This window comes from Cnephaeus nilssonii, assembly GCF_951640355.1.
Source record: "Cnephaeus nilssonii genome assembly, chromosome: 3".
Lineage (NCBI taxonomy): Eukaryota > Metazoa > Chordata > Mammalia > Chiroptera > Vespertilionidae > Cnephaeus > Cnephaeus nilssonii.
The window spans coordinates 4120510-4264688 of NC_137074.1; the positions used below are offsets into that span (position 1 = coordinate 4120510).

General features: G+C 49.4%; 1 protein-coding gene across 1 annotated transcript; it reads right to left on the bottom strand.

The window, feature by feature from the left end:
* Nucleotides 1-324: 324 nt before the first annotated feature.
* KCNJ6 (potassium inwardly rectifying channel subfamily J member 6) lies at nucleotides 325-103432 on the bottom strand (the record flags this gene model as incomplete). Its single annotated transcript, XM_079763064.1, has 3 exons — nucleotides 325-650; nucleotides 31548-32468; nucleotides 103408-103432. The coding sequence occupies 3 exons, from the start codon at nucleotides 103430-103432 to the stop codon at nucleotides 325-327; spliced, it is 1272 nt and encodes a 423-aa protein (XP_079619190.1).
* Between the last annotated feature and the right edge of the window lie 40747 nt (nucleotides 103433-144179).

Genomic DNA, 144179 nt, shown 5'->3' on the forward strand with positions numbered 1-144179 from the left:
TGCAGGCAAGTAGCTTAAATCTCTAGGAGTTGGGTGTGTGGAATTTAGGGAGGAGACAGGCTTGGGCCACCAATGAAGGCATCTTACACCTTAACCAAATCCGTGTCTACCTCTCCAATCTGAGTAACTGAGGAAGGGCAGGTAGAGATTTTACACCTTGAAGATTTGTTTTCTGGTAACGCCAAAATTAAACACAAATAAAGGAAGAACAAAGTAAGAGAGACAGAAAGCAGGAGGATGAGAGACAAGGAGAGGTAGGGGGGACAGGGAAGGGGTGGCCTGGCCAGGGGAAAGGTTGGGGGGTGGGGACAGGGGAAGGGGTGGCTACACTTTGGACTCGTTCTCGAGGTTGGCCACATCACCATTCCTTTCCGCCTGCTCCTCGAGGTTCTTTTCTTCCTCTTCGGTCTCCAGTTCCGCATGTTGGTTGAGTTTGCTGGACACAGACCAGCTGAGGGGCAGCTCTGCCCTGCTGGCCAGCTCCGCCAGCTCTTTGGCACTGAGGGAGGGGGTGCTGGTCTCGTAGGTCTCGTGGAAGCTGTTGTAGTCGACTTCGTAGAACCCGTCCTCCAGCGTCAAGACCGGGGTGAACCGGTACCCCCACAGGATCTCGCTGGTGATGTAGGAGCTCCGAGCTTGGCACGTCATCCCTGCAGAGAGAAGAGCGGAGGCGTTAGTGTGAGTGTGGGCTTTCTGTCCCCAAGGGATCTCCGTGAGCTGGGCGGGGCTGCTGCCCGCGGCTGTTCCGACTGGGACCGGCACAGGGTGTCACAGCTATGGAGGTGCTGTCCATGTTGTAGACGCGCGCTAGCATGCACGGGAGCGTGTGCTGGGGAGTCCCAGCCTCCCAGGGGAGCTTAGGGGAGCAACGTGAGGGTTCTGGCTCTCATCAAGCTATACTTGCCTGCCAGGCCACGCACAAACACGCAGGTCCAGGTGCCCGTGTACACAGGTGTTCATGCACACAGGGGCCCATGCACACAGGTGTTCATGCACACAGGGGCCCATGTACACAGGTGTTCATACATACAGGGGCCCATGTACACAGGTGTTCATGCACACAGGGGTCCATGCACACAGGGGCCCATGCACACAGGGGCCCATGCACACAGGGGCCCATGCACACAGGGGTCCATGCACACAGGGGCCCATGCACACAGGGGCCCATGCACACAGGTGCACACTCATGTGCTCTGGGAGATCCCTGAGGTCATGACTCTGGCCTCTCCCACCCCCGCCGTGCCTAAGTCCTATCGGGACCTGAGCCAGGAGTAGCTTCCTTTTAAATGTGAAATGACAGAATGGGGGACACGCCACCCGTCTCCCGAGAAAAGACCAGCCCACAGCGTGGTGTGAACGACAGGGAATGCAGTGGGTGCGCTTTCCCCGTGACCTCCGCAAAGCGACTCGGACACGGCGGCGTCCCCCGGTCATTCCTCAGGGCCGACTGCTCCGTTAGCTCCGTTAGCCAGCTCTATGGCCCCGCCGCGGAGCCAGGAAAGCCCCAGAGGCAGCGCAGGGGTCTGGATCGGGCACTGAGCGGCCTCGGGCCAGGCCTGCACGCAGGGACTCAGCAGGCAGAGCCCGTGTTTAGAGTCCCAGCAGCACAGCAGAGAGGAGACGTTTTGTGCCGAACACCAGCACCGTGGACGCTTCCTCTGGAGAGAACCCCCTCCCCCATGCAGAGGCCGGAGGAGTGGCTCAGCCGGCAGATAATGGGTCAACATTTCTGAGGATCTGACTCCAGCAAAATAGAAGGGACCCTTGAGTCCGCAGGCCGACGCTCCATCCACTGAGCCAAACTAGTTAGGGCAAGTGTGTTTATTCTTGACCAAATCTGGGGCACTGCTCTTTAGGAAGTTGCCTGGAGACACCAAGCCGCCTCCATCCCTTTTCAGCGAAACCACGGGTAGTCTCAAGTCCATGGCAAGCCCCGGGGTTCTTCTCCCGCTCCCACGCAGCCTGTGAGTCCCTCTTCTCCAGCAGCGAGCACCCGGCTCCCCACACCCTGTGGATGCATCACTGGCTCTCCCCTACAAGCACACAAAACGGGTTGGCAGTGACCACATCCAACACTCTCCTGGGGACTTGTTTATGTCAGACGTAGGCCGCACAGGAGGAGCAGGTGTTGCTTAGGCTGACACAGGGAAACCCATGGGACTCTCCCAGCCCGGGAGGCCCCGGACCGGGCCAGGAGAGCGCGGACCAACCAGGGACTGTCAGATGCACTTGAAAGCCAACCAGGAAGCTCCCGCTTCCGAAAATTCTACTCTGACAGAACGCCCACCAGTCAAAGGCTGTCTTAGGATTTCCTCCTTTTGGTCCATAAAACCCACTTTCCTTGGAAAGTCCTCTGAGTTTCTCCCGGAAGGAGAGCCACAGCGGCCGGCCCTCTGGTCTGATCTGCAGGAACCGCCTTTCTTAATAACCCAGGTGCTCTCTGTCCTCAGGCCTCTGAGGTCAAGTTCCAAACGGCTGGGCAGCTCTTCCCAATCTTAGCATATTCCCCGGAGGTGGGATCCCCAGAGCCCCCTGTCCAAGTCACTTCATCCCTTGTTCTTTCAAAGCGGCCACGTTACCTGTCCTAGACCTCGTTAGGTTCATGGGCCCCTGTTTGTATTTCCCCGGAGGATTTAAATGGTTCAAAGATGAAGTCAGCATACCCAGGTGCATCCAGGAAAGTCCCATTCCCACCTCTGCCCCTCCCACCCCGTTTCCGCCACCTCCTCTCTGGCCGTCATCGCTCTGCTTGCTCTTTTAGGGACACCTTGCTGTGGGGACCCGGGCTGAGCCATCTACACTGCAGACCCAGGCAGCTGATTTCACAGCGGCCACGCATGACCGAGGCCCGCATGTCAGGGATGAAGTGGAACATACAAGTGAGGCCCGAGCAGCGTGCGCACATGGCAGGAGCCGCAGCGAGGGGGTCCCCGGAGACAAGCCGGGCACTGCAGTCACTTTGGACGAGAAAACCGCGATCTCCCGCCAACGCCTTCGCGCCTGGGCGGTCCCTGCGGGGTGTGGGGCTGCGGGGCCCGGACAGGGGCGCTGACCCCTGAGAGGATGCGCAGGGGGAGGGGGGCGGCTCGGAGGCCCCGGGAGTGGGAGGCGGCGGGAGATGTTTTTGCTTTGCCCGCAGAATGGATGGAAAGAGAAAACGCACCCGAATCCTGTGCTCATTCACAGGGCGCCCCGGTGACGCGAACCCCAGATGCGGAGGCCAAAACATTCTCGCTGGCGCAGGATACCGCCTCCTCGGGTGGATCCCGCCTCCTCGGGTGGCAGGGACTTCGAGGCCACCCCTCCTGTTGCAGGTGGGGAAACAGAGGCAGCGTCCGCCTGCCCGGACCGCCCACCCGGCCGGCCGGCGAGGGCCTCCCTGCGGTCCCCAGGCTGGCTCCCTGTCCCCGCTGCCCCCAAAGCATTCCGTTCCCGTCCAGAACTGCCGCTCCCACGCTTCAAACACCAAACTCTCTCTCCCTACGTGAGTGAGCTGGGAATGCACCAAACTCACATTTCCAATGAGTTGTGTTTCCCTGGCGGTCCCCTCCCCCCCTGCCCTCCTCCCCTTTCTGGGTTTACCTTGGCCGAAAGTCACCGCACAGCCCCACTCGGGACAGGTCCTCTGTGACCCCAAGTGCTGGCTTGCCAGGAGCCAATTCCAGCATGTCAGCAGGGCTGAGTCATCTGGGAATGGCTAAAGGCATTTCCCCAAACCTGAAAGGGATGCATTAAATGATTGCTTGCTGCCAGACAGCTCAGGGCATCTTAACCTACATGTGATTGCCTCCTCCTGGCCAAACACCTGAACAGCTGGCGGTGGTTCTTCCAATCTGACAATGGAATCTGTGTACTAAACCCTGGCCTTTGATGTGTATATCTCCACCTTCCTTGCTTTGGGACAAATTGTGTTAATAAAAAGCAAGGGGTCCTGAGACAAGGAGAACTTAGTTCCTTTAGCTAAGTCTTCTCTGACTCCCCATGATGCCTTTCAAAATTATGTTTTGTCTCTGGACTCTTAATTAATTTACGCACAGCGCTGTCTCCAGATTTCTGAACCCTTCTAGATGCCGGATCAAGACCACGGGCATTACTGGTGATGCTACAGTGGTGAACAGGTAGGAGTGTACGTGGCTGAGAAAGGGAAGCATGAGGAGGAGAAAGAGGCAGGAACAGGAGGGAAAGAGCAGAGGGGAGGCTGGGAACACTGAAGCCTCAGTTTCCCCACTGTGATGGGACTCACGTGAGCCAGCCTCCTCCAGCCTCCAGTACCAGGTGGCTCTGAGGCAGCCGCAGCCGAGGGCCCTGGGGACTGGCTCCAGGGGGACCAGAGCCCACACGCCTGTGGCCGACCTCCGCGGAGGGGCGCTGGGCTCCGGCCTCCTGAAAGCACGGCGAGACCTCCTGTGAAGACCCCCGAGGCCAGGCTGTCACCACACACCCTGGTCCTCTCCCGCTGCTAACAGGACCCAGCGCCCACGTTTCCACCCCGGATCCACCGCTCACCAGTAACCCTCAGCGGCTGCCCATAAAGCCGCCTGAATCCCACACCCGGGAGAAGGCCTGAGCCTGCCTCCTGTCTCCGTGCCCGGGACTCGCCAACGAAAGCCTTTTCTTTTCTTTTCATTTATTTTCTCTCCTCTCCTGTCCTCTCCTGTCCTCTCCTGTCCTCTCCTGTCCTCTCCTGTCCTCTCCTCTCCTCTCCTCTCCTCTCCTCTCCTCTCCTCTCCTCTCCTTTCATCTCCTCTTTTCTTTTCTCAAAAGCTGGTGCCAGGGTGCTGCCCTCCATGAACAGTGGGTGCCGGGGTGCTGGCCTCCATGCACGGCGGGTGCCAGGGTGCTGCCTCCATGTGTGGTGGGTGCCCTGACTGGGTAACAGGAGGGTGTTGAGCTGGCTGCTGCCTCCTCCTCCTCCCGCCCTGCTCCTTTCCAGGGAGCGGCTCCTGGAGCTCCCCCATCCTCCCCCCTTTCTCTCAGGCACAGGGCTCCCAGCCTCGGACACGAGGCATTTCTCAGCTCCCCTCCAGGTCCGGCGCCTGGGCCTGTGTTTCTGTGGTTGGACCCCACTCACTCGTCACACCTGCTGTGGGCTGGATGCTGTTCTGGGCGCCGGGGCAGATGTGAGGACACAGACACGGATGTGAATGGCAGCCAGAGAGATGGCGTGTTTAGTTCTAGAGGCAGTTCAGGGCTAGAGAGGCAGAGAGCAGGGAGGGGGTCACTGGGTGGAGGGATGCAGGAAAGACGGGCACAGAAGGATGAACAGGCGTTTACCAGGTGGGTCGGTGGAGGCACGAAGAGGAAGAGGCTCTGCTGGGACTTGACCCAGCGGCACATGGAGACACGGGGGTGTGTGTGGGGAGCCTGGGACGAGAAGGGGGCTGAAGAGCAGGATTTACCTGTCGCGCTCATGGTGTGACTTCCAGCCTGCGGTTTCCCTCTAGTGATTATAACACATTCCACCCACGTGGTGGCTCCCTCCCTCCTCGCCAGGGGCCCCGGAGACCGTGAGAAAACAGGCTGCTCTGGAGTGCGGCCCAGGGGAGCCCACCAGCCGCTGCACCTGCCCAGGTGCGGCTTGGAGCTCCCTGCCTCTGTCCCAGCTCCAGCCCCGCCTGCGCAGCCCGCCTCCCCCTGCGATCCACAGGCTGCCGGACGCCTCCAAGCTGCCGGGGTTCAGTCCCACGTTTGGGACGGAAGGTCCCACACGGGGAACTCCTCGGTCCCAGGCAAACCTGGACATAGGTCCTCCTAGCCCGTATGTCAGCCAGATGATCCTTTAAAGCTACAATCACAGCTCACCACTCCCTGCTCCACCCCCTCCACAGCCCCTCTCAGAGCACAGTCCGAAGTCCTTACCGAGGCCCAGGAGCCTCAGGCAGCCTCCCAGCCGCTCAGACAGGCCCGCTGCGGGCTGCAGGGCCCTGGGCTAACGCAGCCACACCCTTTCCGCCCCGTTCTGAGCGTCTCCCTGGCACTGAGCTCTTGACCATGAGCTGCGGACCATGCGCTGCGTCCCACAATAGCAGGGGCTCAGTCAACTTTTGAACTTTGGTCAGTGAAACTCCAAAGCCCTTTCCCTTTATCTGACTTTCAGAGATGCTGGCTCACCCTGGAGCAGAAATGCCACCAGATGGAACCCGGGAAAGGACGGAGTAAAGTTAGGGGTGTTTTGCAGCCAGGGACCCCACTGGTTATAGAAACTGTCTGGCCCAGGCACCCTCAGTGCGCGGCCGGCTCGGGCGTGCTGTGTGGCCGCGGCACCACCAGGTGGCGCTCGCGCTCGCCTGGTTTCAGGGACCAGACCGGCCAGCTGCCTCCTGGACTCTGCGGACCCTGCTGGGATGAGCACAGGCGGTCACCCCGGATGTCCTCGCCAGCGGCCGGGGGCAAGGTGCCCTCAGTGGCGCCTCAGCTGCCTCGCGGGTCCTCGGTCCCGGCACCTCGGGGAGGGGCTGCTCCTCGTTTTTTCCTGGGACCCGGATTTGAGAGGGGAGGCTGCCTGGGTCCCGGTGCCTCCGCTCTGCCCAGGCCGGAAACCCCGGGGAGGGTCCGGGGCAGGAGGGGCCGTCTCCCCGGCACCTCTGGGCTGCACTGGGGGCCCAGCCTTTGCTTATTTCGGAGGCAGTTTCAAGCCAGGAGGCAGACACCCAAGCGTTTGGGAAAGAGGGTGTGGAGGTTTGCCTGTCACTGAGACCCCAACACCACATTCCTATGCGAGTCACCCTTAGGGCGAATGTGCCAAGTACCATCTCTGTGGGAGGCTGGTGCACCTGTGTGATGTTCTCCCTGACCCTAACCTTAACCCTAACCCCAACTCTAACCCTAACCTTAACCCTACCTCTACTCCTACCCCAACCCCTAACACTCACCCTAACCCTAATCTTAACCCTAACCTTAACCTTAACCCTAACCCTTACTCCTAACCCTAACCCTAACCCTAACCCTATCCCTAACCCTAACCCTATCCCTAACCCTAACTCTATTCCTAACACTAACCCTAATCCTAACCCTAACCCTAACCCTATCTCTAACCCTAGCCCTAATCCTAACACTAACCCTATCCCTACCCCTAATCTTATCTCTAACCCTAATCCATCACTAAGCATAACCCTAGCCCTAACCCTGCCCCTAATCCTAACCCTACCCCTAACCCTAACTCTAACCCTAACCTTACCCCTGTCCCTGCCCCTAACCCTATCCCTAACCCTAACCCTAACCCTATCCCTAACCCTAACCCTGCACCCCAGCGCAGTCCCCAGGCCAGCAGGGGCAGCCCCCTGGAGCTGGCGGGAAATGCAGAACCCAGACTCCCAAAACCTGCATCCCCAGGGGAGCGCGGGCACCTGAAGACTTGGCAGGAGGGGTGGGAGCGTCTGGTCTGAGGGAGCAGCGAGGCTGATGGGGTCCACGCCCAGGAAACTGCCTGTGGGTCAGCGGCGGAGAAGTGCCCCGGGTCAGGCGTGTGTGCTGTGACTTTGGGGAGCACCTGGTCAAGTGGGCAAGTGGGCGCTAGGCTCCGGAGGGCAGGCCCTGCGCACTGCTCACCATCGTACCCGGAAACCAGCACACGGCACCCGCTACATGGTGTGGGGTGGAGCCTGAGCGGGGACAGAGTGCGCTGTGGAAGGCCACAGGGGAGCGCCCAGGGCCATGGGCACGTGCTGAGGGTGCTGGGGTCTGGGGGCGCTGGCACATTCAAAGGGGCGGAATGAACAAATAAGGCAAAGCAGAGAGGTGGACGCCCCTCCTGAGCAGGGTCCTCCGTTGGGTAACGGTGCCCACCTGGCACACTGGCCATGTCCGATGACACTTAGAGTGTCACAGCCGGGGCAGGAGGAGGGCGCTCCTGGCATCTAGAGGGCAGAGGCCAGAGATGCTGCAGAACACTCTTCGCTGCCGAGGATGCCCCGCAACGAAGAAGCCGCGTGCCAGCTGTGCCCGGCGGAGCAGCGACAGAAAGCAGAGGGGCTCGGCGTTGTTGACTTCTGGTCTCTCAGTGGCTCTGCTGTGCCCTGTGCTGGGACCTGAGACCTTGGCTGGCTGTGGGGACAGGGCACCGGTCAGGCTGACTGTGCGGGGAGCCCTCACTGTCCAGGGGCAGACATCCATAACTGGTCCAAGGCCCTCTTCCCAGATGCTGGTGCCCACGGCCCTGCTGGCCTGGGCCTGCTGCCTCTGCCTACAGGACGGGTCCCTGTCCCTCCTGTGGCTGGAGGAGGCTCCCGCTGGCTGCAGCGAGGCAGCCTGGGGGCGGGGAGGGAGAGGGCTCTGGTAAACACAGCTCAGAGACAATGGCTTTTCCATGGCAACAGCTCAAGCTGGGAGAGCAGCTCCTGCCCACCCCATCCTGCTGCCACTGGGCATGTGCAGCCTCCGTGTCCCACCCAGAGAGCAAGTTGGCCAGGAGAGTTCGTTTCCAATCCTCGGGAGGGAAATCATGGAAAGCAATCCTAAATAGCTCGACGTTGCTCAAGCAAACCAGCGCCTTGGGTTTGCAAAATACTGGTGCCTTTTCCTTTCTTCTGCGGCCTCTCCCTCCTTCCTGCTCCCCTGTTGTTGTTGTATTAAAAACGTATGCTCTGTTTTCCATCTGGTTTTATCCCGATTAGGCTATTTTCCATAACATTTTTCCTTAGTAAATTTCTCCAGAATATACAATCTTGTTTTTATTGGACTGTTGTAAGCTCCATGAGATCAGAAGCTGTGTCTCTTCATCTATCCATCCACCTACCTATATACCAACCCACCCAACCATTATCCATCCATCCATCCATCCATCCATCCATCCATCCATCCATCCATCTGCTCATATACTCACCCACCCACCTATTCACCAACCTATTCACCTACTCACCCATCCATCCATTCATTCACCCATCCAGCCAACAATCCATCCACTTCTCTGTCCATCCATCTGCTCACCAGCAACCATTTGGAGTGCTTGCTGTCCGCCCGGCCCGCAGGTCTTACTCTCACAGAGACCTCCTTCGCGTGGGGACTAGACATTCACAATGCAAAGTGTTAAAGGCAGGTTGAATGGTATGTACAAAGTCCTGTGGGACCAGAGAGAAGCTGCTGGCTAACTTGGGGGGTCGTCAGGAAGATCTCAAAGTGGAGGGGGCTCATCAAGAGCCTTGGGGGATAAGTGCAGGGCAGTGGGACCAGCATCTATCTAGGGGGAACAGCTGGTGAGGGGTTGATTGGGACTGAGACATGGGTTACTGAAGTGAAGCGGGGGCACAGGTGTGTGGGTCTGCACTGAGAAGGGCCTTCCGTGACACCCTGGGAAGGTGCATTGACTCTGTCAGCAACGGGGAGCTGCTGAAGAGCGGAGGGGGTGAGCGATGTGGTCAGCACGGAGTTTATTTTAGATAAATTCCTCTGGGAGCACCAACAGGAGGCTGAGAACTGTGGCTTCTCCAGCAGCAAAGCCACAGACACGTGGCGCTGCTCTCCCGAGTGCTTTAAAATCCTCCGTGAGGGTTAGAAACCTCTGTCTGGAGTCCTGGCTTGTTGCACAATTCCCAGCAACCCTCAGGAAGCCTCCGTGTGGGCAGGGTGGCGCGCTTGGCCCTGGGCGGGAGGATTCCCCCCGCTAGCTCCGGAGTTTTGCACGCGTGGTTGAGAGACCCCTGTTATCCAGCAAGCTCATCCTGATGAAGCACGCGGCCTTCGGAGCCAGACTGAATGGTCCAAACCCCAGCTCCTCCATTTGTGTGCTGGGATATCCTCCCTTCAAGAGGTGGAGCCTAATTTGCCCGCCCCCCCCATTCCTCCCCCCTCACCCCCCCCCTGGTGTGGACTGGCCTCAGGGACTATTGTACTGAAGGAGCAGAAGCAGAGGTTTGCGTGGCTTCAGAGATGAGGTCATTAGAGGCCCCGTGGCGCTCTCCCTCTATTTCTCGATCACTTGCTTCGGGGAAAATGATCTGCCATGTTGTGAGGACACTCAAGCAGCCTAGAGAGAGGCCCATGTGACAAGGAACCAAGGCCTCCAGCCAACAGTGAGGGAGCCACGTGAGAAGGGGACCCTCCAGCCCCAGTCCAGCCCCAGCCTTCAGATGCCCGCAGGCCTGGCTGTATCTGCAGCCTGGTCAGAGGCCCTGAGCCGGAACCACCCAGCCAGCCGCGCTTGGTTCTCCACCTGCGAGAAGACACGCTTGTTGTTCACAGCCACCAAAGTTGCGCTGCGATGGATGAACGCAGAAGCTGGGCGCCCTCGGACCTGTCCTCCTATCACCCACATCATCGGGGGGATCAGAACGTTACCCACAGTGTATAGAACCGATGTACGACGTTCTCTACGTCACGGAGGATCAGCAAGCATTGTGTGAGCTAATTCACATAAAGTGCTTGGTGCCTGGCGCAGTCAGTGCTCGATGAACGTTAGTGTTAAGGTTACCAGTGGGAAGTGCTTGAAGTCGGGCAGAGGCAGAAGAGTGGGGAAGAGCTCTTGCTGAGTGAACGGAGGTGGAAACCAACGCTGCAAACTCAGCCAAGGAGTGGGATGTGCACGGCCAACGAGGGAAGGGGTGAAGGGCGGACCTCCCCGGGGGGGGGGAGTGGGGGGGGAGGAGGAGGGGCAACCTGTGCCCTGGGAGTGCCCTTGCCCAGCACCCCGTGCATCTCAGGAATTCTCATCCACTGTCCTGTTGGGTCCTTAACTCCACAAATATTGTTTAGACTGTCTCTAAATTACCACAGACCGCGTGGCTTCAAGCAACAGGAAGTTACTGTCTCACACATCTGAGAGTCCGAAGTGTGAACCAAGGTGTCTGAAGGCTCCAGGGAGGGTCCTTCCTGCCTCTTCCAGCTTCTGGCGGCTCCCAACATTCCTTGGCTTGTGGCTGCATCACTCCATCTCTGCGTCCATCATCACGTGGCCTTTTCCTCTGTCTTCTCTTCTGTCTCTTATAGGATGTAGGGGCCTCTACAGCGATCTCATCTTGAAACTTTGAATTATATCTGCAAAGACCCTTTTCCCAATAAGGTCACACTCAGAGGTACTGCATATTTTGGGGGGCCACCCATCCACCGCCTACAGATGGGCTGGTGCCAGAGCGGTGGCCAGCCTGCTGGGAAGGTGATACGTTTCCAGGGCTGGGGGTGGGGGTGGGGAGGCAGGGCTCTGGCATTTGCGGTCACCAGCTCTCTCTCGAGCCCCCAGCTCCCTCCGCTGGGAAGCATTCTCCGACTCACAGCACCACCCTGATTTATCATAATCTCTTCAGCTGTGTATTCTCAGAGGGAGACGTCAGCCACTGAACATCACCAAAATGCACACCGCAGCGCCCAGAAAAGCTAGATGTGCAGGAGAAGATGGAGCCGGGCTGCAAATGTGGCTTCCCCGGCGACAGAATGCCCGTGGACACCCCTGCGACGGGCGGTGGGCGGAGAAGCCTCCATTGTCAAGATTCCCATGTCCGTGTGCCCATTTCCCTCCATGAGGACAGCATCCCGATGGATGGGGCCCGCCCACCACAGTGTGCCTCAGATAATCACATCCGAGGGACCCCTTTCTCAAACAAGGCCACATTCCTGGGTAGCGGGGGTTAGGACTTCACCGTCAGAATCCGGGGGACACAAGTCAACCATCACAAGCGTGACCACTGCGTGGCACCAGCGCCGAGGGGAGCGTGGGCTGATAGAGGGTGCCGTCTCCATCGCCTGGAGTCAGGAGTGTTGACGGACTTTAGTTTTCTTTTGCAGAAGAGGGTGGGTGCGCAAAGCTGAAGACCACTCAGGTCAGAGGAGAGGAGTGGGTTAATGAGTGATCAGTGTCGGACAATCAGCCCGCCATTCAGAGCACAGTGCGGGCTCCGGCCGAGCCCAGCTGGACACAGACCTTGGGCTGGGAGCTCACCTGCTGGGGGTGGGAGTGGGGGAGGGGGCCAAGTGTATGGTGACGGGAGATGCTGTGACTGCGGGGGTGGCACGCAATGCGATCTACAGATCATGCATCCTAGAAACGCACACCTGGATCCTACATGATCTTATTAACCACGTCACCCCAAAAGATTTAATGGGAGAAGTTCGACTGCTAAAAGACGACAAGAAAACATAGCAGAACTATTTTATGTTAAATAATTTAGGGATAGGGAAGGCCTATTCCTACAACATAAACGATTCCTATACCCCTAACACATGAGCATTCCTATGACACAAAACTGCGATCCCATAAAGGAGAATACTGATAAGTTTCACTACACAAAATAAAAATATTCCGCAGGCAAAAGCTTAAAAAAGTAGCAAGCACAATGAGCAGAGGAGGCCACGAGACAAAGGACAGACCGTGAAACACATTTGTAAAACTTACAGGGGACAGAGCGCTCCTTTCCTTCATGTGAAACAAACCTTTCCAAATCCATACGGAAAAACTAAAACCCAGGAGCAAAAACGGGCCCAGGAAGATGGGGGCGGAAAAGCAACGCCAGTGAAGATCTTACAAGGCGCTCTGCACTCTGGGTCGTCCGTGCCCCGTGTGGACGCAAACGTGTTTCCGCAGGCACGCGCCGCCCCCCCCCCCCGCCCGCCCCGCCCCAGGGGAGGGTGGCACACCAACACAGCCTGTGGGGGCAGCTGGCAACATCTGTATCAGCATAACATGCAGATGCACTTTTATCCCACGAACCTCACGTCCTGGGATCTAGCCGATGGAAATCAAATTCCTTGTAGTGCTTTTGGTTATAGAGAAAATGTAGGAAGCTATCTAAATATCCATCGATAGAATAAAATACATCCATAAAATGGAATATTATTTTGCAGTTTAAATAGGTTAATGTGCTAAAAAAGATTTATAGTATACGTTACATCTTTCAAAAAGCATTAGCCAGGGGTAAAACGCATGGCCCCGTGTGCGTAATAAAATGGAAATATGTATCTGTGCGTGTGGACATACGCTCGCCTGGGTCTCGGACAGTTCTGGAAGGCAGACAAGCGACCGTGCGTGGTGGTTCTCTCGGGGGAGGGGGGGGGGGAGCAGGGGTGGGAGGGGGTGTGCTTTTCACTCTATGTTCTTTATGCTTTTTGCATTTCCTACCGTGTGCAAGCGTTACTTTTAACGTCAAGGCATTACAGTTACAATGAAAGAAATGAGGACCAAGAAGCTGATTCTCCCCGGCCATAAACAGCATTGGCTCTGCGCTGCTCTGAGAAGCTCTCCATTGATACACAGCTGAGCTCGGCGGCCGGCAGAATTAACTGCTTTAGATCCGTGGTCGGCAAACCGCGGCTCGCGAGCCACATGTGGCTCTTTGGCCCCTGGAGTGTGGCTCTTCCACAAAATACCACGTGCGGGCGCGCACGTCCAGTGTGATTGAAACTTCGTGGCCCATGCGCAGAAGTCGGTTTTCAGCCTGGGCGAGTGTATTTTGAACAAGTGGCGTTAGAACACTCAAGGGGCCAAAGAGCCGCATGTGGCTTGCGAGCCGCGGTTTGCCGACCACTGCTGTAGACGGAAGCAGAGAAAGCAGGGTCCATCACCCAAGTCACACTGGCTACCAGCTGGCAGACGAGGGGCTCTCAGGTGGGAAGGCAGAGCTGCTGCGATTCAGAGAACATGCATCGGACCTGGTGTTCCCAGTGTGTCACTGCACACGCCCCCCTCGTTCACTGCTCATGAGGACGCAAGTGCAGACATGACCTTTGCACTTGACAAAGGCCGCAGCTCCCGTGCCCCAGGTGTGTGGCCACAGACCGGGCAGGTCGGAGAGGGAGAGTGTGAAGGGAGAGCTGGGGCAGGTGGGCCCAGCCGGCGTGCGTGCCATCCCTAAAGGCGTGCGGGTCCAAGCTCCTCAGAAAGGCGCTGCCACAGAAGGTCCCTTTGAGGGAAGGGGCCCAGGGGACTCCTGGGGGTGCCATGCTGGCCGGTCAGGAGCTCCATCCTCCAGGCCACACTGTCCTCTCACTGAGCCCGCAGGAGCCGGCAATGCTGGCGGCCAGTAGGGCGGTCACTGCCCACTCACTCCGGGCGCCGGCACCCACGGGCCCTAGAAGGACAGGGTGCAGGAGCGCCCTTCCAGGACAAGGAGGCCCCGAGGGCTGAGGGATCCGGCACTCACATGGCCCCAGGCCCTGAGCGGTGCTCCAGGTGCTGGTTTGGTTAGTTGGCAGGCATGCCTGGCCTGGCACAGCCGGGCTGGGAAAATTGGCTGCCGGGAGCTAGGAAGGCTGAGTGGGCCCAGCCAACAGCTCAGCCACGTGGGATCCTGGGCCCCAGGACGGGTTTTCCAGGTGACCACGGCTCCCCCCCCCCCCCCCCGCCCCGGCAAACATCTATGTACACGAACGGCTTCCCAATGAGGCCAGGCATCGTGCTAAACTGGGGGGCTCCTCCTTCCTTCCCGGGAGCACACCGAGGGAGGGCCCTGCAGGAACCCGTGTGTCTCCACGCACCTCCGAAGCCCTCGGGGACCATCTGTCCTGCCCCGCAGGGCGGGCCTCCGGAGATGGCACGGGCACCTGTACCGCTGCCCCCTCTCAGATGTGGTTCCAGACAGCCACGCGGTTGGGCTTTTTGGCCTTTAAGTTACAGCTCCGGCTTCTCCACTCAGCGCCAGACCCCACTGTCACGGCTTCAACACCAGCTTCCAGCAAAGCCATCTTCTCTGCCCACGGGATGCTTCTAGTCTTCTCTGGGCTGGGAACCCAGTCACCGGGCGCGCCAGGATTTCTTAGGGAAGAAAGAAGCAGGCTCCCTGGTCCTCACGCGAGTCTCGGTCACCGGCTGGGATGCCCCACGTTGGGTGAATGGACACGTGAGGTCTCTCGTGGTTGCATTTCTCTCCTCACTGCTGGGTCCTCAGCCATATTCTGGACTCTGGATGGAGCGCGTTGCCAGATACACAAGTGCCAGGTGAGCCAAAAGATTTTATGTTCTACTTATAGCATCTTCAACGATTCTGGATGATTTAAAATGTTTTTGTTCACTGAGTCCTACCAACCAAGATGGAAGGCGTCCCTCCTGCCTGACCTGTTTCAGGTATAAAACACCGGAGTGGGAAGTGGAACTTCTTCATGCTTTCGGATACCTGACTCGTGTAGGGGCTTGGGAGACAGGTGCTGCTTCCCTTGTAAAGATAATTTTAGAGCCAAAATGTTCCTCCTTGGATTACATGCGCTGGGATTCCCGGCTCATCGTGTTGAGATTCAACCTGAGGGAGAGCTGCCAGCTGATGGGAGGAGGAGCACCGTTTCTAACTTGACATTCTTAGAAGTTCGAACCATCTGTCATTGCACAGGTGAGCAGAACTCCCGAGCACCGGGGATATACCAGTATTTTAAAAGCAGCCTTTGTTTTTCAGTCATCTACTACATTTCAGGATCTAAGCTACGTTCTTTTATTTATTTATTAGTGGCCCGGTGCATGAATTCATGCACATTGAAAGGAAATTAATTAGAAGAAATGTTTTAATATCGCTATTTGATATTATAATAGAAGTATCAACCAAATTCACAATCAACAATGACAGATCGAAACACACACATGCGATTGGTGCCTGCGAGAGTTTTATATGTATCGTGCATGCACAAGTCAACTTAGCCTTTTATATATATAGAATAAACTTGCTTAATTAGACCTGCTCTCTGATTTAGCTAAACTTTTTCCAGCCCAGTGAGGCACCCCAACTTCTCTTTCAGGTAATTGTCAGTAACACAGCAGTAAACATCAACACGAAGCAGATTATTATTGTAGATCACGCAGGGAGAACAAGGGGTAAAATGTTTAACTGCAGCAGTGTTTGACTATATTCTGCACAGTGAGAAAACCTGAAGTCATTTTCAAGGTCCACCATTTCTTACTTCTTTTCAGTCGGGTCAAGTTTCTAAGCTTTCTAAATCTCTGTTTTCTGGCTATTGAAAAGAAAATAGGATTCCACCGAGTCTCCTATCTACCTACTCCAGAACTTCTGTGAGGATCAAATGAGATGATGCATGGGAAAACGCTTCACAGACATTAGGTTACAGTGTGAAATGTTTCCACCTGGCTATAAAGCAAAGGGCTGAAGAAACTCCAAGGAGGCTAGTTGCTAGGGAGAGGAAGCCGGGCCTTGCTACATGATGTCATTACCCAGACTGTTGGACACTTAGCATATTAGCCATATGTGTGTGTGTGTGTGTGTGTGTGTGTGTGTGTGTGTGTGTGTGTATATATATATATATATATATATATATATATATATATATATATATATATATTTATATTTTTTAGAGAGGAAGGGAGACAGAAAGATAGAAACATCAGTGATGAGAGAAAATTATTGATCGGCTGCCTCCTGCACACCCTCTACTGAGGATCGAGCCCACAACCTGGGCATATGCCCTGACAGGGAATCAAACCATGACCTCCTGGTTTATAGTTTGACACTCAACTATTGAGCCACAATGGCCAGGCCTATGCTACGTTCTTTTATATCCTTCGTTGAATAATCACCCAAACCAAGCTGGGCAGGTACTATGCCTTCTCCTCTGGTAAAGGATCTGGGGTCCAGGTAAACCAGATATCTTGGTCCAGGACAAGAGCAGCAGGGTCAAGGCATGAACTCGTCTTGTGATCACAGGTCCAGAGCTTTCCCTGGCGAACCTCACACTCATTTCTCAGCCCAATGGAGCTGGTAACGTTACCCACTGCTGGTGACAAACACTCTCCCTGACCCAACTTTAGTCAGCCCCCTACGGGCCCTCTTCCCAACTAGTTCTTGACCTTCCGTGTCTTTGCATCACCCAATTTTATCAAAAGTCCTGCTAAGTCGGTGCAGCCAGAACCCTACACCCTCAATATCACCATCAACACCTGATTGGGTTCCTCATCCTCCTCCTTCCCCCAGATGATGGCGGGTCACCCCAGCCCACCTTCCCCAAGGATCCTACTAGGTCAGTTTAGGATAACACTTAATAAATCCCTCCAAACCCTGATGTTTCCTCTTAGTATTTTTTCATTCACTGGCACCCTCCACTGACAAGTGGGTTATAAGTCCCCGCTCGCCTGCGCCGTATTTGGAATTGAGCCCAGCTCTGTACTGAGCTATTGCAATAGTTCCTGATTAAAATCTGCTTCTACTGCTTTGACTACTGTCGGGCTCCGTTTTTCCCCTAACACTGGCAGGGTTCGCTCTGCGATGTTGAATTCTAATGGCCAAGAAGATGGGGAAGACTGAATGCGGTAGAGAAATGTGGTGCCAGATAAAATCCCTGACATTATTCATGAAGAAGACCTGTCTGTGCAGATACTTGGCTGGAAACCAGATACTTGGTTGCCTAGTAAGTATTTTCTCTTCCAGTGTATTAGAAAAGGTGTTTAATAAACACAGTGACATTAGGGATGGAAGTGTTGGCTAAAGTATCAGATCCAAAGAGAGCATCACAGAGGTTGTGTGGAGAAGTCTTTGCATATATAATGAACTAATAGAATTCAACTGTAGTGAAGATATCATGAAATATGTGTCAAGGACATATATAAATGTGTATATTTGCATGTATATATGCATATAATGTCCATATATGCATGTATATGTACACATATATAATATGCTACTGTATCCTTAGGGAACTTAATTTTGGATGGATGCCTTGGAAAGATGAAAGACAGTCACTGCAATCAACTTGAGGTTGCCCTCATAAAAACCCTTTCCTTTGCAGTATAGTATTATGCAATGAAAATGGAGTTTAGTCAACGTGTTATCCATTACTTTAAAATATCCATGTATATGAAAAAATTACCAATGACTATGATTTTTTGTCATCATTATGAACTATTCCATGTCTAGAGGTTTATCATTTCCCATTAATTTTTTTTATATCAAGGCTTTTCACTCTCCAGCAGGTACCTGACCTTGGAAAAGCTGGTTCACTAATGACTGGCTGCTCTGCTTACATCCTGAGGGGACGTTCCCAGTGAAAACCCATTCTAGGGAAAGGGATGCTCATTAAGGAAAGTGCTGTGTGCCACTGTGAGTGGAGAGTTCGTTACAACACCTCTGAGCCACGGCCCTGGGGTGGGAAGAAGTACCGTCAAAGCACATCGTGGGCCTTTGGGAGGCTTCCCACTCAGCACGTTGGGTTGGGTCGGTGACTGGAAGGGTTGAGCAATGTCCCTTTGGGAACCGTGTGGACACAAGCTGCCTGAGGAGTTGGTAAGGACACCTTTCTGGGTAGACTGAATCCCTTAACTGCCGGAGAGAGAGGCAGGGTTGTGTTGCGTGCCTGTGTGATTTATAGCCAACCTCGAGTGTTCTCCCTGATGCTAATTACTGTATGCTCCGCTCAGCCTCCTAGGACAAGGGGTGAGGGTACTGGCAGAGGGCAGCTGGGACAAAGAAAGGCTATTTTGGGTTGGAAGAGAGATTAGGATCCTCAGCCTCCAAATGAATTGACCTAGGAATAAATATTGCTCGAGAACAGTTGGGACCCTTTAAGTAGTGGGCGTACTTTTTACCCCAATAACAACAGAGCAAGCAGAAAAGGACACGGGAGAGTCAGTGCCAACACTCGTGGAACAAAAATGTTCCCAGTCTTGTATTCTTTCCCCTTAAAACACGAAGTTAATAATAGTACTGTTTACTGATGAATCTTCGCTTTGAACAGAAGTTCAATTTTAGCTCTTCTCAAAGGTCAGGAAACCTCTGCTCCCTATTATATTCTCATTGGGGAATTGCAAATGCAAAGTGCATGCAAATGAGTTCATCTCTGGATGGATGGGTTGCCTCTCCCTCCAGGGAGGTGCCCCTTGCTGCGGTGGGCAATGATGATGTGGGGGCATCTGGCCCGGAGTAGAGAGGAGAGCTCGCATACCGCTGGCCCACCTCCCCATTTAACATGCTCCCTTTCTGTCCACTTTGCATTGGGTAGTAATTTGTTTTATGTCAGTCCCATCCACTAGAGCTGGGGAGAGTTTAAAGCGCCTTTGACATTTTAAAATGGCTGGGGGAAAACACACCAAAGAAGAATAATGTTTTATGACACGTGAAAGTGATATGTGTCCAGAAGTAAAATTTTATGGGGACACAGCATGCTCATTTTTAAACGTTTGCCTCTGGCTACTTGAGCGCGATGCTGGCAGAGTTGAGTAGTTGTGACAGGGACGCCAAGTTTGAAATATTTACTACCTGGCCCCTTACAGAAAACATTTTGCCAACCCCCTGCTCTAACATGTGAATTCCTTAAGGGCAGGACTGTTTTTCTGACTTTGCACAATGCCAGGCACATGGAAGGTTCTGGAAAATCCTTGCCTGCAGATGGAATACATTTCAGTCTAAGACGCCTTGCCTGTTGTTTTACCTGCAGAAAGGCCTGGAGCAGGCTGTTTGCCCGCGTCCTTCGTTATGGCAGCGGGCGAGGTACAGTGAGAGCCCTTCTTTATGGGGTACAAGCTTGGGTCAAGAGGTCACCCTTCAACTCTGAGCTTCTGCGAGCCTGGGCAGCGGGGAGAGGATTTGTGAGTGGAATTGACACCATCACCCATGCACGGAGTGAGGCGGAATGGAAGCCACGAGGGACACTCGCTCTGGAGTCCAGTCTCCTGGCCCCAAGGGCATGCAGGGGACAAGACCCGCCTTAAAAAGGGGCGCAGGGACCCTTCTACTTGGCACAGCCTCTTGTGTGATTGGAGACCAAGTTCTGGGACAAGTTTTCCTTTAGGATCCCTGCTTGGAACCATCTGTACGTCTATGGGATGGCGTTTATAAGAAGCATGGTGAAGATTGGATGGGAAAGGATCCCGAAGCATAAACAGGCTTTTTCAATAAAATGTGTCTTTAATTTTTAAATTTAATGATGGAACAGCCTCCCAGGGAAGGCAGATGTAGCCCTGGGCTCTTGGTGGAGTTGAGGTAACATGAATGCTTCGGAGTCTGCGACACACTCAGAAAGGCCAGACCCTGCATTTTAAACAGTCACTTATGTACTCATCCCTTTTATTGAGCACCTACCAAGTGCCAGATTGTGCTAGTTGTTGGGAACAACAACAACAACAACAAAAATCAAAGGCATAATCTTTATCCTCAAAACTGTAGAGTCTGTTGGGGACGTCCAGCCATGTGGCCGATCACCCACAATGCAGTGAGACACCGTGGAGATTTGTAGAAATGCAGGGGAAGCAGAGAGGGAGGACCCCTGACTTTGCCAGGCGGCCAGGAAGGTTCCACAGGGGGCAGCATTTGCCAGGAGATCCGGTGGGCGAGTAGGAGTTATGGGGACGGTAGATGGGGGAAGATATTCCTGGTGGAGACAGTATCATAGCCCGTGTGCAGGCCAGAGGCAAAGTCACCCAGGTGTGCTCAGGAGCTGCAGCAGCACACACATGTGGAGAACCTGACAAGGACACCCGGGCAGCGGCATGACTGTCACACGTGAAGGGGATTAGTCTTTGTTCTTCAGCTACTCAGAAGCTACTGAGAACGTTGGCGTGAGGGGAGGGGCTGTGTAGGTTACAGTTGATTTTGACAGCTGCGAGGAGGGGAAATCGAGAAAGGAGAGCCTGCAGTTAGGGAAGACGGCATGGAAGCAGTGGGGTAGTCCGGGGGTGAGGACTGGTGGGGGAGCCAGTGCCGTGGCCAAGATGCTGGACGGAGAGGACGTTTGGATGGTGGAGACAGGCATGAGTTGGAGTGGACAGACTTAGCCAGGGCGGCCACGCACAGCTGCGCAGGTCGGATACTGCACAACTCCCTACGTCTAAGGGGGTGTAGATTTGTATATTTATTACAGGGTTCCCAGCAGATGTCAGTCCGGTGCCCTGAGCAGGGATGCCTTTCCTCATTTGACAAAGGGGCACTATGGGCAGGCAGCAGTCCAGGACTTGGGGCAATGGTCGGGAGTGAGAAGCCCGCTTGGGGTGGGAAGTAGAAAAGTGGCAATGGAGGTGACAGACAATTCTTTCTAGAAGTGACGTGGAAAGGAGAGCTGAGAAATGGGACATTCCATGATCCCAAGAGAAGTATAGTTCTATTTTTGTTTGTTCTTAAAGATGACAGATCTTAGGGAATGCTTTTGTGTTCATGGAAATAAACTATTAAGAAAGGAATTGATGATGGAGGAAAGAAAGAAGAGGGTGCTGTCTCAAAGTCTTTGAGTCGGGCGCAGGGATGGGATCCAGAGTTGGTCTTGGGTGGCACAGGGATGTACAGCAACAGGAAGGAAGACCGACAGTGCTTAAAGGCCCAGGCGGCGATGGCGGGTAAGGTCCCGTGAGGATGCCAATGTTCCAATATGATTTTTTCTATTTTCTCAACTAAGTGTGAGGCCAGGTTGTTATCTAAGAGGAAGTGGATTTGGAAGAGTGAAGAGAGATGAGAAAGTGAAAATCATGATTTTGGTGGATGGAAAAAGAAAACCCAGACCAAGTATTTAAATTTAAATGCATGCTTCTTGGATTCACCTATGGATTTTGTTTCATCACAAGAAGAGACCCTAGGGCAGGCCACGTGAGAAGAGCTGAAGCCAGCTGCACGTTTTGTCTAACACCGTCTCCGTCTCCTGCCCACTGGGCCACCGCCTTCCCACGTCATGGATGCTCCTTGTTCATGAGGTGCCCCTTCCCCTGGTTGGGCAGGCATCAGACTGAACTCAAGGAAAGACATGTGACTGTCCTTCTACCCTTCAGTGTGACAGTGGAGGGCACTTCGCTTTGCCGGCATGGGAACTCAGAGCGCCCACCGCTAGCCTCTTCAGTGTCAGGGATGTGCATTTCCAGCCCCAGGTGAGGCTCCAGGCACAGGGAGTGACTCAGATGCCTTCGCAGCAGAGGCTGTGACATTGTATTGGACACGTCCCTGCCCTTCTTTGCTCTTGGCCTGGCTTGTTGATGGCCTGTCAGGCTGCCTGCCTCCTCACATGTAGTCAGGACCCATCTGTGTTGGTTTAATGAACGGACTCCCTTCCTTCCCTTAGCCCTGGGGGCTGACAAGGGGTCCGTGGGCCAGGCTGAACGTGCGGAGGCCCCTCTGGGGGAACACAGTGGAATCATGCTGGGAAGACCCAGAGTTTGGAATCTTTCTTGTCTCAAGTTGGACCTTGTGGATTCTTAAGAGTTTCTGCAAGAATCATGGACCAGCATCATTTTTGCTCTCCTTAGGTTGTACACCTTTTCCAACTTTGTTTGGAGAGACAGACGATATATATATATAACCAAGTATCTAAAGCAAATACATGACAATTCTTTATTTCTACTTTAGCTCTCTAGGTTGTAAAAATACAGTTAATTTTGGTTCAATGAGAACATAGCATTAGTCCATTTTAGATTCAACCTTTGGCCTTGTCTCCTTGGTCCTCCCTACTGTGTGTTCTTCTCTTATGTCATTATCCACCAGTCCCTCCTTGACCCATTAACTTCCACAGGTTTCTACTAATATTCACCCTGTACAAAATATGCTTGAGAAAATGAAAAATATATTTACTTAGCAAATGTTTAAGTAAAGTCTTCTAAGGATGGCCTCAGTGACCAAAGAAAAATGATGATGATCATCAAAAGCCCCCAAAATATCTTGCTGGACGTATTGTAGATGGGGCTGGTCAAAGCCTGAATATTTGTATTATAGTGCTTCCTAGCACAGCCAAGTGGATTCTTCCCTCCAAATGCTGAACTTTACCTTTTCCTCCCCTAAGGGCTGTGAGCTGGCTGCTTGGTTGTACTTGGGGTTATGCTTGGCATGGCACCATGCTGTTTGGGATGGCCCAGAGCATCAGCTGGCACAGTCACCTTATAACAGTGAACTGGGCAGAGTCTGAGAGCATGAGCCAGTAGGTGCCCTTTCAAGAGACTCAATGCCAACTGTGATGCAAGAGAAGGTTGCCCCCGCCTGCCTCCTGCGGTCTGGTGAGGTGAGCCTGATGGGAAAGCCAAGGCCGGGAATAGAAAGAGAATATATCATGGAGTCCTAATCATCAGTGCATTAATAAACTTTAATCAACAACTACTACTCTAAGTGTGTCTTTGTGTACACTTAGAGTGTACACAAAGACACACTCTGGGCTGGCGGATTGGGAAGGTGGGCAGCCCTCAGATGGAATCCTGGCTTCACCACCTCACCAGCCGGGGGACCTTGGGCAAGGTACTCTCTCCACAACACCCCACTTGAGAGTCAACCTCTTTACTTGTTAAATGCGGATGATGCCTACCTTTCAGAATTTTGAGTATTGAAAATAATCTATATAAAGCATCTAAAAAAGTACTAGGTATCCAGGAGGCACCTAATGAGTGGTGGGTGAGAAGAGTATGGCTCACAGGATCATTGACTCACTCTCTAAATTTACTGAACACTCACTGTGTTCTGGGTCCAAGGATGTATGATTTGGATGTATTATCTCATGGAATTCTCTTGTAAGTACCATTCCTATTTTTTAAATTTAATTTTTTCAATTACAGTTGACATTCAATATTATATTAGTTTCAGGTTTAAAACATAATGGTTAGACATTTCTATAACTTACTAAGTGTTCCCCTGGGTAAGTCTAGTACCCACCTGGCACCATACATAGTTATTACAATATTATTGACTATATTCCCTTTGTTGTACTTTACCTCCCTGTGTCTGTTTTGTAACTACCAATTTGTACTTCTTAATCCCTTTACCATTTTATCCCAGACCCCCAACCTCCCTCCCATCTGGCAACAACCATCAGTTAGTTCTCTGTATGTATCATTCCCATTTTTCGGAATGGAAGAAGAGGTTTGGTGATAGGAATGTGATATGTCCAGTCACATGGATAATCAAAGCTGGAGACAAAAACTGAATTCAGATCGTCTGACCTCAAAGTCTCAATGAGTGAAGATGGAATTTGAAAGGAGGGAGGAATTCTGCAAAATAGCTAGCCGCAAATTCATTTCACAGCCAGTCGGAAGCTAATAGCAGTGTGCAACTTGTCAAAATGTTAGCGTGACATTTTGTATCAGGCAACTTATGCTAGATTTTACTGCGGTAACAAACAACCCACGTTTCAGTGGCTCAACCTAACACAAGGTTCGTTCTCAGTCATGTTACATGACCCAGGTGACTTGGTGGGGATCTACTCTTCAAAGCCAGACAAGGATCCGGGATGACAGAGACCTGTGCTTCGGTGAAAACCATAAACGTGGGAAGGGAACATGTTATATGTTACCTTGTAACGTTTCCATGAGAGTGATAATCATGGCTATGCTTATAATGTTGGGGCAAATGTGAGTCACAAGACCATGGTCAAAAGGAACAGGAAAATGTGACCCTGACGTGTGTCTGGAAGGATGAAAGCCGGGCATATCTGGTGGACAACACTAATGGACACCCCATATTTTAAACCCTAACTTGCACAATGTTTTCAACTCAGTCTATTGGTTTTCAAAACCACGTGGCTATCTGTGATTATATTATTTTTCTCAATTATTTATTTCAAGTCCCTGTGAAAGAATATTTGCCCATTCCATGGACATCAGGCACTGCCATATGACTTGCTGTGACTAATAGATGGTGAGTAGAAGTGAGGTGTTTTGCCATTTCCCTTCTTGCCATGAGAACGGCATGTTCTACATAGGGCTGCTTTTTCGGTCTGCAACCTGGAGTGAGCAGGACGTGAACAGAGCGCCAGCTGACATGTGCTGTGAATGAGAGATAACCCTTTGCGTTTTAAGCCCTTGGAGTTGTTTGTTACTGCAGCATGACTCAGCCGAAGCAGATTGCTACAGTATATTTATCATCCTTCGTAAATAGAGAACAATGAAGTTGGCCATGTAGAAATTAACTTCTACTAGTACAGTCTGCTTTGCTGAAGTACATCTTAAAAGTGAAGACACTTTTAAGCAGAAGTGTCTATAAGGGCTTATTATGGAAGTAAATATTACTTAGTTGAGTTGAGCTAGCAACACAAAAATACATTTTCCAAATTGAGGTTTCAACTGATATCTCAGAGTACTTATGAAAAATCTGGGAGGGGAATTGGGATCATAGAAACGTTGTTTTCAAATGCAGACGATTGGTCCTGTTCTCACTGAGCAGTTGCCTTAGAAGACCTGAGAATAATCTATATTCATGTCCACTTTAGGCAGAAATGATAACGATGAAATGTTACTATTTATAGGAACGCGGAGTCTCTTCTGAGCCCAGTGATCCTCATTAATTCAGACCCACTGATTTGTAATTCATATCAGGTAACTGGGGCAGAGGCCAGGCTGGCATCTACTCTCACGTGGTGAGTGTGCATTTCTCGTGCTGGCTGTCCCCACAGGTTAACATTTGCCATTTGACCATTCAGAGGGCCTTCAGAGGGAGGCGCCGGTCATTCTGTGGAGGCACTAGCTGCAAGCTTCCTGCAAACAGTGGGGCCGCTCCCTGGGATTGGTCCTTGTGACCGCCTGGCTTCCCATCCTCGTCAAGCTCTGCCCTCTACTGCCTGTGCAGTCTATGGGGGAAGAAGTGATCTGATAGAATTTGGGATGCTGAAAGGTCACCAGTGAGGTAGGTACCACTTTTGTTCCCATTTTTAGAGTGGCAAAACTGTGGCATAAGAGAGGTTGAACAAGCCAGTGAGTGTAGCAACCATGGTTTGAACCCAAGATGGTTCAAACCCAACACACTAAATAATACAAAGAAGTACAGATTAGATTGAGCTATAGCTGAGATTACTTAAAAAAAAGAGGTGTACTAAATAATTAATAGAACAAACAAGATTTGTAAGTAGGTTGGTGTAGGATGAGGAACAAGGGCATACTTAACTGGGAAGAAGCACCCCTGGCTGTTTAGGTGTGTGTGTGTGTGTGTGTAATTTATGTGTTTTCCCCCAATAATTCTCTTCCGGTCATTAGAAATCGCTGGGTAAAACTGCTTCACTGGCACATGCTGTCGATACTCTTATTACTGAATGCCCTAGGGAATAATAAAGCTCTATTTATTTAAGGAGACACTAATTGGAGACTTCCCACTATTTGACTGTCCTCTCTTAATTTGAATGTACATTTCTTTCTAACATGAGTGTTGACTTTAGAGTTTGATTCAGAGCTAACGTTTAGGTGCTAGTTTATCCACGCCCCCCCCCCCCCCAGCTCCCTTGGGTTTGAATTCTAAATTGTTAATATTATGTGATTGTCACTGACTTCTACTGAACTTCCATTTTAGCAGCTCCTCATGGCCCATTTGGAGAACGAAGAACAATGAATTTTCTGGAACTGGTGTTTTAATAATGAAAAACTTTTATAATTATCCGGTATTTTGGTCTTTTCAACCACAATAATATTTGGTAACCTTGATGCACTACCTGTTATGGGCCATTCAATGCCCTTTAAGTGATATGAAATGTTTCACAGAGTCATAATGCTTAGCAGAGTTGCAGTGTTCTTCCTTTTGGAGGGATGGTGGAAAACTTTAAAACTCCGTGTGTGCCCTACAGCATCCAACCTCAGGTTGTTAAGACATTTGATGAAGCAGAACACAGTGTCCCCAAACTGGGGAGGATCACAAAAAGCTCATCATATCTGGGGAGCAGGTGTTATCGGTTTTCATCCAGCTAATGACACTACCCGGGTGTATTACACCGAGGTGGACATTTTGAAAGGAGGCCCCGAATAGATCACTTAAACCTAATGCCCAAAGAAGGGACTGTTGGATTTCTTGATGTTGATAAATGGTAGATTTCTACTTAGGAAAAATGCATTCACGTCTTTGAATGTTTAAAAACATTACTCCTCATAGAGATATACCAGGTGATTTTTACCCAAGTGCTTACCATTTCAGGTCTCATCCACTAACTGTTTTCCCAAGCTAGGCAGGTAGTTGGGGTTATACACTCTTAAGAGGAAAACAGTAAATCTGGAGAAAATGGCTCGCCACTTGAGGGATTAGCAGTAACTTATCAAAAGGAGGAAATGAGGGCTTAGCAGTAACTTATCAAAAGGAGGAAATGAGGGCTGTGGAAGGCAATGGCTATGAAACATCACTACTAGAAACAGCTTAAGGGTACTGAGACGCTAAGCCCCAGCCGCCTTATCCGAGCAGCAATTTCCAGCTCCCTGAGCTCAGGTTCTCCCCTATTACAGCGAAGTGGCTCCTGATTACAGAACAGGAAGATGGCACTCGGAAATCAGATCGGACAGAGCAACGTATTCTCCCAGGCGTATTTTTGTAGACATGGCGTACCTAATTTCAACTTCAGAACTTTCTTGGCGGCGTTATCTCTTTTTAATATACGGCTCCTAAAAACTCATGGGAACACATAAAGAATTTGAAAACGAATCAATAACATGGGAGACCAACAGAGAAACCCTAAAGGAAAAGAGGAACCAACAGCGGAGGCAAAGAGAAGAAAACCTGTCTGCACATTAAGCACCAGCTGTCTCTTCCGGGTGCCTTTCTCCACCGAGTCTTCACGAACCAGCAGCGCTCGCGTTGCAAAAGGCACTAAACCCGGAGGCTGAGCCACCGCAGGGGCCTTGGGTGTCCACTTCCGGCTCTGCCAGCGGCCGTTTGGCCTTAGCCAAGCCTCCATTTCCTCAGCTAAGTAAGGATCCACCAAGGACTCCTTCCAATTAAAAAAATGCAGTGATCTGTGAGGTGCCTTGCTTCATGTGGATAGTATTATTCTAGCAACGGAACTGAGCTTTCCTGTGGCGGAGAACTGCTTGCTGACACCCACTTCCTGTTTGGCACCACCAACTTCCGGTTCACTACCACCAACTTCCGGTTCACTATCACCTACTTCCACTTTGCCACCACCCACTTCCGGTCTGCCATCACCCACTTCCACTTTCCCCAGTTTTTCATGCGGTACTTAAATCTTTCAGAAGTTTTCTTCTTTGAGGAAAAATTAAATGAGTAACAAAACAGCGATGGAAGGGGAAGTCATAGATTAAGAGGCTAAAAAGAGATCTCAACCAACCAGTGTGTTAACTTCATTTGCATCCTGAGTCAAACAAGCAGATTAAAAATATTTTTAAAAAGACATTTATGAGACAATTGGGAATTGGGACACTTAGATATTAGATCTGAAGAGATGATCATTAATTATTTTTGGGGTCATAATGGTGTTATAGTTAGGTTTTTAAAAGGGTCCTTATCTTTTAAGATACATACTGAAATTTTTGCAGATAAAATACGATGCTGGGAGCAGTTAGTGAGTGATGATATAGATGGGACAAGTTTTGGCCATAAATTGACAATTATAGTAATTCAATGATGGGTACACGGGAGTGGATTATACTATTTGGCCTATTCTTGTATATGTTTTATAGTTTACATAATAAAAAGTGAAAAAAAACCAGATTGATGGGAGTTATCTAAGGAGCACATTGGCGGAGGTGTTGGAAAGGGCTGCTTGTCATAGTTGCATAATCGCTGGGGGTAAATATGGAAGTTCATCAACCAGAAAGGCTATGGTGAGGAGCTGGCTGGCAACGGGCCCAGCTCTGTGTGCCTGTCATCTAGCCTCTAGGCCAATTTACCCTCCATAAATAACAATCTATATGAATGCTTTACTATTTAAATGCACATTCGCGCAGCTGCTGAGCGTGTTTGTTTACGTAGCTACAAACCCTTCTGTAAACATCACTATCTCAAAATCACCCATGTGTCAGGAACATAAAGGGCTCCCTTAAAAAATATATTTGTGGGATGAGACACGGCCAGTTCCCAGATGTCTGGGTGGGGGGTGTCAGAATTTTGCAGGGTTTGATTCATTTCAAAAATAGAATCACATGACTGGAAGGTTCTTAGAGGTCACTGTACACATCTCTCCGAGTCTGAGCAGAACTAGACTGAAGCCATCCACTGAGGATGTGGGTCTGTCTTTTGTGGATGCGAGTCTGCGGCCAGAGAACTCATCGAGTGAAGGCCTGGGGCCAGGACCTTCAGGGCACCGGGGTTGGGCAATATGCACACCCTACCCTCAAGGATCTTACTTTCATTTTCTAAAAATGAGCCTGACTCTCAGTGCTGGGCAAAGGCTTGCTGCAATGCTGCTGGCGTTGGAATCGTCTGCCAGATGTTCTGTGCTGAGCCTGAGACCAGCTGACTGAAGGACGGGGTGGCCAGCCTCCCCAGGGCAGCTCAGCTCTCCAGAAATACCATGTTGCGATCCACGTGTGCCCACACGTGGGTGACAGGAAGAGGGCACTGCATCAAGGTTGCAATGAAGGGCTCATCCTTGAAATAGGCCCACTAACTGAGATCACGGATAGTAGTTTAAGGTCAACTAAGACATTTTTGAAAGGAGACGTGAGTAGAGCGGAAGCCGTTTTGTGCCAGCTCTCTGTTGCCAAGGCTCCTGGTGTCCCATCCAGCCTCCAATGAATAATCAGGCCCTTGGGAATTTGTTTTTTCCTCAGTGTGCATTTGCTCCACATTAATTTTTTTCCTGTGACTTTGACTCATTGAAGCATTTCTTCCCCCAAGGGTCTGTTTAATGCCCACAAATACCAACTGTGTTTTTCATTCACAAAGAGAAGCATCCCTCTGAAGCTTAAGAGATCAGATGGGCTATAAGCACTGAATTGTATGAATCCCACCAGGAAAGGAACAAGACATGTACAGCTTCCAGGCAAGCCCAGGACTTTCCAGAACATTCTTCCCTTCACTTTCCAGAAGTTAGAAAACTTTTTTTGTTTAAATAGAAAATTAATAGGGGTTGCCTTTTTCCAGGAACAAAGGCAAGTGTTTTGAATCTTTTCTTTTTTGCTGGCACCTACCCCCTTTCCTCCAAGAAAGCAGTAGAAAGGCCGCGGATGCTCAGAGGCAAGCATCACTGTGAATTATCAAAAAGACGACACCCCCCTCTTTAGAAAGGTTCAGTCATTACAGACTGTCCTCAGAAAGACAGGGAGAATGCCAACTCAGGGACATCGCAGGATAATTTGCTTATTCCGGATTCGTGTATTTTTTTGAGATTGAGCTTTGGGTGGAGCGAGCATGAAGCTCAGCTCCTACAGTTTGAAGCTCAGATGAACACCACTAACCAGAAAGTACATATTTCCAGTGGCGTTTGCTTCTTGAGCTCAGAGATGCAATGATAACAAGGCTTGTCCACTGCCCTCCCTCAGGTCCTATTGGGAGAGTTTATAGTGAGAAATCTAATATTAAAATTGCATCATGAGTGGTTGGTTTATGCTGCCAGAGGCTGTGTCGCAGGGGCCACCACTAGGGGGATCCAGAGTCCCTGTGCTCAGACCCGTGGGAGAAGTTTCTGGTCTGTGGGAAATGACTGGGCTCCCGGTTTAAATTGCTTCCTCCCCTCTCTTCTGCCTCTCCACTCCCCCAAACACACAACAACTACTTCAGGAATACATCCGAAGTCAGGCTAAAGTAATAGATAGCCCTGTTCACATCTGCAGCAATCTTTTAGTATTTCGCAATAGTTCTTTTGTTATTCTTTACAGCTGTTTGTGGATTAGGTCCATGTTCCTTTAGTTCTATGGAAAGGAGCCCACTCAAATCACCGAGCTCCATGCAAAGCCTGTCACTCCCATTTTCATTGCTGGCTGCATTTACACACTGATGGCAAAGTTTTCACCAGGAGAGAAACTTGCTAGAGGTATGACCTTGCCTGCTGGGCACAGGCAGGCGGAGACACGGGACCAAGGACTTTCTTTTGAAGGGATGACGGAGATCAGCTTAGGGGTTGATGAAGAATCTGGGGCCAGTCTGTGGGCCGTGTATTTTTCAGATGATATAAACCAACCCCGAGCCTCCAGTTGAAGACTTCAAAGCACAGAAGGGCAGTTGCATAACTAAACAGGATCCCAAGGCTACTATCGATACTCAGAAGAACAGTAAAGAAATTGATGAATTAGGGTTCTAGTTTATATGTTTTCTGTAGGACACCATTGCTAGCTTAAGTCAGAGTTTACGGCTCTGTTTTGTGGACTGTGACAGATAAACATGGGCAGAACCGGTTTTGCTGTTGGGATGTATAACACGTGTAAAGTCCAGATATGAGTGAAGACTTCAATAAAAGCAGACCAGCTCTCTATTCTGAGAGCAGATGATCTTCCCTAAAGCACACCAATGAAAGGTCAATGGGGTTCCGACGAACGGATCTTCGGCTTTTTGCTTTCCTGCCGGAGTTATTTACTGGGGCTGCAGGACTGTGTGTGCTGGGGGTTCAGCAGGTAGACTACGGAGATAGACACCAAGCACTCACTCCACATAAAACAACGCTATGGGCCTTGCAAATGGCTCCCAAAGAAGAGGGGAAATTGCATTTTTATTAAAGCGATTTGTCAGGCTTCCTCTGAAAGCCTTCCCGTCTTCCTCCTGGCGGGGCAATAAATAACCTCAAGTATTTAAATTGACCATGTTTCAGAGCCATGCAAAGGGTGCTTTAGCGAGAAATTTTTAATTTACGTAAATATTTGGAAATTTAACATAATTAAGCAGTGTTTTTAAAACACTTGTTTAATAATTTGTTTCCAAAGGCCTTTTAAAAAGCGAAGGCTAGCCTCCTGCGTGGATAGACTGGAGGTGATAAGCTACGTGGGCACACTACGTCATGAAGTGAGGGGGCGGTGTCAACAGTGAGTTCCCATAGATAGGAACGTGAGACCCGGTTAGAAGGGGCATGGGTCCCACAGAGACCCCGGAGGGAGCCCGCCTTACCTGTAGCTTCCACCATCCCTTCCAGGATGACCACGATCTCCAGCTCCTCTTTGGGCAGCTGTGCTTTGGAGATTTCCCAGAAAGGACTCTGTTGGTTGATTTCGTGGCTGATGATGAGAGGCGACACCAGAAACAGCCGGTCGTCCCCGGTGTAATACCCGACGTTGATGTCCGTCTGGTTCAAGGGGATGAACTCGCCCTCGGAGGTCTGTTTGGATTTGATCAGCTTGGCGCGGATGGAGGCCTCCACGATGTGGGAGTTCCTGAGGTCCCCGACGCGGAACATCAGGCACAGCTTGCCGTCCCGCATGGAGATCACCGCGTGGGTGGAGAACACCAGCGTCTCCGCCCTCTTCTTGGGTTGCGATATTTTCACAAACATGCACCCCACCATGAATGCATTGACAATGGAGCCCAACACCGACTGGACTAAGAGGAGAATGATCCCCTCCGGGCACTTGTCCGTGATGACCCGGTAGCCATAACCGATGGTGGTTTCTGTCTCTATTGAGAATAAAAAAGCAGAGACGAACCCGTTGAGGTTGGTGACGCAGGGAGTCCACGACGGGTCCTCTATGTGGTCCATATCTCCTCGGATGTACGCTATGAGCCACCAGATCATCCCAAAAAAGAGCCACGTGACTGTGTAAACCATGACGAAGATCAACAGGTTGAACCTCCACTTGAGGTCCACCAAGGTGGTGAAGATGTCGGTCAGGTAGCGGTAGGTCTCCCGCACGTTGCCGTGGTGCACGTTGCACTTCCCGTCCTTGCGCACGTACCTCTGGATTTTCCTTTTGGTCCGGTCTCGGCAGATGTGTCTCGGCAGGTCGTCCCTGGCCTGCTTAGGCAACTTTGGCTGGTGAATGGCCACGGGGCTCTCCACGTCCTGGTCCATGGAGTCGCCCTCCAGGACGTTAGCTGGTGGTTTGGAGAAAAGAAAAGAAAAAGACCGAATGAAATGCTGGCTCTTAGGGGATCATGGAAACCACACCGTGTGCGGGACATGAACGTGAACCCAAACACCGTTTGTGTAGCTGTGCACAAAGCAGACAAAGTGAGTTTTATGTGGCATCGGCTGGACAGGCCCCGAGCTGATCGGACTCCTGTGCTCTGCCGTCTGCCTTTGTGCGGGAGCTTCACCCCCTTCCCAGCACACAGCTCCTGGCTGTGCAAGTGTCTCCTGGCCAGCAGGTTCTGAGAGTCAGCGCTCAGCCAGGTGTCTCCCCTCCACCTGAGACGCCACAGCAGGGAGCTGCACACTGCGGATAAAGAGACATTAGGATTCAGACAGTCTCTGCTCTTCCACTTCGCAAATGTGGGCTGTTGGACATGCTATTTTTTATATCACTCCCCCGCCCCCCTCTCCCTGCCCCTCAAATGTGGAGATGGGGCCTTTCAGGAGCTAAGTAAGGTCGAATGAGGTCATACGGTGGGTCCCCAGTGCTATAGGGCGGGTGTCTTTATAAGAAGAGGAAGAGACACCAAGATGTGGGCCCGGAGGACAGGACATGTGAGGGCCGTGGGAAGGCGGCCATCTGTAAGCCAGGAGCAGAGGTCTCCCAGACCAACCAGAGTCACCAGAAACCAACCCTGCTGGTACCTCCATCTTCAATTCCCAGCCCTCAGAATTGTGAGAAAATAGATGTCTGTCGCTTAAGCCTCCCCGTTTGTGGTACCCTGTCATGGCAGCCCAGGTAGACTAACACACACTCCGAATTCACTGAGCCTCAGTTTCCACACTTACAGAGTGGTGATCAAGATGCCCAATTCATGGGGTTGTAGTTGGATGAAACCACATACCTGCCTGGAACCGACATGTAATAAGTTTTCCTTTGTACTAAATTGTTCCTCTGCTACTTTCCTTATGTTTAGGGCAAGATCTTTAAATTGTCACTCAGATTTCAGAGTTTAAGGAAAAGGTCTGGTTTTTGTTGGTGATTCAATGCCAAGGTTAAAAAAAAGGGGGGGGGGAATCTCTCTTTTTGAGTGTTTACACATTTGATTTGGTTTCTGCCTCCACATTGGCTATCTGCAGTCCTGGCGTGCGGTTGTGTTTTGCTGAAGGCCCAGTGATGAGCGCATCAGTAGAATCGCCAGTTACTCACGCATAGGAAAACTCCTCTAGAGTCTGCGTGCAAGGGGAAGTTAGGCGCGGCTGCTGTGACTACACACACAGAAGCCACCGTGTGAAGCTGCTTGTTCGGCCAGTACCTCCCACGCTTCCTAAGGGGTTTATGAGCAGTCTCTTTCCCCGGCTCTCCTGTCTGCTGACTCTGCCATGCATTTTGTCCACGGCAGCGACGGCTTGTCCCCTTGGTTAAAGGAGAAAGGCAGTCGGTTGAGAAAACACTCATCTGGTTAAGGAAACAGCTGGTGGTGGGACTCAAGTGGTACCCACTTGGCATCAGTGGCGTAGGCCTGCTCTTCTATTTCAGCCCCAGGAAGAGGCCGCGTCTGGTCTGTAGAGCAGACTGTTGAGTTTGGCAACTTGGACTTTTAGATCCCGCCCTCCATAGCCTGTCATTTGTAAAGGAGAAGCTTTTCTTCTTCCTCTTTCTCCTCTTCCTCCTCCTCTTCCCACTCCTCCTCCCCCTTCTTCTCACTCTTGTCCTCCTCCTCTCCCTCTCCTCCTCTTCCTTCTTCTTGGAACAGATATCAGGACAGGAGTGAGAGGGTAGCAGCTGAGGCTGGGACAGGGTGGAGGCGAGTGGAGAATCTAGATGGACGTGAAGGTGACGTCCCTCTCACTGCCAACACCTCCCCCCCCCCCCCCCCGCCAAGGCACGATGTTTGTGGCCCCGAGTGGTCACAGCTGAGTTCTCACTGTTCTCAAAATATAGCTTCATGTGGGACAAGCTCTGGGCTCACGCCCTGGCAGGTGGGGAGACCTGGCGAGTGTCTTGCTTTGACCCAGGTGCTAAGCTCCTGACGGTGCAAAGCCACCCGAGCCCTCGTGTCCTGGAGCCCTTCCGTGGTGAAGATGGTTTGTCAGATCAGCTGCTTTTTAACAGTCTTCAGCGAGATTCAGACTTTAAATGTCAGGGAGGAAGTCCACGCCCGCCCCCACCACCCACGTTGAAGCTGCTTTCCCCTTTTCCTGGCTCAGCTGTCACTCCAAGCTCCAGGGGGCGGGCGTTCTGAGCTGGGGGACCTGTCTGAACAGCTAGAGAGAGCAGGGTGAGTGCCCTGGGCAGTCCTGGGAGCTGCCAGAGATCCTCCAAACCTGCCCCCGCTGCTAGCTCAGGACTGAGCACATTTCCCGGCCTCCTCCGCATTGAGGGGGGCCACGGGCTGAATCCCCGCTTCTGCCCTTAAAGAGTGTAAGTGCCCCTCCTGTGCCCCTGCCCTTCCACGGGGGGTGGCGGGGCCTGGGTCCCGTGCCCGCGGCAGAGCTGCCGTCCGACTAGAAACAAGAAGAGTGAGTGTGTTTGCACCATTATGCAGTTAGTGTCTGGTATGAACTTGAGCCTCATCTTGCACTTTATGGACAGCAGCACTGACCCGGACAGGCAGAGGGACCGTGGGAGCAGGGAGAGGGGACCGGAGGAGGGACGGAGGTTTGCGTTTGGCATCTGTAACGAACCAGCAGGTGGAAAGTGTAAGTCATGTGTGACTTAAATGCCTTTTAAAAGCAAACAAACTAAGAAAGCCAAAAGATTTTGGGAGCGCGGTGGGAAGGTGGCCTCCAGGGTGCCCCGTTGCTGAGGCCGGGGTGCAGGCAAGGTGTGTCCCTGGGAAGATGGGGAAGGGGTTCAGAAGGTGCCACCCCAAACCTGCCTAAGAAGCAGCTGGTGCAAGAAGCACACGCTGACCCGCCTTGTCCTCCTGCAATCAGGAGCTAAATCCCATGTCAGAGGCGCCCTCTGTGCTTTGGGAGAGACAGGGGAGGTAGGGCCGAGAAGTCTGCTTAAACAAACCGCGTTAAACAAACCCAGGCCGACCTGGTCACTCCTTCCCTGTGCACAGCCCAGAGCCCCAGCCTCCCTGTCTGCCAGTTCTTCCCCAATTTATTCTCTAAGTGGCCTAAAGGCTTCCTGCTTCGTCACATCGTTGGGTCTCCTGTGGAGCTTCCCAGGTACATGGAAAAATTCAGTAACACGTGTCTGCTTTTCTCCTGCTAATCTGTCTTATGCTCTGTTTATTTCTTAGTCCCACGAGAGACCTGAGGGCTGAGGAGAATTTTTCTTGCCTTGCGATGGGGCAGGGAGGCCAGGCCTCTGGCCTGTAGTGGCTGGTGGGAAAACAGGCTCAGAGGCCAGAGAAACCAAAATTCTAGGTAGGTGGGAATACCTGGGGACTAGAAGAGACTGAAGCAGGAGTCCAAGGGGCAGGGGGCAGGCCAGGGAGGGGTGCGGGGTGTGGAGTGAGGGCCCAGCTGGAGGCTGTGTCCAGGGCCATGACAGGGGAGAGAAGCTGCCTCAGCTCCGGGGTGCAGAGGCGTGCAGGGGGACCCAGAAGGGAATGCTCACGATGGCTCTCAACCTTTCTTTCTTCCCTGGAACCCCAGGGTGTGAATTGAGGGGTGATCTGAATTGCATTTGCAAGCGCGTTTGGAGCTGCTCAGCAGAGCGAGCTGCAGCTGCGGCTTGGAGAGCAGACATCCTCCCTGCATGCCTGCGCAGACCTGGGTGCAAACAGCCACTCACCACCTCAGCCGCAGCCCCCATGGCCCCAGGGCCCGCTGGCTGTCCACATAGACCCCCCTCTCCCCTCCCTCAGCCTCCCCCCTGACCTGGCTGCATGTGCTCCAGCATTGTGCACGCAGGTTGACCGGGGCTAACGCAGAAGAACTGCTAACAGTGAAGTGTGTACAGCGCACAAGAGGATCCGCGAGAGGCCCCGAGGGGCGGCCACGAGGCGCTTGGTGGTTCATAAGTCGATGCTCAAGCACTGAGCCACGCCGGCTGGGCCCTTCCTTATTTCTTATATCAAACGAATTCCAAGTGAATTAAGGATTTAAATGCAAAGGAAAAAAAAAAAACTACAGAGGGAGTGGAGATGTATTTTTATAATTCTAAAAGTTGGAAAAGCTGTTCTAACCATGATAGGAATCCAGAAATTATTTTAAAACACTGTTATTTTCGTCAATATGAAAATTTTAAATGTTTGTAAGGAAAGTAGGAAGACAAACCAGCAAACATATTGGCAACACATAACATATACATTCCCAATTTACAAAAGCAGTAAGCGTCCCATAGAAAACATGGTCGCAGGAGACGGATAAGGGGCTTGGAAGAGAAGAAGCACACAAAGATGACAGCACGTGGAAAGACTGTCCAGCCACGGCAAAGTAAAAGCCGTGCACATGTAACAAATCCTCCCCCCAAAGGTAGCAAAAGTAAAAAGAAACGCCAGATGGGGAGTGTGTGTGCTGGGAAGGCAGTGGACTTGGGAGCTCAGATGTATTATTGTAGGTGTTGACTGGCAGTCTTTCTGGAGGGCAGGTGACAGGAAGTCTTATGATTTAGAAACGGTTAGATGTCTTGGATTAGGGGCTAGGCATTCCTCCCAAGGGAATAATTCCACAAACGGTCACCAGTTGCACACGGGGCTCTATTGCAGCCTCTCTTATAGCAGTGAAAAAATTAGAAACGATCGAAGTATCTATCCACAGAGCACCGGTTAAACACATGTTTGCACTTATCATCAACGGCATACTATGCGGTCAGGAAAAACGATTTTCCAGTGCTTTGGGGCCTTCACCAAGATCACCTTCTCAATGGCCTCTGTTTAACCCCCGCTGGAACCGGTAATCACAGCTGCCCGTTATCAGGTGCCCCTTCTGGTCCTGCTGCGCACTTCTTCGTAGCACTTGCCACCTTTCAGCCTGAGAGGTTATTTACTCTTTTAATTTTCTGCCGCCTGTTGGCCCCTGTGGGAAGGGAAGTTCCCCGAGGGCAGGCATCTGTGTGTGTTTTATTCACAGATGAATCGCAGGCCCTGGAGCAAGTGCCCAGCACACAGCACCTAGTATTGAATGAATGGTATGTGTTCATTGACTTGGCTGGTTGCCCAGCCATAGCGCTAAGCGAAAAGGCAGAATAAGGAACATAGAATCCACTCTGTATATATTACCCTCTTGCAATAATGTGTGTTCATGAGTGTGTGTGTGTGTGTGTGTGTGTGTGTGTGTGTGTCTGTGTGTAGAAGAATGTTTTTCCAAGATGTTCATTTTGATCCATCTCTGAGTTGTAAGTTTGTGGGTGTTTTTGCTTTCTCTTTGATTTTTCTATATTTAGCTTTCCCCTTAATGTACTTCTTTCATCTAAAAAATAAGTAGGAAACATGAGACCACTTCTGTGTTGAATAACTGGAACAGATGCTGCAGAGACCACTGGACAATGTCCTTGGGCTTGGAAATTGGGACTCACTAGTGCACTGGGTTGAGTAGCGTCTCTCCCACAGTCATGTCCACCCTAAACCTCAGATTGTAACCTTTTTTGGAAATAGGGTCTTTTCAGATGTAATGAATGAGGTCATACTGGACCCCAAATCCAATAGAGCATCCACATAAGAGACAGAAAAGAACATCCAGAGACACAGGGAGGGCACCTGAGCACAGAAGCAGGAGTTGGGGTGATGTTCTCAAACCAAAGCTGATTGGAGCCACCAGAAGCTGAGAGAGGCAGGAAGGACCCTCCCCAGAGCTGTCGGGGGGAGCACGAGCCTGCTGACACCTTGATTCTCTCCAGGGCTGTGAGAGAATACACTTCCGTTGTCTTAAGCCACCACTTGGAGTTAGCTTGGCAGCCACAGGAGACTAATACAACCGCTGACTCTGGTGAGAGTGGTGATGGCTGAGTGGTGGGTTGTATAGCCAGGATGCAGGTCGGGAGGAGTGGTTGGTCTGGGAGAGGGTGTGAGAGAGGATTTGGAGAGGACGTGCTTAAAGACAGAGAGCTGGAAGGAGCTGACGGGGCCAGACTCTGTGTGTGTGTGTGTGTGTGTGTGTGTGTGTGTATGTGTGTGTGTGTGTGTGAGTGTGTGCATGATAGGTGTTTATTGAGCACCTTTACATGCGGAGAGGAAGCCGAAGGGGAGAGGTTGCGCTATAAGGAAGGGGTGGTGGCAGAGTGAGGTGTTGGAGGGAGTGGCAGTCAACAGGGAGCAGAGGTGGAGGGACAGGACATGTAGACGCAGGGATGAAACTTGCTCCCCAAGAGGCAGGCTGAGCTGGGGAGGGAGGAGGCAGCTGGGAAGAATGTGGGGACGTCTCTCTCAGGCTTTGTGTCACGGAGGTGCTGCACGTTGGCTCACTTTCCAGCGTGAATTTCAGGAAAGGTGTATTTCAGCAGACTCCTTGAATCAAATCTGTATCTAGCAATGCAAACACGGAACGTGGCTTCACCACAGTGCAGGCGAAGCTTTCCCATCGCTACTGGTCAGGAGAGGACATGTGGACAGATATGTGTGCACCCATGTTCACAGCAGCATCATTCAGAGTAGCAACAGGGGGTGCAACCCAAGTGTCCAAGGACTCGTGCGCGATGTGGTCCCTCCGCACAGCGGGATGGGATGCCGCCTCAGCAGGGAGGCTCTCCGACACCTGCTGCCGCACGACGAGCCCGAAGGACATTGTGCTGGGACATAAGCCAGTCGCCAGAGGACAGCACTGCCTGACTCCGCTGACCTGAGGCGTCTAAGGAGACACATTCATGGAGACAGAAGTGGAGTGGCCCTGTCAGGGGCGGGGGAGGGAGGGTTCGTGTTCGTGGGCGTGGAGTGTCTGTCGGGGAAGATGAGGAAGAGCTGGGGATGGATGTGGTGACGGCGGCACAACCGTGAGAATGTGCTCAGTGCTACAGAAGCAAACTCTTAAAGAAAGGTTAACACGGTAAAGGTTATGTTGTGTGTATTTTACCACCCTGAAAAAGAAATTGTCTTAGGAAAAGGAAAGCTTGTATATTTTCTAAATGAGGGAAGATTGGCTTCTAACCGCTTTGGGGAAGGTGCCCAGTGGCAGTGGATTCGGGCTACGATGCTGCCGACTGAGGTCAGGCGGGGTTTTCCGAGATTGTCTTGTTGTGATCCGAGCTCCCACGTTACCCCCGAGACATTGAAGGACAACTCAGAGCTGTCGCTGCAAATGATGCCTGACGTGTGGAAATTAGAAGCTTCCTTTTGGCCCTTTGCCCGATGCTTGTCTTCTTGTGTGAGTCCTTACCTGAGGATTTTCCCTCCCTGGGGACTGGTGGGAATGCTTGTCATCTGTGTCCGATATGCCCTGGGGAGGAGAGCTGGTTTGTTCTGTGCTGAGCTGCTGGGACTATGAGAGGCGATCACAGTCAGAAATCCAGGCAGACCGGAAGTGTAATGTCACAGACTTGTGGAGAACAGTGCCTCCACCAGCTGGAACTTCTGACAGCTATGAAAGGGCTAACGGCCCTATTAACATTAGCCCCGGGGGGCCTCACCCTGTGACCCTGAACTTAGAATGTCTAGGACCCACTGTGAGGTCAGAGGACTAACATTGGCTGCTTTGTGCGTGGGAGATGGCTTCGGAAAGTGTGCCATTTCATTGCTTAATGGAGAGAGATGCCAGGTCACTGTGGGCTGGAGGAAGGAGATGACATTCTATATCCCAATTGCTCTTTTAAAGGTGATTTCAAGATTTAGAACCATCGACAGTTAGAACCATCAGAACCTTTTGGGACCACCGCCACAGCCGGGTGGGTTGTCTGCTGCACAGCGGCGTTCCGATGAGGGCAGCAAGGGGGCTGTACTCTGTGGGCCACACCACGCCCCTTTCCCAGGCCTGCGTCTGCTCAGAGGACAGGCCACCGGCTGGGATTTGCTCAAGGAGCTGCCTGGCTAGAGCAGTCCTGCAACCCCAGGCATCTTCAGTTCCTTGTCCTTCACTTTTTATTGCGCACAAAGAAAGTGAGACTCAAAGAAGCCAACTTACATGGCAGGAGGCAGAGCCAGAGTGTTTCTGTCCCTCAGGAAACTTGGACTTGATGGTCTCCCTCTGGAGCAAGAATCCCTTCTGCTCTTGGTTACTGCAGGGTGGGCCTAGAGTCAGCCAGACGGGGTCCCTGCTCTGCTGCCCCACTCAGTGGGTCCTTCATTGGCAAACTGGGTGAATGCTACCCTAATGGGCTCATGGGAGAATTAGGGACATAAGTCTTGTTGGCAGGTAGCTTGGTGACAGGGCCATGTGCTTTGGCGGCGGGTGGGTCTGAGTTGGAACCCTGCTGTTCCATCGGCAATCTGTGTGCATTTGTTCCGGCCGCATCACGTCTGAGTCTCAGTTTCCTCAATTGTTAAATGAGAATAATAAGACCTACCTTGCAGGGTTACTGTGAGAAATAAATACATCATGCGAGCGTCGCACCTGCTACAGAGCAGACATTGAACAAATGGCAGCAATTATGATAGTGTCTGGGCCGAAGAAGGCACACGATTTGTAGCTATAATAATCCCTGTTTTTATAAGCCCAACATTGTCCTGGAAACAGTGGGAAATTCAGAAGCGATCTAAGACACAGATGGGCAGGCCCATCTGGAAGCTCAGAGCCTGCTTGCTAACACAAGACCTGCACAGTGTCCCATATCAATGTGCAGTTGCCTGCAACACTGTGGACACAAGACTAAGACCCGCTACCATGTCAGAGGCAGAGGTCAGCGGTAGCTGACCGATTAGCCAAGGGAAGGAGCTGGGGAGTGACTGTGGCCCTGAAGTGGGAAAGGAAGAAAGCCAACTCTTACTGAACAGCTATGTGTCAAGTACTGGGCCGGGCACCATAGCCACAGGGGAAGTGTTGGCCCATCCTACAGATGAGGTGATGGAGGCCGATTGGGCTGAGTCACTTGCTGAAGCTTACACGTCTGACATGTGGTGGAGCTAGGACTCTCCGTCAGGTTCTGAAGCTCATGTTCTTTCTCTTCCGCCATTGCCGACAGATGAGAGGAAGTGTGTGCATGTATATGTGTGTGTGTGTGTGTGTGTGTGTGTGTGTGTGTGTGTACAATGTGAGGAGAAGAGTGGCAACGAAAAGGATCTTGCCTCACTCTTGTTCCATGAATTACCCTGTGGAGTGGAAGAAGTGAAAATAAAGGAGTAATGGCTTTGAGTGTCATGCCTGGGGCAAAGGTCAACATCAGAGTGGGGATGGTGGAGCCAGAGGACCAGGGGTAGGGTCAAAAAAAGGATTTAATGTGTCAGAAAGAAATCTGGTAAGAGGGAAAATTCTGGTGTCTTTTATAAAATCTTATATTGGGGAGGGGATGGCAGTTGGAGGGTGGGGTAAACGTTTGTTGAACCCTACCACGTGCCTGCACTGAGCTGCGTGGCTTCTCTGCCATTTCAGTTGATCCCCATCCTTCCGGACTGTGTGGCGGGTTGCATCACTGGTGTGAGACAGGCAGGACACCCTGACCAAGGCCACACAGCCAGAGCCGGTCCAGGGAGTTGCACTCCGAGTGGACGGCTCTTTCCAGGAACCAAACAGGATAGACATGCAAACACCCCATCCCAGCAGTGCTGCAAGAGGGAGGAACAGTCCCAGAGAACGGGGGTGTGGAGTGTGCTTTTATTTCTTCTTGTGTTACTGAAGAATGAAGAGCACAAGTACCCTAGGGACATCCACAGTGAGGGGTCAGGAGGAGCAGGAAGTGAGAGGGAGGGGCAGGAAGTGAGGGGGAGGGGCAGGAAGTGAGAGGGAGGGCCAGGAAGTGGCCCAGAGGAGGCACAGGGACAGGGTGGGTCTAGGTCCAGGAGGCCAAGGCAGTGCATTCAACGGAAGAGGGGCTGTTGGGTCTGGCAGCCAGGAGACCACTGGCAACTCTGAAGAGAGTGGTCAGGATGAAAGTCAGGCTGCAGGGGAAGGGGGTGACCGTGGGCTGAAGGGACATTTTATCTGTAGGTGAGGAGGGAGGTGCAGGTGGTCCTTCCACATGAGGGAGGAGAGGAGGCCGTAAAAAAGGAGCAATAGAAAATTCTGGAAGGAAGTGAGCATGGTCTCCCTCAGGTGTGGGGAAGAAATGAAATGCAAGGCTATGCATTGACCTCAGAAAGAAGGCCAGCCCCTTCCTGTCTGCGATGGCACCATGCAGGGAACAGCAGGGGTGACAAGACCCTGCCCAGCTCAGAAGAGAGAGCCACTCGGTCCTTTCTTCTTCCTGTCTGTGGGCTGTGGTCGTCCACCCTGCAGAGCCCACAGGATGGAGCGGATTTCCAGAGGAGGGTAAGGGGTACAGGGAGAGGATAGAAAGTGGGCTCTTAGCTCCTAGCAGAACTGAGACAGATCTCAGACCCCCACGTGCAGGTTCTAGAACCTGGGCCACCAAGCCTCCCGAGAGGGGTGGCTCAGCTTCCAAGTGAGGGCAGGGGAAGCCCTTTCAGAGCAACTGACCCCTCCCTGCCTGGTGGGCGGGGCATTTCCTTGTATTTTCTGAGGCAAGACTGGTTGGGGCCCTCTCAGATCACACACACGGTGGGATTTCACGGTAGAGGAGAGAGCAGTCAATCCAGGCCTCCCCGTAGCCAGAGCTCCAATTTTAGACAAAAGTTTCAGCACACTTCCCACGAACCCTCTTCTGTGAAGAATTCTAGCAAGTGGGAGATGGCATGTCACTTCCTCTGCTGTGTACCTCCTGGGGCGCCAGTAACTGGGTTTGAGAAGGAGAAGCGTCCTGGGTAATTCGCTTGAGCAGTGACCACGTAATTGAGGGTTCAGGATAGCGGCACCCCACAGCCAAACACCTGTTGGGCGGCATCACCTGATACCAGCACAAAAGGGGGTGGGAGGCTGGAGAGCAGGTGGTCAGGGCTTTTCTCTGCTCTAATGAGGTCTGAGGTATGTTTAATTCCACAAGAAAACAGCGATTTCCCCGCCTCATTTCCCACCTCGTCTCCACCTTTAACGCGCACTCTGCGGGCCTTGTGCTGTTTAATCCTACCCTTGCAGCTGCGCTGGCATTTTAAACCAGTGCGGCCCGCTCTCTCCCCATGAAGACTCCCATCCTCCCAACATGTCCAGCGGTCGCGCTAATTCCCACATCAATAAAACAGGATTACTTCTACGGAGACGTGGTTTAAATTCCTGGCGAAACCTGATCGGAATGCAAAAGGCTTACAATGTGCACTTCTTTAAGTCTGAATTGTTCTGGAAGAATCTGCAGTTAGCATTTCAGGGTCTTTTGAAGAGAAATCAGCTCACCCCCGCAGTCATTGCCTTCCTTTCAAAAAATGGGCACTTCCCTGTCTGGGGTTTTGCGGAGGGAAAGGCTTTGGATTTGGGGTCGGAAGACCCAAGTCTTCAGATAGATAATCACGTGGCCTACCTTCCCCACATCTCGTGTCTCCCCTCCAAGGACTATTGGATGACACCCTATGGGCTTTCATCCCGATAAATCGTCACTACCAACAATTTGCTTTAGAATGATCCATGTCCAATGAGTGAGTTGCTTCTTATTTTCTCTGGAAAGCAAATGAACTATCTCTTAGCCTTACACCCTGAAAGGCTCTGGCAGGTTTCAGCGGGTGTGAGAGTCTCCTGTCCCCTGACGCGGAGGATTATATTCCCAGAGGCAAACATTTCCCAGGTTCCAGAGGGGAAGTGACTCCCCCTGCATCAGACGTGTAGGGGTGGCCCTGTCCTCGCTCTGGGTCTATTTTCTGGATCCCTCGGTTTCCTATGAGCCTGCACCTGCATTCTGGGTTCTCTTCCAAGTGAGAGTGCCCAGCCTCGGGGGCTTCGTTTGCAGCAGTCTCTTGCGTGTTAAGTGTTTTTCTCGTTTGCCCGAGTCATGGTGCGCTGCCCACCCGAGGCTGGAGTGCTGACAAGCAGAGTCTGAATCTTCAGGATTCAGAGACGTGAGTTTCTGGTTCTCTATTTTGCCAGGGCCCAGGAATATCATTTTTCTTCTCAAAATTATTTCACTGGCTGAGGATACCTGATAAACACCCAAGATGGGCTGAGAGAGAGGGGATGATCTCGGGGTGTCCCTTGGGGAGGAGTTGAGTAGCATGTGGGTCCATGCATGTATCTCCCCTTTTCCAATGGGAGTGAGACATTGCTGAGGCCCCCACGGTCTCTACAAAGGGGAGCCCAGGCCAAGGATTCTATGGAGGAGAGAGCAAGATGTGAGAATCTCTGACCCCCCGCCGCCCAAGCCCCCTCTAAGTCCAGGAGACTATAATTGGGCTAAGTCCAGTGGCTGCTGTTGAAGCTGCTCTACAGAAAAGTTAAAACAAACAAAAGCCCTTCTGAGCGTTTGTCAATTTCTGTGGTATAAAAACTTCCCTTATGGCTGATTTCAAACTCTCAGTAGTTGACCAGCTCCCCAAATCCCAAATATTTATCAATCACCTCTCATGAGCTGGTATTAACTCCAGTATCCCCCTGGGTCAAGTCCTACATTCTTGATGTGGGGTGAGGGAACCCTGTTTTGCTGGGAGGTGGTGGGGAGTGACAGTGAAGTGGAAGGGAAATAAAGGACTGATAAGTTTAGGAAATGCTGTCTACTCTGTCAGCTTCTTTGAGAGTTCTAGAGCAAGTTAGCAAATTAAGGATTCTGATTTATATATATACACTAGTGGCACGGTGCACGGATTCATGCACATTGAAAAGAAATTAATTAGAAGAAAGATTCATGTGGTAATTATGTTACTGCAAAAATTACATGTCAAAATAGTACATATAATATAGTATTATAAAATTAAAACATGCATGCAATTGGTGCCAGCGAGGGCTTTATATGTATCATTCATGTGCGAGTCAACATTTACTTTTAAATTGCCAGTGTGTGTCATATGTACTGGCTGGTCGGTTAGCTGGACAGACGTTTGGTCAGTCACTTAGCCTTTTATATATGTAGATAATATGCTTAAATTTATTTTCCTCAGAATTTCTCAAGCTTATTGAAGCTCAAGACAACCTATGTACAGCGACGATCTGTAGAACATGCATTTGACCTACACAGAGTACCCCCTTATCCATGGTTCTGCTTTCCGAAGTGTTAGTTACCCACAGTAAACTGTGGTCTGAAAATATTAAACAAAAAGTCCCAGAAATACACAATTCATAAGTTTTAAATAGCATGCGGTTCTGTAGCATGATGCAAGCTCGCGCCATCAGTTTTTATGCTGTGCAAAACTAAGGAGCTCTGGATGGAAAAATGCAGACATCCAACATCTGGAAGGTCGTGCTCCCCATCTGCCTAGCCTGAGAACCAGGGCTGTGCCCCCCGGGTAGCTGGCGACACACACGTTGGCACGCCTGCCCAGGGCTGCTGCCCCCATGGGGAGATGGAGAGAGGCGAGGGCACCAGGCAGGGGGATGCCCTCCCAGCCTGTGCCTGTACCACCCACCTCCACAGTCTGCGGGGCCAACAGGGCCCTGAAGCCAGGCTCCCACATCTGGTGAGTCATTAATAACCTGGGACTGTGATGAATGGCGACGGGCGTCTGCCGACTGGAGCATTTCATGGCCACTGGCCTGGCGGTGCCATGCTTCACAATATTCTCATGCAAATGAGACCCTAGGTGCCGCCCTGGGCTGCTGCCACCGAGCTTTTCTTCTGCAATCACCGTCCTAACAAATTGCATGGGGAGCGCCACGGCTTTGCTTTCTGCTGCCTCCTGACTCTCCCTCTCAGTCCTCAGCATTCTCTTGCCGTGTGGGCGCGTCATGGGTCGGGGGTGGGGTGGGGATCGCAGCTTCCTTAGAAAGCACAGCCGGTTCTCTCCCTGGGGACTTCCCTCCAGGTCGGGGCCTGAAGTCAAGACAAGACCCAGTTCCCTTGGCCTCACTCTGGGTGGGTTTGCTGGAGGGGGAAGTCTCACTTGGGGTCACCATGGCCAGAAGCCAGCTGGACAAGTGCCGGTCATTCATTGGCTCCTGGAGGCGAGTCCCTACTTCCACCTGAGGGACTTGGGGATGCTCAGCAGGCATTGGAAATGCCTGCTTCCCCCTCTTCTCCCGGCTCAGTCTTCTCCTGGCTCAGGCACCGCGCTTCTTGTGCGAAATTAAGTGCGCTTGTCCAGTGGAGCAGAAGGAAGAGAAGAGGCGGTTTCTCTGCGTTCTCTGCCAGTGTGTTCTGGTTTGTTTGTGTTGTTCTGGTGTCATCTCGCTCAAAGGAAGAAAGTGTCCCCAGCATCACCTTGCCCGTGGGAGGAACTCTGGGCAGCCCCTGACCATAACTGATCTCCACCTGAGTCTTCCGTGCGGGAGGGGACGGGTCTGGAAAAGGGACTGTTGGTTCCCTCCTGTCCGTTTGCAGCTCAGTGAGGGTGAGCCTGAGTGGGCTCTGGGGACAGGGTCCCAGCCCTAGCAAAGGCTCCGGGCTGGTTCTCTGTCCACCAGGCCACGTGCCCCAGACCATTTCTGCACGGAGAGGGGCAAAGGACTGCTCAGCAGACCTGTATACCCTACACTGGCCCCGGTGGAGACCCAGGCCGTTCTGGTCCTGGTCGTTCAAGTCTCTATTTGCAGATGCTTGTGGGGCTGATGCAGGGATCTGCGGCTGAGCTGTTCTCGTGGGCGATGCCTTTGGCAGAAAGGGAGAAACCCCCCGCCCCCCATTAAGCGCGAGGAACTGCTGCCTGGGCTCAGCTCCCGGGGAGCCTGGGTAGAAAGATGGTCCCAGGCAGGGGCTTCCAGGGCGTTCTGAGTGTGTTTGTTCCATGTTCACATCGCGCTCCTTTTCTGACGATGAGACTCTGAGCTCTTTCTGATTCTCCGCTCACAGGACAACTGGCCGGGGCCCTGGTGACAGGTGGCCTGGGGCACCCGAGAGTCTCCATGTGGCACCCTGTGACTCCTGGGGCTACTTATTAATAGCCCCGAGAGGACACGTGGCCTGTGCTTCCCGGCCCTGCGGTCTGTCTGCTGCAATGCTGTTTGGGATCCGGGCGCTCGGGATGTGGTCCTTTTAAAATCACATTTTCTGCTGCTTCTGCGCTCCTCCCCCGGGGCCGCTGGCACGGCTGTGTGCTGCTCAGCCTCCCACCGAGTCATTCTGGCCTCTCGCTTCCCCGGCAAAGGCTGATTCGATTTCTTTAAAGGCACTTGATTGAATTCTCAACACAAGTACACACACTGAAGTAATTACATCGGCTCTGTTGTTTTAAAAAGGAAAACTAGAAATCCGGGCTCTTCTCTTGACAAGGCCTTGGTATGGGCGCCCAGCGTCTGCAGGTGATGCGGCCTGCACGGATGTGGGCAGTGCTGCTGCGGACACAGAAAGATGGGCGGTGTGTCAGCTACCCCTCCAGCACCACCCAGAAACTTCCCCATCCCAGCAAGAATGGGGCTGATGGGCTCATTGTATCGGGGAAAAATGAGTGACTTTTGCTGGAGAGAATCCTGCCGTGGTCACCAGAGGAGGGACAGGAAGCTCCCTGGTGTCTGTGATCTGTGCTGTCTAATACGGCGGCCGCTGGCCATGTGTGGCCCTTGAGCTTGACGTGAGCCTGGATGGACATACACGGCAAGTCTGCAGCAAACAGGCGGTTCTGAAGACGTAATGTGAAAAGTAATAATGCAAACCATCCCATCAGTGGTGTCATACTGACGGCATTGCATGAACACATTCTGTTTGTATTGGGTGACATCAAATCCATCATTACGTTAATATCGTTTCTTTTTACTTAAATGTGCGTATAGGAGATTTAAGGTAATACGAGTAACTGGTATTGTATTTCCACTGGACGGGGAGGTTACAGAACATTCAGAACTCGGCCACGCCCACCCCTTCCAGTGGCTGCAAGTGGACTCGCTGTGGAGGAGCAGCCGACTAGCTGGCCTCAGGCAGAAAGAAAGGGTTGCCTATGGAAGCAGCTAAGTTAAGGGCCCTGTAATTGGGGAAAAATTAATAAGAGTTTGGAACTGAGCACAGCTAATTGAAAAGGTTGGGAGATTGTTGACATGGGTGTGTGGACAAGTTTCCATCTTGGTTTGGAAGCTGGGCCATTTAGCCACATCATTCAAACACGTTCTCCCCAACAAGGACCTGACCGCTGCCTGGCGGGAGAAACTAGACACCAGGAGCACCTTGTGTTGGTGTGTGCACAGCAGGTGTGGACATAGCGCCCAGGACACAGCGCCCGGGACACAGCGCCCGGGACACAGCGCCTGGGACACAGCGCCTGCAAAGGGGGACGGTCCGGGGGGAGGAGGTAGTGTGTCCTCTGGTTCAGGCACTGTTTGTCCCCTCTATTTACTTTGAATTTCCTTGTCCTTCAAAAACTCCCCAGGATGAAAAGAAATAACCAGGCCTTGGCACCTGGTGCTGAAGGAACGAGTCACGGTTCCAGCTTCTGGTGACCGCCTGTGCGGACACTCTGTCACACAGTCTGTCACCCTGCTCCATCCCGCCAAGTCAATTCCTCTAGAGCGACTTGTCAAGGGTGCTTGCTGGGACCACTTTGAAAAGTGTGTTGAAAAGTGTTTGAAAAGTAAGTGCAAGGCTGTGACCACGAGTGACTCTCCTCCCGTTGTCCTCCCCCCTGTGCCCACAAAGACCAGGAACTTCAAGCGCTATTGATGTTGGGTTTGGGGCTAGAGCTTTGGTTTCGACCTTGGCCTGATCTGCTGGTAGACCTCAGCATGCGACTGAACATCTGATGAACGTTCTGGTTCTTGCCTCGAGGTCTGCGATCAATTGTCCTTCTTGGTGACCTTCCCTGACCTCCTCTCCTGCTTTCCCACTTCAGTGCTGGGACCCCCAGGGTTTGTCCACAGCCTGCTTCTCTTCTCGTCCCGCACACCAGTTTTTATCCGAATTACTGCCTTGGTCTCCAAGTCTTTCCTACCCACCTCCTTTTCTCAGAGTTTCAGAGTGGGCTGTCTCCTGTTGCTTCCATCATGTCCCTGTCCTGCTTCAAATCATTCAGTGATGCCCAAGGGCCTTCTCACGGCTCCCCATGCCACTGGTCCTGTGACCTTGGCTTCCCTCTGCCGGAAGCATCTATCTCCTCTTCACACGGTACAGCGCTCAGGGTTCTCTAAGGCACCGACCCTTCATGCATGTGTCCTTTCACATGACACTTCCGTGCTCTGCCTCACCCCCCACAACTCACCTGAGTCCTCAGGACTCAGCTCACATCCCCCACCCAGAGAGCTCCCAACTTGGTTGGCTCCTGTCCCCACCACCCAGGGCCTGCCCCAAGGACAGTGCTCAGCACATCCTATGGCCGTGGCTGGCTTCCATGCCGGTCTGCCCTGGGAGACCTTGAACTCTCAAGGGAAGCCCGAATCCAGACAAATGGGATGCAATTCTTCTGAGGCTGCCCCCAGTGCATCGCATCTTACTGCTGAGCCTCACTACCCGATGGCGTCAAGAATGTGGGACCCGCATCTCCGCCCAGATGAGAAAGAAGGAACGTAGTAGGATTCACATTACTTTGTCCGCACCCCAGAGAAATGCCAGGTGTGTGCCATGATTTGTGTTCCCAGATTGGCTTTCAAATCTACGAATGACAACACAGGATGGGGTAGGAGGGTCAAAGAGAGTAGAATTGTGGTCTGTAAGATCTGCAAGGGACCATGGAATCTTCTAGTTCAAATCCCACTCTTCACAGAGAAGGAAGCGAGCAGAGATAATTAGTGACCTACTTGGGGGAGAGGCTGGCCTCCCGCCCCCCTCAACTTTCCAGCCAAGAGGAGAAGGGTGGGGAGAGGGCAGGAAAGTTAGAAATGTAGATGAAAGAGATGGTGGCCAAAGGTTTGTTCTTCCTTTTCCTTTCCAAATCCTGAAGTTGCCTTTTAAAAAACTCTGAGATGAGAGTTTAAGTTTAATTTTCATGTTTCCACTAAAAGAGTGAAGTGGTTCGATTTCAGCTTACATTGGTGTTTGTATTTTATGCACCACACTTGGAAAAGGATCTGAACTTAGAGGGAGACGCAGAAGTCTGGAGGTCTGCGGAATCGTATGTGAGAACTGAAAACCTTTTTAGATATGTGGGCTTGCATGACAATTATATTTGCAAGGGACTTGGGTAGAATTTTTAAATTAAAATACCGTAGGTGGCTGTGTGTGGATTTTTTATTTTCAAGTGTCTGTATGAGTCATCGCGAGTTGTCTGACTTTTTCTTCTCAGCCATATGTCAGCCTGTGTGTCCTGCCTGAGCTGCCTGGTGAGTAGGGTTAATTCTTGGAGGCCCACTGCCTGCCCCCCCCAGCCCCCCCTGCCCCACAGGTCACAGTGACATGGCCGCCGGAAACCACTACTGTGTGATATGTCAAACAGGGATATCTCCATGTGGCAGGGCAGTCAGGGGTATCTGGGAGATTCTGGGAACCTCTGAGGAACCATGTGCTTTTATTATGGCTTCTGAATTCACACGTTAATAATAACACAGCAGGAAGACTTCTAAGTAGTTTAGGAGTTACTGCACTTTTATCTCAAATTTCTGGCGGCCTCTCTTTTTTTTAAATTTAAAAAAATTAAAACATTTTAATTTATTTTTTCCTTTATTGTTGTAAGTATTACAGGTGTCCCCTTTGTTTGTTTGCTGTTTTTTTTCCCCATTGACCCCCTCCACCCCGCACCTGTCCCTCCCAGGGCTTCACCACTCTATTGTCTGTGTCCATACATGCATCTAAGTTTCCCTGTTAATCACTTCCCCCCATGCCCTACACCTCCACCTTCCTCCTGAAATTCGCCAGTCTGTTCATGGTTCTATGTCTCTGGACCTATTTTGTTCATCAGTTTATTTTGTTCATTGGATTCCACATATGAGTGAGATCCTGTGATACTTGTCTTCCTGACTGGCTTTTTTCGCTTAGCATTATACACTCCAGGTCCATCCATGCTCTGGCAAATGGTAAAAGGTTTTTCTTTTTTACAGCTGCATAGTATTCCAGTGTGTAAATGTACCACAGCTTTTTTATCCACTCATCTGCTGATGGGCACTTGGGCTGTTTCCGAAATTTAGCTATTGTAAATTGCGCTGCTATGAACATAGGGGTGCATATATTCTTTCTGATTGGTGTTTCTGGCTTCTTAGGATATATTCCTAGAAGTGGGATCACTGGGTCAAATGGGAATTCCATTTTTAATTTTTTGAGGAAATACAATACTGTTTTCCATGATGGTTACACCAGTCTGCATTCCCACCACCAGTGTACTAGGGTTCCCTTTTCTCCACATTCTCGCCAACACTTGTTCATTTGTTTATTTGTTGATGATAGCCATTTTGACAGGTGTGAGGTGGTACCTCATTGTCATTTTAATTTGCATCTCTCGGATGTTAGTGATCTTGAGCATTTTTTCATATGTCTCTTGGCCTTCTGTGTGTCTTCTTTGGAGAAGTGTTTATTTAGGTCTTTTGCCCATTTTTAAATTGGGTTGTCTTCCTTTTGTTAAGTTTTATGAGTTCCTTATATATTTGGAAATTAAACCCTTATTGGATGTATCATTGGCAAATATGTTCTCCCATGCAGTGGGCTCTCTTTTCATTTGGTTGATGGTTTCTTTTGGTGTGCAGAAGCTTTTTATTTTGATGTAGTTCCACTTGTTTATATTCTCCTTATTTTCATTTGGCCTAGGAGATGTATTGGTAAACATATTGCTATGAGAGATTTCCGAGATTTAGCTGCCTATAGCTTCTTCTAAGACTTTTAGGGTTTCATGATTTACATTTAAGTCTTTTATCAATTTTGAGTTTATTCTTGTGTATGGTATAAGTTGGTGGTCTGGAACTACTAGATTTAATAAATGAATTCAGCAACATAGCAGGATACAAAGTTAACACCCAGAAATTGATATCATTTTTATACACCAATAATGAATTCTCAGAAAAAGAAATGGAAAAAAAATCTAACCCCATTTACCATTGCAACAAAAAATTTAAGATACTTAGGAATAAACTTGGCCAAGGAGGTAAAAGACCTATACTTGGAAAACTACAGGACATGGAAAAAAGATATAGAGGAAGATATACACAAATGGAAGAATATACTGTGCTCATGGATTGGTAGATCAACATCATTAAAATGTCCATACTACCCAAAGCAATCTATAGATTGATTTAATGCAACCCTTATCAAAATACCAATGGCATATGTCATAGACCTAGGACAAACACTCTAAAAATTTATATGGAACCAAAAAAGACACCAAATAGTCACAGCAATCTTGAGAAAGAAGAACAAAGTTGAAGGAATCAAAATACCAGATATCAAGCTATACTACAAAGCCACTGCAATCAAAACAGCCTGGTATTAGCACGAGAACAGGCATATAGAGCAATGGAACAGAACAGAGACCCAAGAAATTGACCCAAGCCATTATGCTCAATTAATATTTGACCAAAGAGGCAAGAGCATACAATGGAGTCAAGATAGTCTCTTCAATATATGGTGTTGGGAAAATTGGACAGATACATGCAAAATAATGAAACTAGACCACCAACTTACACCATACACAAGAATAAACTCAAAATGGCAGTCTCTTATTCTTACCAAATTGTCAAGCTAAAGAAAAAAGTAAGGAAGAAGACAAATGGAAAACTGAGCAATCAAGATAAAACAGCTGGATCGACAAGATGGAAGGTGGTGCTGGAGTTACATAACACATAGCACCGTGAGCCCTCTCAATTTTCCTGCTGTTTGGAAAAGAAGGGAACAAATTGTGATGTGCCATGGACACTGTGTTATGAATTTGACCCCACTTGACTTATTTAATGTGTATATACTTTTAAAAAATATTTTTATTGATTTCAGAGAGGAAGGGAGAGGGAAAGAGAGACAGAAACATCAATGATGAGAGAGAATCATTGATCAGCTGCCTCCTGCATGACCCCTACTGGGGATCGAGCCTGAAACCCAGGCATGTGCCCTGACTGGAAATTGAACTGTAACCTTCTGCTTCATAGGCCAATGCTCAACCACTGAGCCATGCTGGCTGGACATAATTTGTATATACTCTTGGATGTAAGTGTTATTATCTCCAATAAGCCCTTGAGGTGATAGGCTCAGGGAGGAGTTGTCCCTGTGCTTCTGGTGTGAAGTTGGCCCAGAATTCATACATAGGACTTTCCTCTATGCTATTTAGTTCTTCTGCCTCTTAGTACAAGGTGGGTGACACAGGGACAGGGCAAAGCACAATCGAATGGCAAAGGCACTTATCTTTGAGTTGGTGTGGAAACACGTGTTGGGGAAGTCCAGCTATTAGGCTGAGGTTAAGCTGCACTGATGCTGTCAGTTTGCACAGCCCTGCATGTCAAAGTTATTTCCCCTAAGAGCTCGTGTGAGGTTAGAAGAGATGAAAAACGAACTCTCTAATCCTCCTGAAAGTGAGGGGTCACAGGCAAAAGGTGCTAATGTGTCTCTGACCTGCTCACTCACTCAGGTTGGGAGGGGGGGGCAACAGGACATGTCTTCCACCATGAGTGTGAGAAATAAATTGGTGCAAGGAACTCCAACATCCTTGAAGACTTCAGTGCGCTCTCTTTTCTGTAGGGCAGACATGATAGTGCTAGCTGCTACTTTTGAACTTAAATCCCCAAATGCAATGAGAAGAATTGGATTCCAGGGGGCAGAAGCCAAGTGTTGGCACATAATTGCAAAAGGTAAAGTGGTCGTGATTACTCTAATGGACAGAGGAGTCAAAGCAGTAGCCATTATAGTCTGACTCACATAGAACCACAGCGTTGGCTAGTGATCGTGGTGTCTTTAGAAAAGAAACAGATGAACAGTCTGCTGAGTTTCTATTTGATCCATATACATGGAAGAGTTCTAGATCTAGTCCAAAACAGAGTTATGGATCCTCAAACAATTCCCAGCGTTGGGCCAGTTTCCAGACTCAGAACCTCTTTAATGAAGGGTAGCCCAAGTCCCCTTGAAGAAGGAGCCCAGCACGTTACCCAACTTTTATACTGTTAGTCCTTCTCCAGAGGGACCTACAGCCTTTTGCCAGGGTTGTCATGCAGTGGGGAAAGGAAATACTTGGACATGTCAGAGTTTATTGGACACTGGGTCTGAACTGACCCGAACATCACTGCGGTTCACCAGTCAGAGTAATATAGGATTCCTGGAGGGATTGCAGAGATTAGTGCCACCATTAAGGTCTTGAAGGATGCAGGGGTGGTGATTTCCAAGACACCCCATTCAACTTGCCTTTGTACAGAATACAGAGGTGTTTGGGAGAATGGCAGTGCATTACCATGAGCTCAGTCAGAAGGTAGTTCCAGTAGCAGCTACTGTTCCAGCTGTGGCTTTGCTGCTGAACAAATTAACACGTTTCTTGGTACCTAGTATGCAGCTACTGATTTGGAAAATGCTTTTTGTCTCTAGACCTATTAATCAAGACCACCAAGGAGTTTGCTTTCAATTAGCAAGGCCAGCAATACACCGTCACTGTCCTACCTCAGGGGCATATGGACTCTAATACAGTCTTCAGGGACCTTCTATAGGACATCACACTGGTTCATTAAATTGATGACATGCTGATTGGGCAAGAAGTAGCACCTATTCTAGTATTTTGGTGAGCCATTTGCATGCCAGAGGTTGGGGAATAAATCCCACAAAAGTTTAGGGAACTTATACCCTAATGAAATACCTTGGGTCCAGTGGAATAGACATGTTGAGATATCCTTTCTAAGGCAAAGGGTAAATTGTTGAATATGGCCCCACTTGCAACCAGAAATAAAGCACAATGCCTAGGGCGCCTCGCTCAATTTTAGAGGCAGTGCACTCCTCAGTTGGGTGTGCAACTCTGGCTTATTTGCTGAGTGACCTGAAAAGCTGCTAGTGTTGAGTGGAGCCCAGAACAAGAGAAGGCTCTGCAACAGGTCCAGGCTGCCAGACAAGCTGTTCTGCCACTGGGACCATATGATCCAGCATATCTGAAGCCACATGCTTCAAGTGTCAGTGGCAGAGAGAGATGCCGTTTGAAGCTGTTGGCAGGCTTCAGTACTTGAATCACAGTGCAGATCATTACCGTTTGGTAGCAAAACCCTGCCATCCTCTGTGGATAACTACTCTCCTTTTGAACTTTTTTCTTTTTAAAAAAGTATATTTTATTGATTTTTTACAGAGAGGAAGGAAGAGGGAGAGAGAGTTAGAAACATTGATGAGAGAGAAACATCCATCAGCTGCCTCCTGTACACCCCCTACTGGGGATGTGCCCGCAACCAAGGTACATGCCCTTGACTGGAATTGAACCTGGGACCCTTCAGTCTACAGACCGACGCTCTATCCACTGAGCCAAACCGGTTAGGGCAACTACTCTCCTTTTGGGGAAAAAAAATCTTTTGGCCTCCAACTTAGGAGAGACCAAACACTTAACCATGGGCTGCTGAGTTACCATGTGCACTTAGAGGCCCACAATGAATTGGTTATTGTCTGATCTACCAAGCCATAGAGTTGGGCACGCACAGAACTTCATTAACAAATGGAGGTGATATATATGAGATGGTTGTCTACGAATGGTATACACTTCAATCAGCATGCCTGGTTGTTCATTTTGTCTGAAAGGAGAAATGACCATAGGTATGAGGCTATATGTATTCATGGGCTTGGCAATAGTGTGCATGGATAGATGGAAAATTGGAAGGAATGTGATTAGAAAATTGTTGACAAGAAAAGGCATGTGGATAGATCTCTCTGCATGGACAAAGATGTGAAATGGTTTATGTCCCATGTAAATGCTCATCGACAGATGACCTCAGGGGAGGAAGATTTTAATAATCAGGTGGACAGGAGGATCTGTTCTGTAGATACCAGTCAGCCTCTTTTCCCAGCCACTCCTGCCATTGTCCAATGGGTTCAAGAATAAAGTGGCCCTGGTGGCAGGGACGGAGGCTGTGCACCAATCAGAAACTCACAAGACCAACCTGCCTACAACCACGGCTGAATGCCCAGTCTACGAGAAGCAGATTGGGTCAATGCAGATTTCCCAATATGGCACCATTGCACGGAGGTGACCAGTCCACTACCTGTAGGCAGATCGATTACATTGGACCACGTCCACCACGGAAGGGCAGGACTTTGTTCTTACATGAATAGATGCATAGTCTGGATTTGCCTTCCCTGCAAGCAGTGCTTCTGCCCAAGCTGCAACCCATGGCATTTAGAGAATCTCTCATCTGGTGTCATGATCTTCTACGCGGCATTGCTTCTGATCAAGGAATTTACTTCATAACAAATGAAGCGTGGTAGTGGGCCATGCTCACGGAATTCACTAGTTTTACCGTTTCCCCACCTAATCCTGAAACAGGTGGTGGCCTGATAAGATGGTGGGCTGGCCTTTTAAAGAGTACACCAGGTAGAAATGCCTTGCAGGGCCAGGGTAGTGTGTTCTGGGATGCGGTATACGGTGCGAATTCCCCCATTGCCAGGACTCACAGATTCACTCACTATGACCCCTAGTTAACCACTAGACAAATGTTTGCCTCCCATCTCTCAACCTGAGGTTCTGCTGGTCTAGACGTCTCACTCCCAGAGGAAGCAATGCTTCTACCAGGAGACACAACGAATCCATTGCACTGGAAGTTGTGACGGCCACTGGCCACTTTGGGCGCCTCATGCCTCTGAATCAATAGGTAAAGGAAGGGGTTAATGTACCGATGTGGGAGATTGATCCTGATTACCAAGGGGAAATTGGATTGCTACTATGCAATGGAGGTAATAAAGAGTATGTCTGGAATCCAGGAGATCTTCTCAAGCATCTCCTAGTACTACCGTGCCCTGTGATTAAAGTCAATGGAAAGTTGCAAAACCCCGTACTTGCAGGACTGGTAATGGCCCAGACTCTTCAAGAATGAAGATTTGGTGAAGATGGTGATCTTTTACATCTATCAACATGGCTAAGCTACAGTTCCCAGTTACTTACTCAAATATTAATCTCAAAGTTACCATGAAAGTGTTTTGTAGATGTGATTACATTTCATAATCAGTTGGCTTTAAGTAAAAAAGATTCACCTAGATAATCTGGAGGAGCCTGATCCAATCAGTTGTAAGTCCTTAAAAGCAGAGCGGAAACGTCATTCTGTGTGTGGACAGAGGCTGCAGCTCGAGCCCGAGAGTTCTAGCTTGTTGTTCCTGAAACACCCTGTGCATTTCAGACTCGCCTCTGCAATGACGTTCACCAATTCCTTGCAGGAAATATCTGCTTCTCTGGAAAACCTTGACTGATGCACTTGATCTAAACTTCTGGTGGGTGTGAAATGGGTATCTTCTCATTAATCCCAGAAGAGGGGCTCAGGACCCAGGAGACTTTTCAGATAGTCAATTTAAAAAAATATTTTTATTAATTTCAAAGAGGAAGAGAGAGAGAGAGAGAGAGAGGAGAGAGAGAGAGAGAGAGAGAGAGAGAGAGAGAGAGAGAGAGAATGAGAGAGAATCATTGATTGGCTACCACCTACACGCTCTACACTGGGGATCGAGCCTGCAACCCAGGCATGTTCCCTGACCGGGAATCGAACCGTGACCTCTTCATTCATAGCTCGACGCTCAACCACTGAGCCATGCCAACCGGGCTCAGGTGGTCATTTTTGATTTATAGTAATTAATGTGTAATGACCACCTATATTATAATTAATGTTTTTCTGATTGACGTAGATATAGCTCTATATACAAATATGCTATTTTGCCTTCTCTGGCTAAATACATTTGAGAAATTATGCTAAAGTGATTTCTCTATTTTGGGAGTTCTCATAGCCTTTACAATGCTACTGGACCTGGGAGGTCTAAAAGTGAATATAATATGAGATGTATTTGAATATGTAACAATTATTTCCAACCCCCAACACATGGGTATTGCAACACTAGAATTGCATGAGAAATAGTTAGGAAACTCTTATCCACACAGCTCCAGTCCATAAATAAAATTCCGAATGGGAAGCATCTTATCCCATTAGTTTGCCTATTATTTCACCCATGGTAAGTTATAATTAGACAATGATCCTACTCTTAAAGATGTTTTATAATAAAAACAAATAATAAAAAACTAAAAAAGTGATCCAAAATCATACTTGAAAAAATAATTTTCATGCCCTCATCTCCAAAGGATGCCCAGTGGAGACAGAGCAGGCTGAGAATTTATCGGTTGCAGATATTATTGTCTTTACAGCCATTTGGTGAAGCAGAAACCTTCTAGTTTACACATTCAGGATTCCTTGGTAGAAACACACACACACACACACACACACACACACACACACACGTCTGTGCATGCTTACACAACACATTTTACAGTAGAAATCCAACCAACTTACAGGGTACAGAGGATGGAAATTACCTGTTTTTATTTTTAAATTCAGGCACTTAGTATTTATTTTTAAATCATCATATCCTTAAATTCTATTCTCCGATCTTTCCAGCAATGCAAAAAGAAACAAGCAATGTTGCAAAATTAAATATTCTAAATGGGTTTATTTTTAAAAGACTAAATTATAAAGCTCCAGAGATTTGGGTGGAATGTCTGTGATTATGCTGCCACCTTAGTATTTTTCAATTTTCATCTGTACAGCATATGTTTCTCTTGCTCTTTACTATCTTCCAGCCAAAACTTTCGGGGAGTTTATTTGGCTTTCTTATCATCTTTTACTTTTATGTTTGTTTTTTTTACATCTCTTACTTTACATCATAAAAATTTGGATTCTTGACTAAATCTGATAAAGTACATTTAAAACAATATAAATGGATAATTTACATATTTCAGTAGTATAAAGACATCTGCCTTCGTTTCTTAATGTTATACTCTATATGCTGTATATATGCTAGGCCACAACATTAACTCAACAAGGATACTGCGAAATGATTGCATCATCTCAGGAAAAATAATGAAAGTTCATCTGAGAGATCTTTTTCATCCACAAAGAAAATCATAATTAGTGAGGAAACCTATCTTTCCCTGTGCCCATCTGTTGCTCTACAAAGCTACTAGCCGCTCCAGGCAGTCTCAGTGCCTGTGGGTTTCTGAGTCCCTGGGCTGTTGTTACACAGTGGATTGTATACAGTAGGTGCTCAGTAACTATTTGTGGATGATGATCCCTGTCCTTCATCCCACCCCCTTTACCATGCCCCTCCCTCTCCTGATGACACAGGATGGTGCATCCACATGGAATGGATTCTTCCTCCCCCCAATTATTATTATTATTATTTTAATTGAGGTAACATTGGTTAATAACATTATATAAGTTTCAGACGTACAACATTATCATTCAATATCTCGATACTCTATTGCATGCTCACCACCAACAATCTCGTGTAGTCTGATTCCCTTTTTTTCTCCGTCCACCCCTCTTTCCCTGTGGTAACCACCAAGCTGCTGTCTGTATCTATAAGTTTGTTTGTATTTTGTTATATCTGTTCGTTTGTTTCTTTTTTTGTTTTCTATTTCACATGAGTGAAATCATACAGTTTTTGTCCTTTTCCATCTGACTTATTTCCCTTAGCCTAATCCCTCACGGTCCACCTGTGTTGTCCGAATGGCAATATTTCACCTTTATTTTATGGCTGAGTAACCCTGTGTTCATTGGAGCACTGTCTACAATAGCTGAGATCTGGAAACAACCTACGTGTCCCTCCACGGATGAATAGAGAGGACCTGGTAGATGTACACGCAATGGAGGCGGGTTCTTTGGAGGGGAGGGTGGATTGCTGACTTTTCTTTGAAATTGCATCATTCACCTGGAAACTGGCATTTCACAGGCCGCACATTGTAGTCACTGTCTCCGCTCCCCTCCAGCCACCCCATGTGGCACCAATGCCTGCATCAGGGCGAACAGCCCTGGACCATTGCCCCCTCATCATCCTGGGCTACTGTGCTCCATCCCTCCCGCGTTCCCTACGCTGGTCTTGGGGCTCTGAGCACCCTCTCTGTAGCTCCATCCAGAAGCGGTCCCTGCAGGCGGGCTTCCTTCCGCCAGGGCCACACCTGCTCTATTGCTCACTAGAGCTCCCCACTTCCCTGTCCCGTCTCCCACACGTTCTGACCTGTGTAGGTCACCCCTGTCTGTAGCGAACACTCCCCTCGCCTTCCCAGGTGCCACGCTGAGGTGCCTGTTGAATTCACTTCCAGGTGAAGCAATGTGATGGGCAGAAGTTGGGTATTCAGCCACGAGGGGACCATGAACTTGTGAAAAGTCCCGTTATTGCCCCTCACCTGTCTGCCTATAGACCCCACGGCACACGGGAGTGAGTTTTCTCTGCTTCATAAGTTTAGCGCTTCTGTGATGGGAGAGTCCCGGAGGCTGTGTGGGAGAGAAGAATTGGTTGGAAAAAACACCCACTCAGGGGCCGGAGGAAGGTCAGAGAGGGGTGGGGTCCCTGGAGCTTCTGTCTCAGGCAGGAAGGCTCTCCTACAAGAGGCTGGTGTTTCTGTAAAAGAACACGAGCTATTGATTCTCCGAAGACAGGAGTCTTTGAAGGTTTGCATGCGGCACTGAGATGAACACGGTGGAGTCACAAATAAAACTGCGCATATGTAGAATCTGCTCCTCTTGAAATAAAAATGCAGCGTGTAAGCCTTTGAATGTGGTTCTGTTGGACTCTGTGATTCAGGTTGGCTCACAGCTGGATTCTTCACCTTCCAGGTTGTGGAGACCTCTGGTGCCATCTCCCTGCACAGGTGTGTGTGTGTGTGTGTGTGTGTACATGCACGCGCGCACAGGGGGTTGGGTTAGGGAGGATTGGGGGCAGGGGTCCTTGACTACCTGTTGGTCCCCTGTTGGTCTGGGGTCATTCAGCCTGTTGAGGATTGGAGATGGAGCTTGGATCAGAATCATTACCGAGAGAGAATAGGATAGAGAAAGAATGTGAATGTCCCTGGGCAATGAATGAGCTCTCAAGCCACAGGAAGACACGGGGTAGACTTAAACGCCTGCTACTCAGTGAAAGAAGCCAAGCTGAAAAGGCTACACACTGTACGACTCCAAATAGGTGACTTGCTGGAAAAGGCAAAACCATGGAGACAGGAAAGAGATCAGTGGTTGCCAGGGGCTGCTAGGGGGGATGCGTAGGTGGAGCACAGAGGAATGTTAGGGCAGTGAAGTTACCCGTATGGTCTAGTGTATTTTACACGTGGCGGACATGTCAGTACACATTCGTCAAAACCACCGAAGGTACAACACCAAGTGTGCACTTTAGTTGATAATAATGTATCTTCATTGGTTCATCAATATTGCTCCAATTGTAACAAATACACGGCTCTAATACAAGATGTCAATACAGGGAGACTGTGATGGGGAGGGGCATGAGGGAATGACCTGTACTTTATGCTCCACGTAGATCTGAAAGTATTCTAAAAGATAAAGTCTCACAATTAAAAAGAGAGAAAGAAGCCGGTCTCACCTTCCAACAAAGGGCCTTCGCTCTAAAAATCGTTAGGGAGGGAAGTGTGGTGGGGAAGGGCTGAGGAATGGCTCCATCACGTGTGGGGTCTGTCACGTGGTGCACGTCACACGTCTGTTCCCGTCAACCAGGCTGGGAACAGCCTGCTTCCCTTTTCCAACCCGCCACCCATCTTGCTCTTAGTCAGACAGAGGTTTTGATACTGTGGGTCATGACGGAAGCTTCTAGATGTGGCAAATGTTCCCCTGGGACTGTCAGGCGTGATCTCTCTCATTTGTAGAGAAGCTGAGCTGCCTTGATTGTGTGACAAACATGTTCACACATGAGTGTGATCCAAACCCTGGCAGCGGCTGGGGTGAGGAGGCAGGCGGGGCGGTGTTCCCGGAGCCCCCAGTGTCGGGTCCCGACAGAAGCGGTGCGCTCACATCCTGGGCACAGCGGCCCTGGAGCTCGGTCTCCCTGCCACGGTCAGACCTGAGTGTACCACTAAGAGAAAGAGGTGACTGTCACTCACAGAGGGGCGCCCGGCACGCCAGCAAGAACGAGGAGGAACCCGAGCATCTGCCAGGCTTCCTGGGAGCCGGGTACCGGCCGGAGGACTGCTGTGTCTGCAGACTTCCTGCCCCCCGCCAGGCCCACCCCTCTGCCTCCGATGCCCTGGGCGTCTGGGCTTCACATGGAGGGGAATGAAGAGTGCCCCCCAAATCCATGTCCACCCAGAACTTCAGAAAGTGACCCTATGGGGCAGGGTCTCTGCAGATATAATCACTTAAGGACCTTGAGATGAGCTCATTCTGGACTTAGGGTGGCTCCTACGTTCTCCTTCTCAGAAGAGGAAGGAACACAGCGAGGGAAGAAGCCTCGTGGAGACAGAGGCGGAGATCGGATGATGGATGCGGCCACAAGCCAAGGAGCCGCAGGAGCCACCAGAGACTGGAAGAGGCGGGAGGAACCTCCCCCAGAGATTCAGGAGGGAGTGTGACCCTGTGGACAACTTCAGTTTAGAGTTCTGGCTTCCAGAACTGGAGGGAGTACATTTCTCTTGTTTTCGGCTGCCTCCTCGGTGTGGTTTATTATGGAGCCCAGGACACCGGTTGTCCCTGTGGCGCAGGTATTGGACTTCACACTTGCCCTAAAGGACTCCTCCTGGTTAGCACGGGGCCTCCCCAGCATCTTGACACCCAGCGAGCTTGCAGACTATTACTGTGCTGAGTCCCGGGTGTCCGGGGCTGCTTCTGTCACTCACTCGCTGCCCGAGGTCGAGGGCTGGGGTCTGTGTTTCTCAGCCCGGAGTGTGTGCCTGCCAGGCTCCAGGATGTGCGGATTTCTGGCAGACCTGGATGTTAAAATTCCCAACCAGCACCCCAGTTCGTCCATCTGTTGATAATGACTCGTGTCTTAGAAATGCTCTCAGGATTCTCATAACATGGTTCTCCTAGGCAACTTTAAAATTTTCCTCTAGAAACTCCTCTATGTTTCTTAGCTCGTCTCAGCCCCAGCCATGGAGGGGATATGTGATTCTGAGCACGTTTGGGGCTGTCTAGAGCCATATTGCCAAAGAGCCCACACACTCCTATCCCCCCCCCCCCCCTTTTAGAGCAGGTGTTTTAGTGAAACTAGAGGAGCAAAGGAGACGCCTCCTGAGACCTCAGAGCCCGCCCAGGGACAGCAATTTCCTGAGTTATCGGTGGTCTCCAGGAGAGCCCGAGGGCACGGATGGAGGCTGTGATCCAGGAGGGCGACCTGCGGTGAGAACCCGCAGAGTCAGGTTCTCACTGTTAACAACCGAGAGAGAAAGAGGACCAGGAAAACGCAGGCCTAGAAACGCTCATAACGCCCTTCACAGGAGGTTTTAGACCCGCACAGTGCAGGCCCCGGGAAACCACCCGGTTCATGTAAAGCACGCACTCCCATCGGTAACAGGCTTCTGCCTCAGCCTCCAGCAGGACGGTGCCGGCACAGGGCTCATCCCAGTGTCCTGGACTTTCGCCGTCGTCACATTTAGTTTACATGTTATTAACACAGGACACCGTGCATTTGTCAGGACGCACCGCTAACCGATCAGAACGGGACCATCACGGCCGAAGCTCACACAGAGAGCGGGAAGGCCAAGGCCGAAGACTGTCCAGCAAGGCATCTTCCCGTGCGAGGAGCTGGAGCCTGGCAGCCTTGGGAATTCCACGGGACACGGGCAAGAGGAGGGACATGGTGGGCTGGTCGGCCTCCCCCCGCCCCCCGCCAACACAGGAACATATTTTGGGAACGTGCAGTGAATTTCAATGGATACAGTCATGCTGGGAATAAAACAGAAAAGGCGGTGCCGTCGCCCATGGGCATCTGATCCTGATGGTTTTTGAAAGCATCAGGGGACTGGCCTACAACAGCAATCAGCAGAGTGTCTGGAATGGAATTAGGAAGCACGGGCAGGAGAGCGCAGGGGAATATTCTGCACAGTTACACATGGGCTGCCTTCCTTGAGGTCACGAGTCTCTCAGCAGTGACTTGAATTAAGAATCACGGGGCTGGGTGACCTCTGCCCTCCCGGTGTCATCGCCATCCCATGTGGAGAGACCTCTTCTTTCGGGCCAGGGACAGAACGCTGATGTGATTCCGGCCTGGCTCTCCCATTTCTCAAGCACGGATCGTGTGCAGACACGAGAAGACGAGAGCAAAGAGCCGTATGCTCCAGGCACCGACTCCTGCACTGAGCCCAGCCAGCGCCTGCCGATCAATCACGTAATGAGGCTGCTCATGGATCCCCAGTTTCCCTCCCGAGTCCTGGGTGAATTTAGACAAATACTGTTCATCCAAGTGCTTGCTGCTTTTGCTCTGATGAAAGGTGAACACACGGAGATTTAACAGAGCTGGGGCCGGTTCCAGGAGCCAGTTGTGCAAGATGGAGCTTCTTTTTGATCTTTCGTTAGAGTGCAGAAGGCTCACTTCAACTCGCACAACTTTCGTTAATGCCACTCGACAAAACACCGATTTGGAACATCCCTCTTCTTCCTGCCTCCGCATTTGGTCAGCATACTTCCCATACTGTGACCAACGTACCTGTAGATGTAAACATGGCTCCAAATCCATACACAGGGTTTCTGCAGCATGACATTGCATCTTTGTCCAGTGAAAGGTGGTGTCTGCTTCCCAGCCCCTTGAACCTGCGCTGACCTGTGGTTCGCTTTGGCCAATGCAATGCGCAGAGGACAAGGTGCCTGCTCTCTCCCTCGCCAGGAACCTGCCCAGGTGCCGTGTACGCATGCCCAGGCTGGCCCGGGAGGAGGAGAGACCACATGGAGCAGAGACAGGCCCTCTCAGCAGCCTCAGCCAACTGGACGGTGGACCTCGGTGCATGTGTGAGCCCCACCAAGACTAAAGGAGGAGCCCAGCTCAGACTGCCGCCCACTGAACTACTGTCATTGGGTGGTTTTTTATGCAGCAAAAGCGCCTAAGAGGGGTGCTTCTGCCCATCTATCAAGGACCCTTTAAAGAAAAAATGACCCCCATTGTGGAGTCATCATCAAAACGATCAGAGCTTCTTCTGGAAGCTTTATCACTTCACTGCTCTCAGAAAAATTATGGCAAACAGCTACATCAACCTGGGCACACAGCTACATCAACCTGGGCACAGCCAATGGCAGCCCCTTCCTCCCCAGTCACCTCCTCCTCACTTTCCCGTCTGCCTTACAGCTAGAAATGATCATGAAAGTCAAGGAGTTATTTCCTGAAAAAGGGACATCTATTTTTTGCACTTCTTTTTTCCTTCTTCCTACCAAAAATGCAATGCCTGGATTATGGTAGCCACTTTCCCACCCTGCTATGGACTGAATTATCCCCGTCCCCCCCGATTCATATGTCAAAATTCAAACCCCATATGTGACTGTATTTGGAGATAGGGCTTTTCGGAGGTAGTTAAGTTTACATGACTCACAAGGGTGGGCTCCTAATTTCGTAGAATTAGTGGCCTTACAAGAACAAGAAGAGAGGCAGCTCTCTCTCCATGAGCACTCACCAAAGAAAGGCCATGGGAACACAGGGCCAGAAGGCGGCTGTCCGTACGCTGGGAAGAGAGTCCTTGCCAGAACCCAGCCATGCTGGCACCCCGACCTCAGACTTCCAGCTTCTGGAAACGTGAGAAAATGCACTTCTGTTTAAGCCCTCAGTCCCTGGTAATGATGCTATCTATGGCAGCTGGAGCCAACTAAGACACCCCCAGTGAGAACAAGCTTGAGAATGAAAGATTAACTTGCTGAGACTGACAGACATGAAAGAAAGAGTCTCTACTCTAGACAGAGTCAATGCTAATCATTCCTGCCACCAATTTTATATGATGTGAGAAAAGCGTGCTGCTGCCCATGGTTTAGTCCACTGTCCCTGAGCTTCTCTGTTATTTGCAGCCCAAAGCATCCCTAAGTGATGCCCGTAGACGTAGCTCTCCTCTGGCTCAGATCTGTGGGGGCTGGAGGCCCTTGGACACATACCCATTGGTTGGTGGTCTGAGTGGAAGGCCACTGGCTCTGAAACTTGCCCAGCACTGGTAATCTCCTCGGCCACGAAGTCCAGGTGTGTGCGTGACGGGCCGGGGAAGGGCAGGGGGTCAACGCAGGGTGGGGAAGGACCATCTTGGGGTTCTGGTGAGCTTTTCATGGACTGCAGTCTAGTCTCAACAGTGACCAGCCTAGTCTTTCCATTGCTGATCACTACATTGAAATCAGTGTCCCTCTTCGTGGCTTCCGGGGGCACAGGGTTGTGACTTCTTGACTTGTGACCGGCAGGCATGGCTCCTTCAGCTTTGCCTCAGGGAGAAGATACCAATTCCCGAGATGTTCTCACCAAAGGCAGACGGAGGGCAATGGGGAAGCAGCAGGGAGGGAGTGGTGCCTGTCTGCCATTTATTTATTTATTTATTTATTTATTTATTTATTTATTTATTCATTCATTCATTCATTCATTCATTTATTTATAAAAATATATGTTGATTGATTTCAGAGAGGAAGGGAGAAGGACAGAGAGATAGAAACATCAATGATGAGAAAGCATCATTGATCGGCTGCCTCCTGCACGCCCCACACAGGGGATCGAGCCCGAAACCCAGTCATGTGCTCTGACCGGGAATTGAACCATGACCTCCTGGTTCATAGGTTGACGCTCAACCACTGAGCCACATCGCTGGCCCTGTTTGCCCTTTTTTTTTTTTTTTTCAATTTTTTTATTAAGGTATTATATGTGTACATATCTTACCATTGCCCTCCCCACACCCCCCTCCCATATATGCCCCCACCCCCCAGAGTTTTGCATCCATTGGTTATGCTTATATGCATGCATACAAGTCCTTTGATTGATCTCTTATCTCCCCCACCTCTCCCTAACCTTCCCCTTGTAATTTGACAGTCTGTTTGATGCTTTACTGTCTCTGTATCTATCTTTTTGTTCAAGATTATAATGTTCTTTATTATCCATAAATGAGTGAGATCATGTGGTATTTTTCTTTCATTGACTGACTTATTTCACTTAACATAATGTTCTCCAATTCCTCCCAGGTTGCTGCAAATGATGAGAATTCCTTCTTTTTTATGGCAGCATAGTATTCCATTGTGTAGATGTACCACAGTTTTCTGATCCAGTCATCTGCTGACGGGCACCTAGGCTGTTTCCAAATCTTAGCTATGGTGAATTGTGCTGCTATGAACATAGGGGTGCATATATCCTTTCTAATTGGTGTTTCTAGTTTCTTCGGATATATTCCCAGGAGTGGGATTACTGGGTCAAATGGGAGTTCCATTTTCAGTTTTTTGAGGAAACTCCATACTGTTCTCCACAGTGGCTGCACCAGTCTGCAATCCCACCAGCAGTGCACGAGGGTTCCTTTTTCTCCACATCCTCGCCAACACTTGTCGTTTGTTGATTTGTTGATGATAGCCATTCTGACAGGTGTGAGATGGTACCGCATTGTTGTTTTGATTTGCATCTCTCGGATAATTAGTGACGTTGAGCATGTTTTCATGTGTCTCTTGGCCTTCCTTCTGTCTTCTTTTGAAAAGATTCTATTTAGGTCTGTTGCCCATTTTTTTATTGGATCATTTATCTTCCTTTTATTAAGTTGTATAAGCTGCCTGTAGATGTTGGAGATTAAACCTTTATCAGTGATGCCATTTGCAAATATGTTCTCCCATGCAGTGGGCCTTCTTGTTGTTTTGTTGATGGTTTCTTTTGCTGTGAAAAAGCTTTTTATTTTGATGTAGTCCCATTTGTTAATTTTCTCTTTAGCTTCCATTGCCCTAGGGGCAGTGTCAGTGAAGAATTTCTTTTGGCATATGTCTGACATTTTGCTGCCTGTGGATTGCTCTAGTATTTTTATGGTTTCCCGTCTTATGTTTAAGTCCTGTATCCATTTTGAGTTTATTTTTGTGTATGGCGTAAGTTGGTGATCAAGCTTCATTTTTTTGCATGTATCTGTCCAATTTTCCCAACACCATTTATTGAAGAGACTGTCTTTATTCCATTGTATGTTCATGCCTCCTTTGTCAAATATTAATTGAGCATAGTGGTTTGGGTCAATATCTGGATTCTCTATTCTGTTCCATTGATCTATATGTCTGTTCTTGTGCCAGTACCAGGCTGTTTTGAGAACAGTGGCTTTGTAATACAGCTTGAAATCTGGTATTGAGATCCCTCCTACTTTATTCTTCTTTCTCAGGATTGCTGTGGCTATTCGGGGTCTTTTTTTATTCCAGATGAATTTTTGGAGAGTTCTTTCAAGGTCTGTGAAATATGCCGTTGGTATTTTAATGGGGAGTGCATTGAATCTATAGATTGCTTTGGGTAGTATGGACATTTTAATGATGTTGATTCTACCAATCCATGAACATGGTATGTTCTTCCATCTGTTTACGTCTTCCTCTATCTCTTTTTTCAGTGTCCTGTAGTTCTCCGTGTATAGGTCTTTTACCTCCTTAGTTAAGTTTATTCCTAGGTATCTTAATTTTTTTGGTGCGATGGTAAATGGGATTGCCTTTTTAGTCTCTCTGTCTGTAAGTTCACTATTGGTGTATAGAAAGGCCATAGATTTCTTGGCGTTAATTTTGTATCCTGCTACATTGCCTAATTCATTTATTAAGTCTATTAGTTTTTTGACGGAGTCTTTCGGATTTTTTATGTACAATATCATGTCGTCTGCAAATAAAGACAGCTTTACTTGTTCTTTTCCAATTTGGATGCCTTTTATTTCTTCTTCTTGTCTAATTGCAATGGCTAATACTTCCAGTACTATGTCAAACAGGAGTGGTGAGAGTGGGCATCCCTGTCTTGTTCCTGTTATTAGGGGAAATGTTTTTAGTTTTTGTCCATTGAGTATGATGTTTGCTGTGGGTTTATCATATATAGCTTTTATTATGTTGAGGTATGAGCCATCTATTCCCACCTTGTTGAGAGTTTTTATCAAGAAAGGGTGTTGGATTTTGTCAAATGCTTTTTCTGCATCAATTGATATGACTATGTGATTTTTATCTTTCAATTTGTTTATGTGATGTATCACGTTTATTGATTTGCGGATATTGTACCATCCTTGCATTCCTGGGATAAATCCTACTTGGTCATGGTGTATGATCTTTCTGATGTACTGCTGGAGCCGATTTGCTAGAATTTTGTTGAGGATTTTGGCATCTATGTTCATGAGGGATATTGGTCTGTAATTCTCTTTCATTGTGTTGTCTTTATCTGGTTTTGGTATTAGGGTGATGCTGGCTTCATAGAAGGAGCTTGGAAGTGTTCCTTCCACTTGAATTTTTTGGAATAGTCTGAGGAGGATAGGTTTTAGTTCTTCCTTGAATGTTTGGTAAAACTCTCCTGTGAAGCCATCAGGCCCCGGGCTTTTGTTTGCCGGAAGCTTTTTGATGACTGCTTCAATTTCGTCCATAGTTATTGGCCTATTGAGCTGTTTAGATTCTTCTTGATTGATTTTTGGAAGGTTATATTTTTCTAGGAATATGTCCATTTCCTCCAGGTTGTCCAGTTTGTTGGAATAGAGTTGTTCGTAGTATTTTGTAACAATCCTTTGTATCTCAGCGGGGTCTGTTGTTATTTCACCTCTTTCATTTCTGATTTTGTTTATTTGGGTCCTCTCTCTTTGCTTCTTGGTGAGCCTGGCTAGAGGTCCATCAATCTTGTTTATCCTTTCAAAGAACCAGCTCTTGGTTTTGTTGATCTTATGTATTGTTTCTTTGGTCTCTATGTCATTTATCTCCGCTCTGATCTTTGTTATTTCCTTCCTTCTGGTTACACTGGGCTTTTCTTGCTGCTCTTTTTCTAGCTCTTTGAGTTGTAGGGTTAAGTAATTTATTACCATTGTTTCTTGTTTTTTGCAATAGGCCTGTAGAGCTATGAACTTCCCTCTCAAGACTGCTTTCGCTGTGTCCCATAGATTTTGGATTGTTGTGTTTTCATTGTCATTTGTTGCCATGATGTTTTTTATTTCTTCCTTGATCTCTCTGGTGACCCAGTCCTTGTTTAATAGCATGCTGTTTAGTCTCCATGTGTTTGATTTCTTTGGATTGTATTTATTGTAGTTGATTTCCAGTTTTATGCCACTGTGATCTGAGAAGATGCTTGATATAATTTCTATCTTCTTGAATTTGAAGAGACTTTGCCTGTGACGCAGCATATGGTCTATCTTTGAAAATGACCCATGTGCACTTGAGAAGAATGTATATTCTGTGGCTTTGGGGTGAAATGTTCTGAAGATGTCAATTAATTCCATCTGGTCTAGTGAGTCATTTAGGATTGCTGTTTCTTTGCTGATTTTTTGTTTAGAGGATTTGTCCAGTGGTGATAGTGGGGTATTAAAGTCTCCTACTATGATTGTGTTGCTATTAATCTCTCCCTTGATATCCTCCAGGAGTTTTTTTATGTATTTGGGTGCTCCTATATTGGGAGCATATATGTTTACCAGAATTATTTCTTCTTGTTGGATTTCTCCCTTTAGTATTATGAAGTGGCCTTCCTTATCTCTTGTTATGGCATTTACTTTGAGGTCTATTTTGTCAGATATAAGTATTGCTACCCCAGCTTTTTTTTCATTTCCATTTGCCTGAAAGATATTTTTCCATCCCTTCACTTTCAATCTGTGTGAGTCTCTTGTTCTGAGGTGGGTCTCTTGTAGACAGCATATATATGGGTCGTGTTTTTTTATCCATTCAGCTACTCGATGTCTTTTGATTGGAGCATTTAGTCCGTTTACATTTAAAGTTATTACTGAAAGGTATTTGTTTGCAGTCATATCTATTTTTGTGTCTGTATTCCTTCTTACCTGTTTATTTCTTCTTTTTACAGTATTCCCTTTAGCAATTCTTGCATTGCTGGTTTGGTGGTGATAAACTCCCTGAGGCTTTTTTTGTCTGCAAAGCTCCTGATTTCCCCTTCAATTTTGATTGATAGTCTTGCTGGATATAGTATTCTTGGATTCAGTCCTTTGCTTTGCAACACTTTGTATACCTCCTTCCATTCACTTCTAGCTTGTTGTGTTTCTGATGAGTAATCATTTGACAATCTGATGGGTGTTCCTTTGTAGGTAACTCTCTGTCTCTGTCTTGCCGCCTTTAGGATTCTCTCTTTATCATTTATATTTGCCATTGAAATTATGACATGTCTTGGTGTGGGTCTTTTGGGGTTGATCCTGCTTGGGACTCTCTTTACTTGCGTAACTTTTATCTTTCCCATATCCGGGAAGTTTTCTGTCATTATTTCTTCAAATAGATTTTCTAATCCCTGCTGCTCTTCTTGTCCTTCTGGCAGCCCTATTATACGCATGTTACTTCGTTTCATGTTGTCCCGAAGCTCCCTTAGGCTTTCCTCCTGCTTTTTAATTTTTTTCTCCAATTGCTGTTCAGCTTGAGCTTGTTTCTGTACCTGATCTTCTAACTCACTAATTCGGTCCTCTGCTTCTTGTAGTCTACTGTTGAAACTTTCCATGGTGTTTTTGATTGTAGCTATATCACTTTTCATTTCTTCCTGATTCTTGCATAAGTTGTTGATTTTCTCATCCATCCGATGTATAAATTCCATGACCATTACTCTGAATTCCTTTTCGGTCATGTTGCAAGCTTCATTTTCACTAATTTCCTTTCTTGGCGACTCCACATTTTCTTTCCTCTGTGAGTTATTTCCTTTCCCCATTCTGGCTATTACCAGAAAGCTCAAGCTTCTGTTTGCGTGGACCTGGGCCGTGTGCTGTGGGGACTTCGCTCCACCCTAGTTTCACTGAAGTGCTCTGACACTAGGACGTGTGGCTGTCTTTGGTTGGTGGGAACCAGACTTGCCCAGGATCAGTGTCCCCAGTGTTCTGTGTGGTCTCGTGTGCACATTTAGAATCAGGGGCCCTGTCTGCACCACACTGTTGGTATGTGCCGAGAATGAGATCCTTAGCATGTGCCAGGAGTCAGAGTTTCCCTGTGTCTGCACCAAGACTCGAGTGTCAAAGTCTCTGTTGCCTTGTGCGGTTTCTCGTTGAGAATCAGGGTCCCTGTGTGTGCACGCACCAACAATTGGGGTCGCTGGCTCTTAGTGTGAATGCGCTGTGAGTCAGGGATCCCAGGCAGCTGTGTCCGGCGTGCCAAATTCCCTGAAGTGGAGCTGCGTCCTGTGTGTGCTCTCTCTGCTGAGCCAAACCGGCTAGAGCGCACTTTCTTAAAAACCTGAAGGTGAGCCGGCTCAGTGCACTCTCCCAAAGTCCCAGAAGGGGGGCGGAGTCCGTCCTGCGCGCCAAATTCCCCAAAGGGAAGCCCCTCTGTGCAGGCTCTTAAGAATCTCCGAAGGGGGAGCTGTGACCCGCGAGCCAAATTCCCCCAAATTCCCCGAAGGGGAGCCCTCTGTGCGCACTGACAGATTTCCCCGACGGGGAGCTGCTTCTGTCCCGTGCGCGAGCGCGCGCCAAGTTCCCTAAGAGGGAGCGCGTCCCTGCGCAAAGCTCGGCAGCTTGGGCTGGGGGCGGGTCTATCAGTTACTATGGCGCTGTCTGTGCGCGCTCCTGTGAGCAGCTTGGGCGAAGGGCGCGTCTATCAGTTACTATGGCGCTTTCCGCGCACCTGTGGGCGCTCAGCAGCTTGGGGGAGGGGCAAGTCTATCAGATACTATGGCGCTATCAGCGTGCCTGCGAGGAGGGGGATAGGCTCTTTGACTCACGGAAATCTGCCGGGAAGTCTGGATTCTTGTTGTTTGTTTGTCTGAAGCTGTGATAGCAGTTCTCTGTCCCCGGTGGCTGCAGGGTCCTGGTTTGTGTCAGAAGCCAGTATCCGCGTCTCAGGCAGCTCTGTTTCTCAAGATGGCGTGGTCTCTGCGTCCGCACCAGCCGCCGAGAAGTGTCCGCTTTGTGCGCGGGGCTCCGCTGTCTAGGGCTGCCCTGTTCGGGAGCCCCTTGGAAGACCTGCAGAATCTAACTGACCCTATCTCATACACACACACACACCACACACATCTACACTCTCCTCTATGGGTTCCTCACTCACACTCTCTCTCTCCCTACCTTCCTGCCGGTCGGTCGCCATCTTTTTGTCCCTGTTTGCCCTTTAATACCCAGGAACTGGAAGTCCAATAACTAGCACTGACTTTTTTTGCACCACCACTGACTATATTACATGAATTCTCTTATTTCGTTCTCACAGTGGCCTTCTGCTCCAGGCACAGGTGTTCCCCCATTTCATAGACGAGGAGCCTGAGGCTTAGAGAGATTAAGCACCCTGCCCCAGGTTGTGCAGACCATGCCGGGAGAGTCAGGTTCAACATGTCTGGCAGCTTCTCGCCTCACAGGTTTGTATGACGACACCAAATGATTTAGAACCAACGTGGATTTCCACTAACTGTAGGTGACCTACAGTGTGACTGAGGGGATTGTGGTTCTAGTGTCTTCAAAACTCAAGAGTCATATTTTGCTGGAGAACTTCTCCCCGTCCTCCCTTTTGCAAGCATTTGGAGGAAACCTTGTAAGCGGACTGAAAGGGTAAGGCTAATCAAGTTAAAGTCGCCCCCGCCCCCTCAAAGGCTCACCACGGTGCTTGATGATGCGGATCCTTTCTGTTCAAAGCTTAATACCTCATCCAAGGCCGCACAATTACATTTCCATTACGTCCCACTGTTCAGCGCGGTTGGATTGCAAAAGCCAATTTACGTGGTGATTTCTCCTTCGCTGGGTCTCTGCTGTCTATTTTTAGATCTGTCTCTCCATCCAGTTGGACACCTTATCACACAGTGCTGGCTTCACGGTGCTGCTGGAGCGTCTGAGGGGGCCGTGTCCTCGGCCACTCGCGTCCTGGGGACCAGCCGCGAGGCCACAGGAGGACTCTGTCCTTGAACACATGCCTAGTCCTTTTCCACGCCTCCAGGGCAGAGTCGATGAACCTTACATTAAAAAAAAGAAAAAATGGAACACTTCCTTGTGCATCCCCAAATGAAGAGAAATGATGGTGTCACTCCCAGACAGCGTGCCTCTGATCTGGGCTCTGAAGCCGGACTCGGGCACGGCCAGCTGACTGTCCTCCGGGCCGCTCTCGTGTCCACACCGGAGTGACCAGGGCGAGGACCTGGAGGCCAGGCTCGCTAGGGCTCTGGGTAGGGGTGGGAACAATCACCTTGTAATTGGACAAGAAGGAAGACAGGTTTCGAGAATACCTTCTGAGTTGGGCAGGCAGCCTGGGCCAGCAGTATTTTTCTTGGCATAAATTACTTCGAATAAAAGCAAGAACCAGGGTACATGGAAGAATATATAATTCTAGAACTTTTGACCGCGGCTGTGTAACATTTGAAGAGGTTTTTCCTTGATGGGAGGTCTTATTGCCCAGCTTTCTTTGTTTTTTCTTCTTTTTTGTTCTCCAAGGTGACAGGCCAGTAAACAGGCTGATCAGCATTGCTTTTCTAATCTGTTGGCAAAGACTAAAGTTTTTATTTTTAGTCTGCTTTAAAAATGTCCCTGTTTCCTCCCACCTGATTTTCTGCATAGGAACCAGGCAGGGCTTTTTGCTGATAGCAGGGAGATGTGACCTTATCGCTCAGTGGCTGAGTTCTCTCGTGGTCTGTCTAACTGCCTGTGACTCCATGGTGCGCATCCTGCTGGGCCAGCGGTCTGCTCAGAAGGCGAAATAAAACAGAGCAAGTGAGCAACACTTCGGTCCATGATCTGCGACGCCAGTGCATCCTGCATCCGCTGCCACCTGGACTTGCTGCTCCGTGGCTGGTGGTCTCCAGAGACTCCAGCCCGCCCACTCCAGGTGGTGCTCCAGCTCACACCCTGGCTGAGCCACCAACTGCCCAGAGCCACCGCCAAGTTAATTATGTTTGTTTCCCTGGAGCTCAAGCCCCCTCTCTGCGTCTATCCTGGGCGCCTACTGTGAAATGCACAACAATGGCTGTGTTTGCCCGTCTCTCTTTAAAAAAAAAATGTTTTTTTATTGATTTCTATAGAGAGAAGAAAGGAGAGGGAGAGAGAAACATTGATGAGAGAGAAACATCGACCTGCTGCCTCCTGCAGACCCCCTACTGGGGATTGAGCCCATAACCCAGGCATGTGTCCTGACTGGAAATGAAACCGGTGACCTGTTGGTTCATGGGTCGATGCTCAACTATGGAGCCACACCGGCCGGCCTTTGCCCGTCTCTTTGAAGAGCACAGTGTTAAAAATGTGCAAGCAGCAAAGCAAACTTTGATGCAACATCATGGAAAGAGAGCAGATTCTGGAGCCCAGCCGTGTGGGGAGAGAAAAGCAGAGGGAGTAAGCACCCAGATTTATCGAGCATCTCCTGTGTGCTAAGGGTTTCATGCTTGTTATCTCATGTAATCCTCACAATAGGGTTAGCTATTACTACATTTTGCAGAGAAGGAATGTGAGTCCCCCCAGGGCAAGTAATTTCCTGCAAGTTACACAAGGCCTCCAACAGCCCTTGCCATCTTCTTGGCCACGAGAAGCTGTCCACTTTAATCATGGGGCGTCTTCCCGTTGAGGTTACAGGAGACAAGATGGATAAGAGTGTCTGTGCCCTCTGACGCGCTCTACTGAAGCTGGCTGCTTCTCCACGTAAGTTCTCTTGGTTCCTGGTGGTCCGGCCACTTCAACAAAGCAGGCCCACCGGGCTCCTGTGATGGGTGAGGCCTGGCCAGAGGCAAGGTCATGAGGCCACGAGCCACTTCTCTGTCGCACAAGGGAAGGGTGTCCTGTGGGGAAAGCGGCTTGCTCCTTCCTGGGCCGCTAGGAGCCTTGTTGTGAAGGCTGGTCAGCTCCATTGGTCCCCCATCAGAATCTGGGAAGAGCCATTCTTTCCATGTACCAGGATGAGAGGGCTTCCTCCCGAGGAAGCGGGAAGTGACTTAGGTTTAGACATTTTCGTGGTTTAAGAGTTATTTCTAGAACGTTCCCAACCCTTTCATGAACAGCTCCTTCTTTTTGAGAGGCTGGTTCATCACGGCTTGTCAAGGAAAGTTATTTCATTTTTGCACGAGGAAATGGTGTTGGTTGTGAATAGGTGTCCACGCAACCAGAGGGGCCACCTCATGAAGGTGACCACATCTGTGACATCATGAGGCCCCTCCCTCTCCCATGTTCCCCAGCTGTGGGCTGAGCTGCCTCAGGCTTCACAGGCAAACGCCCCAGAATAAAGCCACCACTCCCCGGGCACATGTGCGGATTCAAGTAGCGAGAGCTGCTGAGTCTGGAAGGCGCCCAAGTACCGGGCTGGCTACCGATCTTGCAAAGTGCATCGTCTCATTCAGTCCTGGCCGGAACCAGGCCAGGGAAGTTCCTGGGGGGACCCGATGCCCAGGGAGGCTAAGTAGCTTGCCCAGGTATGGGCAAGTGGGGAAGTCAAGCGCTGGGGTTTAAGCTCAGGTTAATCTGATTCCAGAGCGTCAGGTCTTAAGCATGTCACCACTCAGCTCAGGCAAGGGCTGGTGCTTCATTTGCCATTTGACGTGGACATTTGTTAAAATAAATAAATACCACCCCCCTTATCATCAATGGGAGGCAGGAAATCATACATCTATGATACAAAAAAAGGGCAATCCTCCATCAGAGAAAAATGTTTTTAGCTGAGTAGTTGAAGTTGAGTGCATTGTTTTAAAAACTTCTTTGGACGATACTTCACAGGAAGAAATTTATTTTTCATTGCGACTCTGTGGACATACTCACATACACGTGTGTGCTTGGGTGTGTAAAGGCTGTGTGGGGGTGTATAGACCCACCCCAAAAGTGTCCTATTCTACCATGTGCCCTGCACTGAGAGATTTTCTGTTCCTGTTGACTCTGTCATTTTTTTCAGTGCTAGTTAAGTTTGCTGCCCTTCTAGATTTGTAGGCTGCGACCTAGTCACAGACCCTAGTTAATGGGGCTGTGTCTCTGGGATGACCTCTGAGTTGGTCAGATCTTCTCCTTCTTGGCCGATTGATTTTGAGAACATTCCTTAACCCCTCACGCCTCACTTTCCTCTGAAGTCTATGAAGTGAACATAGCAAAATAATACCTCAAAGAATTGTTACAGCAATTCAGTGAAATGATGCAGATGAAGTGTTAACCCAAAGACCATATTAATGTTGTCATTTCCCAATTACTACCAGTGACTTTCGGACAATGTATTTATTTTCCTAAGTGGGGCACCCGTATCTGCTGTTTAATAACCTTTAAACAATTAAGGCAGTGGGCATCCACGAGATGGATGGGATTCTGTCTGTGGGGGAAGTGGGTTGGGGCAGGGATTGCATACCCCTCCCCCCTTTTCCAGGGCTCAGAGGCAGCCATGGTTGAGATGAAGCAGAAAACAGCAAAACTAAAATTCAAACATAACTCTCTGTCTTAAAGTATGTTCATACACAGACAGGAACTCATAGAGAGACGGTTCAAGTATACGTGGTCTCAACTCTGCTCAAAAAAGGTGTGGAAACGTGGCACAGCTTTCAGAAAATTTCCATCAAGAACTTAACATGCAACCCCAGGTCGGCACCGAGCAGGGGTAAGTTCTGTTATCGGGGAGGCTTAGTCACGGGGAGACCTTTCCCACGACGCTGTGGGAGGACGAAAGGTCGATTTATGGAATTTTCCCGAGTCATAGTCTGCACAGCCCAAGGCGCTGGGGAGAAGGAAGCTAGCAGGAGAAGAGCCATGTTAGCCCTCTGGCAGGTCTCCCTTGTTCAGGAAAAGGGGGTTTCTTTGGGTTAGGTCCCCGAGAAGGTGAGATCCCCACATGAAAGTCAGCCACAGTTTTCTGGGGATTGAAAAAAGAAAAGAAAGAAAATGATATAATTTCTTTGGGTCTTAAATAAACTCTGGGAGTGAGTATTCTTTCATTCTGTCCATTTTATAGATGAGGAAACTGAGGCATGAGGAGTTAAGGAATTTTCCCAAAGCATTGAGTTACATCTCAGGTATCAAATGTCTGGGATTTTTTTTTTTTTTGATGCCATATGATATGATATGAGAAAATGCCCCTTGCATTTAAGATGTAGAACAATTCTAGGTTCTAGGGGAGACTGAGGCGGAGGAACCAGCGTTAAGACTAAATGGGGAAGAGCAGGAATCTGCTATGACGGGCAGAACTGCGGTTGGCTGTGCTGATGCTTTGGGGCAGACAGTGGGGTTCATGTTTGCCTCCACCCAGGGCTGCATCTAGATTTTCTTCACTTTTTTTTATGGACACCCCTTGGAGGTGAAAAGGCTAAAATGCTGCCAAGACAAATGAGCAAAAGTGATGTCATTTGCTTTTAGCTGGATCAATGCCTTTCTTTACCCTTTTTGAGGAGGTTGGTGTATTGGAAACAAAGCAGAATTAAAGTGATATTAAAATGAATTAATCCATTTAAATGGACTGAGCCTGTGAACTCCAGGAATGATTGGTGTCAGTGTCAAGGGGCAAAGTGCTGGCTACTTTGGAAGTTCAAGATGGCAGGCTCAAGGCCCAAAGCCTGACTCGAGCAGCCATGGACAGACGAGCTTCATTTCATTGGGAAGAATTGGGTCTATTTCACTTTCCAGATTTAGTTCTTTCCTATACAAAGAGGCGTGCTTGAATGAGATGGTCTCTGAGATCTCTCCTGGTTTAATTCTCAGCTAAAGTCTTAGAAGAAATCAGAATGGAGCCTTTACCAAGCGCAGAAGGAAGACACGGCTGGAACACAGTGTGCCCAGTTTTGTTGGAGTAGAGACTTCCTCAGGGCTCCCTGGGCAGGGCTCCCCGGGCAGGGCTCCCTGGGCAGAGAGTGAGCTGGCAGCAGCCAGGGCGCCCACTCATCCCCCGCTGCATGGTGGGCAGGGCGGGCAGGTGTGGGAAGCCCTCAGGAGGCAGGGGAGAGGCCATGAAGGAATCCACTTCAGTAAAATGGGAACTAAAGCTTCATGCTGAACAGGGGAAAAGGTATCACTGTTGGAACTTTACCTTGAAAACTGGAACAATAACTATGAAATAAATTTATCATCCATCGAACGTGCTTTTGGTTATAATTACAGGTAGGCAGGAGTTCTGAGAGAAAACGCAGGAACTCAGTGCTTCTTTTCATCCGGGAGAATTTTCTGGCAACACTGAGCATCAGTACAAGCGGATAGCTTTTAGGTTACCCACTGAGCTTATCAGGAAGGTCACAAGAGGGCCAGCTCTCCAAAAACACGCAGGGCTTTGTTTTCCCAAGGCCTCTGACAGCCTCCCATGCTCACGTCACGCTCTTTGAAGGCACGTCCTGCGTGCCACCTTCCCCATCACTTCCTCCTCTTTGGTTGGCATGGGCCATCTCTGCTAGGTCATCATAGGTCAACAACTTCCCCCGAGATGGCGGGACCCCAACCCGATCACTGTCAGTGACTTCATGAAACCTGGCCTACTGCAGGTTCTAGGTTTCACTCTGCAATCCACCTGCGATCGATGACGAGGCAGCATCTGTGACTCAGAGAGAGACTGACCCCCAGAGGAGGGAATGCCTTGGCGGGAGTGGGGGGGGCAGAGGGGGTGGGGGGAGAAAGGCTGGTGTTAAAGGGAGGGAGGGCTATGCTTACGGCAGGACCAAGTGTTACAAGCAGCCAGTTCTTTTGGGGAGGACTCTGGTTTATGACAACCCCTACTTCCTACTCCACCTTCCAACTCCTCAGACTCAGATAACCCGGATCCGCTTGCATAATCGGAATATTTGAACCTCACTCATTCGGCCCCAATCTCCTGGATATATTGGATGAAAGCACACCCCCTTTTGCTTGAGCAATCTTGCAAACAGTTCTAATTTTGTGCTTCATGTAGTGTCTGAAGTTTGATGCCCAATGAACATTTTTTTGAGCATCCATGGCGTAAAAAATCTAAGACAATTAGGATTCTACAAAGGCCCCGCCCACGTGCTTCCTCCTGGACACCTTCTGGAGAAATCTATCCGCTGATATTCAAAGCAGCACATGGGGTCGCCTGGCTGTTGGTCACTTGGCCTTCTCTGTGAATGGGGCCCTTTTCACAGGCTCACTGGCTTCTGTGACTGCAGCGTTTTCATGTCCAAACGCCCCTCCAGCTCGTGGAAGGCTCATCTCCACCCTGGTTCTCTAACTCTTGTGATTCTCTCCACCCCTGACGTGGGGCCTCTACCCTCACCCTAAATCATAGGGCTGTGATCAGGACAAAGGAGAAAACGTCTGACAGCCTCCACGTATTTGGCATTTTATTGCTAAAAGCTCCTTCAACGTAAGTTATTTGGAAATTACTCTTCCTGTCACCTTTTGTGGTAGGTATGAAAGCTATTGTCCCCTAAATGAGTTAATGAAACAGTAGCTACAGGGACTATGCTCAGAGAAGGTGTGATTTGCCGCAAAGCAAAGTCCACCCCATTTTGCTGAGTATCTCGCCTGTGAGTGGGGAGGCTGGAGTCCACACCGTTATCTCGGTTCCTTTCACAGACACAGAGCCTTTGGGGCTCTGACATCACTGTGCCTGTGGCAGGCCGAATAATGGCCCCTCCAGTACACGTCCACTTCCTGATCCCTAGAACATGTGGCTGTGCTACCCTATGGGCAAAAGGGACCTTCCAGATGGGATTCAGTGAGGAATCTGAAGGTGGGAGACTGTCCTGGAATCAGGATGGGCCCAAGGTAACCACAAGGGTCCTTACAACAGGGAGGCAAGAGGGTCAGGAAAGGAAAAGGTGATGTGATGATAGAAGCTCAGAGAGAGAGAGGGAGAGAGATATTGGAAGATGTCCCCTGATGGTTTTAAAGATGAAGAGTGGGGCCATGAGCCAAGGAGTGTGGGAGGCTCTGGAGCAGGGGTCCTCAAACTTTTTAAACAGGGGGCCAGTTCACTGTCCCTCAGACCGTTGGAGGGCCGGACTATAGTTTTTAAAAAAACTATGAACAAATTCCTATGCACACTGCACATATCTTATTTTGAAGTAAAAAAAACAAACGGCAAAAACACCCGCATGTGGCCCGCGGGCCATAGTTTGAGGACGCCTGCTCTGGAAGGTAGAAAAGGCAAGAAAGTGGGTTCTTCCCTGAGCCCCCACAAGGAACTCAGCCAGGCCAACCCATCTTAGAGTTCTAACCACAGGAGCTGTAAGAGAGTAAATCTTTACCAGCTTTGCGTTGCTGCTGTCACACGTTACCACAAACCTAGTGGCCTAAAACCGCACACAGGCAGGTGTTCTGTAGCCCTCCCTCTGGAAAAGGATGTTCTAGGTCAGCAGTCGCCAACCTTTCGGACCTCACGGACCACCAGTGGTCCACGGACCAGCGGTTGGCGACCGCCGTTCTAGGCAATCACGTGGAGGCTCCTGTGAGCACAGCGCAGGAGAGACTCAGGAGCAAGTGCTCAGGGAGGGGAGGGGGGTTTGCGACAGTTTCAGAACCAACTTGACACTGCTGGCATAATCTGCACGCGGACACCAGAACCTTCCACCCGGAGGCCAGCGGGAGCCTGTGTCCCAAGCACCCTCACTCCATCACCCCAGACTCGTGTGACCCAGGGGTCTCCGCAGGCTTCCCATTCCATCAGACTCGGCAAAAACGTTGCAAATCTTTGAAGGTGGCGAGTTGGAAGACGTAGGCGATTTTCTCGGTCCACAGCATAGGGACCCAGGAAAGCTTCCAGCCTTTGCCAGTTACACTGAAACTTATCGTTTTCTCCCCGGGACCAGTCGGAAGAGCAGGCAGGTGATGGGGAGCAAAAGGGAAACCAGCCCGTCCTTCGGCCGCAGTGGCCACGAGCGCCGAGCGGGCCGCGAAGCTTCCCTCCCGCTTTAGGGCTCTCCTCCGGGGCAGCTCCGGCTGACCCTCTGTGACCTCAGGTCCACACCTCCCATGACACAGCACCGGAATGATCTCGAATGTGCTTCCTGGAACAAGACGGACTCCACCACAGCAGTAAGTCTGTGGGCGCCGGGGCCCATGTGAGCAATCGTTTCACGGGTTGTAGTCTGTCTGCCTGGGTCAGACGGACAGCTTGTGCCGTAACTCCTGCCTCGGTGGGCTCGCGTCCCTTCCTAGGACAGCGCTGCCCGGGAGCGCATCGTGGGACTTGGCTTTTCGAGGTGAGTTTGCAGCGGGGGCACCACTGGGCGCTGACTGCTCCCTCAGGTGGCGGAGGAGCGCACCCCACCCCTGTGACTTCTGAGCTTCCTCCTGCCAGACGACAGACCAGAGGCAGAGAGACAAGAAACTGGTCCCCGTTGGCTTCAGATGACAAAGAACAGATGACCCCCTACTTCCCACCCAAAGAAATGACAACATTCTACCCGCGTCTGCTTCTCTCGCCGCACCTGTGCGGGCTGGCCTGTCGGTGAGCTGTCACCTCCATCTGACGCCTGACCCCCTGGCGGCCAGGGGCACGCAGCAGGCGGGTGAGGCCTCAGGGAGGGAGTGGGCACCCTTCTGGGGACAACGCTGGCGAATGCGCCTCACGGCTCCTGCTCCCCACTTCTTTCCACACCTCCCTCTTCGGTTTTAGTTCTGGGCTCCCGATCTGGGTGAACAAGAATGCTCTGCAGCCGGCGGACAAGGGGGCGGGAATCGGGACAGTCGTTTCTCCACAGAAGGTGCCGGATTTGCCCAGAAGCACATGGAAAGCTGCGCCACGTCGCCAGGCGCTGGGGAAACGCACAGCAGAGCCGCAGTGAGTACCGCTGCACACCCGCCGGGTGCCTGCCGTCCACTAGACGGACGATGGCGGTGTCGCTGAGGATGCGGGGACATCTTCATCGTTTGTAAAATGGGCAGCTGCTTTGGAAAACATTTGAGCAGCTCCTCAAAAAGTTAAACGTCGAGTTACCATGTGACCCAGCAAGTCCACTCCCTGAGGCCTCACCAAGTACTTATCCAAGAGAATTGAAAACATGGGTTCTCACAAAAAGTACCATATGTGACAGAAGCATTGTTCATAATAGCCCCAGAGAATCAAATGCCCATCAGTTGGTGAGAATATAAGTGCAGTGGTATATGCACACGATGGACTATTACCCAGCGATAAAGAGGAATGAACATGGACGAACCTTGAAAACATTATGCCAAGTAAAAGGAGCTGGACATAAAAGGCCATGCATCATGCCATTCAGTTTATTTTTTAAAAAAATTTAAATGTATTTTTATTGATTTTAAAGAGGAAGGGAGAGGGGGAAAGAGATAGAAATATCAATGATGAGAGAGAATCACTGATCGGCTGCCTCCTGAATGCCCCACACTGGGAATTGAGCCCACAACCCAGGCATGTGCCCTGACCGGGAATGGAACCGTGACCTCCTGGTTCATAGGTTGACCCTCAGCCACTGAGCCACACCGGCTGGGCTCCTGCAATTAGTTTATAGGCATCACCTGTCACAGGAGCTCTACAGAGACAGAAGGTGGCCTGTGACTGTGGGGGGAGGGCCATGTGGACTGATTGACACACCGTTTCTCTGTGGGGTGAGGGGATGTCCCAGATCAGCAAGGGTGATGGTCCCACTGCTTTGTGAATATATTAAAACCCACTCAATAGTATGCATTAGAAGTGTGAATTTTAGGGCATCTGAATTGTATTTCAATAAAAAATTGTATGAGCAGACAGCCACCCCTGAGGAGGGTTCAAGGGGGTCCTATCCTCCTGCTTGAGTTTTGAGAATTGTGTTATTTTGAGAAAGGTGATGATGATGGCAAAAGGAAAGGCATGCTTTGCCAACTTCAGGGGCCACCTCCCTCCCCTGCTGGCTTCAGCGCCCAAGTGTCACCCAGAGAGCAGGAGCCAGGTGCTCTGCCCTCCGCCGAATCCGACCCCTGCTGTCGGAGCCTCTGACCAGGAGACCCCCACCCCCCGGGGCCTCTGTTATGCTGCGTCCCCCTCTGTAGTAGCTTACATTGCGTCCCCCAAAAGACATATTCAAGCCCTACTCCCCAGTATCTGTGACCCTACTAGAAAACAGGGTCTTCGCAGAGGGTGCGGGTGGGGGTAATGCAGTCACGGTGCCCCGAGGAGGGGTTCACTTGGAAGACACGCACAGAGGGAAGACGACGTGAGACTCCCGGAGAGGATCACCGCCCTGCAGGCAGGCACGGGGCACTTGGCTACACGACAAAGCGCCAGGGAGTCACAGCCACCACCGCTGGACAGGCCAGGAGGAGCCCGCCCAGCAGGGGACACCTGGCATTGAACCTCTGGCCTCCAGAACCGTGAGGACTAACGTTCCACGCGGTAAGCCACCCAGTCTGTGCTAAGTCACACGATTCCCCTCAGCGCGGCACCCGGCACGCGAGACCCAAGCACGTTTGCTGAGCGAATCAATCCTCTGCTTCCAGCGAAAGGCTGGTGGGCAGCTGAAAGGCCGGGCCCCGGTTTCACAGGTAAGGGGTCCAGAGAGAGGAGAAGGGGTTCACCCCAAGGAGGGAGCACAGCGGGGACCTGGGGTTCCATTAGGGTCTTTCAACCTCTAGTGAGAGAAAGAAGATGGGAAGAGAACTGAGCCTAATCAAGAGCCTGAGTCAGGCATGCATTGTTCTCGCCACAGCCCGGGGTGACCAGTGTTCGCACCCACACTTCTGAAAATTAGGCAACGGACGTGGACACAGAGGGTAGAACACATGTCCCAGGTCACTTAGTAGAAGGCAGGGTTCTGCCCTGGGTCTTCTGATTTCAAGGTCTTACTCCCCTCTTATCAAGGAGGTCTGTTTATTAATCAGACAGTTTTCCAACTCCAGGGGCCTTTCAAGTTGCTTTGACAAATGATCAGGATCTACTCACCTTATAAACTCAAGTTTTCAATGAAAAATTCAATATCCTCATTTTCTAATCACTGACTATAACAATTTTGATCTAAATTCACAAATGTAAAAAGCTTCTCTGATCAGTAGAACAAAAGTACTATTTTAATGTATGCAACATATTCTTGCCCTTTTTTAGGGTAATAAATTGCCAAGATGAATGTGATGTCCAATTAATAAAACATGGATAACTAAGCTTTAAATGTAACTAGGGAGTTTTTGCATTCAATTTTTGCAAGTGAGGTAGCTGGCCAACATTTCTTAAAGGCATATAAAATATTTGTAGGTTACACTGTTTTATGATTTGGGGGTAGTAAATAGAAATAATTTTAATCCTATATAATAAAAGTCTAATATGCTAAGTGTCCAGTTGTCCGGTCGGCCATTCAACCAATCAAAGTGTAATATGCTAATGATATGCTAAGACAACTCAACCGCTCACTATGATGTGCACTGACCAGTAGGGGGCAGATGCTCTGACTAAGTGAGATGGGCCAGACATGCCCTGGAGCCCTCCTTCGGTCTCTCCCTGCTGGTCAAACTCCTGGCCCCCATTGTGCACCAGTGAGGTCCCTTGGCCTAGTCTGAGCCCTCTCGCAATCCAGGACCCCTTGGGGAATGTGAGAGAGCCGGTTTCAGCCCGATCCTGCAGGCCAGGTTGAGGAACCCCACTGGTGCACGAATTCATGCACCAGTGGCCTCTAGTAGGATATAAAAGATGTTTTCTTTTGCAGCACACTTTCTTTAACAACATTTGGTAACAACTTAGAAAGATTGTTTTCCCATTTCTGTCTCCATTTTCCCAGGAAATCTTTGTGAGAATGGGCTTCTTTTGCACTTGCTAATCTATCCGTGCATTTGGGGACAGCCTTTAACTTCTAATGACCTACACTTCCCCGGATGCCAGGAGCCTTGAGTGCAGTTAAATTAATGTTTTACAATCTTTGGAAAAATTACTTTCATTAGAGGAACTGCTAGTGTTGTTGGGGCTTAGAGAAAAATGAACAGAAACCTACATGCCATAATTAAATTAAACCACTAAAAGGCATGCAGCCATCTCGCCCTGGAAGGAGGCGCTCAAGCCCCCAAGTCACAAATATGTGACCCTGAAGGTCAAGAATTGTGGGGGATTCAGTGGTTTACCCAGCATGCTTTGGTTCTGCAGGTCCAGAGCCCCTGTGGGGAACTGGATGCCTTGGCCCCCTTTTTCTGGCTGAGAAGCAGATGGGGCAGCCCTGGTTCGCTGGCTTGATGTCTCTCCAGAGCCTCGAGGCCTCAGGCTAGAGGAACCACACCTGCCTGTGCAGCAGCCTGCATCCCCGGGCAGTGGTGAGTGGGAACTAGCCAGGCGCGAAGGGCCACAGCAGAGGCCGTGTCCTGGGAGGCTGGCGGCCTGTTAGGGAGATTGGTGACTCTCCCTTCTGCCAAAATCTTTCTCTGTAGAGTTCTAAGTGGTCACACATTTGCTATGTAATAAGATTAGTGTGAAATGCATGGATTCTCTTATGAATTAAATAATAAACGGCAACGAGGTAGTGAGATGTCCTCAGAATACATTTTAATGGAGCGTCTCCTGGAATCCTCGGAGCTCAGCTACTGCAGGGCATGGGAGCCTTATGTGGAGAGCGTTGCTATAACTCTGGGTGTGACCTCAGCTGGGCTGATGATTTCGGTCAGGTTATCAGGTTAGCTTAGCCAGGTTATTCTGAACATGGAGCGAAAGGGTCACAGTCTGCCTTAAGCGGAGATCATGAGCAAGAATAACAACTCCAAGATGGACTGTTGATACTTGAACGCAATCTTAGTAAGCTTTCCCAGTGCTCTGTCCCAGAAATACACAAATCACTCATTTTAGGAGATTATGCCTGGCCTTGGGTGCACTTTTAAATAGACAGCAGCTAATCCCTAAACAACGCAGTGACTTATCCTTGTGTTAAAAATCAGATTGAATAAGGTCACCCTACTCCATGCCCTAGAGATCCAAGATGTCAGAACAGGAAGATGAGCTTTCAAGGGATAAGATCTCTGCACGCACTTGTTGACTGATGTTGAAGGTGAGAGCATGCAGATGGAGAGGGCACATGACCCCTGCGATAGGAAAGCCAGGTACACAGGTACCAGGCTCTGTGTGACTTAGAGCCCATGGGGAGTGGGCCTAAGCCATCAGTCAGACATCCCCTGAGGGCTCCTGGACTGCGAGAGGGCACAGGCTGGGCTGAAGGACTCCCCCGCCCCCCGCCCCCCGAGTGCACAAATTTCATGCACTGGGCCTCTAGTATATAATAATACAAGAACACTATTTTGTGTATTCACCACTGTAAACCTACTTTCGTATAATTCCTACTCTCTTTGTGCGTGATGCCTATGCAGGTGAGGTTGGGCGCATATGCACCCACGCAAATGCAAACAATTTTTCCCTCTTAGGATCAGACTACACACCATACATTTCACTCAACTGTTTCAGGTGCAGATATTTCCACACACTGTGTTCATTAATATATCTCACCCTTAGAAAGGTGTCATGCAATGCCATCGAATAACTATATCACAAATCATCTTTTTTTTTAAAGTATATTTTTATTGATTTCAGAGTGGAAGGGAGAGGGAGAGAAAAAAAATCCATGTTGAGAGAGAATCATTGATTGACCGCCTCCTGCATGCCCCACATTAGGGACTGAGCCCCCAACTTGGGCATATGCCCCTCCTGGGAATCAAACCATGACCTCCTGGTTCATAGGTCAACGCTCAACCATTGAGCCATGCCAGCCGGGCACAAATCATCTTTCAATGATACAGATTTGGTCTGTTTCCATTTTTCATTATCACAAGCAACTTTGAGATGAGCAACCCCATGTCTACTTCTCTGTGCACTTGTCCAATTGTAGCTTCAGGATAAAGTGTCGGCAGGAGACAGCGAGACAGGTGTGAGCCACGTTGCCATGCTGCCTCCGAGTCGAGATCATCCACCTGTCAAGGAGCAGGCAGTGACAAGCACCTGTTCTCCCCATTTCCACCCACCTGGCAGCGCCTCACTTCAGAATCTTGGCCCCTATGGTAACAGAGGAGGTCATAGTGGTGATTTCACTTGCCTCTGTTTTATTACTTTTCATACTGATCTTCTTCTCACAGGTCTATTGACCCTCGCTCATTTGTGGTTCCTCTTTTGTGAATGATCTCTTTGTATCTTTGGACAATTTTTCTGTTGTTGTTGGTGGTGGGGGGGTTGCCTTGTTTCTACTCATTTGCAGGAGCTTGTCCTGTGTTTTACACATTTGTGTTTGCTTTGTTTTCTAACCAGTGAAATGTGCTTTGAAACTGGCATAACAACAAAGCATTGAACTGAAGTGATCTTCGGGGGGGCCCCAGCTTGCAGATGCCGCGAGAGCATCCTCCCAACCTCAGGCTCTCAGGGAGCGGCTTCGTGGTTAACGCGCAGCAGCCTCTGGGGAGGGCTGAGAGGCAATTACGCAACGAAACCCAGGGGAGACGGGAAACTGGCCAAGAGACAACACTGCTGAAACGCTTTGCAAATAGAAAGAGGTCCCCGAAGGATACGCTGCAGCACTGCCAACTCCGCGAGGCGATGAAGTGGCCGGGCCATTGACGTGGCCCAGGGGGAGAGGCGGGGGCCGCTCACACACGGGGACAGCTGAGCCACTGAGGGGACACGGCCCGTGGAATTGGAAAGAATGTGGAATCCGCTTCTGAATTATGAATAAAAATGCTTTGGCCGTACAGAACTTGCTGATGAAATCCGAGCAGGGCTGGTGACTGGCAGCAGAGGGATCCCCGTGGCCTGGCACCCCCTTTGGCTGACCTGGGGAGTCCCTGCCCTGGGCGCCCCTGGGAGCTGGGGGTGGTGAGCAAGCAGGCCCCACTGATCTCCGTGGGTCCGGCTAAGCCATTCAACCTGGCACCAGAGCTGAGAGTTCAGCGGAGGGGCCTCTGACTCGGCCACTAAAGAAACGGAGGTGACAGTCCCTCGAGGCTGGCTGGCTCTAAGCGATGGAACCACGGAACTTGCCTTCGCCAGCCCCACAAGCCGTAGGGAGCAGCGGGCCGGGCTGAGAGGCCAGAGCAGGGCTCTGGCGAGTCGGTCCTCCAGGGGAGGTCGTGGGAAGCAGGCGCTCCAGGGAAAGGTCTGGTCCAATCGGCTTTGCCCAGCACAGGGGCAGAGCAGCCCCAGGTTGGCCAACACAACCGCTGAGCATCCATTCTGCTCCCCATCAGGTTGAGCCTGGTGGATGGGGAGGGAGTGACGACAGGGCTTAGGTGGGCCTGGGTGAAGGTGGGCGTCTGGTGGAGCACACAGAACCCCTGGCTATGTCGGGCACTCCTCTGAAGGGCACTCAGAGCCCAGACTGGGGAGCAGCGGTCTTTGTTTGCTTTTGACATCCTTTCAGGTCCTCCATCCTGGCTGCTCGGGAGCCTGTGGCGTGAGTTCAAATCCCAGTCCCCTCACTTCTAGCTGCGCGGCTTTGGGCAAGTTATTTTACCTGTCTGTGCCTCAGTTTCCTTATCTAAAAGTCTGTGACCACCAACGTCATAGAACTGTCAAGATTAAATACACATATATACACACATATAGCAGTTACACCAATTTGTCTAACTGAAACATGTGCATGGGTGTGAGTGTGTATGTGTTTGAGTGTGTGTATGACTGTGTGTGTGTGTGCGTGTGTGTGCATGTGTGTGAGTTTCTCTCCCTTCTGTAGGGCATACCAGCAACGCTGCTAACCGTCTCCATGGAAACCAGCCTCTGGGTCCCTGTGGCTTCTGCAGAGTGGAGCGCATCATCTGCACGGTGGGTGGGGTCTGATAAGCCAACCAAACAGCACCGACCAGCTTAGAGCGCCATGTCCCTTCCTGGGGCCCCCTGACTACCAGTGGCATCCGCATGGTGCCGGATCCCATGTTTGCACCCTGTGGAAGGTTTACTGGGTGCGGGTTTTGTTTGCCAAGCAGCGTTTAGTGGGTTTGCCACTCCCCCTCTTGCCACTAAAAGTCTCTATAGTAACCCGAATAGTACATTTGAAAACAATACATCACACTAGAACGCCCCTCTCCCAACCCAGTTGCTTCTAGGTCTCTTGCGTGCTCAGCATGCGGTTCTCTTGTTCTTTGGTCACCGTGCATCTTTCAATCCACTGAGAAATGGAGGTGATTTTAAGAGGAGTAGTCAGATTTTAATTTATTTTTTTAATTTTTAAAGATTTTTAGAGAGAGAGGCAGGGAGACAGAGAGAGAGAGAGAGAGAGAGAGAGAGAGAGAGAGAGAGAGGGAGAAAGGGAGAGAGAGAGAGAGAAACATTGATGTAAGAGTGAAACAGCAATCGACTGCCTCCTGCACGCCCCCTAGTGGAGATCCAGCCCAAAACCCGGGCATGTGCCCTGACCAGGAATGAACTGGCAACCTTTCAGTGCACAGGATGACGCTCAACCAACTTAGCCACACCGACCAGGGCAATAGTCTGATTTTTTTTAAAAAAAACTCACTCTCTTGCACCTTTTCTCCATTAGTGGATGGGTACCAAGGCTCTCGACAATATACACTAAATCTTTTTGCTTCTTGGACAGGGAGCAAATAGTTATAAATACTTATAGCAAAAGGCATAAACAGTTAGATATTAGACTTAAGTGTGTTTTTTTTAGAAACTTACAAATATTGACAGTGGGACAAAGCAGGTATTTCATGAGCTAAAAACCGTGAGGTCGCAGGTGTTTCCCACAGGGTGATATGTGCCCCTCCGTTTCTATGACAGCACCTTCACTATCATTGTCACTGTCTGGATCTTTGGACAGTTTTCCAATTTATTGGGTCTCACCCACACTGGACCAACTGGACATTCACCTTCAGTGGTTACCGTCTTACTCTTTGTTTATAGTTTCTTTTGTTGTTGTTTAGAGTTTTGGGGCAGCAAATAGGGAAATATGCCAAATCTCTTTCAATCTGATTGACCATTTTGCCTGGAAAGTGCCAGGACAATAAGATGTAGGATCAGATCACTTGAGAACAAATTGTGCTACGCTGGCTGCGATTTCAGAATTGAAATGAGAATGTCATTGCCTCAAAACCTAAGGTTGCTCTCTTCTGTTGCTTCTTAGACTCCTTCACTCCTGATGTCTGAACACCCCATCATTCCTTATTATTATTAGTTAGTGAACATGGCAAGAGATCACTGTTTGAGAGTGTTTGGAAATTGAAACTCCATTTGACAAATCTGAAAGGAAATTATATATTGAAAGAAAAAGAACCATACTCCCTCTCAAACCACACACCACTTATAAAATTAGGTGGTTATTCTTTTTTAGTAAATCTGTCATTCTCCTTCTTAAGATTTGGCCTTTTGTTATATTGTTATGCTGCTGGTTCTGATGTAAGTACAGGCTCCTAAAAGGACACAGGTACGCCTTTCAAAATGCCCCAAATTGGTTCATTTATGTTTGATATTTGGCTGTCAGGAAAGCTAAGGCACCAAGGAGTCATTAATTAAATTCCAAGTAATTTTCCCACCAGAAAAACCTGAAAAGCTTGATGAGAGGAAAAACAGATTGAAAAAACCCGCCTACAGTTCTGATTTCATGTGAAGAGAGGTACTATTTCTCCTGCTTGGAAAAAAAGAAGCAACAAGGATAGCCTTTGGGATATATCAGCTATCATCATTACGAATAAAAGCAAATTGCATAGTTAAGTTCTGAAGGAGGTTTCCCTGTTTTGGTTCCCAAAGTGTCAGAATCTCACCTGGTTCAGGGTGTTACTCATTGCCTGGCGAGGGAGAAATGGAAATGTGTACATAGCATCTGTTTCCACCCTCACAGGTGCGCTGCAGGTCAATGCTGACGGCACCCCCTGGCAATGCTCCAGACCCACAGGGGAAGGGCGCAGTTCTCCACAACCCTGCCCCTACTGCAGACACCAGGGGTCCCCTTGGGGTCCCCAGGCCACCTGCACCGCTGGTCTCTATTTCTGACCATATAAAGTTGGGGTTCCCATGACCCTTTCAGGTTGAATAATTTGCTAGAATGACTCACAGAATTCAAGGAAGTGCTATACTTGTGAGTCGTTTTATTATAAAGATACACATAGGGGAGAGCTGGGAGGGGGCACAGAGCTCGTGCCCTCTGCCTGTGGCTTCAGGGATGTCAGCAGCTCATCCACCGGAAGCTCCACTGAGCTTCATGCCCAGTTTCACTGGGGCTTCTGTATCTGGGATGCTTCATTAAATCACTGGCCACAGGACTGGACTCAATCTCCAGCCCCACCCTCCCCACAGAGGTCAGGCGTGGTAGTTCCGGTGACCAGCTCCCATCCTGAAGCTGCCTGGAGGCCACGTGCGTCACCTCAGAACAGAACACAGACTCTGGTCACTCAGGAGACTCCATGGGGCTTGAAGCTCTGTGTCCGGACCCAGGACAAAGACTGGAGCCAGCCAGGAGGTCCTACTCCATACAGAGTCTCTAGCCTCCACTCTACTCTGCAAAAGGCACACACACCCAATACACGGATGTAGTCTCTATGGTACCACAAGCCCATATAATGACAAGACAAGTCACGCACAGCGTCTGCTCTTACTGCCCCCGTCTCGAGCGCAGGTTGCTCAGTGTGTATCATTGTCAAATGTCTCACGTCCCTCCCAGCTCTGTTGTTAAGTGTCCAGCCTTTCCCTGGCTATGTGTCCTGACTTCTACCAAACGACATCAGCATATAGGACACGTGAGCTCTGCCCGCCCTCCAAGTTGCAGTTCTAATCATTTTTATTCTTTCTCCACCCCTCTCCACCCTGACTTTCATGTAAAATATTGTTCCCTCAACACAGAAATGTGGAGGCTTGTACTTCAAGCTGGCTTCTTGCTTTTCCTTTCTTTCCCCCCATCTTGGGCCAACTAACTAACCAACCAGTAGTTTACTCCTGGTTAACCATCGCCCCTTCCCTTTCCCGTAAGTGTCTTCTCAACAAAGTGAGATTTTTCTCTTAGGAAAGGAGCGATGGTGCCTAGGAAATCAAGGATGTCACAGTCTTTCCGTTCTGAGGACTCCATATTCATGGGAAAGGCTCCGAGCAGCCCAGACTCCGAAGTGAATATGCCAACGTAGAAGGTCATAGATTGATAAAGGGCCAATGGACTTTTCTGGAAGTACTTATGCTTTCTCAAATAGTTTGTTAGAGTAAAGGCTCCTGGTATACAGTGATTTATTGGGTTATAAACTTTTCAGCCTTTCAGGTATGGTTTTGTGACTAAATTTGTTCTGTCCTCAAGACATCATAATGAAAGTAATAATTTTTAAAAATTGAGGTTAAATTCACATAACATAAAAAGTGAACAATGCAGTGGCATTTAATACGTCCCAATATGTTGTTTAACTGCCACCCCTGTCTAGTTCTAAAACATGTTTATCACCCCAAAAGGAAACCTGTACTCATTAAGCAATTCAGAGGGTAATTATTTTTAAGCCAAATCTCTGTTTTCAGTCCTCCACTTTAACAAATATTAGGCCTACTGTGTTAGGGATGCACGCCGAGTACTTTCTTCCTTGCCAGTCAATGGATTGTATCTGGTCATAGGAAGATTCTGCCCAGTGGGGTCTGGTTAGTCAACTAGGAGGGTCTACTCCACACAGAGTCTCTATCCTCCACTTCATTCAGCAAAAGGCAGACACACAGCTAATACACGGGAAATGCTGAATGATGAGCTTTACTGTCACAGGGTTAGAATGTATATGGTCAAACAGTTGCATCACTTGAACACTTTCCTTAGGCAGCTTAAGTTAGGAGCAACCGGAAATGTGGTTTTATATCTGAGTTTTGAGTATGTTATATGGGAACGTGGCTATGCTAAATGCCTTACATGCATATCAAAAAAAGAAAAAAGAAAAAAAGAAAAAAGGAAGTGGAGCCCTTTGCAATGGAGCTGGAGCTGCCATGTCAGAAAGATGGCCTGGCACATCTTATGCCCCAAATTCTGGAGTGTTAGCACAGGGCAAACTCACCTTTGTGCTGGGCCCACGCAACCTTGTGCCCCAAAGAACTGTTTGCAAGGATAACAAGAAAGCAGACATGAGGACCACCAGACTGAAGATTAAAAACATCACTGAGAGTTAGTGTCACTTTCTTACGTCACCTGCAGCGATAGCAATGCCCTCCTTCTGTGGATGTCAATGTCCCTTCTCTTTCCCATAAGCACCCATCGCTTCTGTCTCCTCATCAGAACAGTTTCGGATTCTGCCTGAATCAGTGCCTCCCGCACAGCTATTCTCTGATCTCAAATAACTGCTTGCTGCCTCTCATGTCAAAAAGTCTTAGGTTATCATCCTATATAATAAAAGGGTAATATGCAAATTGATCCTAACATAGGGAACGACCAGTTGCTATGATGCACACTGACCACCAGGGGGCAGATGCTCAATGCAGGAGCTGCCCCCTGGTGGTCAGTGCACTCCCACAGGGGGAGCTCCACTCAGCCACAAGCTGGGCTGACTGCTGCGAGTGGGCCTAAGCCGTCAGTTGGACATCCCCTGAGGGCTCCCGGGCTGCCAGAGGGATGTCTGATTGCCAGCTTAGGCCGGATCCCCAGGGAGCGGGCCTAAGCCGGCAGGTGGACATCCCCCGAGGAGTCCCAGACTGCAAGAGGGCACAGGCAGGGCTGAGGGACCCCCCTGAGTGCACGAACTTTCATGCACTGGGACTCTAGTGATTATAGATTAGCTTTCAATACAGAATATGTTAGCCTTCAATGTACCTATTAGCTTATACCTGCATAGCTATATGAAAATGCAATTATTTACACACATTTATGCACATAAACATACCTGTTAGCGTGTAGGTACCTATGCATGAGCTGTGTGTACATTATTCAAACCCTGCCAGGGAGCTGCTATGCTCAGATGCAGAGACTCAGACAAGAGGGTAAAGTCATTTGCATTCAGGCTCCAGCTGTGGGGCGGCCGGGCGGCATCAGAGGGGCTCTGTGCCTTCACAGATCGCCCCGAGGGGCAGGTAAGGCTGCCCTCACTGCGCCAGGGCTGTTGTGCTAACGGTGCAGAAACCTTCGTGAATGCACTTGTGGGCTGCAGCACTGTTCTCTGAGTCAATATTTAAACTCCGAGACGCCTCCCCCTTGTAACGCCTTTGAGCCTGAAATTTAATATCTTGTGAGGGAGATTACATCAAAGCAGAAAACACAAGAAATGTAGGTCGCGCTGTTTTCCCTGCTGAACGCCCCCCTCCGTGCGCGAAGCCACAGCTCAGGGGAGGCTGGGAGGCGCCTTCCTCCCACCAGATGACACCTACCTCTGCCCGATTTTAACCTCCCCCAGGGCCCCCCTTGCATGCGTCCCCTCCCTGCACTCTGCGAGGCCCGGGAGCCGCTGCCACAGCTCACACACCTGCCTCTGGAAGCGGGAAGGCACAGTGCCCTGTGCCAGGGAAGCCGGGTGATGCTAACGCCCTGGAGGGAGCTGCTCTCCGAGCATGTAACTGAGGCAGAAGGCACTGCACCGGGCAAGGAGCACACTCCTCCCGGGGTTCACAGGGGTGCAGGCCTAGAGCTCGCTGTGCGGGGTGTGGGCGGCCCTCCCGCCTGTGGCTGAGCTCCGGAGCGGGAGCCTCAGAATCCCGTGTTCCCTGCTCTCCCTCCACCATCTGCTCCCTCACATCCCCAGTGTGTTTTCTCAGGCTCAGCGCTTCCCAAACACGCACAGGGACATGCACACGGACATGTTCCCCTGCCCTGGGCTGGCCACATGTGCTTGCCCCATTGGCCATCTGTCTCCTACACTCTGGCCTTTCTCACCGTCACCCCTCTGGGCAGGGAACCCTACTTGCTGCAAGCTGAGGGCGCAGAATAAAGCTTGAGACCCTAAGTGCCGGCCCCCAGCCAGCACCGGGCCTTCCCCAGCCCTGGGGACATGTCCTCTCACCCTCTGTCTTCCTCCATGACACCTGTTGTTCCCAAGGCCTGGAGGGGACCATCCGGACAGGGTGGCAGGTGGTGGAGGGTGGAGCAGGCTCTGGGAGCCAGGCGGCAGCCGTGGGAGGAGGGAGGGGAGGACCGTGAGCCGGGTGGCAGTTGGAGGGAGGCAGGGAAGGCGCATGGAGGAAGTGGGAGGCAAGAGAGTTTTAAATGTGTTTGTTTACTTCTTTGCTTTGGGCCAGAGCAAAGGCAAGTGGCACTGGGCGTGCTTCCCGTCCCTATGGGCCTGGGCCCCCAGCGTGGAGAGCCGGCTCCTTGAGAGGGAGCCGTGGCTCCTCCATAGTCCTGGGTGCCACCTGAGCACCCATTGGCAGGGCAGAGGGCCCCAGGAGCATGGGGATGTGTGGGGTTGGAGACAGACAGATGTTGGGGAGCTCATAGCCCCAGTGGTGGTGGGGCAGCCTGATTCAAGGCATTGCCTCTGACCTGCCAAGCTGGGCTGGGATCATGTAACTCATGCACTGAATGTCTGCATTGTGCGTGATTACTTTCTATAAAAGGGGGGAAATGAGGGAGGACCCAGTGCCTATGACCCTGAAGGAGAGAGGGAGACACTTCAGTAAAGTGTCAATGGCACCTGTGCCCTTGAGATTGGGTCCGAGAGGACGTGGCTGACCCACACGTGGGCTTCACAGCACCAGTGGCTCGAAAAGGCAAAGTGAGTGAGAAACATTACTATTGAGCGAGCCAAGGGGCAGGTCCTAAAACCTGCTGTTGTGGAAAGAATGACCCTCGTACTGGCTTCTGGAAGAAACGGGGTCTCCGCCTCCTCTCTCCACCCACTCCCAATCTCCCTATTTCTGCCAGTCCCAAGAACTGCTGGGTAGTTCGAGTTTCCTCTTAAACATCATCACATTGGAAAAATGGCTTCATCTTTCCATTGCATCTTCAGTAAAACAGAAACACCAATGGCTTGGTTGTCTACAAAATCAGGCGGCTGACGGACGCGCTGCGTGGCCTCCAGGGGTGGTTCAGGTGGACGGTTCCTGCACTGAGCTAGTGGAGGCGGAGTGGCAGATGGACAGATATTGGAGATAGAAGCCTGGGGCGGGGCTGCCACCCACTGGCACCTCCCACCATGCTGCAGAGGAAGAGAATTGGTGTCTGCTCAGCCTTCTTTCTCCTGCCTGTCGTTATCTAGAGCAGTGGTCCCCTCCTCCCGACAGAGCACACTTAGTAATGCCTGAAGACCTTTGGTTGTCACAACTGGCATCTAGTGAGCCGAGGTCAAGGCTCCATTAAAAAATCCTGCAACGCAACCACAGAAGTCCACAGGGAAGACTTGCCCAGTTCCCAATGTCAATAGTGCCCGAGCTCAGAAACCCCGACGCAGCCCTTCCTGGTGCCAGGGAGAAGGTGTGGGTGTTAGAAATGAGCTTCTCACCAACCATGTCAGGGGCATTCATCAGGCGGTGAGGGTCCAGGTGATGGCCAAGACCTTAGAAGGAAGGGGAATGAGTCTGAGAAAACAGACCTTGTCTCATTGCCATTTGCTCGAAGACCAGTACTAACCTGTACAAATGCCTGGCACCCGAGGCTGAGATTTACTCACTGTGTTGCCGTTCTGAACATGGTTGTGTGTTTCTACCAGTAAAACCCCTTAAACTGCATGTTGGCTCCCGAGTTGGCCGGGGAGGAGATTGAGTTCTTCGGAGCTGGCCATAGGGTGAGGGACCTCGGCAGTGAGGGAGGGGACAGCAGAGGGGGGGTGACAGAAGCACCCGGAGGGGACATGGAGGGGGAGAAGAGGGGATGTTCGCGTCCATGGAGACGTGGCTCAGGCCATTCAATTGCACGAGGATTACAGTCCGTTTCAGGCCTCTGACCTCAGGGCTGGGATCTCCGATTCCAACCAAACATACTCATACTCTCAACCAGGAGCAAGTGTCCTTGAACCTGAAAGATGTCTTCCAGGAAGAACAGCACATGCCTCTTGGTGGAGAAAGGAACTGCTTTTCAGAGGCGCTCAGCCGGGAGCCCCTGCTGCCCTCTCCTGCTTCGGATCAAAGGGTGCCTGTCTGCCTAACAGTGGGACTGAAAGGATAGATTGTGTGGGGACCAAGGTCAAATAGATCTGAATCCTGGGGCTCCGGCAAGGTGGCCCCTCTCGGCACCCGCTCTGGTGCCTCCCTGCCCTCATCCTGGGCACAGGGTCCCCGGAAGGAACACGCAGAGGAGACTGCATTGGCCAGAGTAGAGAGGACGGAGCCAGTCTGGTGAGTGGTGTGAGTATGAGTGGACGGGTGACGGAGGGATGGGACACCGGGTCATGGGAGAGCGAGAGAACCTGCCTCCAGGCTGGGCTTCCAGAACCCGTTCCGGAAGCACACGGCGGAACTTCCGGGTAAGGGAAGGGCCACTGCTGTAACCAGCGCAATTAGCTCGTTATTCATATCAATAAAGGGAAGAAGCAAAGGGAAGCCGGACGCTGCGGGCATGGTCCCCTGGGAAGCTCACACACACAATGCTGCTCCAAGGGGATTGCTCCTCCCTCCCCCACCCCGTACTGGACTGCTGCGGGGAGAAGGGGGAGGGGGCACATGCGCAGTGAAGTCGGGGTGATGTAGGGAACACTGTTCCCCTGTCAGGCTAGCCTGGGGAACACTGGATTGGCCAGGGGCGGGCCCCATCAGAAGCTGTGAGATCTTGGAGAGTTAAAATCCCCGAGAGCTCCCGCTCTCTGGCTTGCTCTTGCTCTTGCTCTCTCTTGCTCCAGGACCCACACTCGCCTGTGCGCTCACCTGTTCCCTCTCCATAGCCCTGTGGCCTTAAGCAGCCGCATGGCCATGGCCATGAGGACCCCGCAGGCAATGGGCTGCAGCTTGGAGCACACGCTGAGCCGCCAGACGCTGGGCTGGCCTCTGCTCTCATGGGGAGCAGACACTGCGGGCAGGGCCTTCATTCTGGCCCCGCGAGGACACGGCTGGCCTTTGTCCCTGGCAGAGATGGGACCCTCGGAATTTTTCATCATCAATAAAGCTTTCCACGAACCCCCATCCTCCCGCGGAGGCCTCAGGAAAGTCATGCGGCTCAGGCAGCCACCACACTGCAGACACGTGACTGACGCAGACAGGAGTGGAAGTGGGGCTCCAGGAGGGCAGCAGAACACGGGGTCAAGGGGCCCTGCAGCCTGGGGAAGGCATGGCGGCCAAGCCTCCCTCCCTGTCCCACTCACCTGCTGCCATGCACAAGACCAGGTATGTGATTATAACGCACATTGTTAATGCACCCACGTGGTGAGACCTCCTTTGCTGGAGCTGACATGTTCCCAGGAGCTCGGGGTGTGGGGAGATACATCAGCCGGCCATGACCACGCAGCGAATTATTACTGAAGTTTATGTAAGAACCGCCTACCAAGGTTCCCTGCAGACCACGATTCCAGGCTGTTTGCACACCTCTGGACACCTCCGATCGTCACCGCCTGACCTAGCTCTCAGCGCCCGGGACAGACCTGCCCGCTCCATGTCACCGCTGGTGACAGCACGGAGCAGGACTCGTGTCCTTGGCAGGGTCCCCGTCTGCCTGTAGAGGCAGGGCTGGGGTCTCCACGAGATCAGGCCGCCGGCTTCACTGTGGTCAGCGGCTGGGGAAGGAAGTGCTGGTGACGGACCGCACACTCACAGTAATGTCCTCCAATCTGGGGGCTTCGGCTGCACTGTTTGGAGCAAGTGTACATGTGAAAATATCCATTTCCAAGATGCAAACAGGTTAAAAGGTCAAAGGGCAGTGGCCTTTGGAAGGTTGGAAGGCCACAGGGAATGCAAGTGAGTAGCGGCTCACTGAGGACCCGCTGGGCGTCCCAGTCACACCCCTCCCACCTCCTTCCCTTGCCACCCCGCTTCTCTGGGCTCCTATGAGTTGCCTCTTTCCTCCTCCACAGCTCCTCTCTGGGTCCTTTTCACATATATGTTTTTTTCTGTGTGTTTTTGTCATGTGTAATTTTGCTGTCTCTCTCTTTCTCTCTCCACATCTGTTTTTCTTTTTTTCTCTGTGTTTTTTCTTCCAAATCAGGCCCCCTCTTCATGTCAACTATGCAACATAAAAATATTTTGAAGTATTACCCTGTATTTATTGAACTTGATTTCAATGAAACATTTAACAGCTTGTTAATATTTATGTCTCTTGTTTGCCCTTTTATTTTTAAAAATATACTTTTATTGATTTCAGAGAGGGAAGGAGAGGGAGAGAGATATATAGAAACATCAATGATGAGAGAGAATCATTGATTGGCTGCCTCCTGCATGCCCTATCCTGGGGATCGAGCCTGCAACCCAGGCATGTGCCCTGGCCGGGAATCAAACCATGACCTTCTGGTTCATAGGTTGATGCTCAACCACTGAGCCACACCAACTGGGCTTGTTTGCCTTTTTAAAAAATGACTGAAGTTGATTAATGCCACATGAGAGAAAGGAACGTTCCCCGTTACTGTTCTAGAAGACGAATAGGTCACCCACCCCATTCCCGGCCTTGCCCAGCCATCCACAGCAGTCCATCCCTATGGTGATGGAAGACTCAGGCTATCCCCCCAGTTCTAGTTAAACATGGAGATGTTCTAGGAACCAGATGGCTTCTGCTCTGCAGTTGAACAAGCAAAGTGTTTCCTGGCTCGAGAAGGCCATTCTGTGCACCATGTCCTGGGCATTTGTGGTTCTGTTTATGTCCCTTTCCTCTGGTGGCCTTGGGTTTTACATTCCCATCAAATTTAGTGTGTAGCAATTGTATGTTAATCCTTTGATTGGTCTACTGGCAGGTTTTCCCTACATAACTATGTATTTATTTCCTATGTTGAATAAATGTGGAGCTGTATATAACATTATTCATGAGTTTAACTTTGATGAAATATTTATCAGTACTGACTGCCTGATGAACTCTTATAGCGAGAGCCTAAAAGAGTTAGAGCATGTCTTATGGATTTTATAATGTTCTCTATCTTTGTAAGGATCGGTGAACTGGAATGTTGAGTAGAATTCCAAGGTCTGTTCTCAAATTTTGAATTTCCTTGTGTATTGAACACATCTGTGTGATTTTTCTTTTTCTTTTTTTGTTTGTTTGTTAATCCTCACCTGAGAATATGTTTTCATTGATTTTTAGAGATCCTGGAAGGGAGGGGGTGAGACAGAGAGAGAAACATCATTGATGTAAGAGAGATACATCAATTGGTTGCCTCCCACACGCACTCAGACCAGTGTTGGTGATCAAGCCTACAACCGAGATGCATACCCTTGACCTAAATCAAACCTAGGACCCTTCAGTCCGCATACAGGCCAACACTCTATCCACTGAGCCAAACCGGCCAGGGCTGTGTGATCTTTTTCATAAAGACAAAGCAACTTAGAAGAACGACTATACCCTTTCATCTACCCAAGGGTTTGGAATTCAGTTTTGACAGAATTCCCTTAAGCCAATGGATTTACAGATCAGTCATTACAGTCATTGCAGAGGCAAACCTGAGACCTAAAACCAACCAACCAGCAGTCCAATGAGGGGCTCTCATTTAAATGCATTTGGATCCAACAGAGATATAAAAATCGATGTACTGTTATTGAAGATCCCAGTAGATCCCTTAGAGTGCCTTCAGTGTTTCACAGTTCAGTTGGGCGGGTTAAAGGTAACATTCACTGAGTTTCTAACAGGAGCCTCATTGTGAACCCAGCATCACAACTCCTGTGCTACACTAGCTGGATCCCCTTACACACTCAAACTCCCTGCACTGACAGTGACGCCAGGCTCCAAGCTAGCCATCTTTCCAGCGTTCAGAGGCTCTGCGGGTCTTTTGTGCTGGTCCTTGGACTTGGAGATTAGAACTGAGTCTGCTAAAGTGCTGACACTGTGAATTAGTTGGTGCTGTCCGCGGTCCCACTCTGTATTTTGACGACACAGGCTCGTCAGCTTTGCAGTGGTACAGGTAACCTCACTACGCATTTCATTCAGGCAGGAGAAGAGCTTTAAGGTCCTTTCCCCTCCAGAGAACCAATCTGGGGATCTTTAAACCTCATGGCAAATCCTTTGCATGTGTTTCCGGTAGAAAGAAGGGTGGAGTAGGGAGGGCAGGTGGTGATCCAGAAGAGAGAGTGGAAGAGAGGTGGTAAACACTGCGGGCAGTTGGTCTTCACCAGACCCTTCCAGTCACTGTGTAAATGGTGGAATTAGTGTGTGTTCAAGACCCATGAAACTGGCCAGGGGTTTTGGGTGAGGAATGAAAGACATGCAGTGTGAAGAACTTTTTAACAGTATCTTTTCTAGGTGCGGGGCGGACCTTTGGGGATAAGGGCTCATTAGCTACAAAAGGACACTTGTGTTTTAATAGTTCCATGAGCTGAGGAGTGGTAGAAGAGGAAGCAGGTGCCCAGTTAAATGTGGCAAGATTAACAGTGACTTCTGCGGGCCAAATTGAATACGGTGTTCATGGCCCTAATGATAATGGAGGAGTGTTTGCAAGCTTCCCTTGAAACTTTAGAGATGAAATCTAGCACCAGGGACAGTGTTTATTTTCAAACAAAAATAGTCTGCACTGTCTGCTTATTTCATAGTCAAATGGTCTTTTTTTTGTTGTTAATCCTCACCCGAGGATATTTTTCCATTGATTTTTAGAGAGAGTGGGAGGGAGAGGGAGAGATAGAAAGAGAGAGACAGACATCCATGTGAGAGAGACACATCTATTGGCTGCTTCCCACACGCATCCTGACTGGGGCCAGGGAACGAGCCTGCAACCAAGGTACATGCCCTTGACTGGAATCAAACCCGTGACCCTTCAGTCCATAGGCGGACACTCTATCCCCGGAGCTAAACTGGTTAGGGCATCACATGGTCTTTAATAGTTAAACTTCAACATATAGAATTGCATTTCTCATGTTGTGGGAGGATTTATTTTAATTAATTCTTTCTTCTTAAAAAAATATGTATTGTATTTATTTAGCTTAAGAGCGTAGAGAATTATAGCACTAATCCACACCAAAGCTAAATCATTCCAAGCTACTTACACTTCAAGCACTCCATTTTTAATAGTTCTGTTTGAAGTTTTGAAACACCACCTGAGAGGTTTAGTGATCATAAACAAACCATCGTTTCTTCTCTTTCTATTCTCCAGCCTACGCAATATCTGCCCATAAAACTTCAGCTGACCTGGTCTAACCCTGCCAAAGGTCAGGTTTAAATAACTCTGGGTCTTGAGCCCCAATGCAGTGCTGCAAATAAAATCCGTTTTGATTCGTACATTCAGTAACCACTTCAGCGCAGAACTTGACCCCACGCAAGATGGGTTTCTGAATAATGCACCGCGTACCATCGACACGAGGCGATGTGTGTCAAACAGACCTTGGCTATCGCAACAGTGAAAGGCCAAGTCAGAGCGTCACAGGGGGATGTGGTTTGTGTGAGCGTTTGCGGTTTCCCATGCAAAACCAGAAATCAAGAATAAATTCCAAGTTACTCACTCATGGATTCTGTCAGCTTGGCCATTGCTGCAGGTGCTTCTTTGTGCTTTTCCTGGAGGGGAGAAGAAAAGACAACCACGTGGGAAACACGTCTAGAATACGCATGAACACAATGGGTCTGTTACAGCTCTCTCTCCCTTCTTTTCCTACGTTAAAATGTGCTCACCAATGATGAAAGGAATGAAAGAAATCCCACACTACAGTTATACGACCAGTTAGCCACAGAGCAGAGATTTGGGGGACATCAAAGAACGTGCCCTGCTGTTGCAAGTGCGGTCTGTCACCGTGATCTTGGATAAATATAATTGGTGACGCACGGCCGGCTTCCGGACCTCCCTGACACTGGAGTTCTGGCATCCATATGCCAGTCCTTTGCTCTCTATTTTCTCCTGTGGAAGCTTTTTGGTATTTTTGGAGCTGGTATTTTTGTAGTCATTTGGTTTCTTTTTTCCCTAAGAGCTAAATAGATTTTATACATTTTTCTTTGTCTTACCTTTTGGACTTCCTGAAATATTTTTTAAAAGTTGTCACTTAAAAAAATATATCTCTATTGATTTCAGAGAGGAAGGGAGAGGGAGAAAGAGATAGAAACATCAATGATGAGAGAGAATCATTGTTTGGCTGCCTCCTGCACCTCCCACAATGGGGATCAAGTCCGCAACCCAGGCATGTGCCCTTGACCGGAATCAAACCCGGGACCCCTCAGTCTGCAGGCTGGTGCTCTATCTACTGAGCCAAGCCGGCTAGGGCAAAAGCTGGCTAGGGCAAAAGCTGGCTAGGGCAAAAGCCGTCACTTTTGATGGGTTTATAACCTTATCTATTTTGGGTTAAAAACATTTTGTTTCAATTGGGATAGAGGTGGCAGCCCACTGAGTGTGAGGGCCAAGGATGCGCGCAGTAATGGAGCCTGCCCCAATGAAGAAGTCACAGAGGCGAGATAAAGGAATCGAGAAAAAAGCAAGCGAGTGCAAAGGGTTAAGAATGATGGTCAACTCTACTAAACAGTTCCCTTCACTGTCTCCATGTGTCTTTCATTTCCTGGGGTTCCTGACATGGATCGTAGCTGAAATATTGGCCACTATTATTTTACTTTTTTGAAGCATTATTCTTTTTCTGATTATGAAACGAATGCATGCCCATTATTTAAAAACACAGAAGATATTGAAAAAATGATAAATTATAGTCATCTCATAATACCACCTGCAGAGGAAACTGCTATTATAATTTGGTGAACACATTTCTGTTTTCATTTCAATACCTGTGAATATGTACAGACAGGGCAACGTGATCCCATTTCTATAAATATAAATATGCATATTCTGCACACAATGTTGTAAGTTGCTCTTTCACTTAATACCCCATCCTCCATCTTTCTATGGCAATGCTGTTAGAATGCATCAGCATTGTTTGAATGACTGCGAAGCATATGTCATGGGTTATCCCACAATTTCCTTAACTAAGTTCCAGTTTATTTGCATATAGTTTTTCACTGTTTTACACCAGGCTGTGATGAAGCATCCTTGAGCTCACATCTTGGTGCACTTGGCCTTCTAGGGGGTAGTAAATCTTAGGGCTAGGTATGGCTTGGCCAAAAGGTATGACTATTAAGAATTTTGACAACTGTCCTCACAAAGTTCAGGTCTGAAAATGTATAGAAGTGTTTGTTTGTTTGCATTCCTATCACTTGCCAATGGCATTACTACATCCCCCCGCCCGCACTCTTTGCCAAAGTGATAGTAAAAGAGTGGGATCTTGCTATTTTATCCTGTCCTTTTTCTCTCTCTGACCCCTTTTATGGACAGCCAGGCATTCTGTCCCAGCTAGTCTGTACCTCGCCGGCACTCAGCTTCCTGTGCGGTGCCCAGCCCCCGTGGCATCAACAACTACGTCTGAGAGGCCAAAGGAGGCAGCTATCTTTGCCCACGGCCATAGCGTAGTGCTGAGCACACCACAGCTGCCTGGCCAGCACCTGAGTGACGTGTCACAGCTTGAGTGCGGAAGGACAGCTACCAACCCCATTATTCAAGGCCTGGTGTTACTATTCCCTAACTCAGTGGTCGGCAAACCGTGGCTCGCGAGCCACATGATGCTCTTTGGCCCCTTGAGTGTGGCTCTTCCACAAAATACCATGTGCAGGCGTGCGCACGTCCAGTGCAATTGAAACTTCCTGGCCCATGCGCAGAAGTCGGTTTTTGGCCAGGGCGAGTCTATTTTGAAGAAGTGGCGTTAGAACACTCAAGGGGCCAAAGAGCCGCATGTGGCTCGCGAGCCGTGGTTTGCTGACCACTGCCCTAACTAAAGAGTCTGCTTTGAGTGTCAACAAATGACGGTGAACATCACAAGTCAATGCTTGATTTTCACACGCCCAGTATTCACAGCAGTAAAATCAGGGCACCACCATCTCTTACTTAAACTAATCATGGAGAACAGAAGGAGCTAAGGACCCGCCATCCACATCCTGCCCGCCACGTAGTTTATATCGAGATGCAGAGAAGTAGCCGCTGTTGGGGAGGCTAAGAGTGCCGTGTAGCAGAGACAAACAGGGCGGGAGCAAGGAGCCTGTCAGCCACGCGGGTCCACAGGAGCACACAGACTTCCTCAAGACAGGTGGACCCAGTGGCTCGTGAGAATTCATGCATGAAGCAACTCCGTGGTGAGAGCTCAGCGGACCTCATCCTTGACCTCTGGGACTCGTCCTGTCTCTGCCTGCTCCATCCTGGATCCTCCACTTCCCCTCCCAGCCCTGCTGTGGTTCCCTCTCTCCTGTGTCCTGCTCTGTGACCGGCCCTGCCCCCCATTCTCTGGCTCCGAGCCCCATAGTCTTCACTCTGGGTCACTGACTGGCTCGGCTCGGCCCTCCTCGATGGCCCCAGTGGTGAGACTCCTGAAACCACAGGCTCCCAGGTCCCTCCCATCCCATCCTTATAAAGCCCTGCCCAGTCTGCCTGTCCTCTAATGGCTACCACGTTGCCTCTGGTCACCTAGGACCCTGCCACCTTTTGTACCCCAGTCTTCTGCTGGGTAGTGAATTGCAGCTATTTTTTTAAAAAATATTTTAATTGATTTCAGAGAGGAAGGGAGAGGGAATCATTGATCGGTTGCCTCCTGTAGTCCCCCCATTGGGAATGGAGCTTGCAACCCCTGGCATGTTCCCTGACCAGGAATCAAAACATAGGTCAACCCTCAACCACTGAGTTATGCCGGCCGGACATTGCATTTATTTCTATTCAGGTGTGTTGGATATCCTAATCCTGAGAAATCAGACATCACTGAGATTGGCACATTTCTCTTTCCTGGAGTTAAACAGAAACCACTGACATGGATGGGGTAGGGGACCTTTAAAAATCCTAAATTTTGCTCTCTGTTTGACTCATCTATATCATAACTTATGGTGGAAATCATGACATATGTTTCTGGGTGAGTCGTTTAGTCATTCTATGGGGTGTCTTCAAACTCCGTATGTCCTTCCCTCATTATCGGGAAGTTGAGGTTCGCAAGTGCCTGGCACGTGTCCCCATAAGGCATTGACATTTCATTCTCAATCCCAGGCAGATTCTCCTCCTTTTATTTTAAAGCCAAGAGTTTCCTCCAAAGTACATTTGCTGGGCTTACAGCGCTGGGAAGAGGTCTGGAATGGGAGCATATTAAACATGGAAAGGAGTGTTTTAGAGATTGTCAAGTCCAACCCATGGGTGATGCAATTGGCAGAACTGACGTTTATGCCGAGAAAAGAATTTACATCAGGCTGGTCTCTTCCCCTTAGCAACAACCTCCACTGCCCCAGAGACCTCGAGGTCCACCACACACTGACACGATTCCGTCTACAACAGCCCTGGGGCTGTGTTCGCCTTCTCTGTGTCCTTTGTTCAAGCAGTCTCATTCTCCACAGTACCCCTGATTTCCACCAATGGATGATGACTTCGCATTCATTGATCCAGCTCTGACCTCCCATTGAACTCCGGCTCCCTCACTGGACAGCCCCACCCAGATGCTCAGTGGATGTTCCAAACCAACACGGGCAAAGCCACTGTCTATTCCCTACACTCTCCCGCAGCACCCCTGTCCCCCATCCTCTTCAGCCCTCCCACCCAGGCAAATGTGACCCAGGGACCCCTGCTCGAAACCTTTCAGTTCTTCTCTAGCATCTAAGGATGCACTCCTCGCCTTTTAGCCAGACACCAAGGTTCCCAGCTCATGCTCAGTCTGGATGTTCCTTTCTTTACTCTCTGCCTTTGGTTAATGGGATCACCACCCACCTTGTGCCTAAGCCAGAAATGTGGAACACCCTATCTCTCTTTCTAGGATATGAAATCTGACCTTTCTTAACATTTGTATCTTAAAGGGACTGTGACTGTGGCTTCCACCCGCCTCCAGTCTCACCTGTAACACTGAGGGATTGTCCAGAAACTGCCCCCAGAGACCTATCTAAAATACAGATGTGGCCCAGGCCCGAAATCTTTCCATTCTTCTCTAGCATCTAAGGTGCACTCCTTGCCTTTCAGCCAGGGCGCTGCCTGGATGTTTCTGTCTTCCGCACTCACACTCCAGTTAGAGGTTCCTCCCTGCCGTGGCAATCCCTGCTTCCTCTGCCTAGAACCCTCAATTTTCTTTTCCTCCTGTTCTCCCCAAACACGTCCTACAAACTCCACTGGACACCATTAACCTCCAGTTTTCCCCTACTCTTCCTAACCATCTTTCCGAATTTTATTTCTAAAAATGTTTGTGCTCCAATGTGGCTGTTTATCACATTGTGTAATGTATTTTGAGGCTAGGGGATCCCAGCACCTTTGGAGAAGCCAAGTTCTGCCTCCCAACAGCCCTTTGGAGGCCCCCACCAGCACACATGGCTGGAAGGCAGTGCTTGGTAGACCAGAAGTCTCCACCATTGAAAGGCTGCCTGCCCGCCAGGGGTATACTCATCATGAGTGTCAACAGCTGGTGACCATGCACCCCGCATGCCCATTTCCAACCTCCTCCATCAGAATAGAACCTTCCAGAACCTGGACGAGCCTCTGGGAAGAGCTGGGTGGGTCCTTTTGCTCTAGGAGGCAGTCCACTTACAACTGTGTTGTCATACATTTAATGGAAAAGCAGAAACATTTGAAGTTTTGGGGACTCATGATGACATGTTTGAGCAAAACATGCCCACAGATGTGGAAAAAAACACCTAAGCGTCTTGTTAAAATCATATGAAACACCTCGGCAAGAGTACTGATCCTCAGTAAGTATGTAATTTTCATTTTGTCTGACTGTATTCTCTCCACCAAACCTGGAAATGGAAATAAAAGCTCAGTGGGTTGCTTGTGTGTGTGTGTGTGTGTGTGTGTGTGTGTGTGTGTGTGTGATATTTATACCCGCACTTCTGTTCCAGCTAAGAAGAGTGTGGCTTTCTACTGGAACCATGCCAGTACTTCTCTCCGACTGCCTGAAACGATACAGGGGTTTTTAATGAGGGCAATTATAGCAGAGTCTGACTGTAGCTCAGAGCTAAGACTAATACTGTGTGTGTGTGTGTGTGTGTGTGAGAGAGAGAGAGAGAGAGAGAGAGAGAGAAAGAGAGAGAGAGAGACTCATGAATCATAGCTTCCATGGGGTGGGAGGTGCTTTCCTGTGGGCGGGGCACCCCCTCCCCGCCCCCCCCACACACACACCCATACACACACACACAGCAGGAGTCGGTGACCGGAGTGAGGGTTGTGTGTTGGGCACAGCCAGTGCCCTGTTTTCTGCTCCCCAGAAGCAGGCTTTTAAGGATGAAGAGAAAAGTCATCATAGTTGATATATTTCAAACCAGTCAGACTTGCATCTTGGATATTTTTATCTCTCTAAAATGTGTGCTTATATTCATCAGAAAACTGATTTTTTTTCAAATCACAACCATTTAAAGAAACAGTTCTATAAAGTGGGGAAGAACAATGTTCTTTCATGACCTGGTACCCTCATTTTCAGCTCACCTCCAGGTTCAAACAGGGCCCTCAAATCTCCCTCCTTGTTCTTAGGGTTCCCTGCAGACGTACCAGCTGTGGCCCGCTTCCTCTCTCCTGACATGATGCCATAGCAGGTCGCCTAAGGACTTATGTAAAAGGAAGACATCACACCCTCATATAGCCAATCAAATAAGTGTTCTTATAACATGGCACCTTATATGTTTTCTGGAGCTGCTGCCGCAAAATATAGGCCAGAATATCTAAGAACTATGAATTAACTTTTTGTCTATGAAAAACTAAAGGAAATAAGTGGTCAGCATGCAACTATGGTTTGGAACAACAAAAATAGTAATCCCTAACATTTATTTCCCATTGATCATGGCCTGGCACTATACGTGCATTACTAGACTATTTTATTTAATTCTCACAAGGACCCTATGAAATTGGTACTGTCATTCCCACTTAGCAGATGGAGAAGTTGAGGCTCAGAGAAGTTGAGCAAATTTCCCCAGGTCACACAGCTGGTAAGGAGAAATGTGGGGTATCAAACTCATGAAAGTTCTAACTCATGGAACCAGAGCAGGCTTCACTGAGGAAGAGTGTCAACGTGGGAAGAAGGTAAAAAGAATGATGGGGGAAGGAGAGGAGCAAGTGGAAAGCACAGCATGAGCTGGGGACCTTGGTGTCTGAGGAACAGCAGGTGACCGGTGAACTGAGGCCAAGTGTGAGAGGAGCAGCAGGGAACTAGCTTAAGAAATTAGGGAGTAGAGAGAGAAACCAAGATGGCGGCCTAGGTAAGCACCTAAACTGCTGCCACAACAATTTCAAAACAACAACTAAAAGACAGAATGGACATCATCCAAAACCACAGGAAAGCTGGCTGAGTGGAAATTCTACAACTAGAAGGAAAGAAAAAAGCTCACGGATTAGAGGAGCCGCAAAGCGCTGAGGTACAGAGATGCGCATACAGAGAGGAAGGACGGCCGAGGGCCTGGCTGGTGGGAGGGGAAAGGAAGCCCCCGACTGCACTGAATCCCAGTTCTGACTGCACTGAACCCCAGCTCCGGCTGAAACCCTGTGGATCCAGGCTCATACGGGTGGAGTCTGGACTGTAGAGAAAGGCACATGAAGACTCGACTCGGACACTCGGAGACTCGGGAGAGCTGCCGCGGGCAGGGGTCCGGAGGCGCGCACACGTGAGTGCATGCAGAGAGGTCTGACTGTGGAGGTTGCCGCAGGCTTTCCATAGCGGAAGGGAGTCAAAAGCTCCTGACTGCACTGAATCCCAGTTCCGACTGCACTGAAACCCAGTTCCGGGCGAGCCCATGGGGGACCCACGCTCTTACAGGGGGAATCTGGACTGTCAGGCGGAAACTCAGGGGATCCGTGGAAGGCAGAGGTCTGGAGGCACGTGGGCAAGGGCAGGGCGGACTGGAAGCCAAGACTGTCTGCTCAGCACTGAGACTCTGCCCCATCCAAGCTGAGCGCAGAGGCTTTTGCAATTTTGCAAGTCTGGTCCTATAAGGCCATCTCCAATACAGAAGGTATCCCGGCGTAGACACAGCTGATACAGCCAATTGTCCTGGAGGTCAATTCCTCCCAGTGATACCAACAACAATCAAGACTTAACTACAACAAGGCTGTACACACAGTCCACAAAGGGGTGCACCAAGAGTGTCCACCTCAGGTAACTGGGGAGGCTGACCCACCGGGCCATATAGGACACCTAGCACACAAAGCCACCCTACCAACTCAGGGAAGCAGCGAAAATGCGGAGTCAAAGAAACAGACCACAAATGAAAGAAATGGAGGAGATCAAATGACTGGATATAGAATTCAAAACCATGGTTATAAGGTTTTTCAAGAATTTCCTAGAAAAGGCCAATAAATTTAACGAGACCCTCAAGGATATGAAAAAGGACCAACTAGAAATTAAACATACACTGACTGAAATAAAAAATATTATACAGAGACCCAACAGCAGACTAGAGGAACGCAAGAATCAAGTCAAAGATTTGAAATACAAAGAAACAAAAAACGCTCAACTGGAAAAGCAAAAAGCAAAAAGAATCCAAAAAGTTGAAGATAGTGTAAGGAGCCTCTGGGACAACTTCAAGCGTACCAACATCAGAATTATGGGGGTGTCAGAAGAAGAGAGAGAGCAAGATACTGAAAACCTATTTGAAGAAATAATGACAGAAAACTTCCCCCACCTGGTGAAAGAAATAGACTTACAAGTCCAGGAAGCGCAGAGAACCCCAAACAAAAGGAATCCAAAGAGGACCACACCAAAACACACCATAATTAAAATGCCAAGGACAAAAGACAAAGAGAGAATATTAAAAGCAGCAAGAGAAAAACAGTTAATTACCTACAAGGGAGCACACATACGATTGTCAGCTGATTTCTCAACAGAAACTATGCAGGCCAGAAGGGAGTGGCAAGAAATATTCAAAGTGATGAACAGCAAAAACCTACAACCAAGATTACTCTACCCAGCAAAGTTATCATTCAGAATGGAAAGTCAGATAAAGAGCTTCATAGATAAGAAAAAGCTAAAGGAGTTCATCATCACCAAACCAGTATTATATGAAATGCTGAAAGGTATTCTTTAAGAAGAGGGAGAAGAAAAAAGTAAAGATAAAAATTATGAACAACAAATACATATCTATCAACAAGTGAACCTAAAAATCAAGTGAATTAAAAATCTGAGGAACAGAATAAACTGGTGAATATAATAGAATCAGGGGCAAAGAAAGGGAGTGGATTGATGATTATCAGGGGGAAAGGGATGTGGGGGGTGCAGGAAGAGACTGGACTAAAATCGTATACCTATGGATGAGGACAATGGGGGAGGTAAGGGCAGAGGGTGGGGTGGGAACCGGGTGGAGGGAAGCTATGGGGGGAAAAAGGAGAAACAATTGTAATAATCTGAACAATAAAGATTTATTAAATTAAAAAAAAAGAAATTAGGGAGTAAACTGAGTCGCTCAGGAGGGAGGGGGGCTGGAGCTGGAGGATGTTTGAAGCTGTGGGAGGAGGAATAGGGCCAAGGCCTGAACCTGTGTGAGCACCGTGGGGAAACCCAGACAGCATACTCCCTCTTAGAAGCCAAGGGACATGGCGGTGTGAAGCATTAAGAATGTGTCTATCAGAAAGTGGTACAATTTTACCCTTGATTTACTCAGTAAGAGGCTTCTAAGGTGACTTAAAGTTTTTGTGATTTGGGGTAAAAAAATATCTGAAGGGGCGTGTTGGGAGGAGAAGGTAAAATTCTAACTGAGCAGCCCCATTGGTGTGGCTCAGAGGTTGAGCGTCCACCTATGAACCAGGAGGTCATGGTTTGATTCCCAGTCAGGGCACATGCCTGCGTTGTAGGCACAATTCCCCTAGTAAGGGACGTGCAGGAGGCAGCTGATCAATAATTCTCTCATCACTGATGTTTCTATCTCTCTCGCCCTCTCCTTCTTTTCTGAAATCAATAAAAAATATTTTTAAAGAATTCTTACTGAGCAGGCCATGCAGGATGCTCTTGGTAATAGAACCTTCTGTGCAAAAGGCTGAGATCCCTGCCTCATCTAGACACCCTTCCTAAGGTCCCTTAGGTACAGGTCACCCTGCTGGGTTCCCTGTGATGCCTTCACTCTGGCCATGTTGACTAGACTAGGAGGGTCCCAATATGCTGAGGCATGAAGATGTCTTTCAAAGAGAAATTAAACGACTCAAGGCTGTGCTTGTACTGATATCACCTCAATTCATCTTGGAGTCTTAGGTGGGAGGAAAGGGTTGGGAGCATCACCCTCAGTGTTTTCTTAGAAGCATGCTGAGCAGATTAATTTATCCTGCCAAGAGGAACAGGTTGTGGGACTAACAGAGAACTGCTGGACCACACAGTGGACAGAACTTCTCAGAACCCCTCTGCTGCATGTGACCTGCCCAGCTTGATGCCCCGTGGCCACACTCTAGACTGCATCAATCTTGAGGCACATTTCCTGAATGCCCAGGTGGTTGGTTTCTTGGAAGACCGATGAATGACTCATTCCTCCCTTCCTGGATCCTAGAAATATCATAAAATATAGGACAAGCATGATCACTAAAGTTACATCAAGAAGTTTCCTTTAAGGAGAACACTGAGCTAGACTGCAGGGAGATATTGAGGAGACCTGGGCAACTGAAACACCCAGAGCTCTTCCTGCTGACATCACCACCAGCGGACCATTTCCCAGGATGCATCTGCACTAGGTTTGCCACGTGCTCCCCAGGATTCCATTGCAAAGTGCTGAAACTTAGAGGCAGCAGAGACTCCCCTCTTGGCCTTACTTCACTCAGTTTATCGCTTCTCCTCTGGGCCAGCAGCTCTCTGAGACTCTTGTCTTGCCTCCAGGGCTATTTTCTAGGAATCCTAACCTTCCAATGATTGATGCATCTCCCACCTACCTTCATGTGAGGCACAAGCTTTGCTACTCCCTCCCCTCTGTTCATAAGAAGAAAGGGAGCGGGTGACATATTGTTTCCTTTCTTTTACCTACACTTTTCTAATTTGCTCATGATTCAAGTTTTGGACACATTGAGTTCTCCAATAGCTGCTCTGTATTCCAAGCTTTGCCCCATTCCATAGCAAGTTAGGACCCTTCCCTTCAAGATCTGGCTTCCACCTCCCTCCCCAGGCTCATTCCCTATCACCCCTGGCTTCTAAACCATGGCCCATCCAAATGAGCCCCTTTTGGTACCTGAAAACATTGCAATGCACCATCCCATCTTTCTTCTCCTGCAAAGTTAAGTCCTCCTTGTCTTTGAGGACTGAGTTTGGATTTGACCTCTTGGTTGATATTGTCCCTGGCTACCCCTTCCCTAGTGACCATTCTCTTTGAACCTGAGCATCTGTGCATATGTCTGTTGTAACTTCCTAGAGCTGTGACTTCCAAAGTAATAGAAAAAGCCAGAGGCAATAGTTAAGACAACTTCAGGATCAATTGGAAAACTAAAGAAGGATCAACCTCTTTGTTTCCAAAGAAGAAAACACAAAACCCCCAAACAAAACTGAAGAATGAATAGCATGAATAGGGTTTCCTGGAGCAGTCATGAGTTTCTTGACATGGGATGCTGATGATAATTTGTACAGAAGGTTTCAGAAGGATTTTTGCTCTAGAAAATGGTGAAATGAAATGACTTGTAAGAATCCTTCTAAATTGTTTTAGGGATGTGGTCATACTTCAAAGAAAAAATTCCTGATTCATTTTGGTTTTGTTTATATGGAGTTGTTTCTTTTATTCAGTCAGAGGTGAGTGGTGGGGCAGTGGTGGAGATGATGTGGGATTGATGATAAGGACAGACTGGTTAGTTGCTTTGACAGTTAAGGGATGTTTAGAAAAAAATCACCTGATCTAGCAGGTTGACCTTGTTTTAAGGAGTCACTCAGATCAGTGGTGAGATTAACATGGTCATTAGAATGCCTTATGTTTGCCTAATGATGCAATGTTGTATTAGGGATCCTTATGCAAAGGCACCGTGGCAGGTTATTGGTTACCCAGATAAATCAATTGCTCAATTGCTTTTTGACTGGTGCCTATAGTTTTCACTGGAGCCAGCTTCCTGCCCTTGGGCTATACTATGTGGTGTGACACAATTTGTCATGTTCTCCCTCAAGAACTGACTAGGTTGTAGTGAAGAGTAAGGGATCAATTAATTAGCTAATTAATTAACTCATGGCTCGGCCTTGTGAGGCTATGACAATGCACAGCCTCTGGGAGGGCCATGATCAAGTTTTTTGTCAGGCGAATAATAGAATGCTGAAGTTTAAGACTGAGCTGCCCAATATTGGATAATCCATGTGGAGATTCCCCAATCAGACGGAAACCCAGCGGAGCACAATAACAATTCCGTCCCAAACTAGGCCATTCTTGGGCACTGTCAGTGTTCAGGGAAGTGCTTGTACTCCAAACAGAACACCATCTCTACTGTACTGGGTCCCCAGAAGCCAAAAGGGCATCTGAGAGTCCTGATTACTGCAGTCACCCAGGAAGTCAGCCTGTTACTTATGCATGCCAGAAATGGTGTAGGGAACAAGGAGATGTGATTCTTCAACCTGTCATCTGTGTCAATAGTGATAAAAGGTACTAAGCTGAAAGAATATTTAAAAAATATTACTTTGCAAAATTCAATTTCATAACCAAATGTGACATTTACTGGGCTAGAGAATGAGGAACAGTTATTGATATAAATCATATCATTTTCTTGTGCTTCTTGCCACGTATTTCAAGCTTGAATTTCTGTTTGGGCAGAGGAGGGAAAGGAGAGAAATGTCACCCCTTCATTAGATACCCCATAACTGATTCTCAGCAGCACAGATCCTGAGAAGAAAACACCACTCCGATCTCCTTTTTTTTTGTTCCTCTGTTCCTTCTTTCTCTATATTTATAATTCATTTCTTATTTCAGCTGAGAAGATAGAGTAGATGTACTTTTCCCTTTTTCCCCACTAAGTACAACTACCCCCTTCACCCCTGATATTGTATATAAAACAAATATATAAAGTAGAGAGCAGAAGGTAAACCAGCTAGAGACCTTGGAGCCTGAAGAACAACATGGTCGTGAGGCGCTCGCGCTCTCTCTCTCTCTCTCTCTCTCTCTCTCTCTCTCTCTCCCCCCCCTCTCTCTTTCTCCATGTTTCTTATATTCCAGACTGGCTACTGTACTGAAGAAGCTGGCAACTTGGAAATGTCAATGAGGCAAAAATGCCTCAAGAAAACTCTGCCCTCTCTAGCCAAAAGACCAGGAAAGAGGCAGCCTAGGAAGATACAAATCTTGTAGATAATCACCACTCTACTCCAATGAAATACCACAGAAAAAACTGCAAACCCATCCAGAACAGAGGAGGCATGGGGACCCTAGATTCCCACTCTTTTGGAAACTAACAAAGCACCCCAAACATCCTGCCAGGGTATGTCAGAGAAGACAGAGTGGGAAGCCCAGATTTTCATCCTTGCTGAGGGATTATGCGGCCCTCTGAGACCACATGGGAAGCCTGGACTTCTCTCCAGATTTACCAATAATTAGTCCTCTCCATCTCCACTGGGTAGTATTAGAAGAATCCTAGTGTAGAGTCAGGACTTCCCCTACCACCCAGCAGCAACTCCCCCAAAGAGTAGTGGAGACCATCGTGGATGCACTAATGAGGTGCCCCTCTTGTTCCAGCCAGGCTCATATCTCTGGGAAGCCTGAACTCTCTTCCCACCCAGCAGTAACAAGGATCTTTCCCGACACTGGTGTCGATGCAGATGGACACTGCACTTAGGCAGTAATGAGCTGGAACCTCCACTCATTCCCCGTAGTGGTGTCAGAGGAGGCCTGCTGTAATATGAGATTTAAATAAGATCCAGAGTCTTAAAAAAAATAATACCCCAAATGTCAAGTTTTAAGAAAAAATTCACTTGTCACAAAAAGAATCCCAAAAGACATTGAATGGAATGAAAAAAGACAAACCACTGACATTGACATGACACAGATGTTAGGATTATCTGAGGATTTTAAAGCAGCCATCATAAAAATGCTCCAACAAGCAATTACAAACATATTGAAACAATTTTTTTAGTCTCAGCAAATAAATAGTAAACCTTAGCAAAAAATTAGGAAGTATAGAGAAGATCCAGTTGAAAATTTTAGAACAAAAATGTATAGTAATAACTGAAATAAAAAACAATGAGTGGGCTCGGTAGAAGAGTAAAAAAGACAGAGAAAAGAATTAGTGAACTTGAAGATAGAATAATAGAAATTATTCATTCTGAATAGTAGACAGAAAATAGACTAAAACAGCATCTTAGGAACACATGGGCTATAACAAAAGATCAAGCATTCATGTCATAGAGCATCAGGAGGAAAGAAGAAGGAGGGTGAGACTAAAAATGTGTTCAAAACAATAATGGCTGAAAACTTCCCAAAACACCCCCCCGCCAAAAAAAACACACACAAAAAACAAAACAAAATACCACCACAGATCCAAGAAGCTGAGTGAAACCCATACAGAATAAATCTAAAGAATCAACAAAAAGACACATCACAATCAAACTTCTGAAAACTAGAAAAAGAAATCTTGGAAAAAATCCAGAGAAATGACATTAACAACAGGGGAAAAATAATTCAAATGACAGTGGATTTCTCATCAGAAACCATGGAGGCCAGAAGGAAGTAGCACAGTTTATTTCAGTTACTGAAACAAAGGAACCATCAATCCAGAATTCTATACCAGCAAAAAATATCCATCATAATCTAAGGGGAAATTAGGCATTGCCAGATGAAAGATAATTTGTCAGAGGAGACTTACCCCAAAAACATGGTGAAAGAAAGTTATTGAGCAAAAAGAAAATAATAAAAGTAGGATTTTTGGAGCATCATAAAGGAGAAAGGACATGAAAAGAGCAAATATATAGGTAAATACAGTAGACGTTATATTTTCTGTAACTGTATAGGTAGGTTGAATGTAAAAGAGTGGAAAAAGATATACCACACAAATAGTAATCAAAAGAAAGTGGATGTGGGTATATTATATAGAATAGACTTTAGAGCAAAAAATACCAAGGATGGAGAGAAACATTACATAATTATAGAGTCAACCAATCAAGAATACATAGCAATCTTAAATATGTATGCACTAAACAACAGAAATGTAAAAAATATAAAGCAAAAACTGCTTTAAAAGGAAAAATACACGAATATTCCAATATAGTTGAAAGCTTCAGTGTGCCTCCCTCAATAATTGCTAGAACAACTGGATAGAAAATCAGCAAGGATATAACACCATTATAATTAACTATTTATTAATAAGAGGAAAGGAGCAAAAAAATAAATAAAAGGCCAGATATCATAGGCATGTCACTTTGGCAGCTTCACCAGAAAGTTGCAATTTCACACTCCCCAGGGAGAGAAGGGATCCCACAAAGACAAGACAGACACGTGTCCGGTGAAGTCGGGATGACTTAGGGACGGTACAATCACACCTGGGGTCAGAGAGGGTCGGCCAGAATGGGCGCGGCCACTACAAACGTGCAGACATTTGGGAATACACAATCCTGTACACAAAGGAATTTGCCCTCTTGTTGCTCTCTTGGGATTCTTGCACTCTTGTCTCACTCCACCCCTAACAGCAACCGGGGGAGATGAGCCTGTCTCCTCTCCGTGAACAGACAGAGGGACTCGGCAATACCATCATCCATTTAGATTGAATCAACATCGTAGAACACTCCACCCAACCACAGCAGAACACACATTCTCCGCAGGTGTCCACAGGATGCATACCAAGATAGTGGGCCACGAAACAAACCTCCACAAACTTAAAATAACGGAAATCACACAGGTGAGGTTCTCTGACCACAATGGAATCAAACCAAAAAACCCAAGGTAATGTTCTCCCCTCTTGTTGTTCCTTTCCCTCTTTTCTGCTTCGTGCCCCCCTCTCCGCCCCGCCCGCCTGGGCTGCCCCATCCCATTGCGGAGAGAATGCAGTTCCCGGGAAGTCTATGGAGTGGGATGTGGTTCGCGTGCCTCAGGGCTTTAGCGAAAAGAGAGGGCTAGACCTCTCCTTCTCCTCAGCCTTCCTGCCGGAGCCCTCTCTCTCTTCTTGGAGAATGACCATGACCCCCACATTGCTCTGCTCTGACGGTCCCTGGGGCCTTCCTAGGTACATCCAGAGGAGAGAGGAGGGTGGTTGAAACCCGAGTCCGTGTCCCTGAGAATGGACCTGCATCATTTGTGCGATTTCAGCAGCTTTGTGACAGAAAAATTAAATGGAGCAGAATAAATAGCTTTCCGTATGCTTTCCGAGACTGAAAAACCCAACCGTAAATGCCCAATTCAAAGGGCAGAAGTGGAGAGGATGGCATCTGCGGGGACCCTCTGCCCGGGGACCAGGCGTTGCGCAAGCACGCGCTGCTCTCTCAGTGCCTCCAAGCCATGAGCCCAGTCCTGGCACACGTGGCGAATCGCTCGGAACCATGTACCCCCAATGATGCAATGCTCGCTGACAAGCGGACCCCCGTTGTTTGCTAATTATCAGCAGGAAAGGGAAAATAACTCTGGCCACCAGCAGTTACAAGGTGGGCCATTGGCCAAGCATGGCTGGGGGCCTCGGTCTCTGCCGGGCGGCAGCTGTTCGGGCTCCCGGTCCCGGAGGCCAGCAGAAGGCAAGGGGGAGGGATGGAGGCCGCATCAGGGAGCTCCAGGCAAACACTCTTTCCCGGGGCTGATCCTCCTGGGGCTGGGCACCGGGCAGATGGTGCTTGCTTTCTCCATCAGCAGGAGCCATGGCCAGAAGCATAGGGGTGGGGGTGTCCAAACGGCATTTGTTGAAGCTCTTCAAGCTCCCTGCATTTTAAAAGCACACAAGTCAGCTTTCTAAAGATCACAGAGGCAGTTCTCTGCAGTGCTCGAGGTTCTGGCACTCACTGGCCATGCTCCCACGTGTGTGTGTGTGTGTGTGTGTGTGTGTGTGTGTGTGTGTGTGTGTGTGAGGGGGTGGGGTGGCGGAGAAGAATGACTGCACCCAAGCAGCAAGCAGCTTAAACCCTATCATTTCCTTCCTGTGCCTGGACCCTCTCCTCTGCAGACCCTACTATCATCTCTCTTGCTCTCTCTCTACTCCTGGTGCTTCTGGCCCACAATTGGGAAGCAGTTCAGGTAGAGCCAGCCTCTCTGTCTCTGACCCTCTGTCTCTACCGAGATAAGCGAGTCAGGCGACTTCAAATCAGTGGCCAAATGAGAAAAGGCACCGGTGAAAATTTAGCCGGGGATGCAGAGCATAGACCGGGGAAAATAGAGCAAAATAACAGGATAACAAACCAATGAACAAAAATAGTTAAAAAAAGATTGAACAGCATATAATGGACATGAAAAACATGCAAAGATGACTTAACAGAATTTGTGTCTTTGGCAAAGAAAACAGAATACATTAGCAGAAAAAAATAGTTGAATATATCATTTAAGAGAATTTTCATGTAAAGCACAATTTTTAAAAAGAATTTTGATTGATTTTTAGAGAGAAAGGAAAGGAGAGAGAGAGAGAGAGAGAGAGAGAGAGAGAGAGAGAGAGAGAGAGAGAGAGAGAGAGAGAGAGAGAGAGAAACATCAACGTGAGAGTGAAAAATCAAAAATCAATTGGCTGCCTCCTGCACATTCCCTATTGGGGATCAAGCTCGCAACCTGGGCATGTGCCCTGACTAGGAATCAAACCAGGAACCTCAAGAAACATAGTTCACTATGAACCTTTTCTGAAGCCATCATGAGGATATCAAACCTCAGCTGCCAAGAAAATAACGGAGAAATAATGACAAAATTTTGCGGTGAGGGATGAAACCATTTACATGGAGATCTAAGGATAGACCAGTCATGGGAATTGTGATTACAGAACAGAATAGAGAGGTATAAGCTATGGCGATGTTAACAATATAACTAAAGAATCCAGGTTGTGGAGAGGAAGGCAGGATGAAGGTCGTGAAAGAGCTACGTTCCTTACCTTACAGAGCAGGAGGATCAGCTATATGCACAGCTAACATATCAAGTAGAGAACTGTAAGAGCATTATTTAAGGGAATAAAAGCCAACACTAGATAAACCAGGAGTGCTAGCATCACCATTGAAAATGAGAAAGTAAAGGAGGAAGAGGTAAGGTGCATAAAGATCAAAGAACCTGAATTTATAGCGGGGAGGCACTAGATCCTGCTTAAAGGATAGAGATGCAAGTACAGCACAGGTTACAGAAGACCCCAATGCCACTATTGGGCTGCCAAACTTGTAAAACTGGAAATTGCAAAACCCATACACATCAAAGCAAAGCAAACACAGAACGGAAAACAAAAGTTAAAGAACGATAAACATATTTCTAAGATTTGAGGGCTTAATGTAAATAACAATCCTACCTAATAAAAGAGTTAATATGCAAATTAACCATCACTCCGCTACATGCAAAGCCACGCCCACCAGCCATGCCCACCAGCCAATCAGAACGAGTATGCAAATAAACCCAACCAAGATGGCTATAGCCACAGAGAGCAGGAGGGAGGCTTGGGTTTCCCAGGCAATGGATGAAGCCAAGCTTTCCGCCTGCCCTTCCCGGCCTAAGCCTCCACTCAAGGCTTCAAAGTTTCAATTATAGAAGGTAAACAAATCCAAACAGAAATGGTGGCAGCCACGGAGCTGGAAAGAGCAGGAGGCTAGGGTTGTCCCCCACTTTCCACACACCCTGGCTGGCCCAGGCCTCCGCTCCAGGCTACAAAGTTTCAATTATAGAAGACATACACAAACCCCAACAGAAACGGCTGCCGGCCATGGAGCAAGCAGGAGGCTTGGCTCCGCTCCAGGCTACGAAGTTGCATTTTTTTATTTTTTACTATATTTTATTGATTTTTTACAGAGAGGAAGAGAGAGGGATAGAGAGTTAGAAACATTGATGAGAGAGAAACATTGATCAGCTGCCTCCTGCACACCCCCCACTGGGGATGTGCCCGCAACCAAGGTACATGCCCTTGACCGGAATCGAACCTGGGACCCTTCAGTCCACAGGCCGACGCTCTATCCACTGAGCCAAACTGGTTTTGGCCAGTTTCAATTGTAGAAAGTAAATAAATTCCAGATAACAGGGCCTCCGCTTGGGTTGCCAGGGGGCGTGGCTGGCCTGCAAACCACCACAGGCCCCTCGCTCAGGCCGCCCCACACCCCAAGGGAACCCCCACCCTGATCTGGGACACCCTTCAGGACAAACCAGCTGGCCCCCACCCGTGCACCAGGCCTCTAAGCTACCTACTAAAAGAGTAATATGCAGATTGACCATCACTCCAACACACAATATGGCTGCCCCCATGTGGTCAAAGATCCTGCCCCCATGTGGACACAAGATGGCCACCACAAGATGGCCAGCAGGGGAGGGCAGTTGGGAGGCACCAGGCCTGCAAGGGAGGGCAGTTGGAGGCGATCAAGCCTGCAGGGGAGGGCAGTTAGGGGTGACCAGGCCGGCAGAGGAGGGAAGTTGGAGGCAAACAGGCTGGCAGGGGAGCAGTTAGACATCAATCAGGCTGGCATTGGAGTGGTTAGGGGGTGATCAGGCTGGCAGGCAGAAACGGTTAAGGGAAATCAGGAAGGCAGACAGGCGAGCAGTTGGGAGCCAGCAGTCCTGGATTGTGAGAGGGATGTCCGACTGCCCAGTGGGATCAGGCCTAAACGGGCAGTCGGACATCCTTCGAGGGGTCCCAGATTGGAGAGGGTGTAGGCTGGGCTGAGGGACACCGCCCCCCCGCCCCTGTGCACGAATTTCATGCACCAGGCCTCTAGTTCTAATAAATAAAAGGCCAAACTGTAGCCCTTGGTAATTATTATGGACAAATTGTCAAGATATACAGTTAAATAAAAAAGCTGTTTATAAAAGGGAGTTATGGGTAGTCTTCCAATTGTGTTTAAGGAGGTACATACGTGTACTTTAAGTTTTATAAGCTCTCTAACTAAGCACATGTACACACACATGCATACATATGTGTGAACCTATGAATCGGTCATTACTGGAAGGATCCACAGGAAACTGATAACCGGTAGCAAGTGCAGAAGGAGAACTGGAGTCCAGGAGTATTTTCACTGTCGGCGATTTTGTATTTTGTATTTTAACTGTGGGTTCTTACGACTTTTTTCAAAATACATAGAATACTTCAAAAGCTCCACAGGTAATTCTGACCTGCATCGGGCCGAGCAGCCTGGATTTTCATGTGAGGGCTCCAGACAATCTAATGACTATTTCATTGAGCCTCAGCGGTAGGATAAAGATGAGGATTGCTGTCCCTCTCTGTCCTGTGGGGTTTGGCAGACCAGCAGATGGTCTTATTGATTTACCTGTGTCTGAAGTTTCCTGGTTTCAACAGAAGGTTATAGTCAACTAAAAAATGGTAAAAACAGAATCTCAATTACGATGCTACAAAGTACTGGGGCTTCGGACTCTGTGTTACCGTGTCTATTTTGTCTTCATGTTAGAGTGTCTCCATTTCAACCTCCCTGAATTAATAGACTGCGTCTTAGCTTATCGCCTGGACTCTGGACTCTTTGTCCTTTAATGCTCACTCTTCCCCATATTTTACCCCGCCGATCCCTCTCACCAGGCCCCTGCAGGCACTCCGTCAAACACACTCTGCTCTCTGGCTCTGGATGTCCAGGGTAACGGTCCCAGTCTACCCATCGCGCTGTCCGGTGGGCTGTTCGCCACATGCCTGATTTCCGTATTTGTTCCCATTGCCTCCCCAGTTGGCAATAACCCCAAACGCACCTGGTGTTCATTCCTACATTGACTCCTTTCTCTCCAGAGTCCTTTTATACTCTCAGTTAACATCTCACAAGTCACCTCATCTGTGATGGTTTTTCTCCAACCCCAGTTTAGCTTCCTCAGGGGGAAGACCATGGGGCTCTAGGATCTGGGCATTTCCCACCATCTTCACAGCTATGGCCCGAGTTCAAGGCACCATCACTTTTCGCCTGGTCTGTGCCTGGCTGGTCCCCTTTCGGTCCCGCCTGTGCCTCCTGGAGTTCATTCTCCGAGTGGCAGCTGGAGCCGTTGTTGGCTTTGAGCATAAAGAGATCATCCCACTCTCTAGCTTACTACCCATCAAGTGCTGTCCCACACTATAGTGACAAAATCTAAACTGCAGGGAACTTCCCAGTCCCTGCAGGATAGCCAAGCACACTCCCCGCAACGCACTCCCACGCCCTCATTCCCTCCTGGGGCCATTGCACTTCCTCCATGTCCTTGCGCGCCTCTGTCTGTCACCTCCTTCAGGTCATGGTTAAAATGTCCCCTCCTCCGATGCCTTCCCTGACATCCTACCTAGGGCAGAGCTCCTCAATATGCCCTCATCACTTTCTAAACCTTCCCCTGCTTAATTTATCTTCATAATGTTCATCTTCACTGTGTATGAGAATGGAAACCTTAACTGGAGTCAGGCTGCCTGGGTTTAAATGTCAGTGCCATTACTTAAGCTGTGTGACATGGGACAAGTCCTTCATTAACTTCCCTCTGCCTCATTTTCTTCATCTGTAAAATGGGTTTAGCATGATACGCAGCTTGTGGGACTGTCACGAGGAATAAAAAGCACTTAGAAGGGTGGCAGGCAGAAGATGAGGACTACATAAGTCTTTATCATTCTCATTATAAAACTGCTATTTATTCACTCATTATTGCTTGAGTCCCCACCTTAGACTATCAACACCAGTGGAATCATTTTCTAAGGCACCACAGACCGAGTGGCCTTAAAAACCAGAAATTCACGTTCTCACAGTTCTGGAAGCTACAAATCCACGATCAAGGTGCTAGTAGGGTTGGTTTCCTCTGAGGCCTCTCTCCTTGGCTTGTAGGTGGCTGTCTTCTCCCTGAGTCCTCATATAGTCTTTCCTCTGTACCCGTCTCATTTTCTCTTCCCATAAGGACACCATGCATACAGGATTAGTACCCACCCTAAGGACCTCATTTTAACTTATCACATTGTGGACGGATCAGGAGCATTACATAGTGTTTTACAAAATATCATACTTTAAAAAGATATTAGCTTGTAAGAACATATAATAAATAACTTCAAAATGCAATGGGTATTTAATTTTAAAGCGTGCCTTTAGCATTTATGTAAAACGTTTTTTGTACTCGTTCAATAGAAACTTATCTGGCCACTGGGTAAAGCTAGCAATAAAACTACTGGTCCGCAATGTGTTATCCACCTCTTTTAAGACCTTATCTCCAACTATAGTCCCATTCTGAGGCTGGTGGCTAGGCCTTCAGTGTATGAATTCTGGGGACACAGTTCAGCCATAACATCTGGAGGACAAGCATTCCAACCTGCTGAGCTCTAAGTCAGCAGGGAGCACCCTGTTCAGCACATTCCTGTTCCTCAGCAGCTCCCTCAGGGAAGCCCGAGGGCGCCTCCTGTCCGTGTCCCCGAAGCAGCACAGGGCAGCGGACACGGACATGGAGTGGGGAACGTGCCCAGTGCTCGAGAAGCACCGAGCTGGGCTTCAAGGACCCCTTCACAGCCCGTAGCAAGTAGGGGTCCCCCAGCCTCTCTGAGGAGCTGACGGGCTTTTGGTGACTGGGGACTGGGAAGGAAAGGAGGCTCTGAGCACTCGGGCGTCGGGAGCAGGGCTGCAGGCCAGAGCGCAGTTAAGTGGGTGGTTCAAGCCCCACAGCAGGACGGATCTCCGTTCTAACCAGACGGACCAGTGTCCCGTCCATAGTGTTGCTCCCCGATACCTCGACGGAGGCTTGGAAGACAGCCCTTCTCAAACCGGCTTTCAACCATACGTGAGGGGTCAGGGTTCCAAGGGCTGGGGAGCTAGCTCCTGGGAGTGCTGCAGGAAAGGGCCATGTCTTACTTCATTACAACAGGCAAACCTCGCTCCGTACGGCACTTACATCCCACAAAGGTTGCCATGAAGTTCAAATCCAAGTTCAAATGCATAGTGAACAAGGAGGGAGAGGTCACAGTTAAAGTAAATAGTCAGTGCACTTTTGGCAAGCAAGGAATTTAGATTTATCTTTTCTATTTTGTAAAATAGAAATGTGACCTTTATACATGTATACACACACACACACACACACACACACACACACGCATGCACACGTGCGCACAGAGTTTTGCCTTGACCTCTGGAGGACCCCGGACCTAACTCAGATCTGAAAGGGGAAGGCTTTATGAAGGAGCTCCAAGTGCAGAGAAACTTATAATCCTAGTTCAAGCTAAAACATCATGAAAAGCCCAGACACATCATCCGGCAGCTCTGGGGGCCTGCTGTGCTCTGGCCACCAACCGGGTGAACGCCGACGCTGGGACTGAAGCTACCGGGGAGGGCTTGTCAGAGAAATGAGAGGACCTGGGTTCTTCCTCTGACACTGGCGCTGCCTGGCAGGCTGATTTGGTTGAACCCATTTGGTGTTTTGTGAAAGAATACAATGCCCGAAAAATGTAGGCTGCTGAGTCATTCCCTTCAACAGCCCGGAGGTTTAATTGGAAAGAGTGAGGGCAGGCATCTTGACTGGCGGGTGACATTATTTGTTGTCACTAAAAAAGAAAAAAGAGTTGCAGCAAAGATGCAGGGGTCAGATTTACACAAGAATAACCACAGCTGGCGGCTTTCCAGGTGGTCGAACAGAGATTCCTAAAAAGGCAAAAGGGATTTTGACAAGGTGACTTCAAGACAGGGCCGAGAGCAGAGCAAGTGCCCCGGGTCACGGCGACACTGGACGCTAACAGGTGGGAAGAGTCGGTTGCCGAAGGTCAATCCAGAAACTTGAGGGGTGATGCAAACATGCTTTGTATTCCTCTTCCTTTCCTTTAAACCTTTTGCTTTATTTCGTATTATTTGATTCACTAGTATTTGAGGGAGCAATGCCTGATTTGGTCGTTGGTCTTTGTTTGACTTCGTGAGAATAAGAACTAATGCCTGGACTGCGCCTTCACAAGTAACCGAGACAGTGGCTGCGAGACGAGGAGAAACCGGCCAGCTTTCTGGCCGCGGGCTGTACCTCCACCTTCTTCACCTCCATGGACATCTCGCGGAGCCGGGAAAAGGCTGTCTCCTTCATGACTGTGCCCTTGGGAGCTGATTTTTTAGGAAGTACATCTGGTGCCAGACAGTCATATTTTTAATGTCTTAGACTCAATTTTCCTTTATTCACAGTGTGTGGGTGACACCTAAAATTGATTTTGTGCATAAGAAAAAATAACATTGAAATATTGTTAGAACAGGTTTTCACAGGCGCTTGGCTACACGTGACACAATGCATAATTAGCAGGAATTAAGAGCTAATGGGTTTGTAAACCCATTAGACATAAAAGTTTCACTGCTAAAGTCATGTTCAGCTGCTACTTATAGGCATTGCTCTGACTTGTGTAAGAAATAAATTATTCCATGATTTAAAAGTCGTATTGCCTTGTATTATCTCTTAAAGCAATTTGAAAGTGTGGAGGCTGTTATTTTTTTGGCAGGGGAGTGGGGAGGGGAGCTGACACACATATTGGCAGTTTGGAGGGTTGAGGCGGGTGTGAGAACAGCCTGCGTGGATGCATCGGTCTTTACCTGAAAGTCTGACACAGAAGCAGTAAATGAATGTCCAATTTTTAAATAGCTTTTCTTTTTTTAAATGCCAGCATTCAAATGAAATATTTGTTTGCGATTGTTCAACGCGTTGCAAAGCAAGTGAGGGAAGAGATGAAAGCTGACAGAGGTAAACAACAGCTTTCCCACGCTTGGCAGCCCAGTTGGGGATTAGGTGTCTTACAAGACAAAGATGTGAAAAAATGACTGGGGCTGAGGGGTGGGAGGGAGTCAGCTCCTGATAGAAGTCAGCCCGCTGAGGTCACGTGACCAGGTGGCCTTAATTTGAACTGTCACGGGAGTGGTCTTGCCAAAGGCACCTGCTCCCAGCAAACATATGCCTGGCCAACGCCCCCTCCTAGAATGGGGAGGACAATGCTTTGTCTTACTTTTATTGAAGCAAAGGGACCAAAGAGTGTACCCCCTAGGATCCCATCAGCCTCCAGTCTCCCCCAAATGAGCAAACAGAGAAGGCGAGCAGGATAACTAACGTTCTCCATGTCCACGAAGCTACCAGGACGCTGGTGTTCTTGCCTCCAGAGCTTAGGATTGGACCCGTGGTATCTCCTGGCCCAGCCCCAGACCTAACCTGTGTACCGAAGACCCATGGAGTGTCAGGAAGGCTGGCGTCACCAGCGACCGTGATTTCCATAGAGTTTGAATTCTATCTCTCCTCCTAGTTCTGCTTCTCTGGTTGAACTGGACTGAAACACCAAGGGAGCAATTGTAATTAGCAGGTGGACCTGACGTGCTGAGAGCGTGTCCTGAGGTTCCCATGTACGGATGGAGAGTGCAAGCAAGGCTCTGGGAGGCCACGGGCCACGGTTCTTACTTCATGGGCCCAGAGCCTGACCTTTCGTGTACTTTTGTGCAGCTCGTGTTGAAAGAGTGGACCTGGCCGGCCACGGAGGCCACGGTTGGATTCTAATGTGATGACTGATTGGGCATTGATTCACTGCCTAACAGCCACTGGGCGGAAGGGGAAAACTGGGCCAGAGATGTGTAGGTCAGAAACTCAGTACAGAAAGCACATTTACCTTCACAAGGTCAACGTCAAGATGGGAGGCGGCAGGATGAGCTGGAGGTAGCCAATGCCTCCCCGAGGGAGGACAGAGGGCACAGAACTTGAAGCTGAGTTTTGTGTGGAAATTTCAGAGTAACAAATGATGATTACTGCATGCTTTCAGCGGAAAATTATGCATTATTTAGAGCACACCCTTGTGGGTTTTCTGATTCTAGCTGTTCATTGCCATGGAGCTGTTTTTATAATTTGTAAATGGTGGAGAACCGATGGCAATGCAATGACAATTAGCAATGCACAATAGTTCTTCTGGATAGACCTGCATGTCCATTCTGTCAGGTGGAGGTTAAATCCATCTCCCTCCCCAAAGGAAAACCATTTCAACATTGTTACTCCATATAAACTTGTGGTTCTTTGACTTCTTGGAACCTGTTGTGCTATTGGTATGATTTCCTTATTTAAAGACTAAGTTAAATAAAAATTTGGTATATGTTTGTTTTATATATGTGTGACAGTCATGATTTTACTTTTAAAAAAGTTATCCTCTAACAACACCGGAGGGCACATACAGGGGCATGCCACGGCATCATCGTCTTCAGAGGCAAGGGACCAGATATGCCCAGTGAGGACAGTGAGGGGCATCCACCCCCAGGGAGGCCCACGCAGCATACTTGCAGCAGGGACAGGAATAAAAGGAACTTTTTTTATTTCTATTTTTCAATTAATGTAAAATCCGGATCCTTTGTCTTGCCCTTTGAGATGAATGTTGAGTTGCTTTTATAGTTGCTTTTTTGAAGAAGTGAGTTCAATGAATTCTCTGTCTCTCCTATTTATACAAACATTTGTTTGTGATTTATATTTTACCTGCTCTCAAAACCCACATTTGATATGGACCAAATGGTAGCAGGAGAGACGAATGGTAAGAGGAGAGAGTATGAGGTCACACCTTGCAAAGAGCAATGTCATCAGCAGAACCACAGAGCAGAGGGTGAAAAACCATAGGATAAAAGCAACAGAAAGCTGATGGTAAACATCTTCAACCATAAGCAGGCAGCTAATGAGAGTGATGGACAGAAAGGAAACACGGGGCGGGGCCACCAGAGCTCTCCAGCTCGGAGACGCGGAGGCCACCTTGCATTTGGATTATGTGGCTGCAGTCTCCAGAGATCCCAGGTGGTTTCGCTGTCATTACCACTTGGTCTTCCTGTTGGAGGGGGGTGGGGGCAGGCCGAGGCAGCGACACTGCTAACTCTCTTGTCTGAATGGAAACACTGGGGCAGGGATGGGGACGCTTCCCTGAGGTGCCCTAGGCAGCTGGGAGAAGGAAGATGGAAGCCCAGGGCTCCTGCTCCTGCCGTGTCCTTCCTACCTGGCCATCTTGTCACTAGAGCCGTGGGGAGGGAGGGGATGGCCACGTCACTTTGTAAATAGTGCAAGAAATGGAGCTGAGGGGGGCACATGCTCCTATCAATATCTGCGGGAGAGGCGAGTGCCCCAAGTCCAGGGTGAGCTGGATGGACCTGTGATGACCGAGATTTGTACTGTCCAGAACAGAATTCTCAAAGATCTTAAAGCCCCCTTTAAGGAAAACATCACAGCATTCCATTGAATGTGGATATTCTCTATAAGAAACAGTGTGCCTACAGGAAGTATACCACACTTCTGTCAAGCAAAGCATTTGGGAAACTGAGATAAAATATCAACTCTCTTATTATCCCGGGGCTGCTTTGAAGAGAAGGATCTAGAAAGCTGAGCTCCAAAGGAGTAAGAATACCCCCCTGGGATGAGTGGGGAATATACAAAGGAACTTGAAAAGTTCTGAGGCAGGAGCAGCCCAGTGGTTAGACAAAGGGCAGAAGGGGTTGGCATAACTGGGGAATTCAGGGGACCAGCCTCAGAGCCCTGGGCATGGGGACCCACGGGGGAGCCATTGCTATGTGACTCAGAGCTCAAGACCAGTGCAGAGTCCTGAGCAGAATAACCAGCTGCCAATTTTCAAATGAAACAAAAATGTTCTTCAGCATTTGCAGTACAGAAAATTCTTGGAAGTTGTTTATGAGTGACAGTTTTAAAACATGGTCCTCAAGCTGTGTGTTTGGTGTCTGGCTCATATGTTAGAAGACAGAAAAATATAAGGAGGGATCGATGACAAAGTGTACCTTGTGCGAGAATTCCCAGTGGCCCTAGGATGGGGGAGGAGGAGACCAGGCTTTGCGGATCGGGGCTGAGTATTATTTCTTGGGATTGTCAAACCAGCCTGAGTCAGTTGCCTGGAGGATTCGGGAGTAAATAATGAATCACATACAGAGAAGAGATAGGAGTTCCTGCCTGTGATGAGCTACTGTTGATCAGGGCTGGTGCCAACATTTCCATGGACTCCAAGGCACCTTCCTCAGAGGAGCGGCCCCTTTTCTAATTTTAATAATGGCTGATGTTTATTGAGCACCCACTCTATGCCAGGCATTGCCTTCCATGTATTAATTCATGGAAATAATCCAAGAGGTGATTTTATAGACTTGAGTGGAGAAACTCATCAGGTAAATTAGCTAGCTTGTGCTTTAACTGTATAACCACTTCCCCGAGTTGTCAGTCTTAGTCATTCTTGGATCTGGTTAAGCTGGTTTCGGATAGGAACATTTGCCTCGGATAGGCCTTCACATGTTTGTGTAATTGGGGTTTAGCATACCGCTCATTTCAAACCCCATCAAGAGTTGGAACAATTTATACATCTGATGTAGGTGGCTGATGACCTGTAATGATTTGAAATAGGTTTTATCTACCTTTTTGTAGCTCCTCCCACCCTTCAGGCAACATGGCACCTTAATCCTTCCATATGCTTTAAATCTACTGTGTCACTCATACTTGCAAAAAAGGCAGCAAAGTTCTATTTAGGACCCTTTAAGGGGTGAGCCTGGGAGAGCCTACTCATTGTTTTCAGTTGCACGTTGGTTGACCAGAAGGCTGTGGCCCCTTTAAGTAGCCACTAAGCAGTTTACATGAGGGACTGTGCTCTTCTAAGGGGCAGGCTTGAGGCGTGAGGTGCTCTGGGTAAGTAGGAGTTAAAAAGCAAAATCCGAGCACAAGCAGAGGCACCCCAAGACTGAGAATGGCACAGGCCCCTGGGAAGATGTGGGGAGGAAAAAGCAAGACCACAGTTCCCCAAAGTGGGCATCTTACGTAGTAACTTCTTCCATCCTAGAAGAGTGGGAGGCAGGAGCCTTGGCTAGATGCCGAGTTTTCTCTTTTCTGTGGCTCATATACTTGTTGCAGCAGCTAATAGGGCACGCAATTGATGGCGTTTCTCTGGCCTGCTGAACCACAGATGGACGCACGGCATTGTACGTCTGATTAGATAAATTAAAGATTGAGAGCAATAATGTCAGCAATAGCCACCATTAAACAGAGATCTCAGGAGTGGAACAGACCTTTTAAGCATCTGTTTTACTCGAAGCCCAGTATTTATCTCTTTGGCTCAGGCCCAAGTACCTCACTGGCAAGGACCCAAACCCTTCCCCAGGCTTGTCTCTTGCGATCTAGAAGTCCAGTCGGCCAGAATGGAACATTGTCCTTCTGGGCTTCAGAGTGCTATTAGAGGCATCCTGAGATATCCCACGTGGTGCACTAAAAACACGGCAACAAGCCACCAATGTTTTGTTTTGTTTCAACATCAGATCGGGAAGGGATTTAAGTGATTTGACATCATTTCAGAGAAAACGTGCACATAGGAAATGCACGCCTGCATGTGCAGGTTTCTCTACCATCAGCTGTTTATATTGTGAAGAGGTTTGCAAATTTGGGGGTGACTTTTCAAGGGAGATCTGATGAGGCCACCGTCCATCACGGTCTTTCTGTCTTCACATCCCGCAGCCCCTGATGGCCTGCTGGGTTCTGCTTCTGGCCCTGCAGCTGGGTCTGGACACTCATGAGAGCCCCGTAGTTGACCTGGGGGAATTCCCCGTCCATTTCACAGACTCAGACACCAATCTGCAGTCTTAGGGATGCGCCATTATCTCTGCCTCCCCAGATTTCTATGTGGTACTCAGGGCTCCTTCCTACTTTGCCGAATCTTCTTTCCCTTTCATGACTTTCCATTTCCTACTTTCTTCTTCCCGCCCGATTGAGGACCCTGCTGACTGTGAGTGGATGACGGCCACTGACACATGCGTTTCATAGCAATGAAGGGACAGTCTTGAGTTGGTGAGACCTAACACGGGAGTGACAGGATAGGCAGAGCTAACGGAGTTGAACAGTATATAACGGACATGAAAAACATGCAAAGATGACTTAACAGAATTTGTGCCTTTGGCAAAGAAAACAGAATACGTTAGCAGAAAAAATAGTTGAATATATCACTTAAGAGAATTTTCAGGTAAAGCACAATTTTTAAAAAGAATTTTGATTGATTTTTAGAGAGAAAGGAAGGGAGAGAGAGAGAGAGAGAGAGAGAGAGAGAGAGAGAGAGAGAGAGAGAGAAGACAGAGCTTGGGGGGTGGAGGGCATCACAGCCGAAGTTGACTTTGGATGTGAGTTTCGTCCACTCCTCCGATCCTGTTGCTCTGCTCGGCCTTTCACCACAACCTCACACTAATGAGCTAGAGCTCAGGTCACCGTCTGGGCTGAGTGCTCTGGGTGGATGGGAAGCGCGATGTGACATGCAAGCCTGACGTGGGCCCTGTGCACCCCCCGCCCACCCTCCTGGCAGAGTGTTTGGGTGGAGGGCCAGGGGAGAGCCAGATGAGGGCCCAAGGCCAACGCTACCCCTGACAGGAGGACAGGAGCCTGGGCACAACCGCCCCCTGGGCTCTGGGACTCCTTCCTGAGTCACGGCAGGACCTTACTCTTGGATAGTCCTCACGGGAGTCATGGCTCCCTCCTCCAACGTGGAAGAAGTCACTCAAAGAACAACGTGCTTTGTCAACAGATGAGTAAACGGGCAGACAGATGGGGGATTGCTGGGTAAGCAGCGACGGCAAGAGGTGAGTCTGTAGCAAGAAATGCGGCCAAACCAACAGAAGCCTGGTGTTTGGTGTATTTCCCATTCGTAAAGCACAGCCACCTGTGTCTTCTTTTATTTTTAAGGGGAAGCTTTTTAAGAACCTATTAGGGAACATCAAAATGATTCCTAGGCATTAGGCAACTGTTAAAATGTTTTGATAGATTTAGAGTAAAAAAAGTTATAAACATATGGAGTTCATTTATAAAAAAATAAAATGCATGTATTTTTAAATAAAAGGCAATTCCCTATGAAAGTATAGCTTAGCTTTGTTTGGGGGACGGGGGAGGAGTGGAGTTTAATTATTAAACAAACAAATGTTTACACATAAGCCAAAATAAATAAATACGTATAAGGCGTGGATGCCCTAAAGGCTGCTTTGATCTATCAGTGCAACGCAAGGCAGAGACCTGAGCTGCCCTTTGAGAGCTAAGCTGGCTAACTCATTCCCTAACATGTGAAATGTCATCCTCGGGGGTCATCAAGAAAGAGTATATCTCCCAGGACAGAGCAGCACAGATGTCACCACTGGTAAAGGCGTTCGCTCTTGCTGACCGTCAGCGGCAGGTGACACACTTTATCACGCCCTCTTCCTGACACGCTGCCTTTCCTTGGCTTCTCACTGCTTCTCTCTCTCTTTCCCTTCCTTCCTCTTTCTCTCTCTCTGCTCATTCCTCATTATCTGTGATGCCCCAGGGCTCAGACATTCTCACTCTGGTGTAAGTGCTGATGGCGGTCAAATTTATAACTTATATCTTACATCTCCAGCCCAGACCTCCCTTGATCTCCCGACTCATGCATCAGACAGCCATCGCTCCCACCCCACCACCTCCCTCCTGATCCCCTCAGCATCCATCATTGTCCCTGAAAATCTAGTCTCAACACTGCAGCCATGGTTGTCCTTTAAAAACATGCTGGGACCCGGCAATCTCCAGACCCAAACCCTCCTTCTGTTCCCCGACAATGCCAAGTCACCCTGAGGCCCAGCAGTCCCCTTCCGATGAACCCCAAGGTCCCGACAGCAGTGACCTACCGGTGGGAGACAAGTGCTTCCATTGCCCTCAGCCCAGCCCTGGCCAGGGTTCTGTCCCGTCTCTACCACTGATTCTAGACGTGGCCAGCCCCTCCGGTACAAACCACAACTCTCGCCCATGACAGTGTTACTTTTGTAAAGAGAAAAAGAACCAAAAGCAGAAGCCTGCCTCCCGAGGGCAGGACTGCAGCCTGCCCCATTCATTCCGTGTCCCCAAGCCCAGCTTCCGGGGGGAGTCCCCACCTTTCCTATGAATCCCAAACGCCAAGCCCTCCTGCCATACACACATCCTGTTCCCCCCGACCCCAGTGCTTCTGTCTCCCACCCACCCGGAGAGCCAGGTGAGGGTGGGGTGGATGGAGTTGTGGAGGGACCAGGCTCTAAGCCCCCCGCAGGCCAGGCCACCCCAGGCCCACGGTCTGCTCTGGCTTCCTTGGATTTACTTGCTGGTGGTCCTATGCTCCTGAGGTTTGGGCTGGATATATGGCAGCCAACAGTTCATTGTTTTGATTTTCCTCCCTACCAGTCTGACACTTCAGTGCTTGCATGAAAATTAAAGCTGAGTAATTTTCTCTTTGAATCAGGTCAAAGGTCGAAGGATAGCTTGACCTTTCCCATAGCAGCCAGCTCAGGGCCAGCGCCTGCCAGCAGCTCGTGCCCCATCTTCCCCCAAACGGAGCTCCCCATGTTTGCTCACAGGTGCTTCTGTGCAGGGGCACCTCCCGCGGGCCGCTCTGTCCCTCAGCTGTTTTATTACTAGATGATTCAGAGCCCTAATGGTGTTGCTGGGTGGTAAATGCAGTTACAGGGTAACGAATAATGATCCGTGAGTTTCGACTGTGTGTTGAGCTTGGCAATAAAGAAATACCAAGGGGAACAATCGATATGAACTAACATTTCTGGGCTCAGGTTACATAGTTTTCGGGGCCCACTGCAAAATGAAAATGCAGGGCCCCTTGCTCAAAAATATTTGGGAATCTCCAGATGACGCCAGGGTGGGGTCCTCCCAAGCACGGGCCCGATACAAATGCTGGGAACGGTGGCCGAGACTGGGCACCGATCGCGTGAAGCTCTGAAGTGCATGCTTTACACACATGGTCTCATTTCATTCTCACCAAACGCTTCGAGATGAGAACTCTCCAGTTTCCATTTCACAGATGAGCAAACTGAGGCGTTCAGAGGTGATGACATCACTTGCCAAAGTTACCCAACTAATAATGGGGAGTCAGGATTCAACCATCCTCATACATCTTTCTGTAAATACATGAAATCTCAACATGCCAGTCAGGGATTTGCATCCCTGTGGGCTGATAGCTGAACAAACACACAGTAGGAAGTGTTCACGGCAGACCCGTGTGAACACAATCTGGACAACCCAGCGGCAAACCAGCAAGTTGGCCAAGTCCAAGTTCAGAGCAGCGTTTTGGATCATTTAAGCCCTGAAATTGTATATTTTGGAAAGATCAAACAAGAGCCCCAACATACCAGACTTGATGCCACCTTGCCTCAACTACCCAACACTGAATGCCAGTGCTTGAGCTCGACCACTCTCCCTGTAAACCCTGTTTAGCCTCTTGTGTGGCCCTGGTCCTTACAACAGAAGAGCTACACCTTACAGTGGCCAGTCCACAGCGGTGGGAGCACAGAGAAGGTGAATGGACCCATACCCACTCTGAAAACCATGACCATGGATCCAGTTCTGATGATTAAACCATGAGTCCCCTCACCCCCTCTCCTTCCCAGGCCTCCCCCAACAGCTCCAAGTGTCTAAGGCAGGACTAGCCTGGCTTCCTGCCACTGGCGTTATCTGTAATTAGACATCAGTCAATGGCTGAGAGGAGAGCTGACCACATGCGAACATTCTATGATTTTTATCTAATGGCATCAAGGTGGCTCTCGGTAGGACGCACATGGGAAAACCATCGCTGGTCTGTGAGTGCTTCTTCTCCCAATGTATAAAATCCGATAAACGATTTGCTTCCCAAATGAAAGGAAAGAGCTGGGATATCCTGTTGGCTCATTACACCCAAGGTGGAATGAGTGGCATTAAATTCTGAGTAGGCTATCAGGCCACTGTGGTTTATTTATTTTTAAAATATATTTTTATTGATTTCAGAGGAGAAGGGAGAGGGAGAGAGAGATAGAGACATCAATGATGAGAGAGAATCACTGATTGGCTGCCTCCTGCATGCCCCACACTGGGGATCGCGCCCCCGCCCCCGCCAGCCCCAACCCAGGCATGTGCCCTGACCAGGAATGGAACCGTGACCTCTTGGTTCATGGGTCGACGCTCAATCATTGAGTGATACCAGCTGGGCAGGCTGCTGTGATTTAAACCTGCTTTTCCTTGCAGAGGTGGAACAGAAATGTTGCTAGACCCCATGTGTTCCCACCCACCCCCTGCCCGGCTGTCCAGAGCTGTGCCTGGAAGCTGTTCGCCTCCCTCCCACTCCCCGCCAGGGGCCTTCTTTCCCAGGACAGTGGATGGGGACACGTGGTTTTAGTGTGACCTTATCAGAGCACCAGGCGCTGAGCCAGCGTGGGAGCATATTGTCTGCCCCTTCCCCCGGAGCGCCGCACAAGTCCATACACTTAGGTTGACATTTTGCATGATAAACAAAAGTTGGAGAAGAAAAAATGAAAGAGAAAAGGGATCATGAGATTTTCTTAAAGAAAGCGTTTAAGTCAAAAAGTCCTCAATAGCCTGGCTGGCGTGACTCAGTGGTTGAGCATCAGCCCTTGAACCAGGAGGTCACGGTTCAATTCCTGGTCAGGGCACATACCCGGGTTTCAGGCTCGATCCCCAGTGGGGGGTGTGCAGGAGGCAGCTGATCAATGATTCTCTGTCATCATTGATGTTTCTCTCTCTCTCCCTCTCCCTTCCTCTCTCTAAAATCAATAACAATATATGTTTTAAAAAGTCCTCAATAGGCCTTAATGGCTACATGGTTTCCTTAAGGGTCTGATGTCTTTTTGCGGCTTCCTGTCCTCTGTCCATCTGCAGTGAGAGCAGTAAGCATTCGGCTCTGAATAACTGAGGCTCCAGGGAGAAAACTCAGCAAAATGCTAGTTTCAACCTCGCGTGGAGTTGTAATGTCACATCCCATTGTGACCACTGCTGCATTTATGTTCTTATTTTTAAAAAGAATTGCCTTCTTTAGAAAGGAACGGAGCTAATATTTCTTATAAATATGCTCCTATTCTACCTGTTTCTTTCAGCTGTGACTTGAAATCCCAAGCAAATAGCTCTGTGGGATTGCAGTGACTTATTGAGCAGCGCTCTGAGTTAGGCAAGTGGCGAAGCAGGTTCAGCCCTCACCTCCCTAGACATCCCGGAATGGGTCAGGCCACCCTCCAGTGGACTTGCTGGTCAACCAGCGCTCTCCTTAAGCACAACTCGGCCCTCAGCGAGAAGCCAGGACTAGAGAGGATGGTGGAAAGTGTATTGGGCTCTTGCCACAGGCTGTGCCCAGCACAGAAACCAGGGCACCTCTTTGTTCCAGTCACGTTTTCTTGTTTGTTGTTTGTTTATAGTTGTGCTTAGTTGAAATCCCATCAGAGACCCTAGTGTATCTGGTAGACTATGCCCACCACTGAATCACAAAAGAAAAGATAAAGTGGGGGAGGTGGGGGGATGGGGTAGAGAAAAAGGAAGGTGGCAATGGCATGCTGGGAGGATTCTAGGCAGCATGAAGGACCAGCACTGTCCCCCCTCCCCGGGCTGTCTTCTTTCTCACATGCCCCCTCTGAACATGGAGATAGAACTTCCATGATGCTCCCGATATGCTCACTTCTGTGTGCTCTCCACCGAGGTGTGTAATTGTGTATATGCCCAAATCCAGTACCAGACTGTGAACTTTTTTGAGGGCCAGCACTGCATAGTAATCATCCTTTATGCTCACATATTGCTCTTCAAGAAGGTTTGTAGAAGGAATGATTGAGAGAGACTCAAGGAATCTGATCGTCAACAGCAAGTCAATTCAACCCACCAGTACGTCCTGCCAGGGGCCAAGTGCTGATCCTCGGCTGAGCACCGAGGGATGGGAAGTGAGCAAGAACAGGCCCCTGTCCCTCCCCTCACACTGCTCCGTCAGGAAGCACCCTGTGGGTAATGAGCAGCTCCACAGAAAGTGTGCATAGTCGGGGTGTTGGCTGCAGGTGACTCTGAGGCCCCGGAGCCAGGGTGTCCTCGGCGCAGAGCTGGGTGGATTGTTGGACTGCGAGAGCACGTATGTTCTCAAGGCTTCCTAGCGGGCTCTGTTTCATGCCAAGTTCTTAATCATGCGGCTCCCCGGTGCTGGAATAAGGCAGCTTGTGGGCAGTGGGGAGGGTCAGCGACCACGAACACTGGCTGCTCCGAAGGCCTTCGCCCACAGTGACAGCCCCAGTTTGTCTTGCTGACATCCAGGTTCTGTTTGCCTTTTAGCATAAGAAAGAGAAGTCCCCGAATTTGAAACAAATACCCAGCTGTTGGGGGAAAAAGCAACGCCTGACTTGCAAAGACGTGTGTTTGTGTGCTTGTGTGCATGTGTGTGAGTGCATGCGTGTGCATGTGTGAGTGCATGCGTGCACGTGCTCTGAAAGGGGTGGGGGAAGACAGACAGTAAGTGCCAGGCTGGAACAGACCATGTTGAAAAGAAGAACTTCTAATTTCATTTAAATTCAATTAAAACTGTTCCACTGCAAACAAACAAACAAACAAACAAACAAACAAAGGAGAACTTCTTCTTCTTCTTCTTTTTTTTTAATTCCTGCCTTTAAGGAGCTGACATTCTGGTTGGGGAAAGAGACAATAAAGAAAGATGTATTCACATGTCAGCTGGCAGGAAGTGCCAAAAAGACAAATAGAAGGGGATAAAGAGGAGGGTGGGTGGTTAGAATTGTCCATAGGCTTGCTCATGGAGAAGAGGATATTTGTGCAAAGACTTGAGGGGAACAGGGAGCCAGCTGTGGAGGTAGGTGTCTGGGGGAAGGGTGTCCCAGCAAGTTTCTCTGCAAACATTTTCTGAGAAGGCTGAGCAGTATTTTCAGCTTTGTGGGCCAAATGGTTTCTGTTCATTCAACTTTGCCTTTGCAGCACTAAACAGCCTTAGACAACATGAAAATGAAAAATGTGTGGCTGTTCTAATAAAACTTTATAGACACACACACACACACACACACACACACACACACACACGAAGAACTTCTGTGAGGTTGGACTGGAAGGGGCCTGGGACTCTTCGTAGAGCCCAAAGCAGCAGCAGGACAGCCTGTACCCTGCCTGGGAATCGAACCCTGACCTCCCAGTTCATAGGTCGATGCTGACTGAGCCATGCCGGCTGGGAGGGTCATGCTTTTCATGGTGGACTAGGGCATGTGGCTGCTCCCTCACTTGCTGCAACACCCGTGGTTCCCTGGGCCTGCAGGTGCCATCCAAGCCCCGGGCACAGTCTCTCGGTTCCCCCTCTGCTGCTGACCAGCAGCTCTTCCCTGGGAGCAAGGGCGGAGGGTCCACAATAACGTGGGTTCGAGCAGAGCCCTGGACCTTCTCCAGCCCCTTGGAGAATCTCAGGTAATTAGAGCTCATGGGTCCCGGTTTCACGTCCAACGGCAGCGTGATTAACATCCTCTGAAAACAGTCAGCGAGAGGCCCTTGCAAAGAGGCATTGCGCACAGAGGCTACTTTAAAAAATACACTTTTTTATTGATTTCAGAGAGGAAGGGAGCAGGGGAGAGAGAGAAATATCAATGATGAGAGAGAATCACTGATCAGCTAGCTGCCTCCTGCACCCTCCTGACTGGGAATCCAACCGCGACCTCCTAGTTCATAGGTCAATGCTCAAGCCACTGAGCCACGCCGGCCGGGCTAGAGGCCACTTTTAACAAGAACCCCTGGTTCAGTCTGCGACTGCCCACGAGGGAGCGGGACGGAGACCTCCCCGCAGAGGAGTGGCCTGTGCAGGGCCGTCTTCCCCTCCCCGCGCTCCGGCCCGGCAGAGTCCAGCTCTCATGGGTGTCACAGCCATGGTTAGACCCTCCCTCCGGCTCTCATGCCCATTGCGTGAGCATCTCCTAGTGCAGTGGTCAGCAAACTCATGAGTCAACGGAGCCGTGGTATTTTGTGGAAGAGCCACACTCAAGGGGCCAAAGAGCTGCATGTGGCTCGCGAGCCGCGGTTTGCCGACCACTGTCCTAACGCTTCCCCGAATTGCCAGTCACTCCTCACGCCCTCACCCTTAGCCTTGCTCCCTTCCCAGCCACAGGTTGAAGCCGCTTGGCCAGGGAAGGTGACACAGAAGAACCCCACGAGAAGAAGGCAGCGCTCTGGGCTGTGCCATCCCAAATGGGCTGGGCGCCAGGGCCCCGGAAGGCGGGAGCGAGGCTGATGTCTATGTTCCCGGGAGTCTGGCTGCCGATGGCAGGCTCGGAGCTGTGGGACGGAGGAGCAGAAAGCGTGTGAGTCCCAGGTCTGGGGAGAAGATCCGACGACGGCAGCAGTTTCTCCCCAGTGGAGATAAGCTCCCTCCCTCGGGTGGGAGGAAGGCAAAGACTGGGGAGGTGAGCGAGTGTGGGCGCACCCAGCCGTCTCCTTGCGCTGGAGACTGGAGGGGCGGGAGGTAAATGTGGAGATGGCAACGCGGAGGAGGTTGGCACCTGGCCTGCTCAAGGCTGGCCCAGGGAACTTGGAAACCTGAGAGAGAGCCCGACACTAGGCCGAGAGCGGCGTTGAGAGTTGGAGGGCCGGCAGAGACCGCGAGGTTAGGACACAGACCAGGGTGGGGAGCCCGGGCGGGGACCGGGCAGCAGGTCAGCACTGCGCCAGCCTTGCCCAGGCCCGGGTGCGTCTGCAGGGGAGCAGGGAGGCTGAGCGGGCAGCAGCCCAGCACACATGTGAGCCACAGGCCCTGGGCTGTCCCACGTGGGCAAGAGTTTGTCAGCTGCTTCCCAGGAAGTGGGGCTTGTGTGGGGTCCAGGCCGGGGGACGTGAAGTTTCGCCTCCGAACGCTGTGAGTTTTGCGATGATGAGATTCCTATTTGCGGTTCCTTACAGATTATTTCCACAGGCAGAGAGCCTTCCATTTCACAACGAGGAACAAGGCTCAGGTGCGCCCCGCTCGCTAGAACATCTGCGCGGGGTCCTGGGAAAAGGGGTTAGTGCAGAAGCAGGGGCCCGAGGGGAGGGCTGTGGGGATGACGGTGCGCCCCAGGCTGCTCAGGGCCAGCTGACCCCAGAGGAAGGTTCTCGGGCAGGGCATCCATTCCCTAGGGGGTGCTGTCACAAAGGACCATAAACTGGTGGCTTAGAACCACAGAATTCTATTCTCTGACAGTTCTGGGGGCCAGAAGCCCCAAATCGAGGTGCTGGCAGAACCCACTGAGGGCCTGAGGGGGATCTGCTCCGTGCCTCCCTCTTTGCTCCTGGCACAGCCGGCAATTCTGGGCGTTCCCTGGATGTTAGGCACACCGCGCCAGCCTCTGCCACGGCCTCTTCCCTCCCCGTCACCACAGTCTCCTCCCTCGTCTTACAAGGACACGTGGCGTATTGGATTAGGTCCAGGTAATGACCTCATCTTGACTTGGTGACATCTGCAGAAACTGTTTCCAAAGGCACCCGGGTTAGGACTCCGCATATCTTTTGGGGGTCACTCCTAATGGCGAGCTGGCCCTCGCCCGCAGGTACACACTTGCCTTGCTTCCTGGTCTGGATGCGGTTCAGGGAAATCAGGCGTGGCACTCACCACGTTCCTCTAAGTCAGTGGTTCTCAACCTTTCTAATGCCGCGACCCTTTCATACAGTTCCTCATGTGGTGGTGACCCCCAACCATAAAATTATTTTCGTTGCTACTTCATAACTGTAATTTTGCTACTGTTATGAATAGTAATGCAAATATCTGTGTTTTCCGATGGTCTTAGGCGACCCTGCTAGCGACCCACAGGTTGAGAACCGCTGCTGTAGAGCCTAAGACCGTGGGAAAACACAGATATTTACATTATGATTCATTAACAGTAGCAAAATTACAGTTATGAAGTAGCAACGAAAATAATTCTATGTTTGGGGGTCACCACCACATGAGGAACTGTATGAAAGGGTCGCGGCATTAGGAAGGTTGAGAACCACTGCTCTAAGTGTTTGGCAGCCAGGACGTGAGGCCTGTAGAGGTGAGCTTTGGCTCCCAGGTGGGGCCCATCTCTCCCAGACAGCACCTCGCTGACAGCATCTGACACAGAGGCCTCTGCCTCCAGGCCCCCCTGCGGCTCTGGACCACATGGCTCCAGGCCCCTAACCTGGCCGGCAGTGTGGGTCTGAACTGCACCCCCTCTTGCGATTGGACTCAGACCTCCCACACACCCTGAAATTCACCCCAAGGCTTCTGACTCCTGGGGTAGAAAGAGCCATGGAAATGTAAAGCACACACAAAAGGAGTAGAAGGGGAGTGGAGAATAGAATGTGTGTCAAAAGGTTCCTCTGCACGCCCCACAGGCACGGGAAGGACCCCAGTCGGTGCGATCCAGGAGAGAAGCGATTTTCGCTCCACCCACCTGCCCCCATCCAAGCAAGACAGCAAACAGCCAGCCCACGGGAATTGCAACCTACTGCGTTTCCCCCCAAAAGCTTTCAAAACCGAATATAGCAAGATGGCATGTGGGGGCAACTCTATACAAATGTTTCCTGTAAAATAATGTGTATGGAAAGTCTGTTAGATTCTAGAAAGTTCTCCCTGAAATGAAGCACAAGGAATTCTGAGGGCATACCCCGACCTCCCAAGTGTAAGTAAATAATGCTCAGCTACTCCAGAGAGGTGGTTATGGAGGGAACAGAGGAACAAAGGCCCGAGCCGGGGTGCTGCTCCTATTTGTTCTCACAGCGTCGGTCATGGCGGGGGCTCTCAGCAGTGCATGCTGCATGGATTGAAGGTGAACACCTGATTACAAGAGCAAGTTGGCAAGTTAAGGCCCCCCTCTCTTTCTCTCTCTCTGCCCACCCTGCACAGTATACCATTTTAGTTGTAGCAAAAATACCTTTTATACATGGATCAAAAGTGGCCTCACACCTACCAAGGATTCCTACTAGCTGGAAAACCAAGGATTATTAAGCATTGCTTAGAAATGTGTCCCTAAAACTTCAACATAGTAAACTTTAATACATATTTTAATTTTGTGTATGGGGAGATTGATAGATTGACAACTTGTAGGCTGTTTGGATAAAAGGGACGAATTCCAGGGTTTCTTATACCCAGTTCAACCTCATATTGCCTGTAGGTGCCTAGGATGCACCTGTTTTAGTTCCCCGCTCCAAGTCCCCCAGGATGACCCTTCCTATATAAATGTTAAAGGTCTGAGTGCCCCAATACAAAAGTTGATAATTCAAGATAAGCACCCAAGCTCTGTATTTTACCCCTTTTAATTCTTGTTATTGTTGTTGTTGATGGTGCTGATAATGGTGTTGGTGATAGTGGAGGTGGTGGTGGTGGTGATGGTGGTGGTGACGGTGGTGGCGATGGTGGTGGTGGTGGTGGTGGTGGTGGCGGTGGTGGTGGTGGTGGTGATGGTGGTGGCGGTGATGGTGGTGGCGGTGGTGGTGATGGGGTGATAATAGTGATGATGGTGGTGGTGGTGGTGATGGAGGTGGTGATGATAGTGGTGATGGTGGTGGTGATGGAGGTGGTTGTGGTAGTGGTGGTGGTGATGATAGTGGTGGTGATGGTGGTGATGGT